The 133,958-nt window shown below is 35.7% G+C and overlaps 1 protein-coding gene, 1 long non-coding RNA gene and 1 other non-coding gene across 3 annotated transcripts; 2 read left to right on the forward strand and 1 right to left on the reverse strand.

Annotated features, from left to right (window-relative positions):
- Positions 1-67: 67 nt before the first annotated feature.
- LOC138320018 (uncharacterized) lies at positions 68-4,784 on the reverse strand. The gene is made up of 3 exons (XR_011208069.1): positions 4,687-4,784; positions 990-1,047; positions 68-443 (listed from the first exon to the last, which is right to left on the reverse strand). It is a non-coding gene; the product is annotated as an uncharacterized lncRNA (long non-coding RNA).
- Positions 4,785-9,456: 4,672 nt separating this feature from the next.
- Trnaf-gaa (transfer RNA phenylalanine (anticodon GAA)) lies at positions 9,457-9,529 on the forward strand. The gene has a single exon. It is a non-coding gene; the product is annotated as a tRNA-Phe (tRNA).
- A 50,438-nt stretch (positions 9,530-59,967) lies between these two features.
- Positions 59,968-116,205, forward strand: LOC138318324 (uncharacterized). Its single transcript, XM_069260594.1, has 4 exons — positions 59,968-60,757; positions 105,966-106,342; positions 110,692-110,827; positions 110,955-116,205. The coding sequence occupies exons 1-4, from the start codon at positions 60,677-60,679 to the stop codon at positions 112,218-112,220; spliced, it is 1,860 nt and encodes a 619-aa protein (XP_069116695.1). The 5' UTR covers positions 59,968-60,676; the 3' UTR covers positions 112,221-116,205.
- The last annotated feature ends 17,753 nt before the right edge of the window (positions 116,206-133,958 follow it).

Genomic DNA, 133,958 nt, shown 5'->3' on the forward strand with positions numbered 1-133,958 from the left:
TAATGTTTTTATCTTCAGAAGATCAAGAGCGTATTCAGTAGGTCGACGTCCTGACGGTGAATTACATTTTTCCATAACATTCACGTGTTTGCGCTTTTTTTTTTATTTCAGGGTGAAATGCAGAATGGGAATCATAGCTGATTCTTTTACATTGTATTTATTTTATGCTCAGAAGCAAGCTAAACATAGAAGGCGCTTAATAGACTTTTAAAAAAGACATGTTTTTCATAGTTCTTATGCTCATTTAAAATTAGTTATTTAAGCAATTGTAGACAATTATATTGTTATTTATTATGATTATTCATAATAATATACATGAAATACAGACACGGGGTTAGAAAACAACCTTGGATGGATATGTTTTATAATAGATTACTTGCAGTAAAATCCTGTATAGTACGACTCTTGGTCCTCATTTCAATTCCCAGGTACACGTACATCGACTGGAAGTTGAAGTAGAAGGCATTTTATTCCTCTGTTTTCTAGAAACGATCTCTTTTTGGATTTCTCCTAAACAATGACCTTTAATGTCAGTCAACTCCAAGAAAGACTTTAAATAACATTAGAGCATTAATTGTGCGTCTTTAAAAGTTAATGTCCTTCCGGTAGCGTTCGATACAAACCGGATTCCAGGAAAAGGATTTTACTTTTTACTTGAGCGGATATTCATTTGAAATCTATTTAGACTACCTTTAGCATTTCTGAAATTGCTTTTGTTCTGCATTTGGAGTTTGATTAACATCGTGGTTAATGCCAAATTAATGCGACCTCGCATTTCCATTTATCTAAACATACATCTGTAGACTTGATTACATTATCCGATTGAATACATAAATCGCCGTAATGGAACAATTACAGATGGTTATCGGGGTAGATAGAAATATCGAATTACATAAATCTCTCATCGAATTTCCAAAGATGACCCCAATAGAGCACACTAACAGTCACTGTCCCCTTGTTTTACAAGACTCTCAGTGACATACATGTACCTTAATTGGATTGCATCCCCGCCAACATTCTCCGATTTTCCATTTCTTTTCATTACACCTGTGTAGTTAAAATACAAATCATTGATTTCATTTTCTGGAAGTTTACAGATAAAGACATGTAATTTGTTTTGTGAGTTTAACATCGTTGCTATGGATATATTCAGAACATGTAGACATTAATGGTAAGAAGAATGAAAGTTACATTGATAATTATTCTAGGCTGGAAGGTAGCCAGCCCCCTCTTCAACTCTCCTCTAACATTCTCTACTTGAATGCTGGAATTCGATTGTTTTGTCATAATGGTCTATTGTTACCTGACGTAATACCTATCTACATCAGTCCTGACCTGCCGTAATACCTATCTACATCAGTCCTGACCTTTTGACTAATAGCTTTCACTAAACAAAATGTCGTAGTGTCAAAGTATGTGTCATTTGCTAATTGCCAACTCAACATTAAAGTGTGTGTGATACTGTACACACAGGGCAAAATATCTTTAGATAAAAATGACCTTGACCTGAAATACACATGAACATGGCCTGAAATTAAAGTCAATTTTACATAAAGAAAGATTCAGATCATGTTCAGGGTAAAATAACTGAACAATGTTCATATGGGTTCAGGTTAAACTTTGATGACGGGTCAATTTCATATGAAATGTGATATTGTTTGTACATCCATATTTACCATGGATTTCTTTGTCCTGGTCATATTCACTTAAGTTGCACATGAAATCATATAAATTTCATATTATTTACATACTTTTTTCATGTTTATTTCCAACCAAAATCCTTTCATATATTGTCGATTTGATGTCAGTGTCACAGAATAATTCGTTTTAACATGGTTTTATCAAAGGGACTACGATATCTACCATAATTTATCAAATTAATCCGAAATCTCAGAATTTCTGTTTTCATAGATATAATCAATTAAAAAAATAGATAAAAAGTGGCAAAATTAATTATATCATTGTATTAAACACAATACAGTATATGCGTATATCGTTCAGTTCGGTTTTATTTGTTTTATTACATGAATCATATGCATGTGTACTTGTAACACATTTACTCGAACGCGCCGTCGTGGTTGTCGAAGACAGCTAATTATACATACAAGTGATAGTCTATACCATTATGGTATGTGGGTACTTAAATGTTGGGATGATAATGTATATTGTAGATGTTACGGGCCATCTGGTTGACGCATATTTGAAACACAGGGAGACATTATATGACAAAGTGGGTATACAAGTGTACTTACTGCGAATGTGTTTTACCAGACGGCGAAGAATTTCTGTTTAAATCCTTCTCGCATTGCATTTAAAACGTAGCATAAAAAAATCGCAGTTAAAAATTTAGTTATCGGTTAATCTTTATTACTTAATTTGGGATTTTATAAATGGCTTGAACATGCGATAGACCAAAACTTTGTGCGCCGACAGATAGGAAGGACAACGTTCTAAACGACGAGAACAACGCACAAGGCGGGAAAACCTAACACCAGGGGGCGCTGGCAGTAATTGAAATATGATTAAATCATGGCAGCAATCTTTGAAGTTGATGTCGACGCTTTACACAATAATCAAAAGCGGTAAAAATGGTATAACATGCTGGCAAAGACAATATTCTCCAGGAGTGGATGTCTGTCAATCAGAATGAAAATCCGGTTCTCAAATAGAATTTCACATCGGTTTAGATTTAATTTCATTTTTGAAATTTCTCGAATCTGAAAAAAATATGAAAGAACCCGCACGGAAGCTATTTCTAGTGACGTTTTCAAAGTGAAGAGGCGAAATCACATTCTAAATCTAATTCCATACCGAATTGGAACCCTTGCTATCTTGGAGAATAACTTAAACACGTGCTGCCTTGTTGTGAACGTTTAATGAAATATGTTTTCCTTGTTCGAATATGAAATATCAGTATTTTGTTACACTGCTCGTTCCTTAAAAGTCTAGATGCTGCCTCTAGGATCTGGTATCGCTGGATTTAATAATTGCATGGCATTGTTAATATGTCAATTAGAAATGAAACAATTATTTTATCTGTTTAAGATTATGTCTTTCTCCAGTTTATAGTATAATGGTGTAATCGAGTGATACTTTTTAAAACCAGCATTTCGTTACACGAAGATCTAGACTTTCCCAGCAAAGTATCATATGATATATACTATCAGTATTGGAGGAAGTTGCTTATGTCTTTTCCAAATAGTATCTAAGCAATATTGTAACTCATTTAAGATAGTTCGTCTTTTTTATTTTTAAAGTGCCCTTTGTTTTTTCCTTCTTTCTTTCTTTTTAAAAAAATATATTATTTACAGTTTTAGCACACGTTATTAGCGTCCTGTTTGGTTATGTTTCGTTATTTACAGAACTACCCAAAGGACACTGCATTATTATCTTTATAGTTACGATATGAACATGTGACAAATAACACAAAATATCGAGTTAAATTGATAAAATAAAGATGAAATTAATATCTAATGAATTAGTCTAAAACAGAAAATAATGACCAAACTATGTTTTATCAATATCTCTGCAGGTAAAACGTATTTGCTTCTTGACAGGTATGTCAAATGTGCATATTCATTTGTCGTAATACATTTTGTATTATTCAGTGTGATTCGGGGGTTATCTAATCAGCTAACATCACTTTGAAATTGCAAGGTATGTCAATAGCGACGATCTACCTAAGACTCAGTCGATCTTAACACATTATCAGAAACACGAGGGCAGTTTAACTATGGTGGGATTGCTCTTAGTACAGAGATAATACAATAAAACACATATAATTACATATAAGGTTAGATGTACTACAGACAGTCAGCCTAATACGCTGTTATGGCAGACACGTAGTTTCTTTGAAGGATAATTCACACCTGGGCTTGGTGTTGTTGTATCAAAGTCGTCCGACTGGAGGTTTGCGGAAAACACATTTCGTGTTACTGTGTAATAAAGTAACTACAGCTCGTGTAGAAAAATGGAAGTAACTAATAACATCTCCGATATTCTTGATTCAAGTCGCAAACTTTCTGATTTATTCGTGTTAAAACTTCATATTCTATCGAGAGTTCTGATTAATTTTGAAGAAGTTCAAAGACATTTCTGATTATAAGATAAACTGTTCATCAAGAAACTCAATTAAGTTTTTGAAGAAGTTCAAAGACATTTCTGATTATAAGATAAACTGTTCATCAAGAAACTCAATTAAGTTTTTTCTTAAAATAGATTGAAATGTCATGTATGTTGAAGGCAAAGGTTTGAAAATTTAAACGATATGTCATACATCAGGAACATGTGATAAAATAGTCTATCAGCAAGATACGGGTGCTTCAAAGCATTAAGACATATCTATATATATAGGATTTTTAACACAATATGCATGGATACATTTACACTCTAACGAAATAATAACGTCATGGGAATTTGAAATGTTAGAATCATAATAACAGATATACTATGAAAATTTACAATATTGATCAGTGTGTTAATATGTGGTAAGGTTAATTTGATTTTGAATTTGTCTTTGACGTATGTCGTTTAAATAAGCAATTTTGTAAACACATTTCACTTTAATTTTGAAATGAAATAAAAGCAAACTGGTTGTAGTGTTTACATCAAATGAAAAATATAGTCATCGCTTCATCACATATCGGAAGATATTATTTTGATAATAGATGAGTGTTTCAAAACTACCTCATCTGTCTCCAGTATTTGTCTCGAATCTCCCGGTACGGACGATAACATTGGGTAGACGATTTTATCAGGCCAGCAGACGTTTACACATGAAACTGGTCAACAGATAGAAACAAGGACGTAAATTATCTAATCAAACCTCTTATCAGTGACCTGTCAAATATCTATAGAACGAAAAGGCTTTATTTAAACTTAGTAAAATGGCGTGAGGTGCGATATGACCTTTATGTGTCTGGAAGAAGATGCAAATTATGATAACCACGGAGAAGAAAACACGAAAATTGGAAACCACGAGCAATCTGACAGCTCGAAGACACGCTGAGTCCGGCACGTGCTTTTCATGTTGTGTGATGGACGCGCGACAATCAGTAATAACACCTAGACCTGAGAGACTGTTAGAATGTTCGTGTATGTCGCTCAAAGCAGGCAAAAGTTAACGCTCTACGACAAAGCTTGGCACAAAACTACACTCTCGCGTGATTTTGCGTGATTTGAAATTGTATGTATTTTTGTCAAAACATATGCAATAAATACATCACGCAAACAACTGGCTTGCTTCAAAGAAACTTATGTAAATTAGAAATATGTTTTAAAGTAACTTAGTGCTACTATTCCCTTGGTATGCTACGTTTTGCATGTCATGGTAAATTGAAACATACCTGTCATGACCTTTGGAAACAAGTAAACTATAGTAAAACTATAAAATGGTAGTTCTGTGTTGTCACGAGCCGCTAGTGATTTCCAAAAAAAGGAATTCTAACATTTAAAACTTTCCGATCATGTTTTGTTATGGATGTTTGTTAACCATTACTGTCGTGTCTTGATAATGAAGGACGATTATCTTTACAGTTACGGCACACGCAGCTGATCTCTTAACTCGTCGATGTTCAATTTCTCCCACATTTTGATCACTGCTTCTTTACACGCGCAGAAAACTGTCTAAGAGATAACTTTGGCCAAGGTCACAGTTTCGCCACGAGTGTTTTTCATATTAACGTAATCAGAATTTCCGTTTATAACATTTGATTTATTAAGTTAGCTATTGGACCAAAAGCGAAAATTCCAACCAAATTGAATCTGACCAGATGGCTAATAATTTAACACTCCGTGAATTTAGTTACAGAAAAAAGAGTTTTTTTATAAAAAAAAGCCAAGTCAGCATTTCGACAACATACTGCCAATTCTTTTATTTTCTCGAAGTTCTTATTTTCATTCTATTCGCGAATACCTACATCCGCGATCAACGGTTCTTACTGACAACCGGGTATTTATGTATGCATGTTATACAAATATTTACCAAGCAACTAAATCAATTTGAGCTCTCTCACGAAAATTTAAAAAAAAATGAAGTGCTTTACAGTGATGTCAAGCTGTCAAATCCAAAAACAAACTAGAAAGCCAAAAGTTACAGCAACTAACAAATGAATTATGTAAATGTCACTCAACAATAGTTCTACCCGTTGTTTTTATAACTACTTCTTCTTTACTCTTTCCTCCTTATCTGCGATTGTCTCTTCTGCTGATAGGCTTTATCTTGATACTAAAATGTAAACAACAAACTTACTCCAAGTGCAATTGATACTGTTATGACCCAGAATAACAGAAATGAGAAACCAGCAGCTAAATTCAAAACACAATTTAATTATATATACAATATTATACAGAGATGGTTTACAATATCTAAAGTAATTTGTGGTGGTACAAGAGTAATACGATGATTTAAAGTGTTACTTATCTGTATGCGAATGTCCTGGTATAATCCTTGATCCTTTCAGGTTTCAAATTACCAATAATCGCAAATCCACGAGGAAAATGAATGTGCACAGATGATTTGTAAAGTTCCAGGCAATAAGAATAAATCCACACATAGTGTTGTAATAATCCACAGATAAAGTCACAATAGCTCTCCCAATAGAATCTAATAAGGCGCTGTACAATTCTTGATATGTCTAATTACAGGTCTCATTACAGTTCTGATTAGAGAACCTTCTACTTCTAAAAACTTCTAAAAACAGTAAACAAATAAACACACAGAACTTTCTGGAAATAGATCATTCTAGATCCCTACTTATAATCAACATGTTTACAAACATATTTGTTTATACTTGATAATATTCTAGAAAGTTCTATAACCTAAATTAATTATATGAACTTTATAGGATGTATTGATAATATAGCTATAGGAGTTATCTCCCTTATTTAATAACTACATGTATTTAGTGTCATACATAACAATACGATATGTAATATTTAATAACTACATGTATTTAGTGTCATACATAACAATACGATATGTAATATTTAATAACTACATGTATTTAGTGTCATACATAACAATACGATATGTAATATTTAATAGCTACATGTATTTAGTGTCATACATAACAATACGATATGTAATATTTAATAACTACATGTATTTAGTGTCATACATAACAATACAGTAATTATTACATGTATTAGTGTATACAAAAATACATTGTATATTAATATACATGTATTTAGTGTCATACATAACAATACATATGTATATATGTAAGTATTTAATAACTACATGTATTTAGTGTCATACATACAATACGATATGTATATTAAATACGTATTATGTCTTAAATATATTAATTAAACTACATGATTTAGTGTTCATACAGTAATAATAATTTAGTCTACATAACAATACGATATGTAATATTTAATAACTACATGTATTTAGTGTCATACATAACAATACGATATGTAATATTTAATAACTACATGTATTTAGTGTCATACATAACAATACGATATGTAATATTTAATAATTACATGTATTTAGTGTCATACATAACAATACGATATGTAATATTTAATAACTTTATGTATTTAGTTTCATACATAACAATACGATGTGTAATATCAGATTGAAAAGCTTAAGACTCATTATGTGTACTCGTTTGATTTCCTATAGTTTTTCACGACATTTTGTTAACTATGACACAGTATAAGTATTTGGTAAGCTAAGCTGGTGTGTATGAGCGATATAAAATCATTTTATTTATATATTGAAAGTTTATAGTGTTTAACATTGTATGACTATTCGTAGCTGGAATAGTAAGGACGCGTCAGGTTCCGATGTTGAAAGAAATCGAAATAATCATAGAAAAACTTAACCAGCCAATATCCATTACCATATACTTAGTCCACGTGTTACAATTATTGCCCTAACCCTGTAGGTTTAATGAAAAGAGTACAATGCACCTTGATACAGTTCAGTTATTCCAGTCCAGTTCTACACCTATGGTACCATGATTACTTTTGATGACACATTATCTAAATCAAAGCACATTATAAATATTATTTTTACAAACGACAACATAATCCTTTTTAAAATCCATCTAAACGCTATAAAAGTCGTTGTGTAATTCATTATAATGACTCATAAATTAATTACAACGATTTTAACTGTGATGATTAAACAATGGACACTCGCAGTAGTCATCTATAAAGATCAAACTTTGGAGATAAACCATGTATAATCCATCCGTTAGCACAATGATCAACTTGCGAAACAGTTGGATCATTTTTCAAATGAAACAATATCAAAAGTACCAAAATACCATAGTCAGTAGTACAGAAAGGATACATCATCGTATCTGCTAATAAAAGGTTCGTCATAATTCTTAACACCATATTTTCTAGATATTATTCGTTAATTACCTTAAAATAACACTATAAAGATCACATAGATAAGATACCTCATAAAGTATGAAGGTTAAGCTGCCTTGTCTAGCTTCACTATTCCCTATACACTGGTTTATACGTCGTAGGAATCCAGCCCATCTGTCGCAGGACGCCATCGGAATTCTCCAGACTTTGATAGGCCACGGAATAATCAGCAGATCAAACAATAAAACCTTAAATTATTACCGCGGGGGCTGTACTACTCCTCTTAGTCATTGTTGAAAAAAAACCTGTTCTTCATTAGTGTCTTGTATAACACAGCCAACATATCCCTAAAGAGGCTGTGAGAACAGACCTTTCAACGTCGTCATGTGTTTCATACCAGTACATAGATAAAATTAGTGACAGCTCAGTTAATAGGCAGTAATTGTCTTCCTGAGATCGTAGGGCGTATGCTAAGATTAGAGACGTTCGTTTGATTGTAAAGAATAAAGATAAATAATGTTTAAGAAACTCTTAGAGTATCCTAATTATCAAATTAAATAATTAATTGATTAATTCATTTATTGATAGATTTCACTTATTTCATGTAACATCAACCAGACATACTGTCAAATATAGACTAACACAACGAATGAACGATATGTAAAAACTAGGATAAAATTGTATACAGATAACATTTACTTAATGAAAATGAAGCTTTCTTGTTAAGGTACTAATACCAGCCAGAGGCATTTAAGTACGTGCTAGATTTAGATGTGAGGAAAATTCGGAGAAAAGACACCGATCTATAACATGAATTAACATAACATTGTATACAGATTTATGTATTTAATTATTTTACATAATGAAAAATCTTCATTATTTATCAATAAGTAGGCGATTTCTGTGTTCATATCACCGGCTATAACAATGTCTCTAGTGACCTCGTCCAGATAAATTGAAATAATATAAACAACAACTTTCATATTCATAACAATATGAAGAAATTATCTTATCAATGGCATAACAAAACTGGGCCAAATGAATTTAAACTGGGTCAATTCGAGTTAAACTAGTCAAGTGTTGAAGAGACTAAACATTATCATAGAGATATTATATCCATATGCAGCCGAAATAGCTCAGTTGGGAGAGCGTTAGACTGAAGATCTAAAGGTCCCTGGTTCGATCCCGGGTTTCGGCAGTATATTTTTGTATATGTCATCAGGCTTACAGCAAAACATGTCTATCACGAACACACTTACAGAGAGTTCATGGATATAGTAGTGATTTGTAATCCCTGTCAAGGTTCTTATAATGTTTTTGTTATAATTCTTTAACAAACTAATATTTTTGACTTATGTTGGGATGTAACTAGCTTAAAATAATACAGAAATGCTTCAAACTGTCTACTTGCATGTGGCCTTGGTTGCACGCGCTACGCAATAGCATGTTACTTTGCGTCATTCTTTTAATGTCCATTTCGCGTGCGTTACGTGCCTTGATAATTTCACGCTCATCCGAAGGCGCTGACATCAAAAGCATCTGTATAGTATTGTTATAAATGTTCTTACCTTCAGTCACGCCGGTAATTATTCATATCACGATTATGAATATCAATAAAATTATTCCTTACTGTCGACAAGCATTTATTTTGTGACAGGTGAGTGGATGCGATTACAGCAGGAAGATAGTGTCTCTTTCAATTATCAATGGCGGATTCTACTAAATATTTAGTGATTTGTCTCTAATTAATAAATGTCGATAGAATGAGAGATCATACAGTGTCAAGCTTGTCACCCTATTAGTTACAAAGTCAACGTTTTTGACAATTTTTGTTTCGTTAGGTTTACAATCTAAAGACATCTCAAATAATGTAGAAAGCGCTGTTGTTTAAACATCGGGATGATAGATCGCCAATAAAAGACCAAGCGTGCAATCTACTTAAACAATCAGAGAGATAGCATAATAAATACAGAATCTTACATGAATGTTCAATGCAAATTATTTTTTATAAATTTGTTTTTATCATAGTATCATCGCATGATATAATGTGTTTACCTGCGTAATTCAACAATCGTTTTAGTTGGGATATTCCAAAGATTGAGGTTGTATTTGTTTGGCGGATAACATGCACGCTTTGACAATAAGCTCAAACATACAGGCCTATCAGATATGCATGAACATGTCCCAATATCTTCAGCTTTGACCACAAAACCGAAAAGAAAAAGAGCGATTTTATACTGTCCAAGAACATGTCAAGATCCTTAAACAAAATAACTTATAGCTTTATGTCTAAAGATTAATGCCAGCTAGATGTCTGACGTTTCCTTGACGCAGTGTCTTTTCAATGTCCGTCATAAAGGGAGTTTTGACAGCCTCTAGTGTCGTCTCAGCATGGGGATTACCTTCGGAATCCGCATCATGCCCACACACTGTACAAAGAACGTTTATTGTATCGGACAGGAAGCTTGATAAGTGGATGTCACTTCGAGGCTCTCCTAGTGACAGTACAGCTTCTCCGCCATCCTGTTTCCACGCCAAGGTTCATCACACCTTTATACGGCTTGACAATTTCAAATCTTGTTAGGAACCTAGTCGTTCTCCATACCCAAATTTAAAAAGGGACAGCAATTTTGTGTAAACAATTTTGATACATTTGACAGAAATTCAATAATAGCCCAGTGCTAGTCCGTCTGAGGGTGAATATGTCGCTCAATCAAGACGATGTACCACGAAGATAATTTGAGTGACGTTGTCATGTATCGGTGGTATCATTAGATCGTGGTAATGAAAAAGTACAACGACGTATAAGTTTACGACCTTTAAGTACCGGGAAGTCTGCAAGTTCCTGGTTAATGGTATCTCCATTAGTTAAAAAACCATATACGTTCAGCCATATATTGTCAAAGAAAGCACACATGAATTTTAAATATTTTGATATGCATATTGCTATCAGTAAACCATTTTGACATCAATCGTAGACGTATTAAAAACAATGCATGTTTCTTTTCCGAGTATCTAGTATGGTATCTGGATACATGTGATGTATTTTAATGCATTAAGAAATATGACATCATAGTATGATCCATTACTATTATGCACAAAGATAAGCAAAGATGCTTTTTTCATAATTCAAAATGGCGACAACCCACACAAGAATATAACCAACCTACAAAGTTGATTAGATAAGAGTATTTGTAAACAAAATACTTGGATTTTAAAAAAATTCTATTAAGGGAGTAAACATTCTGTACTTCATCAGCATTAAGGTAAAAACTTTGATCTAAGGTCATAGTAAGTTATCTACAAAGTATGCGAATGTACATGTTACATATGTAACATATTAGGAATGCAGAAACACGCTGACACTTACGTCCAATCAGCCCCTTGTCAATTCTCTGCCACTAGTTCATTATAACGTATGTAAGTATCAATCAGGTTTATCCTACAAGCAATGGTACCTCATTAACTCTATGAAAATGGGCTTCTACGAGACGCACCTGCGCTCCAGAACCTTAGAGTGCAGGGAACCAATAAAGTAACCACAATTACACCAAAGTATCAATTCCCTTCCATTTACACCTTGATCTATTCCCCTCTTGTATCTGTGATATTTAAACTCTGAATCAGACACAAATATTTAATGGTAGAATTAACGTCATTTAAAACACAGAACACGGTGACTTGTTAACCTAATATGGCCTAATAGTGGTAAGATATCGGGGAAAAGTTCAACATACTTGTAACCTCAGTTAAAAGGAAATTCGGCATTAATTTTGATTATGTAACGGAATATGTCAGATAAGCAAGACTTTCGCAGAACTACTTTGAAATGTAATCTGAGAGTAAAACCGAAACAGGTTCTGAATGTGTGAATGGTAACATTACACATACATTATACGGCGTAACAGGTTCCTATGGAACACGTGAAATTGAACAAGATGAAGGAAAGCATTAATGTTCATAGCAAAACAAGATCGCCTCACTGGATCTGACAACATTCACTTTCATATCTGTCCTCAGAAATGAAACACAAGAAGAAAAAACACGAGAAAACAGAAAATGAATTTGATTCTTGAAATAAACCATTTGTTTTTAATAATGCTTTTCGCTGAAACTCACGTTCTACGTTAATTAGTGCAAAATGTTGCTGTGGAGTTGGAATTGATTGGAAACATTGGGACAGGTTCTGAGTTTTATGATCCTTGAACGCTAATGAACGATTCAACAGATGCTGTTGAGATGGCTTTGGTAGCTGGGACGGAAGGTCGTTTCCCGGCGGGGAGATTGCCGAGGACTTCCTGCACATCGAGGAATTCCGCGAGGATGCGTGCAATGCGACATGCGCAGAATATGGCCCATTACACTTAGTTTCCGTGACGATGTCGCTCCGACCGAGCATGCACCTTTTGACATCAATATTTATTTTTAATCATATCCGCAAGCCCTTTATTCGTTCATTTTTTTTCAAGTGGCATGTTTACCAAGATGATTTAAAAATATTAGTCGGGCAAAGGAAGGCTGAAATCGTTTAAAATTAGTGTTGATATCAAGTATAATTTCGTATGAAATAGAAAAAAATATATACAATAGAATTATATGACTGAATAAAATGAAAGTAAGCCGGAACAACATAAGTTCAAATCAATTGGGTCACAGTGTCATAAATTTTGAATCGCTTTTTGTGTTATGAGTGCCTGGAGATGGTATTGGAAAGGATGTTGGCTAAATTCTATCAAAACTCGACATTTAAGTCCTGAGATGCCAAGCATTTGTCGTAGGTCGGCGAATTTTCAGACGTCCGTTAGTTTTTCGTTCTCTCCATGTGCGATTTACCGAATAGGCGATATAACGTGTTAACCTGTGAGTGAAAAAGTCTATAAAATGTCTACTACGTGCGTAAAACTGTCTGTAACGAATGGTTAGTGATGCTTAGTTGCTATTAAGTGTCATGTGATCCCTCTCCTTATCACATTGCAAGTTGTCGTAGTTGCTTTGTTTTCGTGAATTAATCCGTTCTAATACATCTAACGGCACAACCAACTACATGTCAAAACTGTCACCAAATGAGCTGCGCAAAAGTACAATAGCGCGATTGTAGGACTTCCATATCATTTATTTTGCCACCGCGTAAAAGGATTTTTTGTTTCATCTGATATGCCAAAAGTACACAATTCAATAGCTCTTCAACTACAGAAAAATATTCGTTTGTCACCGAATTACGGTTACACAGACAAATCATACGACAGGATTGTTGTAGTGCAAAGACTAGTGAAATCAGATTTACTTTAAATAAGATATATAGGTTATGGAAATAAAATAATGTCTGCTTTCGGATTTACATGAAATACCTACAAATGAAATTTTTTAAAAGTGTTAAAAAGTCAGAAATAAAATATTTGGAATGCGACACTCCCGAGAATCTGATGCTAGTATGTATGACTATTTTTAATATTTTTGATTTATATTTGGTATTGTAATGGGAGTTGTAAGACGTGGTTTTAATGGTACCAGAATTGTCATAAGCATAAATGTGAAAATGTTTGCCAATTATTTCTTTCCAGAAATCACAAACAGAAGGCAAGGGATGGAAGCTAAGGAGAGCAGGATTCCCCTGTATCACCATTAGTACGTGTTCCGTTAAAAGCAAATCTGTTCACATTTTGAAATTGAAGGCTTTTACTTAAAGTTGCTAGGTGATGTGAAAACTAAATAAAAGAAACAATGTTACAATACTATGTTTACGCCCAGGAATAGTCAGTAATATATAGAGTCATACTTTTAAATCATGGAAGGTGCGGAAAACGAATGCTCGAATAAATCAATAGACAAATATTACAAACCTACATTTTTCGTTCATGGAAGGCCACTATCTTGATTTTGATACTTCTTCCTTGACATCAACGCAACCCTTTTCCTTCCCATAACGTAATAACTTTCAGTTGCCTGACGAAAAAGACATGACACAGATCAAAACGTTTTTTCACCTTATTCTGCTCACAAAGCATCATCAAGCGTAACTGAATAATGTCTGGCTATCAAATTAATATGACATAAGTTTAGATAAGTTGACAATAATTCTTTACCAATTGTTACTAAAACATTCCCGTGTCGCATTTTGTTCATATTAAAAACATGTGCCTTATAAAATCAGATCTATATTTGCCATCAAATGTGTTGCGGAAACAAGAAATCATCGAGATTTTATTCTTTTAAGATATCTATATGGTATGCAATTTATATTTATATTTTAACAGAGAAATAATCACGCAACAGAGCAATATCAGAATTGTTCCAACTGATTCCGATAATTATTGGGAACAACCCTATAACGTGTTCCCCATAGAAATCTCAGCAAACATTACCATCGATTTTGGAGATCATAATCAGCGTTTTAAGTTCAGCTTCATTTGATTCGCGCACGTTATATTTATTTAACGTTTGAAATATCAAAGCAATGTTCTACATGTGATTTTGACTGTAATTGGTCTGCAAACTCACCGTGATTGTCTGTCACATTCGCCCATATGAACAGTCAGTGCAATGGGGTGACGCTCACACACTTTAAAGTTTAAGCGCGCCTGACACAAATACACGTACTACAAACTGATGGTGATTTGAACAAAAAACAATCATTTTTCAGAAAAAGAATTTTTCTAGTCAGTTTTCTGTATTTTAAAAACAAGAACAATCTAAGTCGTTATTGACAAGATAACAACAAAGGAGAGCGCAACATAACATTATTGATAAAAAGCGTTTATTCGTAAAGCTCAAGCGCGCAGAGGACAGCAACAAACCATTGGCGTTGTTTATGGTTCCCGATAAATCAAAGTGTGGAAAGAAGGAAGAAGAAGAAGAAGAAGACGAAGAAGAAGAAGAAGAAGAAAAAGAAGAAGGAAACGAATGAGGCGACGCAAAAGAAGACGACAACAACGACAATAACTGATCACAATGGAAATGAGTATTATCATTCATCATATTTGGAGTGTCAAACGTTTTTTTCTTGCTTTTTTACGGTAAGTACCAATGTATATAGCTAAAAATACACAATAAATGTATGAGCACTTTAATATTATGGCTAGGTACATGCATGCACTGTGCGGATTTGTCTAGTAAACAATTATGCGCTAACATGGCCCGGATAAGGACAATAGACACGACACAGACCTGGGTGATGGGATAACATGCAGAGAACATGCGGGATATATATTACAGCTTATTGGCGAACCTCCTGTTTGGACTCATTTCAGTAATGGTTTAAAAGCATCATAAATTAAACTTTTTTTTTCTTTTATCAACAGGCTCACACAGACCTAGCTGGACCCGATTACAGTGATAAGGCATACCTATAGCTTCAGAAGGCGGTGTTGGAATTATATATGATCAATACCAATCCCCGGCATATCGCACTTCAATCTCATTCAAAGCGTATATAGTTATTCCCGACAAAACATTTTTCACACAGTCTCATTATTTCCTTCTTGAAAGGTATATGATTTTGAGACTATATTTAAAATGCCATTATCGTGATGTATTGCTGGGGAAATTAATATGATTCTAGAAGCACAATGCCGACTTTTTGTAGCCCTTATTGTCAGATAAAGCGTCAGAGGAGTATTGCAACCTAAATAAAGTCTCAATATGGCTACCAGCGTGATACAACCCAATATCTTGGCGCACCAAATTTTAGGGAGACGGTCATGTTATTGCTAAAATCTACTCCCGAATGTATCCAGTGTCTGGCTTTAGGCGAGATCGGAATTTATGGATTGGAATGCTGTTTTTCACAAGCTTTGCATGTGATAAAGGGAACAGAGGCGGGGGTCTAGGAGAGCTTTAGGGCAAATTCAACAGTCAATTCTAGGAAACATATGATGTAAATTAAGATGAAACCAAATTGCTGCCAGTATGAGGCTGGTTTTCATAATTGACTACAATACTTCCCACATTGGAATATTTCTCTTTTGTCTAGTATATGGCTAAGGTTTAAACATATATAGCATTGCATTTTTTAAAAGAAATGTGATATTTCTACGTCAACAGATTTAAGCGCCATGTCAGTATGCTAATATTTTTGTCATTGTTTTCGCTCAACTTGTTCTGAAACCAATATCAGAATTAATGCATGTTTTATTTCTGTTTTAATGAGAAATGTTTATATCTTGCCTGCTTCAGGTATTTACGCGTATGACTAGAATACCAATTGTTGAAATTGATATAGGCATTCCGTGATCACATGGTAGGCGTTCAGATATATTTCAAACGCGGATTTAGCCTCAAGGCATTTGTCTGCGATATGGTAGGACAATGCCGGAGAAGCATTTATCTGGAAATGGCTTAGAATTTAACTTCATCATTGAGTTCCATTGGAGTTTCGAAGCAGGATTATTTCTTTTCCATCCGTATCAGGATCCTCGGGCGATTTTCAGACTTTACCCAAAGATGCTCTCAGTCGTTTTAAAATGACGAAAAAACACGAATTAGATGCTGGTATTATACTGAGTTAGATACAATTTTTATTGATTTTCTTCGGGTTTCGTTTCTATCCCGGATTGAGCTAGGCTAGGTGACTTAACGAGAATTTTTGGAGTCAAAATAAGATTAGAATTTAAGTGCAAAGTGAATAGGTGACATACAATGTATTTCTTGAGAAAGGTGTGTTTTGTGGGTATTATATTATCTTCACGTAGAATTGGGGTCTTTGCATGAACTTCTAAATAGGGAATTGTGATTTGAAACCTATTATACATACATGTATGGACATTATAAGATTTTATTAAGAAAAAAATGGATCGCTCATTAAAACTTTAACGTAGTGGTAGTTTGATTTAAGGACAACTCATGTATGCAACAAAATTTCATTTTGATGAATGGTCTTATTCAAAATACTCTGCAAGATAGAATCAAAACTACTATCTTTACAACCAGCGTGTGCTGATAAGAAAACTAATCAGATTGATCTTTATATAATTTCAACGGCATACATTATACTTAGGATTATAGCTCGACTAATAATTTAGTATTTATGTCATATTGCACTACTGTATTTTTGGCATTTACCTTTTGACCGAGTTTCTATGCCTTTCTAATGCGACTACGAGATCCTAACTGTAGGTATCATTTTTTCACCAGCACAATTGAATGACATTGTCAATAAAACGTCTTCTATATACGTGATACGAAAATAAAAGAAAGGAATTTCATTATTTATTCTCTAATTGTGTTAATCAGTTGGTATTTGCTACGTAAAGATATGTGTAACCTATTCTGAAAACGTCCCTTCTAATGAATAACTTCGGAAGTTTACATCAAAAGCGATTTGACATTACTTTGTCATTTGTATTTCCCGTCGCTTTCCTAGTGTATGGATTAGTGCTAAATTACGTATCCTTGTCACGCGCAGATGAACGTTCATATCAACACGTACATCTGCCCGGCCGGGCCACGTGCTTCTCTGGATATTAATGACCAAAACACATGCATTCAATAATAACGGGCGTTGTTCCTTAATAGGACAATAACACCCGGACAATCAGTAATTTATGTCCACTCCAACTACTCCTATCTGTACACATGCACATCTACATCTGTCTCATCAGTAATTTATTATCATAATACATGTTATCACGGAATATATTTACACTATTAATCGTTTCGCGTACTTTCTTGTTATTAATAAAATGTATTATTCATAACCGATCTTCAGTAAACTATTAGTAATTTCATACATAATTCTTAGTTTATCAATAATATTGTATTGTACATGATACTATTAGTAGAGATTATAAACCAATGTAGGAGTATTCAATAACTGAAGGTACATATGTAAACAAACAATTCGAAGTGATGATAACTGATGCGAAAGATCATGTTAAACCCAATTATACTAAGCAGCATTCTGAGGTCCTATAGTAAAATTAGAAAACGCAAGCTGAATATGTACAGAATTTTATAAGAAAAAAAGTATGTATTTACGAGTATCATAGATATATATTCAGCACAAACGCGTTGCAATTCTCAAATTTGCTGTACAAGCCCTATATTAACAATAACAAATTTCTGTATTAAGTGGAGGTAATATATAAACTCGAGTCTAATTTCGTTTTTGAATGCGTAACTATGTTTTTTTTATTAATTATTATGGCCTAAATACAATTTTAATCGAGTCGTATTGGAATTTTTTAGCCATTACATACGTCATAACTTTCGATAATTCACGTCTTCAGAACAATATCACATATGCACATGACTACCAGATTTTAACGACAACTAATCTATACCCATACTGCCTTACATTTGAGTTATTGCAATTTCACAGCTGTAAGAAGGTGTAGAAGATGCTCTTATAGACTATTATAGACTTGGTGACATTTGGAAGCAATTTCCCTTTGAATTTTAATTCCTTTTATTGCAGGTTTGTCACTGATGAAATCTTTGGCGCTAAGAGAACATTACACCATATACTGGCATGTACTGTTGCTGTAGTTCAATGCAACACGCCTTCCATGATGTTTCAGACAGGGATTCAACTCGTGTTTCCGCCTATCTACGGCTTTGGCATGCAAAACACCTCTTTAATACATCTCTATCTGGCTCGTAGACTTTATAATTGAACCATTTGATTGCACACTGCAACATCTTCGTAGCCTAAAGGTGTTAAACAATGTAAATCTTAACTACCACCCTTTCCAGCTTATAATGGTAATTCAAAACCTGCTGTTTCCAATGTTTATTACAAAGGGGATAAATGTACAACAGTAATTCACCTGCGCTTTCGTGACAGGCTACATTCTTAGGTGGATTTTCTAATTTAAAAGCCTATCTTTAAAATTAAATTTGCACTCTTGAATTCTTCTGGGATCTTTCTTTGATTTACAGACTGTTGAATAACGATGTGTATTAAGCAAGTTTAGATACAAGTCGTCTATTAAACCGGTGAAATAAAAGGAATTGCTTCACATTAAAGTGCATATTATCACGGGTATTGTATTCCTAAAGAAATACGGTGTGACTGCTCAGATCTTGTTCGCGTCACAGGAACAGCGGCACGCTGGTTGCTGGTCTACATCTGTATAGTCAAATGTCGGCTCGGTTCGGCGTGGTTCCTGAATGTCTGTGATTCTAAGCCTTATTTCGTGTATGTAAAAGTTCATGTATGCTCGAAATACGATTTTCTTTATTGATGCTACTTTATTGGCAACTGTCATGGCATAGCTTGTCCATGCACAGCACAACTCCTACGTGTTTCCTAATCAGTTTTTAATCGCGTGCCCTCTTATGTCATACCAATAATACATATATGAATTTCACCTTTAAAATGGTTTGGAAGTATAACTAGATATGTCAACAAAGAAATGCAAAATGTTACATTAAGAAAATAATTTTGCATTAAGTTATATAATAAACATTGAGTTAGAAATACCTGCCAGGTAAGGTATACTTACACGTTAACTGACAGTCAAAGTAATCAAATGTAAGTATATAGAACGTGCCCGTGGTTGTGCTGTTTAGTACTATCAAAGGTAGATCGTCTCCGGATGGCAATGGAAAGACTTGCTCCAGTGGCTGAGATCACACAATTCATCGTAACGATGTTGTGATTGAAGTTCACAGTTGACTGGGCGACAAACTTTTCTCATTTCAAGTTCGTGCAGAAAGGATATTTTCATTATGGCTCCTTATAATGCTGTGTAAGAGTTCATTTAACAACCTCGTCAGCAGGCTGGATGTCTGGTGGTGTTAGTGGCGAGTAACCGGGGATACCAATGTCGGTAGCTAGATGTCTGGTGGTGTTCGTGGCGAGTAAAGGGAGAATGCCGACGTCGGTAGCTGGAAGAGTTCCGTTATTTGTGATGCACTCGATGCACATCAGCACGAAGACTTGTGTCAATATCGCCATTGTTTGTACGACAGGTGGTCCAAACACGAATACGAACTACCATAACCTGCTATTGCAGAATGTTCTCAGTCGAAAGTTGTTGTAACCACTATCCTAGTCGTTTGGTTATGCTTGGTTGTAGCACTGAGGATGTTCGTCCTATTTTCTTCCGTAATTCACATTTAAACGCACGTAATAATACAATTTATTTTGATTACTTTCTATTTTGAATTGGTTAAATCAATGGTTTTCTATTAACCTTTCTCAGATTTTTTCTTTCATACATTTCCCTTTTTATTCACTGACATGCTGACCATTTATCAGATGAATAACACGTTACCTTTCATCTTTCTTAAAAGGAAAAATGATAAAACTAGTGTACACTTTTATTAAACAATTTACTGGTATGCTTTTTTTATATCATCCTCCATAATTAATTCTCTACACATTCCTTATACCTAAAAGTTTTCTATATGATAAAGCAGTGCAACACTACACAATCCCGAAAGAAGGACAAACCCAAGACCTGGTAAAATTGACTTGCACTACTCATCAAGAAAAAACGATTTTGATTCAATTATCCTCACATCCTTAAGTAGTATTGGTCTTCAGACCTTTATGATTCCCTTTGATATGCATTTAGTCTGTAAGATTTCAATTTTGCAATCTCTTCCATTCCACAAGCCAGTCGTTTAAAAGAAAAACAAACGATACGTTAACTTGTGAAATACAAGAAAGGTCGGTATTTACACTTGAATTCAAGCAATATTCGGATGTGTTGAAGATAATCTGCAACACACTCACACTTGTCAGCTATTTTAATACATTCGAAAACTAACAGGAGTAATAATTGGATGAGTAGTTACTGTCATTATTATAAAACGTGAGTTAGTAGCGTAGGAGACCTGGGCTGAAGGTAACTAACCGAACACGGGAGAATGACTTCAAAATTATATAGATTCTCTCCTATTAGTTCTAAAACATTTTAAAGGTAAACTTGTCGTTGACATAAGTATTTATTCAGCATATCGAATGCGACATGGACTATTCTACTGTATGATCCTCGAATGTTATTTTTTATATTTATTTTAACCTTTATCGATACTAGGGAAAACGTTGATATCGTCGTATTATTATTGATATTCTAATTGAAATAATGTCGATTATTTTTCCTAACCTTAGTGGAAAATTTCCAATTCTTAAGAAGATAAAATAGATTTCATTTTTTTATCTACAGCTTTGACATGTCTAACCATACATAAACAAATAGGGAGAAGAAAAAACACTTTCGCGAAATTGACAGAGAGTAAAAAGATGAAAAATAATCATAAGAAGATCATTGTTTCTGAAATCATTGTCTAGGTAATACCTTAGAGAATTATTTTTATCTAAAGGTGGTACAGAAATGTGATAGATGTTCGATATACCTGTCGGGGATAATTCCTCCAATGACGACAGCAATCAGACATAAATCTTGTTGACTACCCAGACCCAGACACCTGGGGAGAACATTGCCTCGGGAAGATTAGGCTCGAGTTTTTGATTATATCAATATTTTGTAAGATATGATACCTTTGTTCAATATCAATTTGGTCTTGATAAAGCCACCATCTTAAACAAGGGCTGTGAATGTGAAATTTACTTCAGGCCGTGTTGTCACACGTGCGAGCGTGCTCATTTATGTAAAGCTTTGATCATATTTCTTTTGACCATTCATTCCTAGTGATGAAATGCTGGGCATAAGCAACATCAGTGAAATAATTGCTTTCGTGTGTTCATTATCACAAAATGTATGTAAAATTGATTTTCATTATGTAGTGCGCAGTGTTTCAAAACTGCCAATTCCCGTAGGACTAGAAGGTCTTATAAATACTCATTGTATGTACAACCTTCTCAGACAATGAAGTTTTCTTATCTTTTATCCTCATCTCTCTTTGAAAGCCGTGTATGACAGTCAGCTGACAAGGGAGATAATCAAGATAATATTTTCAGTCACGAGCGTGATTCACACTGACTAGCTGTTAATGTCTAATGGTATACGTATGTGTACAAGCATTGATTCAGATATCCCAAGAAAATGTGTTATTAAAAAAAATCTAGCTTTAAATTAATATTTTTGTTGTTTCTTGGCAAACAATTTTCCTACCATCAACGTATTAAGGGTCTGTCTAGCTTGTTAGCAAGTCAAAATGTCGACTTTAACAATGATAATAAAAAAACTACTGATGAAATGAATTCGAGTATTAAACTTTCATTTTACTATTTCTCCCGCAATGTTACCCGATTTAAGTGCTTCACAGGAAGTTGTTCATTAGTAATGCATTATGCATTTCTTTTGTCCATCTGAAGAACTTTCGCTGGATGAATAATAAAAATTCGTGTAATCACTTCCTCATTTAATGCTTCCACGAATCGCCGACTCCTTTATTTAATACAAACTTTGTCTAATGTTGATATAAATGCGTTAGCATCTTCAGCATCTCTTTCATCTACAGGGCTCAAACATAAATAAACCATTTGCAGGCGGAAAAACGTTTTCACATAAAAATCCATTTTCGGCTTGGTAATGAAAAAGCAATGAACACATTAGCGTACTTATGAATTAATTATCAATATGCTTCCTCTTGCGTGATGACATTACCTACCATTGTAGTAGTAAGTGTTTATAAATAAAACAATGTGTATTGTCTATTAAAGGTGTTGTTTATTCAGTTGTATGGGATTTGTGCGTTTAATAAAACATGGAGCTTCCATGACATATGATTCATACAAGTATAGTTTGACACGTTGCATAGTTTTAAACAGGTGAGTTACATATGTATGATAAGTAATGCAAAGACAATAAAATGAATTGTCTATGATTGGAATATAACGAAAATGAAGTTAGTAAAATAAGATTAACAATTTAAACAAAAATATAAATACATGTAATTCAGCTTTGCTTAAAACGATCATTTTCTTTGTTTAAAAATTACTTTACCGGCCCATAAAGGAAGAAATAAGTCTTTCAATTAACTTTGGAATTTTTTTAAGAGATAATTTTTAAGGATTAATTTGAAATATATGGAATAATATTTTCATTTTATAATATGGAGATAAGATACAAAATGCTGTGTGTATTATCACTAACAACCACGGTCAATGATGAGAGTATACCTTTGTTATTGCCCTCAATACTTGTAAAGATTATCTCCAGCATTGCTAATTACTCAGGGGAAGACAGGTTCAAATTTGCAAGCTTTTTCTCAGATTTTGCAGGGCGTATTTGTCTCAGATTGTTTTAACTATTGTGTTCGTTATTTCAATGCTTCCGTCTTTCAGACAGTAATACTCTACTTTTGTTGCAATAGTGATTTAGAATTACCCACATGAAAGCATTATACACGTTATGGAAAAATTGTATTAGGAACTTTTCTTATGAAGTTAATGTATATTCTTAAGTTAAGGAACATTTGTGAAATTTGTCTGTAATTCTATAAATATGTAACATATAACCCAATATTTACGTGGATTCCTTTCTGCATTCGTAACTCTCTTTAAATGCATTCACTCTTTACTAGCCCTCATAACTCGTCCGTAAGTATATCTTAGTGCAAAGTCTGGCGTAATTCTGCTACACATGAGAGGTCGAACGGCGGGTCGTTCATGCAACAACAGACTACAAAGCACGAGGAAAGCGATAATGTTGACAGTTCGGCAGGATTGACTTGCGCGAGTAAGTTTGACTTCACACAGGTCCGACTCCCCAGAGAGAGGTACATGTATACGATTGTAACAAAACATAAGCAATGTATTCAATAATATATGGGAAAAGTTTGCTGATCTCCTCTCTGTAGGAAACGAATGTGTTTGGTTTCTTAAAAACATTCGTAAGCATGTTTTATATGTGTCTAAATACATCTAAAGCATTAGTGATTTGTTATACTGCCAACATATAAAATCGAATCAATACTTCTGATTACGCTTATCGTGGTTTTCCTCGAGCTTATGATTTTCAAAGTACAGATAGGCCAATAAATCATTGATAAATATATAGAGGTTAAAAAACTAGCGATTGCTTTAAAGTTACAAAAGAATTTTTACATTGCCAACTGTACATATACATATTGCTTCTAAACCCAATGTATGTTATTTTTAAGCATTTTTATTGGTAGTTATGGTCAGATGTATCAATAATTTCTTCAGATTTCAAGAGGTAACAAATAGACTGGGTTGACGTCAGTGTGAGAAGATTTATCTTCGTACATCCGGTTTATCGGTGGGACTAAATTTTATGTAATGTCATTGTTTAGTCAGTTGTTCATGGCTACATACCGGAAGCAGATCAAAGCCACTTTTGACAATGCACAAATAGTACGGAACAAAGAAAAACTAGTGTTTGGAAAGTTGAAATAGAGACACAGGCACAGGTAGTTTCGAAGATCAGTAACAATATTCAGAATTGGTACTTGTTATTTATGACGTAGTCGCGGCCTGATAACTTCAAATGATAATTGCGCGAGAACTATCTACCGTAAGCAATTTCTTTTAAGACCACCCAGGTGAGCGAGAATGTGCCAAATTATGATAATTTAAACGGCATATTATGTAAAAACCATATATGTACATAAAAACAAATTGTTGATTCTTAATTACCATCATCAGTAATGCCTTAAATCATCAAAATTATGTTATGCAACTTAATGTCAGTTGTACATGTACGTAAGCACCGATAGCTACTTAACACAGACGAATTCTTGTAGATGTAATTTAGTTTGCAAAGATAAAAGTTCCACTGCAAGGTCGCCACCATCCTCAATATTCCAGGGGTTCCCATCACTTAAAACCTCTACACCCCTGGACTATCTCATAGTGAAACTGGAGGCAACAGAATAGAACAGGTAATTTAGTCATTTGATGTACATCAAAAGAGCCGTATAACGGTACACTGTGGTTGACTGTGTGGCTTTGATGTTAGGCGTCGCTCTCTCTGTAGTCTTCAAAGGAAATCTTTGCTAGCCTGTGATTGGTCAAATGTTTTCCGCTGAGCTGCCTTCAATTTCACTATGAGAAAGTCCAAGGGTGTAGAGATCATAGGTGATCGGAACTCCTGGTATATCGAGGATGGAACCTGCCGGAATACTAAGGCCAATAGAAAATGTCATGGGAACAGCCACAAAATGTCGTCTGTAAGACAAGATAATTTGCTAATAATTGCATTTCACCAAGATTTTATCGGCGGAACCCTGACGTACCCACCTTAGCATCAGTAACTTGGTTACGACAATGATGGGAATAGGACGAGGAAGAAATGGCAGAAAACGAGAGAAACAAGTACAAGCATGAAGAAATAGGGAGCAATATGTCTGAACGTCGAAAATCAGGCACAGTTCAGAGAATCTGTCAAAAATATAATTCAAGAACAAACACATTCATCAACAGAAACAATTATAAGCCATCTGTCTTAGAATAAAAGAATAGAAAGTATAAGAGGACATGTAACAAAGCATGACAGTGAGTTTTCATCCGATATCAGCGAGGAAGACAAAGGATGGCTGTGAGTTTTCATCCGATATCAGCGAGGAAGACAAAGGATGGCTGTGAGTTTTCATCCGATATCAGCGAGGTAGACAAAGGATGGCTGTGAGTTTTCATCCGATATCAGCGAGGTAGACAAAGGATGGCTGTGAGTTTTCATCCGATATCAGCGAGGTAGACAAAGGATGGCAGTGAGTTTTCATCCGATATCAGCGAGGAAGACATGGCTGTGAGTTTTCATCCGATATCAGCGAGGAAGACAAAGCATGACAGTGAGTTTTCATCCGATATCAGCGAGGAAGACAAAGGATGGCTGTGAGTTTTCATCCGATATCAGCGAGGAAGACAAAGGATGGCTGTGAGTTTTCATCCGATATCAGCGAGGTAGACAAAGGATGGCTGTGAGTTTTCATCCGATATCAGCGAGGTAGACAAAGGATGACAGTGAGTTTTCATCCGATATCAGCGAGGAAGACAAAGGATGGGTGAGTTTTCATCCGTATCAGCGAGGAAGACAAAGAGCGTGAGTTTTCATCCGATATCAGCGAGGAAGACAAAGGATGACAGTGAGTTTTCATCCGATATCAGCGAGGAAGACAAAGGATGGCTGTGAGTTTTCATCCGATATCAGCGAGGAAGACAAAGCATGACAGTGAGTTTTCATCCGATATCAGCGAGGAAGACAAAGATGACAGTGAGTTTTCATCCGATATCAGCGAGGAAGACAAAGGATGGCTGTGAGTTTTCATCCGATATCAGCGAGGAAGACAAAGCATGACAGTGAGTTTTCATCCGATATCAGCGAGGAAGACAAAGGATGGCTGTGAGTTTTCATCCGATATCAGCGAGGAAGACAAAGCATGACAGTGAGTTTTCATCCGATATCAGCGAGGAAGACAAAGGATGGCTGTGAGTTTTCATCCGATATCAGCGAGGAAGACAAAGGATGGCTGTGAGTTTTCATCCGATATCAGCGAGGTAGACAAAGCATGACAGTGAGTTTTCATCCGATATCAGCGAGGAAGACAAAGGATGGCTGTCAAATGTGTCTTCTAGTACATTTGAAATTTTTTTTTGTTCAATTTTACTATGATGCTTCATAGAATATATCTTTATTTTTCTTTATATATATATATCAATATCCTAATAATCATGATGGCTGTCCTTGTTTATCTAAACAAAACGACGTTTGGATATATAAGGTATTATAAACATAGCAGCAGTTGATCTTAGGTGGAAAATGCCTCAAGATTATACTTTCATAAAATTTCGGTTCCCATCAATTCGATTCATTTCAAAATTACACTAACAGCAGTAAATAAAACACATGTTGCAGAACAAAGGGAAAATAAGATTAATGCTTCGGCACTATCAATTTTTGTTTCAACTTGGATGCATTGTTTATAAGTTTAGTATGATAATACTTCCACGATGCAATGTATAATCCTTTTCCAAATATTTTAATCTCATGTGAATCTAGCTCATTGCACTTTTACAATGTGCATGGGATTAAGGACAAGAGAAATTGATAATTCTGTGAAGAGAATAAACATTACTCGTAGATAAAGAAAACATTACGTTCATGTTAGAATTTAATTTATGGTCGTAGGCTATCAGTGTATTTGAGCTCATCCGTATGCTGAAATGATCCTCGAGTCTACAGTCGTATACTTGTATATGAAACAACACATGTTTCGTACAAATCGACAGTAATTTCGTTGCCATATGTTCACAGTTAGCTGTCGTTACGTCTCAATGGGCACTTGAATAAACGTGTCGAGGACACAGTTGACCTACGACCCCATTTATTGTAAGCATCCGCGCAGTATGTGTGATAAGTCTAAAAGAGAACCTTGTCTTGACAATTCAGTCGGAGCTTACATAATATTAATAGTGTCTTGTGAATTGCGCACATGGCCTTGCACAGCAAACGACAGAGACAGATGATTAAAAGAGAATGTATATACTTCCGTCACAGCATGTATTGCATGCTGGGATATGTAGCAGTGCCAGCGGTGCACCTTTTTAACAATGTCCAACATATGTATATAATGGTGTACTGCTGAAGATAAACGTCATATGACTCGTTCTATTTTGCCAATGATTGAAATGCATCATTAATTTAACGCCAGACATGTGTCATTATTCAAAGGTAACCACAGTATTGACGACAAAGGCTCAAACTCGCCTGTTACATCTGCACCAAGGCTGCCAACGACAAACATTATACAAATGTAACTTGGCATTATTTGTAAAGTCAATATCACACTGGATATATACAGTAAAACGTTTCAGATTCTGCATCTTTATCAGAAGATGTCACATTTCCACCTTTGCCTCATTGTCCTTTAGAAAGAAAATTGAATCCTTAAACCCCCTGTTAATAAAGGTTTCGGATTCAAACTACATTCATACAGTATGTTTCACAAATATGCACTGGTACCGTATCGAAGTATACTTATCAACTAACAATTATGCACATTTAAAGCTTTTTTGCTCTTCTTACATTGGGCTATATATACTACTTACCTCAGAATGGTTATGTTATTTTATATAAGAAAGCATCTCTTTATTATTTATTACGATATTGTTTTTAATTTTCTGGAATGCGGGTTCAAGTTTACTTCATTAATATAAAATAGATATACAGTATTAATTTGCTTCAATGGTCTACTTTCTTCGTTATAATCTAGCTAGAATCACGATAAGATTCATAGTCTAGTATCATTTTGTCGTTACAAATTCAAACATTTCATTAAATGTTACTCTCATTACTACACTACTGCATTCATATAAGCATTCCATTTTCATTCCTTAATTATACTAACAATGGTTTTTTTATTTATTAGTATCAAATATATGATAATATCGAAACCCCTAACTGTTGCGACATCGTGTCCAGTGAGCATTCAAATTCTGTCTGGTTTTCGTCTATATCTATAGATAAGTGTTACTGAAATAATTTCTAGTGGTGTTGAAATGTATGTTTGATATTTTATATAAATCAATACATTAATTTACAATTCCGTAGCAGAACATTTACTATTGACATATCAAGGTCGTACAATCCCCCATTCTTCCACCGATTTATTTATGAAATGGCATTGACAGTACATGTAGATAAATTGTTTGCTTGACGAATCTTCCTATCATATGTAAATCAACGAGCTACTACCAGTTAGGCAAACGAGATTTGCGGCATGTGTATTTTCAATTTCAGATTAAAATACAATTTGATCAGCATCACACTTACCATTCATTAAAACTTATAGTTTATACAATGCACATGTATTGATATAATTTCCACGCAATCCCACTGTCCCTAGTTGCATATACTTTTGGTCAATTGCTTATGTAGAACCAAACTGAAAAGTAGTTTTACTTACATACTTAAAACAATAGGTTCTAGGTTCATTAACGTTCCTTAACTAAAACGCATAAGAAAACATTACATAATTTCATGAAGGCTTCTTTGTTAAAGAGCTTTCCTTGAATTTTGTAATGTTTTCCAAAGGACACTTGTAGGTTAATGAGCATTGATGAAACTGGGGTCAGTGGAGAAAATTATTTTGACGGATGACGGCGATGTCCTAACTCAAAGATTTCAAAATACAGGTTGGTTTTTGCTTGCGACATTGGAAAGCAGTTTGGAAGATGATTTATTATTTTTTGTTGGATGATGTTAGACATGAACAGTTGACTTTTAACTATATAATAGATAACGCTTATCCTTCCGGAGTAAATACCATGCCGTTCTTGATGATGGTTTGTAAGACTAGGCTTTCCTTCGACTTGAGAAAATGGACAGCATTCGCACATACAGAACTGACTATATCCCTCGCCCTCATATTTTAACTACATTGTATGTAACGGTTTTTTAAACGAGACTTCGTTTACAAAGATTACACTTTTATTCAAAATTCATATTTGGTGTTTACTGGACGGGTGTATGAACTACTATTGTTGAAAAACATGTTAAAATATCTGTCAAAAAACTCAACATTGCAGTCGGATATCAACACCAACATCTTGACTTCAATGTTAAAGAAATGTAAGAATGCCGAATAGCTTACAAAACATAATCCAAGCAGACAACGCAGCATACGTGCAAATGTATAACGTGTAACCAGATGCACCTGCATGGATATCCGTTGTTTATTGTTTCATTGGTGGGACCATCAACACATGAGTAAGTTCAAATCACGTTCACATAAAAACTTAATTGAACAAATATATAAAATGTTTCCCTCATTATTATTTGTCGTTGTAAAAGAAGTACAATGGAAACTGATTTATTTTTCATATACGAAGTTCATGAAAATGCTGAATTCATGATAATGGTTCTTTCCATTGAAGGTAATTTTGCTTTACGACTATATCCATTCTAATCGCGCAGATGATATTCGAGAACAGAAATAATATTTAATGCAAGGCATCAATAAAAATGCTTAATCTGGTTGTAAAGTAGCCTTTAACATCACTGCACCAGGTGATGAATAGAATCTGGTATATGTTTCACCGCTACTCCCTGTAGCCATGTTGTTTGTAAGCCCTCTTAACACTCTACAATAAACTACTAACATAAAACGAGCCTAAGAGAGGAAATCAAATCTCGTTGTTACATTATTAACAAAACAGTTCTGTCGGAGGGTCAGCGAGCGGTCAATACCGCGCGTTATTGTCCACGTGCTAAACCCGATCGGCGTTGTTTTACACACAAAGAACTCTAATACGACTGTAATACTTCTTTACGGAGTGATTTTGGTGAGATACATTACCGTTCTCGTTACGATATATGAGGACAAGGGTAATGGACACTCAGAATGTTGTTATTGCCTGATCTCTCTTCTTTGACATTCATTGGCCTTTGAAGTCGGTTATCGATTCGGATTAAGATTGTAAAACAACTCATCACTGTTATATAAGCAAAGAACATTAGAATGGTAGGTAAATGTTCTCAGTTAAACCTAACGAACATAGAATGGATACCTTATATATAAGATATTAGACATAACTGATATGATATCCTTTATATTGTTCTTCCTAATTAAAGAAGGTGATCTGATCAAATGACATGGTGAGTTTTAGTGAACATTAAATTCGCTTAAGTTCACTAAGAGTTAATATATTAATGGAAATCATGTTTTAGCACATAAATCAAATCGAAAAGCAAGATGGTTAAGACTACATATGTATATCTCTATGAATTATTCTGATGAAAAAGAACCATACTTTTCGTCAATGGCATTACTTAATAGTTCTGAAATAATGCATATTTGCTATTCATAATTGCAAAACAATAAGCAGTTACTGAAGTTTAATAGAATATGATATATATATAAACTATTAGAGCATTGTACATAGACTTTTGAACATTTCAAGGAGATTTGACACAGGCACAACGCAAGAGTAAGTTGAAGTAGTGATATGTTCCATTTATATATATTATACTTTTGTCTTTTAAATATAAAACAGGAATGAAATACGTCACATATCCAGTTTCTTTGATGTTTTATCACTTTGAACTAATTATGATCAGATGAAAATTTAATTAATTACCCTAAAACGCATTTTGTTCTTATCGTTTACTCCACAACCCAATTAAGTTAATGGTGTGTTTTATGTGTTTTGTCTTCTGTGATAAGGATTACACCTTTGTACTAAGTTCACCTTCTAGCAGATCCATACAGATTGGTGACAGATTACCATTAATACCATAAAGCTAAGTTATTTTTGGTTTACCTTGGAGCGATAATAATTAAAATCGAACTTTTTTCGGTTGACTAGCATGTTATTTCATTTTTCATGATAAGCTTAAAGCTAACCTTCAACACTGAAGAAGTTCAGCTGAACACGGACGACACAAATCATTTGCATAAATAGAAAACGATGTCAGAATGAAACACCTGAGTGATCATTTGTTTTTAAGATTACATAAGATTCTTGGATCGCTCAAAACCACAGGCCATACACTTATCGTTGTATGAGTATCATTATAAACGCGTTTTCTTTTCTAAATGTTTAAAATTATATCGAGGGAGCTGTGATAGAATTGATGTTTTCAAAGATAATTTTAACCGAAGACTAAAGCGAAGATTACATGTTTAAATGCATATTCCATTTCTTAAAAGTATTTTACTTTCTATGTGGCATATGGAATGCAAAAGCATAGATACAAACCGTCAAGATAGTAATGGGATTTTTTCATGAAGATAAATCCTTTCGTAGCGACATGTATAATATGATGGATGTGATATGAAGAATTAACATCATCATTTATTATGTCCATCCAATGTCGACACAACGACACATAAAAATGTACAATTTCATAATAGTGACGTCGATGAAGCAAAAATTAAGTAGAACGGATAATATTATTTATTTGACTTTGTTTTAATTCCGCTCGTAGTTACATCGTTAATAATGAAAAAGAAAAAAATGTATATTCAGGTCTATTTTGTTTTTGTTCTACTCTCTATGTATTTATTCCTAATCATTGAAAATAATGCCAATATGACATGCCTATATGGTTCAATCCCGCATCGAAATAAGTATTTTATATTTATAACAAATAGTATGACAAAGAGACTTACCCAGCGTATGTTACATATTTTTAATTATTATTATTTTAATTGACAGAAAAATATAACAAAATCCACATCTATCCCGTAATATGCTCTTCAATCATTTGCACTTTTAAAACTTGAGCGTTTAGAATCTCACATCAGTATAAAAGACATGCTCTGATTATCAGCAGCTGTTTAGGAGATGTAATGAGGTGATCTGTGATATTACGTAATAGTAAACTATAACAAGATTTCCCATTTGTTTGTTATTCCACTACACATGTATAATTAAATACTCATTAATATCCTGCGATAGTTCTTTAGGACAATTTACCATGTTACGCAACTCTTATATATTATTGCGTTCGCCGCATGTTATTGCAAGATAACCATAAGAACAGCCGCCTTTTGTACACTAAAGTACTAAACAAAACGGCGCTTCAGGCTGTATCTCGGTTGTTCGCATTCAAATTTCCATTATATCTAAGTATACATGTTTATTTATCAGCTATAAAACGCTAGCATCCATTCCTCGTTGAAGCTGTCATGTTTGAGTTCTCTCTATGGTCCATTAGGTTTGAGGCGCTATTTTCGGTAATATCAGTCCGCCGTGTGTGACAGGGCTTTCCGCCATGACAGCTATTGATGTTCCATGTGTCAGATCTCGCGCCATTACCGATCCACGTCTGCGCGCGCCGACACATCAGAATCGTTGACGCCGAAAACTTAAGTCTCTATTTGGGAAAAATGCAGAATAAGTCTCCAACAACGGATCGTAGGCTTACGCTTCGTCAGCGAACTAACACATGGGGTAATTCAGAACGACAAGTATTTTCCCCGGATAGAACACCCTAGTATCGAACGCAGATGCTGGAAGACCCAACGGTTTACCGGTGGGGCCATCAACGTTGACGAGAAAAGCCAGTTGATGTAATAGAACCTACACTTGCCGGATATATTCGTACCTGAATTATTAGAACCATAGCTGGCAATTTTATTTTTGAAATCTAATCCATCAAAACTAACAACATTTGCACAGTTTTGAGATCGGAATAGGCCGACTTTTATTTGTCTTTGTTGATAATATTCGAGAACTTTATTAACTTTTACTCCACTTAATTACTATTGATTTTTCCTGTTTACTCCAAAAAAAGAAGAAAAAAAGATTAATTTGAAAAATGATATGCCCGATACCTTGGACCTGTCTAACTTTCATTCACTATGCCACCGTATAATCAGTGGTAGAAGACCATAAAAATGAACCAAAACTAAGAGATAATTATAAGACATCGCATTTGTAACAAAAACACATTAAAATTTGAATCAAACCGATCCCCTCTCTTAATGTATTCCAGTCATTACACTGGAAAAATCCCAGGTACTTTGTTTTCTGAAGTAGAATTACACAGCTAGAATGGATTATAGGTCCATAAATATCGCCCACATCACTAAAACTAATTTTGGTTTGAATTCAGCATAGTCTGCGGTATTGGATTTATATGATAGAGACGCTGTATATCTCATTGATATACGGTATGGGCGAGATACCAAGTATTCTCATTCCAATATGCATTGAATCTGAAATGTAATCTCCTGGATACCTTGATGGCCGTCCTCTGTTCGCTAGGGTCAGATTAACAACGTAGCGACAATTCAACTGGTGCACTGAGGCTGTCGTCTTAATTACGACCTGATTAATTTCTTGGTAGTAATGATAGTGATTTGAATTAATGATCGAGACCAATTAGTAGGAGATCAATTGGTTCGTTACAAATCCATACGACTTGATTTATCGGCGACCTGCAAGTATTCAAATAAAAAGACGAATAAATTGTAAGTTTATCTTTAGCGTAATTACAGGTATCCGTAGGAAGGATAATGGGATTTCGTCGAGGATTTTAGAATATTTATTGTGATCAATCTCAAAGGATTGGTTCGGTCATACCTGAAGAAAAGGTGACTCAGGTATTACATTTAAAAGCTTTCCTTGGTTAGCGTTTGTCATCCATTGTTTCTTTAATAACATTAAATGATCCCAATGCACGAATATATGGTGTAAAATTTTGTTCATTTGAGGAGATAAAAGATATCAAATATGACAAATGCCGATAATGGTAGTGTAGGCTAACAATGTGACGATATCTAATTAATAGTCACGCGATACAGGACTGAATGTGAGTCCCGAGCTTTATTATTTGTAACGCACGCCGTCATATAATTATTTTATGGTAATTCTTAACTAAAAAAAATACAATACTTGATCTTTTACATGTAGTACGCTATCATATACCAACAAAAATATATATTTTATATAAGTTATATTATGGTAATTAAAGAGACTGTTTCGTTTTGATTTACATTTTATCTATTAGGTATAACAGCTATTAGCAGCCGGTGCCGTATCAGTGGAAATAGCTTCCATCCCCAGGCCCAAGCTCGGAAATAGCTCCCATCCCCAGGCACAAATTCGAAAGGAGCTCCCGTCCCCCAGGCACAAGTTCGAAAATAGCTCCCATCCCCAGGCACAAGCTTGAAAATAGCTCACATCCCCAGGCACAAGCTTGAAAATAATCCCATTCCCAGGCACAAGCTTGAAAATAGTCACATCCCAAGGTACAAGTTCGAAAATAGCTCAGATCCCCAGGCACAAGTTCGAAAAAATATTTTGAGATATCATCAATCTCTGTTTCTTCCTACATGAACATTTGTCAAAAGTCTGTATGATATTCTCAGACAGTTTTCAGAGAACACATGAACTCAGGATGGCCTTGATATGATAATCTTAGCCTCGGTGATCAAATTAATTGATATTCAGCAGCGAAACAGCGGCATATAAAATGTCTGGGCCCGTCCCCTACGCACTATGCATAACACATATATTGTATATCCGGCGATAAGTGGTACCGTTTAGACACCTGAATTACTCTTTATTTTACATATAAGAGAAACAGGATAATATTTTGTTGTTTAGGTACTTTTGGTGCAAAACATCTGAGAATAATTACTTCTTCTGTCACATTAAAACAAATCTAATTTCCAATAAATCTTCTTAAGAAACATTCTGCTGTCACTAACGCCTTCGGCTGGTTGGAGAATCAATGTGATTTTAAGAAAGATATATCTGCAATTTCAAGTAGCAGATAATAGAAGACAGCTTGACGTAATGTATATTTAATAATGTATATTATGTTTGGCCAGTCGACAGAGGCTGTTTAACGATTATGTGTCTACTGCTCGATGGTATTTTTTACATTTAGGATTTTACATAGACACTACCATAAAAAGGGCAACAGTTCCACTATACAAGAAGACACAACACGAATATACCACAGTCTCCCAAAACACACATCTCGCACTTCACACACGTACGATACCATATCTACGGGAGGCCGTCCTTGAATGACCCTGCCTGTTAATAGGACGTTACACTGTAACGTGATAAACCAAACCAAACAAAGACAATTCAACATTCAGAGTTTCAAATTGTAATGTCATAACGGGCGGTTGCAAAGTATGAATAACTAGCTGTACATTGTAAATGCAAGTTTCAATGTGCGATTTTTCAATTCTCGACTCATATCCATCATAACTCGCTACTCAATCTTCGGGAATCACAACTGAACAAAAGCCATCTAACAACACAAATGTAAATAAAGTTCCCTACAGTTTTTAGGATACTAACCAAGACACTTTTCTATAGTGTGTTCACCTTCCAGACCACAGGACTAATATTTGATTATACTTTTAAATAATACTTTTCATTTTAAAGAATATGGAATACATAAATTTGTATGTGTTCATGGAGATGGCAATGTATAGAGGATGCTTTCGAATTACAATTATATCAATATTTTGGAATGGGATATGAAAATGTACATTAATTTTCATATGTTTATCTGTTTATATAAATCAACATATTTAATCAATATACGAACTTATTGCATGTTAGCATGAATTATGCGAATTATAGAATATTTAAAAATCAGCATTTTTATGAAAAGAATAATGAGAAGTTACGTATATATGGCTACTGCACGCGCGATTATAATATGCGCGTGCGTGTAAATGAGTTATATCCCTGAGTCACCAACACAAAGAGTATTTCCATGTCATCAACAGAGTTAGAAACAATCCGTATTGCACAATGAGTCATGACTTCATTACTCCTTGGATCGTATATAAACACATTACACCAGTTTTGTCCGTAACCCCGTAAATCGTAACGCCTTGACCTGTTATTGGTGTTTCTGTTTGATGGATCGGGACTATCATACCGTTATATCTAAGGGTACAAATCGTAACGACTCGGTTGATTGGCGTAACAAACTGATGGATTAGGGCTATTACAAAGTCACGCTCAATGCTACTGATGGTATTACTATTCGAACAATTGCATCCCAACAACTAGATTTTCCCCGTCTCATCTAAACTATGTGATTGCATTTGGGTGACAAAATTCAGCAAAGATACGAAGACCAAGCCACAAATGACGTTAACATTGAGAGTGACTTAGTTATATATTTGTAACGTACTATTGCCTAGCAGCATTCCATTTTCAAGTAAATACTACATTTTTAAAATTAGTATCCGCAACAAGTTATGACGGTAAAAATACTTATTATCTTGATTTGACACAGATAATCGGACGCATAAAGCACTGTATTCACGGAATGTTCTTCTCGTTAAAGGACTTTTTCAATTAAATTGGCCTATTTTATAGATATATTCTAAATATTTTAGTATATGTGTATGTTATGTATGCATACCGGTTATATACGCGTCGAGTAGTATCAGTATATCAGCTCAAGTTTTCCCCCAGAAATTGGTGATCTAAAACGATTAATATTATTGTTTACAATCAACAGTAACTGATCATTTTAGCCTGTATCATTTTTCGTGAATACTGCTTACAACGTTTACTTTTGGGATTCTGACATACTTCTCATTTATAATGCAACTAGTCATCCTGGATTTTAAAACGTAAATGGCAGTTACTAATGATAGAATAAAAACGGTTCTATGGTGAGAGTTGCTCATCAATTATTGACTTAGCTAGCAGGTCTTAACTTAGAGATAATAGAAAATGTATTGACTGAGAACTGGTTTCTGATTTGCTTCCTAAAATCACTCAAGCAAACTCGAACCCATCCACCCGTGATTGTTTATGTTAGTATTTTCATGATAAGATACGATACCTTTTTAATAATGTATTTTACAACATCAAATCAAAAAGCATAAAACGTGCCCGCACGATGGCTGCTGAACGAGATTTTTTTCAAACAACATAAAACATGGAGTAAAAGCAGACGACAGTGATATATTGACCGCCATTTTTCATTCTCGTAAGTTTATATCATTGAGTTCGTGGAGGATGTTACTGTTGAAGCGCAGCATATATAATATATCCCTGTCACACAATATATATTATATTTTTCATCACAATTCCTACTTACTGTCCACATTCATTTAGTCCGAATATGCGAAATACATATATTATATATAACTTGATTAAAGAAAGAGGCATCCCCCTTCCCATATGTAATGAATCATATGTTTTACATCAATCGCTATCCATGTGCCATTCTAAATCCGCTAACCGTCTGGTGATCCCCCTGTCATGTTCCCAGTATACAATATGTCACTGATAACTATGACATATTTCTTTTCATCTTACTTTACTGTAGATTTTCTCTTTATGTATTTATTTACATTTCATTTTTTGTTATGACGCTGAATTCCAGTTCTTATCATTTGATGGGGAATTTTGAAACTAATATATATATATTTGCCTTTGTCTATGACGATAACCTTGAAAGACAAGAGTTGATCATTTCTGTTTCAAGGTATCGCAGTGTAAGGACCGTGAAGGCACCAGATATGATGATATGAACGTTCGTCACGGTCTGGTTCTACGTATACCAAGGGACATGCCAAGGCTGCAGTATCACCATCTGATTTGGAGGTCGTATTTGACAACTTCCAGATCCGAACAGAAGATATTAAATCTGTGAAGAAATCGTATAACTGTGGCATGTGACACAATTTGAAAATGACATTATCTACCATTGATATTTATTGTTCATGTTCATCAATGTTTCGATCACACTATAACATTTCGGAAATTCAGTACATTTGACGTGGAAATGAAGGTCAATTGGCATTAATAACTATTTACAACAGATGCTTAATTTACAGGACGAATTAAATCCGAGATTATCGAGAAATCGGTATTATAATATATCATCATATAATGTTTATTTCGTTTCGTAATAAGATGACATATTCACACTCATAGAAACGAGTAACTATTGCCAACAATTGATCAATAGCATACATCGTTATGATTTGAAGCTGAATTATGCTTTATTGTATAATAATCCCCCGAATCAAACGCGCCGCTATATATGTAGGCGTGTGCCAGTCCTATTGTATGTGTACAGTCGTGGCTAATTGTCCTACACAGATCTACCATCTTTAATTTCCAGTATGACCGACTGCCACCAGTTATATCTGGGAAGCAGATCGTGTAACGGCAATGAGTTCGCATCGCAATCAATCACGCGCGCGCTCTAATCACTACCGCAGACATTTACTCCAGAACCGGATAAGGAAATGGTCGCTGTATCCTAGAACTCGATCTTATTATCCTGTGTAACCCTACCGTTATTGTCAACTGGACGAGCAAGTCATTGTAATATACATGGCAGCGATACAAGATGTGAAGGCGAAACGCAGAAACGTCTGAAGTTGTTATCTAGAATCCGATGCGCAGCGCAATATGTTGAAATGCATGAACAGCCGCTACATTACTGTGTGTTCTGATCAAAGTCACACCTATGTCACTTCAAACGTTCCCTATGTACTATAAGCTATGATCATTATTTGGTATAGACAGTCGAACAGTGCTTATCAGAATGGCAATATTCACAGACAGTTGTTAAAGCGTGAACAAAATAAAAATTGGAAATTGCTGTAGTCAGCGATTATTCAAAGCTCCTAAAGGCATTTTTACAAATCGGAATAATTTAAAATGAAATTTATTAAATCAGAATCCCGTATACGTAATCATTTGATAATGATTACGTTTCTGAAACCACTTGCAGGGTCCGGATAAAAAAAGGCGAACTTCCCTTCAGTCGCGGCAGACATTTCCAACTGTGACGCAGATGGACAAAATGAGTGAACCGCCCTGAGCATTTACAAATGAGGTGTACGGATATGTGTCGTTGTAGAAATAAGAATAAGCATGAACCGTGTATCTGTCTGCTGGTAGGGAAGTAGATTCATGGTAAACAGGATCGGCACAATCGTACCATCACAACAACCGGAAACAGACCCTCCCCACAGGACATGACAGGAATTATAAGTTTATGCTGATAAACAGTCTCATTAAAAGGATGTGTAAATGATTTAAAAAGTCACTAACACCCCCTAACCCGTAAAACTTTTGTTTTCGAATATGCTTCCGTGTTCATCGCCCACAGCGATCATTTTAAAACTTTGACATTCGGAAATGAAGAGGATTAATTAACGAACGGAATAACTGGCGTGTAAAACGGTCGTATATAATATAAAACGGATTTGAGTTGTAGCTAATGCAGAAACGGAAAAGGATGGGATTGTTAATTGATTTTAATTAAATGAATTAATCATTTCGTTGTTATCTAAGATCATAGAAGGTTTATGCTTTGCAAAATGAAAAGCTGTACGTAGAAAAAACAACAGCATTTCCTTAGTTCACTCTGTAACATTACACTTTGTCCTGGCCCGAGATCTTTTTCTTAGTCCACTCTGTTACATTACTCTTTGTCCGGGGCCGAGTACTTTTTCTTAGTCCACTCTGTAACATTACACTTTGTCCTGGCCCGAGATCTTTTTCTTATTTCACTCTGTTACATTACTCTTTGTCCGGGGCCGAGTACTTTTTCTTAGTCCATTCTGTCACATTACACTTTGTCCTGGCCCGAGTTCTTTTTTATTTCACTCTGTCACATTAGCTTGTCGCGCGAGTATTTTCTTTTTCACTCTGTACATTACGCATTGTCCTACCCGAGTCTTATTCTCTGTCCATCCCGTTTATTCCTTCATATCCTACCTTTTCTATTTCACTCTGTCACATTACGCTTTGTCCGCGGCCGAGTACTTTTTCTTTAGCTCGCGTTGAACTAAAAAGGCGGTTCACGAAAAAAATTGCAAATCAATGCTGTTTTTTCTAAGGCGTTATTGATTAAGTATGCAAGGTTTGAAGTGTTTATCAAACAGAACCTGTCATTCGATTCAAACAATAATGACCTTTACTTTGGCCTTTTCCTCTGCCACTGACATGTGTTTCTGCACGTGCCGAACACACGTTCAAGCGCATATCAACGAGGAACAGTTGTCATATGCCTTAAAGATCAGAGGTCAGTAACAGTAAGCGATAGAAAGGCGCTGTGTCCATTACTGTAAACGACCTTTCTGTGTCTGTGTACCCGAGGGTGGCTGTATACCTAAACATTCTAATTTACTCAACCTACCGCAGTTGCCGGAGAATTGAAGCACGTGTAAATATAACATATCAATATACAAACTGTTGAGTGCAATTACTTTATATTGGTATTATGACTTGTATATTAGTATAATTACCAATGTATTCCGCTGATGACTATCGATTTTTTTCTTAAATTACAGTTTATATGCCAAGAGGTCAGCGGAACTGCAGATGCACGTGTAATTACATGTCGGTAATGACGTCCAGCCCTTTAATGACCAGAGTGTGGCGGACACTGTCTGATTACTTCCGAATGTATGGTTCATCAGACAATGGTCAGTCCAACTCCTCTCGACGACTTCCGTCCATTTTATCATTGGCACCCCTCGACCGTGCACAAGCACGTCCGTTCTCTCACTAACTATATCTGACGTGACAGGCCTTCACCTACCCACTTGAGATTGTATGGCACACAACATTTCCTACTTGACTTTTCTACCCCATGTAGTTACAATGCAGTGGACTTTTCCTCGTACTTTCCACAGCAGACAGAATGCATGCTGATCATACAAATCATCTTTACGTGACGTGCATAAGCACGTCTGGTATATCTTCTCATCTGGTCATTAATTTATGTCTTTTTTAAAACAACCAAAGAAATACCAGCGTACACTAGACATATCGCAGACAAGGAAATGTAGCAGTTTCTGTCTCTTGGTACCATAACGTTGCTTTCTACATTTATTGCATTCGCGTTTGATTTATCTGTTTAATATACTTTTATCATAATCTGATCCCCGCGGGATACACTAAAGTCCTGATGTTTTTCAAGCGCTTGATTCTGTTCCGGATCGCGGTATTGTTTTTCGCTGTTCATGGTATATAGTCTATGACCGTAAAAATTGATATGTTAATTTGAAAAATGATGTTAATATTTATTAATGTTTTTCTGTGATACAACACGATGGTAAATACCCAAATCTTTAATTTTTCAAAATGAGATGTAATATCTACATAAATATTTCTTAACTTTCTTTCGGGTATATATATATTTTATCATATCATACAATACTGAATATCACCTCTAATTAATTATATGCAGCTCCTAAATCGTACTGACACTGTAACAATTAAAAAAGAATAATGCACAGATGTATCTGAACCTGTTATATGGTATTTTAAAGTATTACCTTATTGCTCTGATGCTACCTTAATGCTACACTGTTTATTTCAGGTTACGAACAGACTAAATGGTATGCCATAAGCATATTCAATGCTATTGACTTCAAAGTTCACGGGTGATTCCATGATGGTCAATGCAAGTTTTATCATATGATGAATACCCACGCCCCCTCCCGGCCAATACAGAATTGATGGGTACAGATGCACGCTGTGTTGATTAATAGGTCGCAGCATCCATGTTTAGGCCACTGCACTGACTGGAACCAGCAGAATAAGATACTTATCCAGGTGATTGATGGGCAGTGTGTACATGTTTTACGTGTCAATTTAAACTTTCAAATGTTTTCTTAGATGACAATACGGGCACGCCATACCGTTAGTTGTGTAAAGAGAAGCCCACATTTATATCGGGAGCAGTGAATTGAAATGTTTTTCCACATTATATGGGTTCATTTTAAATGAAATGGACTTCTTGAATTTTTACCTTTTTTTAAAAACTTTTTTTTTTCAAATTCATTAGTCAAAACCTTTTTGCAATATTTTGTACATAATCAATAGGTCGTCCTAAGTCATCAGATACAATTTGTATGTTTTAGCTTACTGTCTCTTACTTAATTTCACAGTGATTCCTAGGAATGCGTTCTTCCAAACATCTTTTCATTGGTTTTCATTAAAGCTTTGGTTTCATAGACAGTTTATTTAATCAGCATACCTCTCTGAATTCCGTTAAACCTTGAAATGTGATTCTACACTATATTCTATACATATATACCCGATATGCAAGGATTTCATCGAAAAAGTCCACAAAATTTCCTTATACTAGAAGTAACTCGCTAATTTCGTTTCCCGCAGAAGGAGATTTCTATTCAAACTAAATTAAACTTTAAAAAATTTTAAAACTGGAGTTATTGTTCATCGCTTTACTGATAATAAACTGATACAATAAAGCAATCATTATTTTCAGACCAGAACATTTTTGATATTTCAGCTCTTTGTTCCTGATCAACAATCTCATATACCAAGTTAAATGCCGGTAAGTACTTAATGATGCAGACATAGCGGTTTTCCGTAGTCATGAATTAAATATGTTTGATCGTGTAAATACCACGAAATCCATATGTACCGTTATAATTCCTAATTGCATCCGTTGGGAAAATAATTCAGATTCAGTAAACTATTTCATACTAAATACCACAAACATATGCTAATTTTGGAATGTTCGTACCAATTTGCATTACAACGCGGGCATCTTCATTTCCGATGTAAGACAATTGGCATTGTCTCACTATTTGTTAGATGGAAATCGGCATTATTTTATGTATGACTTTGACGGAGCTATTACAACCATAAGACACTATGGTTTGATGATTCCAAGCTTTGAACGACAACATGAATAATAAGTCTCGGAGATCTCTTTAATACATAAACCAGCCCTTCGCCAGAGAAACATCATAGTACCGCGCCAATATTCCCATCCTTACAATTTACATTGTGATCCCCATAGGACCTTATCACACCACATATCATTCCGCGAATCATTCCGCGTATCTTTAATATCTTCATTACTTCTTCCCGTTGCATCAACTACGGGATTTTTATCTGCCGAAAGACCTAGCGTACATAACATACTCAGTATAGCTATAATGGTTATCGCTAGTCCTCGCCGAGAATGTGATGTCTATCGGTATAATGACAGAACTACGAGTGGGGAGGCGAGATTTATGGTGTATATCCATTGGTCTTTGTTGTTAAAAGCCTTTGTTGCAGGATGTTGAGACAATGAAGGGTATCAGCGCCAATACTAAACAGACGTCATCACACTCCTCTGTTACATAAGAGTACGAGCACTGCGCAACATATATACCAGGTACATTATTGGCAAGATTTCTGTAAGCGACATCATCTGACTAATTAGGTTGCTATCTTCTGATTCCCCACTTCAAGTCTTTAGAACATCTGATTGTCCTGGAATGGGATAAAAAAGAAATGTTGGAAAAGAATCATACTTGACATATTAAAGGATATGCAACGTTTAAGTATTATCTGAAGAATTTCTCCTATCTTTGGCATAAAATTACTACTTGAAATTTATTTCATCTGCATTTGTTGAAGATTTGTTTAATAATGATTTCCATATCATCATAAGCTCGACTCTTTCTGCCGTGCTATCGTCTTGAGTCTATGTTCATCGCAAACGGTAGCATGGCCGAACAATTCTGATCACATCACTAGGAGTTCATTTTGTACCCGGATGAGACTTATGAAGCTTAGATTGGTGTACATTTCTTTATGAACAAGTATCACTTACCTGCACTTAATTTGGTATGTCATGATGAGATCACAATTTCCACAACTTCATTACAATTTAGCTTAAAAACTACCAATGATGACAAGTTACAATATAAAAACTACGTACTGATTCGACAAATAATTTTTGTATCGATAGCAAACTTGTTAATGAGTGAGACAAATGGACATTAATTAAGTTTACTGAATTTTAATTGATTTCGGCAAACCAATTTTTATAATGATCAAATCAAATGTAATTTAATGCTAAAACGCGGAAAGCATTTGACATGACTTAGCCATTTCCAATCACTGACGGAGATTGAGTCTTCTTTCTCTCTCGTAATAACGAGTGGTGAGCTTTGTTGTGAATTAGAATGAAATGAAGACTGACGCATTTCTCTAGTGGAGAAAACATCGTAAACCACCCGTGCGTTAATTTGTATCTCAGAGTCGACAGTCAACAATAACCACCTCATATCCATTGGGGACAGTGCTAGTTATATTCCTGTAAGGTGGGCGAGAGTCCGGCTGGGAGCTCGGGCCTGAAAAGGTGTTAACTTTCAAATAGATTTTATAGAATTTCCGCCAAGGGGGATGCCAGTATGCAAATGGTTTGTGTTGGGGAATTTCACAATGTAATTAACTGTGGCAGATGTGGTGTCAGTTTCCTTATACGGAGTGCCAATACGTATTCCTTTACCTTATAATGTAAATCGTAGAGAGGTTTGGACCGATCAGGTAGTCCCAGGAGAGCAACCGTCACTTCCTTTCACGGGGATACTATTTCTTAACCGTATTTATATGTACACAGATCTCCACTTTGAATGTGACTCCTTTGAGAGCAAATTTGCATAATTATTGTTTATATGATAACGATCGTGATTCTCCGTTTCCTTATCACGGCATTTGACCGCCAAGTCCATCTGTCCTGTATTCTGGTATTGATATTTACAGCCTGTCCATATCGTCAGAAACAGTGTTGTTATTGATTCATACATTGCATATCAATCATATGAATGAAATACAAGGACACTGTTAATGTACAAAACTATGATTGTCATTTGCTACACGTATTGTTCTTTGGGTAAAGATATGAAAAGATGAATAAATGTCATTGATATTGGTAAGACATTTGAAACGTTCGAAAATTGGGATTTTAAGGTTTTAGACCCTGTCAAAAAGGCCACGGCGTGTATGCTTTTGTAAAGTCGAATTCGGTCTTACAAGAGATGCTATAGACATAAGATAACATAATGGCATGGTTATCTTCTCATAGAAATCTGTCCCGAACTCTTTGGACTTTCTTTACTGAAATGTAGAATGTTTTGCATATGTTGACAAAATTTACAAACAACGCAACAATCTACGAGTCAACAGAAATACTGGAGGGTAGGTCCGATGCATAGACACTTTTTATCATCTAAGTTATGTTCAAGTACACCTAAGAAATGATATGTAGGCATACAAAATATCACTAGTCTAAACAGAGTCTGACACCTTCGGATGACTAATTAAAACCTAAACGATCAAAAAGTTTCTTTCATTAAATGTGAGACTTAATATATGAATTACGTTAGTTATCCAACAACTACGAAAAATCATTAACAATCTTTAAAACACATGCCAATTACACGCCTTATAGTCACACACGTTTTTCATTGATAGATAAGTAATTGGTTGATATCACTACAAAGTTTTTATCGTTAAGATTTCGGCTTGTCTAACTGTGGACTTTATTGCGATATGTATTAGTGTCGTAACTTAGAGAAGTGCCCAGTATGATAGAGACGAGAGTCATTAACAGTATTTCTTAGACATGGTGCCATGTGATTACACGTGCTGAACATAAATTCTAGGCAATTCTATCGCATCTCAATTAAGGCGGCCTTCGCTGTGTTGATGCGGAACTAATGAATTCTTGGGAAACACCGAAATTGAGATTGAAACATAAAATCTGAACGGAGCATGTATCCGGTTGGAGTTTTATGGTGATAGGGGTCGCTGCGCCTATACAGTGCGTACCAATCCTTTTCTGGAAATACTTCTTCTGAGAATGAAATGAAATGACGACCCGATGACGTCATGACAACGTCAATTTTATCTGCAAGACAGTGTACTGATGAAACTATGATATTGTCAATTATTTTGACACACGATATGGTTATATGATATATATTTAATGATGATATACACCAATCTCCCATAACCATGTTAGTAAGGTATAGTATTCTGGTCCAAGCAAATGAGAGTGCTTCAATATCATTCATCAAGAAATTAGGATTGTTGGTGTCTAGCTATGGTTATGTCTTAATTAGAAATTTTGTACAAGACAATTGAATTAGCTTATGGTATTCTCACGTAAATTAATACCCAATATTGCAATGTTAATTAGACAAATAATGTGCCTTGCAACCTAACGTTAACAGTGGAACATTTTTCGTAAGAAAACAAATCATATATGGTAGTATTTAACGTTCACAGAGAATAGGAAGCTGTATGTTAATAACCTATTTACGACGGTTGAATCTTAACAAGACTGATAAGATACAATGTCAAAATGAGACTTTTGAGATGAAAGAAAACTTACCCTGAATACTGAATGTTTCCATTTCATTTCCATGGTATGTATGAGCATATGATGTATATTTCTCTAGCCACTATTAACCCGATTTTTTTTTTATCTTATCAGCAATATAAAATAATGAAATCCTGTTGGTATAAAAGGTTGCTTCCTGTTGCTGAACTAGTATACCTTGATTTTACCTTAGATTGAGTTTAGACGATTCTATGGCTATGGCAAGCTTTTTTATCTGACATGATGTTTTGTTATCATTACATTATTTTACATTATCTGAACTAAGAACTGTTTTATGAATTTTAAACTTTTATTTTTAACCATTCATCAGAGGCATCTTTATCACCAATACATTCAATAACCACTCCCTTGAAAGATTGAAAGATGATATCCACACTGCCGTATTAGCAGAAATTTTAACGTTCATCAAAACATGATATTGGATTCCATATGAGGAATATTCCGTTGTTGACAGCATGTCAGTTATGAGGTTGTCACGTGATTTATCTTCTCTAACTACGTCAGATGTCAAGGGCGGGTCCGTGGCTGTTACTGTTAAAAGTCATATTTTATTCTTAAAATTTACCGTAGTTTTCTACACATATCAGTCGAATTTAGCATTTTCTGTTGACACATCAAAACGTATCATCTGAACAAATATCAAGTCATATACTGACATAGATTACAGAAACACATCTTACATTATGGTAGAAATATACACGTGTTATCGTCGTCATATATATATATATATATATATATTTTTTTTTTATATTTTCGAGACGTTAAAGAACCCTACTCTTCCAATACACAGTACCATATTTCCAGTAAACGTATACTGTGACTTTAAATGATAGGTTTACCTTTATCAGACTTTATATGGTTGAATATAATACGTTAACCATCACTTATATTCATAATATGTAACTTATATTGTTAGATGGTGAAAGAATGGTGGTTTAAGCAACGTATAATGTTACGTTATGATGACTCTGTGGACATATAGTTTCAATAAAATGATAATGAATGTTTAATAAGCCTTTAAATGTTCGCATGTAGGATGCTAGAATTGTACCTGTTTTCCCCGTTGCAAGACCCTGAAAGGTGACTTTTCACTCCTCATACTTGTTCAATGTACAGTATACTTTCCTGACGTCTCCATTGACTCGCTTTTGGTCTAGGAAGGGTCTGGCTGTGCGGTCAAACCTCCTCCGTACATGACATAGAGCTAAGGTAGTGGGACGACTGGTTTGCCAGTATAATAACACTGGGAGGGGTGTGCGTTTTGGTGTCTTTGACGGCACACACAGCTCCTTGCATACAGAGGAGATCGTCCTCAAATAACAATTTAATTAGATATTGATATGATAATACTTCAAACGAAAACCTTCACAAATGTTTCATGTAGACCATCTTCACATTTTCTTTGGCATTGTAACTAAAGCCCATTCTAATTTTAAAACAACCCGGATTTAACCCGGTTCTGAAAACGGGTAAATCGTTAAGTAATAAGACATTTTCCGTAACATATTTGTTAAGCCAAATGACTTGGTGTGTTTCGTACTTGGTATATGAAAACTCACCAAATCATAATATATGTTAGCCTGTAGGACATTACAACTGTAACGCACCAAATCTATTCGTATCAAATGATATATTTACATGGAAAGTGCATGTGTTTTAGGCAAATATGTAATGAATGTTCTTTTGTCTTCTGCTATCATTCATTTCAAAAATATACTGAAAGCAGAATTTTATTTCACACTTTCGAATGAAAAGGCGGCACTTTCAATACCCTCACTTAAAATATTATCATGTTATGTTTGTATCTGAATAGATGTTTGATTAATGTGAATTATAATTACGATAATAAATTTTACTACGTAACACTTTATATTGCACATTATTTCCTAATACTTGCAGTGTGAGCCACCAAGTATGCGTTTTTCACTTTTTTAACTAAAATGACAATGTTTCATAATATACAAAGTATATTTAGGAATGAATGTAAGTTTCATTATAAGCTTTGTTAAAAGTTCAGTCAAAGGACACTATTGAGTTCCCAGGTGGCAGCTGTGATTCTCTGTCACCTTTTGGATACATTGTTCACGAAGAGTTATTCACATGTCATGATCCATCAGCAGTGTGTTTATTTTGTAAAAGTAAAGAGAAAGGTTGATCAACTCCTCGCTCGACCTCATCCGTCAAATTCCACAATAGGCAAAGTAAAGTAGAGAAAAAACCGATTAAGTACCACATTCCGACCTTGATAGTGAAGATGGATAGAATTTCAGGTCATCACACCGAACTTTTATCACTGAAATATTCCAATCATCAAGATCGCATAATTAGATTATACAGCTTATTCTATTGATTTAATTTTGCAAAAACTTGAAAACGCTATTTGTAATGATGCCGTAGAGGTAATTTCCGTTGATGCGGACACGATAGTAAAAGGTTATCCGTGTTATGTGGAGAAAGAAGCCCCCTTCAGTATCAGATCTAGCTTACTCATGCGCCATATGGAGTCAATTTTAGCCACCATTCCGTTTTCATTTAAGGATCTTATCTACGCGATAACATACTGATACTAGACAAAACTTTTATATTTAGCAATTAGCCGTGTTCTTCCGCTCGGGCATGCGCCGTATGTCAATCATTGTCTCATCACTACTTTCTGAGATTGACAGGTGTTGAGTGGTCATTTTCCAAACCACGGGTCAAAACGATTTGTTTGCTTCTTCAAACCCATGCTTCACACTTGAGCAGATATATCGCTTCTGAACTTTAACCATCAAACCACTCTGTAGAAGGTAATTTTGGTTTTTATCGGTCATCTTCAGAAGTCATCGTGACTAGATTGTATATCTGCGGTGTTGAGGGGAGACTTTAAACCTAGATTATAACTGGTTATCATCTTACAAATATTGAGTATGAAGTGCACGTGTTGAAATTGTTATGTTTCCGCGGACGCTGAAAACCTGATTGGTTTAATCGGATTTCATCAATTTGTACGTTATCTTATCTTTAAAGCGTCACTCCCTTCTCCGTATAAAAGTAACCCTAAAGGGGACGGATCCCTCTAATTACTGGTTATCTCTTGTCTATCCCAGGTCTTAGACATGGGGTAGTTCGGTCTGAGTACATATTCTTGAACATGCTCTAACGATGGTAATTGTATTCTTGTACCCTCCTCGTGTCCTACTGCGGTTAATTGTACTCTCCAAAGTGATAGCGGAAACAAGCAGACATGATAGGTAGTGCTAATTATTAAATTCGTAGTTGCAATGCCTTGAAGTATGTTTGAATATGGTATTCAATCTGTAATTAAAACAAACCTCGTTCCTACGCTGCCTAAACAGCAAACTGTGTGATATCAAAATCAGAAATGGGAAAATAATTTTCAATAAATCAACTTCGAATTCATTGAATAAATCATCTAAACAAAATGGAGATCACAATTAATGTACATCATAGTTAAAGATTTTTCCCTCTGCCTTTGATCAACGAGCATAGAGATATGGTCATAATGGAATAACATATGTCTAATATGCCCAATTTATACAGTATCATATATGTTCCTTTAGTTAAGCATGTGATAGCAGTTCTAGGTACAGAATATTGTTTTGTTTAGGGTCACTTGGTACCCGCATATAGGTCCAGCTGTATACCTGTTCCATTAAGACGCCCCGTACACAGTGACACTTGCTTGATATTATTCTACTTCGCTCGCTCCTCATCGCACAAAACACAACATAACTGGGAAAAGTCAATGTCACATTCTTAAGGTTCAATGGAGGAACTAACAAGCATTATGCGTGTGTATTTGAGTATTGCCTCATTTGTTGTTAAACTGTTGTGAAAGCCACTCAGCTTTCTCTAATAACAAACTCCATCCCACCAGGCGAAAATTTTCTTTCGTGATTGGTTACGCATCGTGTTTACTCATGCGTGTTGACTTGTGGGTGCATGAACTCTCAATGTTTACGTTTTTTGTTGCATCGTGTATAGTCAGGAAAAAACAGGAGATAAACACGATTTTCAGTTACGATCGGTGTAAGGTCCAGTTTCCAATCTGATCCACGTGTTTCTGGTTACACGTGTAATTCGATGGCAACCAAAGGTGTAGGCGTATATCGTAAGACAACAAACACATGCTTATCGCTCAATTTAATTCACTGATCAGATTGCCTTCAGGATATACATGTCTGAGATAGACCTTACAATATACATAATCGCCCAGTTCCTGGCCTCTGATGGACCGGCAAAATGAGCCATCTTTTATATCCTGTACTGATACGCTCCTCGCCGTCCCAAATTTCCGATTTCCCGCGAATAGCCTTGGGGGCTGCATTTGCTGTCGATGTGTCCTCACCACAAACACGCTCTCTGTCGTCTGCTGCATTTGTTATCACATTCATAATTCCATTATTCACGGCGTAATCCTTTGTACAGATTTCCTCGCCTTCTAATTATATCTAAATCATTACAAAAGAGACCAATTTTGACGCAGTTTCTGGCCGATAATATATAATGCGTACGCGATGAACTCGAAGATGCATCGGCTGTGGTGTTTTTATGCCTCTCCGTAATGTTATCTGGGATTACTTGATGTCTTATCAGACTCCTCTTCGTGTTATATAATCGCGAACTTCATCAGTGGTACAATTAATGTAGTTTCTCGCTAATTTTGAGATAGAATATCTCGTGTTTCACCAGGTCAGGTTTTACATAAAGCAGTACAAAGGTAAATAAATTACGGACAATATAGTGCTAGCTCATAACTTATGTTAGAAGACACAAATAATGGACTTACATTTATGTAGACACGAAAGACACGTTTCAAAGTAAAATTAATGTGACAATCATTTGTATTTCGTCGGCTAATTATATAATTTTCCTCCGGTCTTTGAACTAGTACACAGAACATAAAAAATCCTTTGTTACATCAATTAACAGTTGAATTTTGTACTGCATGGCACTGCATGAATATGAAATGATGTTTGACATCTGCGTACCGTTCTCTGTCACATTTGATTTAAACATATTTTATTGTAATATCTTATAGACAATGGGATTGGGCAAACGTTTTCTCTCCGTCACATGACAAATAATATTAGGTAAGCTGTTATTTATTTTAATACATTCACTTTGAAAGGCTACTGTTTCTTTTTGTTTAAATTCCATGAAGTAATTTGTTATTTAAGCTATTATTGATTAAAGAAAACTTAGACCCCGATCATCTAAGAGAGGAAAATGGTGGACTAATTTCAATACGACTGCGCAATACACTTTAGTTTACATTTATGACAATGAAAACGCCGCATATATCGAATTCTTGAAGTAATGAGTCTTCATTTATTTCTACAAGAACATAAGCTTTCATTGTTAACTTGAAGAATCTATTCAGCCCATGGACTGATCAGAAAATCGAAATTTCTCTTCCCAATTGATATATTCAAATTACTATAACACCCATATATAGGTGCATAGTAGGCACACATACATATGTATGCACATTGTGTCTAAGCAGAATTCCTCTCTAGGGGCGCTCCATCACAGCCAAAGCCAATTAAACTTTGCCATTTGCATTGGAAATTAGGTCGACTTTGTAGGTTACATGATCTACTTGCATCCTGGTAGCGGATTACGTACAACAGTCTATATATTCCTTAGAGAGACGGTCATAACACACGCTCTAGAACCACTGGCCCTTCGGATAAAATCATCTAACGACTGATCATGCATGCATTGTTTGCTCCAAAAATAGACAACTAAGTCTTAAAATCAGCTTTGTATGTAGAATGAATAGAGATTACAAGGCGTAAATCTTGAATAATGACAATATGAAGAGGCTTTCCCTTCGGAACAAAAGAACATGAAACCAAGACAAATACGGAATTTGCATTAGGATACACTGCGGGGCGACACTTTACATAGAAGAATACATCGGGCGAAGCTATCGGAGAGATCGCCGGTAATGGTGCATACATGCATTGTCGTCTTACGTAACGAAATAAATGTAGTTTGGTACGTATACTGTAGTCTGACGGGGCATTAGACATCCCATGGGACCATTATCGCTGATTAGGTAGACACAATACACCAACATGTTAGTAGGCATCCACTAAATGTGAATCTGTAGAAATAGAATGGAAAGTTAATTTCAGTCCCACATCTTCCCAGACGCAAACTTAATGCAGATCTTGGTTTAAATTGAAAATTGTGTTATCGAGGAAAACGTAAAAGCTTTTAAAATAATCAAATTCAGCGAAACAATGGCATTTCAACTGAGTACTTGATAGTCTTTTTCAGGGAAAAAATGGAAAGTCATTTCATAGATAACAATGTTTAAATCGTTTTCTTATTAATGTATCTTATCGAGATAATCTGTCAATTAATTTCAGAAATGTGTTCTTGTACATCACACATAAGAAGTCATTTGTTTTCTTAATGTGCATTTTCTGAACAGATTAAAACACAAAATGTATAAACTTGAGATTGAATTTGTCTTACACTAGATATGCAAGATATTTGAATTAATTATTTTTACAAAATCGTTGCGAAATGGTGAAAAAAATCCACCGAGAATGATTTCATAAATCCGCATATGAGCGATCACGTCCCTGAGGCTGAATTTTTCTTTACATGCACATCGGGAATGAGACTCCATCCCGCACACAGACAGATGAATCAGCATTGTTTTACTGTAACGCCACACTATACATCGACGTGTTAAACCTATTGTCCATTTTCAATAATTGAATAACCATGTACGATTTATCCATAGACGGTGGAGATAAACTCGTCTCGATGGTACGAGATGCAAAGGCCGTTGCCCGCCCGATGACTATCTACAACTGCACATACAAACTTAACGCTATCTTTCCGTCAATTCGACGGAGAATTCGCCCTGTAGCGGGATTACGGAAGGATGTGAACATGTACCTCACAGTAATACGAAGCATTTTGTGACATTATCTCAAGACGATTTTCGCTAGATACGGATCTTCTTTTGCTGCCTCGGGTGTTTCCGCCAGAGCTCCCGGAGTGAGTAAAACTGTCATGTGTAGGATGGTATCACCCTCTGTACAAAATTATCTTCTTTTTTAAAACTCACAGAAGAGCGGTGTTGTAATTGCTGTATGATATCAGGATTAATGGATTTCGTGATGACGAGAATTACAGGAGAGACTGACTCAACTCAGGCCCAAGGCAAGGGAAAAGACACATTGCTGGCGCATCCAAGAAAACACTTTCGTGTGATAAAATATTCATGCTATAATGTCTTTTGTTCCTTCCGGTTCTATGATTATATAGCTCCGGCACTCCTTTTTAGGTTTTAATTTCAATGAAACCTTTTCAAAAAACTGTTGGTTTTTTTTCAAAATTATCTTCTTTGGTATATGGCACTGCCTTAATTTCGATTACATTGCCTAAGGCTTCCGTGATTGATTTTAATGAAGGTACGAAAAAGGTCATAATGTGTTAAGATCTGCTAATTGTAATGGGAATTTTACAATGATTAGAAAATCAAAATTGTAGAGTTATTAGGAAAAAATTGTTGAACAAAGACATCGTAAGACAGATTTTTACTTTTTAAAATTTTGATATTTTCCTATGAGATTTAAGAGTTTTTACAATGATAAGAAAATACAAGTTGTTAGGTTTGATTTAAACATAGTTTATTGTTAGTTGTTATGTTATTTAGAAGTAATAACGAAAATAATATGCAATAATCATATTTTAAGCATTAAATGAATTTTGTAACATGGGGACATCAAAAAGGTAATTAAAAGTGATGAGCAGTGAATTTTGTATCGCTATTTGATTTAACATTAACCCTTAGGGATACAAAAACATAATTATCAAACCTCACTGTGATACAGTATCACGGTTATAAGAGGACTAAGTACGAAGAATAAAAATTCATGCGAGTAAAGATAAAACCAATTTGGTAAAAATAAAAATACAACAAAACAAAAAACAAAAAAAACAAAAACAAAAAAAAACAAAAACAAAAAAACATACGATGTGAAAATCAATTTCTTTCTTGCAATTATGTGAGGCGGCTGGTTTGCCAATTTTCAGCATAAATTGACCAGGTAGGCCTTGGGCGTATTGGTCCGTGTCTATGGTGACATGCTTTAGTGAGGCAGCACTATAAAAAGGACAAAAGTTCTACTTTTACAAAGTAGCAAAGTGGCACAACATGATGCAGGCTCCCAAAATATGAACATATTACACACACAGTACACCACATCCACAGGAGGACACCGTCCCAAAATGACCCTGTCTGTTGATGGGATGATGTTACTATGATCAACCATCACTTGTTTACAAAATTTAAACCCCGTGCTATTGAACAAATTGTTCTCCATGCTTTTGTAGATGACAGATAAAAATATGTTTAAACTAAATTACTTACAGTAAAATGAACAGCTTTTGAATAAACAACAAAAATATGATATATTTGTCTACAATGTCTTATGTATTTTTGATGACAATATCGCCTGTTAAGCGGCTACGTTCTTTGGTGTTCTTTTCAATCTATTTTACTGCCAATCTCTTTCAGACGCCTATAGAACAGTGAATACAAGAATGATGTGCAGAATATAGATTAATATGTTTTTAAAATCAAAATGACATATTGGAATCGGAATGCATGCTGCGTGCTATAGCACAAAGGCTTGCATTCTATAAACGACTACATCAAAGTCACATCATTCTTTAGAAGTTTTTAAGATTGTATATATTTAAGTAAAAATCGATGAATTTTCTCTATATAAGCAAGAGGAAAATCATCCTGGGGTTTTGAACAATAAGAGGCTTAGTCAGTTTGTTTCTGTGTCAGTCGTATCGGCGGGATATTTCTGTAATCCTCTGCACGTGGCAACATTTTGTATATATCTTATCTACATCGATTAAATCAGACAAATGAAGGGAGTGGTGTCCCCGTATGGTTCCTATAACAGACTGCTATAACATCTGTGGGGTTTCTTTCCTAGAAGTAGATCTAAATATAATCTATATATGTACTACCCATCCTTCTGCCGTTATAGTATTATATTGACGCTTGATAACAAGTATTTACACTAAATAAATCTTATTTAAAATAAAGTGAGATATGCCTATTATTTCAATAAGTATGAATATATCTGAAGTACAATCGTCATGACAATCAGTCGAAAGTGTACCTTAACCACACCATCAACTACCTGAAACTGTTTCTCTATTCCGCGTGCCTTATTGACTGGCTAAAACTAACTGAGATAAATATACAACTATCGAAAGGTTTCTTTCCCAGGAATGGATGACTCAAAATCCAGTTCATATATTACAAATTCATGTATCGCTATTGTGTAACGCTTATGTTTTAATAACTACTTATCTGATATTATTTCCATTTGGACTAAAGTAATATTTCCTTATTTTTAATTATACGCATTATCCATTTGCATTGATCCTGATTTGAAATTGTATATTAACTCTTAGTAGATTTAGAGTTATATGTCATTCGATTATTTACAAAATCCTTTGTGCATTTTCAGCAGTCTTCGTGAAAATCTACATTTGTTTTGAATTCCAAAAGTCCCCCTGTATTTGATATATGATGCAACCTCATGACACAAATGTGCTACATGTGACAAAGTCCAATGATGTTCAATTTTTTTAAAGCCAATAGGCTTTGTTTTTCGACATCTATACAATCAAAGTGATACTGTGCTTCTTGACATCAATAGAAAACTTTTATTTTCAGATATAACGTCAGACATCAATAGACATTGAAGATCGTAAAAACCAGTTTAACATGACCAAAAGCTTCAACTACTTTTTATCAAAGCTACAACATTTCACTTTAGTTTTGCTACAGGGCCAAGTTTCATAAACCTTCCTTAATTTTAAGGAATTCCTGAACTTAAATTTCCCCATAGAAAAGCATTACAGACGTCAAGGAAAAATCTTAAGGAGTGCTTCATTAAAATCCGTAATGCTTACATATGGAGATTTTTTTAGTTAAGGGATTCCTTAAAGTTAAGGCATGTTTATGAAACTTGACCCTGGATCAATGATTTTAAGACTGACGGTATGTACATACATACTTTGCCAAATGAGTTGGTATGGACAGTTAACGTGGTTTCTACACATGTATATTGTGTCATAAGGTCTATAGCTCAACTTTTCAAACAGGTTCAGAAAACATGATACTGTATTTGTGTGTACAATTGTAATTTCTAAAAAGTTAGTACTTTTACTATTGCTACCAAACCTTGAATAGATTTTGAGTCATTTGAAGACCAAATAATTATTAGTGTTTTTAAACATGGAACAATAAACTTTAATGTAATATCATCCTCCACGTTTGAATGTGCATGACTCTTCAAACGTATCTAAAATCGTAATCATAACTGAGATATACCTTTACAGTAGAGCTACATCGAAGAGAAGAATTGTGAAGTAAGTGTGTGACAATGATATATATCTTGGAGAAGTTTATAAATGTAAAATTTGAAATAGACGACTTGGATCATAAAGAACACCACGTAGAAGCAACTCGATTGTAACATGATATAACGTTAACCTACCCCATTTGGTACAAAAATGACACATTTTACTTAATTGTGTCAATATGCATCACAGGATTTGAATTTGAATTTTGTTTTCAACAAGGACTACCTCTTGTAGTTCAATTCGATTAGGAAGGAAAAAAATCATACGGTGAACCTATTTATAGGGTCGGTTTATTTGGTACTACGTCACATCCGGTTTAGTTTGACGTAATCAAAGCACGAATGTTTTGGAGCCATTTATTCATATTTTGTACCAAATGGGGTCGTGTACCAAATGGGGTAGGTTAACGTTATAGAAAGCCAGAATAATTAAAGTCCATGTTAACAATTATATGTTGTTTTTTGTATACCTATTTAAACAAAAGAAGTGTATGTTATGGTTTATTTTCCGAAAGGTGACGAGGGAGAGAAAACAAATCATCCCAAACATGCATGTAGTTTGTGTAACTGAGACTGTTTATTCATTGTTTTGGACGATATGGAGTATGTCAGTAACGTAATGGATAAAACTAGAGAAAATGTGCAAATTATTGTCATAAAGCCCAACAACTGTGAGTTACATTACGCATGTCCGAAATTAAAGCCATATATATTTAAGGACACGATTTTCTAGTCTTAAGGCCATTTTAACAGTTTGTACATTTATATAAGTATAAACAAGGACCACGTGTTACCATCAAGAGGTTCGGTGCACAGCCTATTTGTGGACATTTTTTATTAAGTCGTAACAGCGGGCATTTACTTGCAGCTTATTGGATTGTTCATGGGGGCTTATATCGTACGTCGTTAGCCAATTTACACCTCCTTAGTGCAGTGACGCAGTAGCATCCCGCGCAGTACGAGGTCTCCAAGGAACTATTTCTACACAACCTTCAGAATTTCATTCATCTTAGCGTTCAGTAAACGATGAAGGATGGTTTGACATACATCTAACGGGGACCGTAAATATCATTTATCTTACTCAAAGAGTTGCTTTAAACATCAGTTGAAGTGTTATTTTTGTACATGAACACTAGTTTATTGGCACGTAAAGCGATATGCTTTACAAACGACAGGCATATGTTAAATACGGTAGAGTTATTAAAAAGTCGGCTTTAACTTATTAGCCCGACAAAAAAGACATGTCGTGTATTTTTGGGACTGTGGCTTTTTCGTAACCAGTCTCATTGAACAAAGTGTAGCTGCTATCTTAACGAAGCCTTCTTCCAAAAACACCATATTGCAGATCCCACTTAGTCGCATTGATATCTTGCCAACGGACAAACCAGTTGTCCTACTCAATTTGTCCTGAGCGTTAAGTACAAGTAGAAGCTATGTTTTTTCATATCTAGCTCATGGTGTCTGGTACGGAATGACGTTCAGAAACTAAAACGTTCAGCTCTGTAGTTTTGATATGGCGTAATGCGAGTCAACTAATTTGATACCTCATGCGGACTAGTGATAATTACAGGTTTCCTATAGCCCGGTCTTCTCTTTCGTCCGCTGTTTGTCTGTATCCTCATACTCCTGTAGACACGTAAGCATAAAGGTTTCTAGACCTAAACAAAACAATACCAGACCACACTAAACTCTCCAAAAGTGATTAGTACCACTATAGTACTTAGTAGAGTGATGAGTGACAGACCACCATCAATAATACACAACACATCACTTTTATATCCCTTAATTTGTTAAAACGTTTGATGCTTTCACTGTCGTGTCCTGGTGCTAAAGTAAAGGGGAGGGATAATGGAAAGTTAGATCTATCAATAATGGATGCTAATATCCGTGGTCGTACGGGACTATTAGTACTGGTGTTTAGACGGACTACAAGATACACACATAAAGTACTTCGGACATGAGCCAAGTACATCGACCAACATAATTATAATCCTCCTCCTCGTTTATAAGACACTGAAGGATATTAGACAACAATGTAGATAACAAAACACAGAGATTGGGGTAATGTCTTTACTCAAGTTTTTGGAGTGGACTTGAATATTGCGTATCTCTGGTTGATAACTGGAGATTTCAAGGCAAAGTATTACGGGTTTACAGATACCTGGACAACCTTACATGAAGTCGGGTAACTAATGTACATATGAACTTCTTAATGTGTGTTATGAAATTATGGTCATCGGTTAAATGACCCATGGTTATCGTCCTGTCGGTCAATGGCATACGTTAGGTGTACTTGGGAGCTTCCTGCATGGCTACGTGCATCAACCACGTGTAAACAAATAGAGAATTTACGGTTATTCCATAAAACCATTAGTGATCGTAAACAGTGAAATAGCCGAACGAGAGTGGGATTAGTGTAGCAACATCAAACATTCATACATCTGATAATGTATAGTCTTTATAGACCGCTGTGGAACTCTTGTACTGATATCGTTATACTGAGTAATTGTGTAGGACGTAGTTCCACATAATCAGACGGGTTATATATTGGCAATGTAAGTAATTTGTTGGTTATCAATATTGTCAACGTATCTGTTCAATTGTCCCCCGCACAGTGGAGGAGAAATCTTCGCCAGTCATCTGTAGCGCTAGCAGGGGTGAAGAGACCGGCTCCGCTATAACAGACGGTCGATCTATGATACACTGCATTTCAGCGCCGTAGCTGCTCTGCTTCGGAATCTTGACTCGGAGCAGTTCCGTGAACCATTCCAGCAATGCTATCGTATACTATCAATACAATACATTAGAGCGATCAGGAATACTCTTGCGTGTGGTAACGATACCAGTAGTAGGTAGATTGTAGGTCTATTTAAAGTAGTGGTGAGAAAAGGAAAGTACCGCTGAGCTATTGTTGTACAACTGTAGTGTTGAGGGGTTTTGACACTGCCAGAACTATTAATGGGTACATTAAACATTCACGGGAGGTGACACTGAGGGTCTATACAGGACTGCTGGAATTACCTCTGTGGTTCGGACGGCTGGTGAGGCGCCTTATAATTACCGTGCGCCCTCAACTATAGCGCCCATACCCAGTGTTGACATTTCCAGTCCCAGTAGCACTATACTGTAGGAGATAATACGACTCGTGTGTGATAAAAAAAATCTACATCTGTGACAGTCGGCTACTTGAACGTGCATTGTGTGCAGGTATATACCTCTGTGTGTAACACATGCTAGTGACGTCCGCATGTTGTGAACGAAATATCTTTATGATATAAATATATGATACAGATGGATATAAGGGCTACAGTGGATATAACAATGGCCCGAGTTTGTATAGTTTTTGAGTATACATTCCAGAGTTCCCACTGCATTCGGGACTAGTTTTGGTTGTGGATTTTACGTTCATGGAACCCTATAGTAATGGGATATGGAGATGTCCCTGTTCGGATCCTTACCCTGGCCGCTATGGGATTTATCATAAAAGTCCTCATTGATGCTAAGGTGGGTACTTAATATCTAGAATTTCACAAAAAATATATAATTTTTATTTCAGTGAAAAGTTTGAAACTGATACCTGAATACGGCACAAGACCACGGAGAAGTATCGTTATACGTGATATATAGTAATACAAAAACTACAAAACTATAAAAACTCAAACGCAGATATTGCTATTTCTTTTCAATATACGCCATAAATTTATTGGAAGTCAGCGTGTAAGACACGTGGTATCCATTAAGTTCCAAATGATACTGGAAATTTGTAAGGAATATCGTTTTGTTTGTCAACCTAAATTATGTTTTCTTTGAAAACAAGGGTATCAGACTACAAGGGTATATGCCGTCTATCAAACTGGTCGGCGCAGCACCTGGGTTTCCCATACACTTGGTGTAGCCGTCGCCCTCTGCTGCGATGGGACCTTTCTCAACAGGCTTCTGTGCGACTTCCGTGTTATTTAAATTTACACCATACATTTAATATACATCAACACTCATTAGTGAAGCCAACACAAACTTCCTTTGCACCACCCTTGGTGTCGCAGTATTTGTGTAAACATGGTCGATGATTTTTATACACATCCATCAAACATTGTCAAACAAATTGTGGTGCATGTTATTTTTACTGATAAATTGGCGCTAGGTCAAACTTAAGGCCGTGTTCTGATCCCTAGGGGACTTGCCCGTGACCCCCGGGTCAAACTAACTCGTTTTATCTGCAAACTGTGTGGAGTTTTACATCTGTAAGGGCAGGTGTATTAGCTACTGGCCTGTGGCAGCTATACGATAAATACGGCGGTATAATCCACTTGACAGTCGAAACGTCAAAAAAACTTTTCATCCAAAACAAGTCGACTTCATCTAACCTACCGTTGCCTCGTAAAGAACGAGCTTGGTGACATCTCTCTCGCGGGCGACACTACAGATAATGTATGATAGAAGAGTAAAGACAAAACTCGTGTATTGTTTGTCTTATAAAACAAAAATCGTGCGGCAAAACCTCTTGTCAAATAATGTCATTTTTTGAAAACGACTGATAGCCTGTAACTAATCAGTTTAGTCTTCCGGGGGAAATTATAATTGTAGAGAACAATGCGTTTCATACCCTCGTGAGAACGAGTGTTGTGGGGTCTTTCTGTTTCTTCATTCATCCCCGGCTCATACTAGGGTTGTTAGGCCAAACAGTTCATTGTGTCAGTCTGTCGGAAGAGGAGTTGATGAGGAGATTTAGACAGGAGAGCTCCGCCGGCCCTTCCGGCTGTCACATGTCCCCGCTAAGACCATGTCGATAATCATGTGCAATGCTCGAATGCACCCAAATATGTGTTAACGAATTGAACGAGCCTGTCGGCAAGTCATTCTAAAAGAGAAAAGGGCGGTCGGTTATCTTAAATAATATTCTGGATATTCTCTAAACCTTTTCGTACCTGTACCTGTAATATTTACACAAACTTTGAATAAAATAAGTCCGTTGCTATAATTTTATCTCAAAATATTTGCCCAATTTTGACACCCGGTATTAAATTTGAGAAGAGATCAGATTGAAAGGATTTGAAACGCTTTGATCTTAAATTGATATGAAAGGTCGTTGAGCCTGGATGACAGCCTATGGGGTTTCCGATGACCATCTCCAAACGCTAAAGTGTTACTTTATTCAAATAAGATATAATAAAGGTATGAAAAGCTTTATCAGTATCTTTGATCAGCTTGACCACATCGGCTTCTCGTTCTATGTGTCAAAACCCCTCGAGGCTTAGAATTGTAAATGTGACCGTCCCATCATTTACATTTAAAAAGCACGACGAATTTTGTATACAACTTTAGAAGTTTTCGGGAACATCTCAAATATCCATTTTAAAGACGACTGCAAATTACCAATGATGTTTTGTTTAGAGCACGATTTCTGTATAGAAAACTGTTAAGGAATAGATATAATGTACTCGAATAAACCCCTATAAATACCAATGTCGCTTTCAAGGCTGTAGATATCGCTCGAGTAAAGGAGCTATCTTAGGGTGAGTAGAGCAGTATAGACGACTAATTTGGTCTATATAACAATGGGGCAAAAGAAAGCTGTAGTTAGCAGTGAGGTGTATTGTACACCCCTTCGACCTGTATATTGTCTAGTCACCTTATACGTTTTATGTTATGTCTATTATATTTACTGTAAAAAGGGATAGACATGTCAGACTAGAGAACGAATCGGACAAAAAGGAAAATCTGTAAATAATAGTAAAGGATTGTAGGAAGGTGTGTCGCGAGATATTATAGGGATTGAGCAGTTAGGAAATCGGATCAGGTCTTCAGATCCGAATTGGTATCATATCATTATTATTATTGATATAAGGCAAAATGTACCGTTTCATATATTTACAGTTCAAGGCTGTTCAAGTACAGTATAAATTTACACATGGCAGAATCTATTTGTAATATCAGAACGGGCGAATACACAATCACACGTATAGAATAGCACATTTCAGGACTGTATTGCCTTTATTAGAATTACTTCAAAGGGTTTATCGACCTTTTGATTGCTAATAATGATAATATTTTGAAATCGATACTTTAATTTACTATAGAATGTATGTGCTATTGTGTTAAATGTATTATGAACAGAAGTGAAAGTATTTGGGTAATTCTTTAATTCTTCACTTCCATAGCTGATATCGCATTGTTCTTTGTTTTCGTGTATGGTATATCACAATGCGCATGATTAAATAAGACTGTAATTTATCCTCTTTATAAACATCTGGTGTCAGAAAGTCAATAGGAGATTCCGGCTCCTTTTACCATGTCCGTTTTGTTGTTTAGTTAGCAATGTTTACAGATCGATGGCTGAGTAAATAAATTGTTTGATGTCGCTGTCGGCGTCCTGAGAGCGGCATATACGTCTGTAGAAGTACCAGAAATACACTGTATTAACACTTGGTCTATTATTTACATGTTTCTCGAGCTTTTTTTCTTTACTTATTTGCTAAATAAATGTCTTAACGCGCAAGAAGCGCCAGAAAACCACTGTACGGGGATTAAACCCGATAATTGAATTAATTTTAGACATTTGAACTTCTTAAAATCACGTGCTGGGGAGAAAGTAAATGATTCGTTTGGAAACACATGTTGTACTTAAATAAGTAGAAGGGGTCATTTTTCAATCCCATTTCAGTTTACCGACAAAATCAAAGAATATGCACGGAGTAGCTTTCTTCTAAAAATTATTAGAGATGGTGGGTTCAAACGGTTCGAAGAGATAATACTAAGGATGAGTAAAAAGTTAACCCATTGAGTTTAAATTACCTGTAAACCGTTGTTTGTTATGCAATAAACAACAAGTTTGTAAATAATTTATACAGTGGAGCGTGAGGTAGCTACAGGGCATCTCAAGCCTTGTTAAACTTACTATCGCATACTTATCAGCGGATATATTATCTACATGTGTGTGGGGGATTAATTAGGGCAAAGGTTATAATTTCTGGGCTTCAGTGTTTACATATGCCATATACATGCCAGTGCATTTGTTAGCCATGTTGTATACCAGCTGATTCTACACAGCACAATGAACTGGGCCTGACTAGCATCAGAAACAGCGGATAGTTTGTACTTGAACTCATGTACCGCTTCCACGAGATCGAAGCATGGTCGTAAAACGCAACTTTTTTGTACGGTGAGCTGTCACCGTTTGAGTGCACTGATGAATTGCAGTCAATTTGATTACACGTGAGACGAGATGGTATTTAAGGGGGCATGTCACCTTTTATAAACGTTTAAAAACACCATATATGTGCCGACGTGTTACTCGCTAGGTTCTGCATTACCAATTGTACAAGCCTTTACCAAACTGGTCGTAGCAGACAATGCAAGTCCAGATGTCATGAGTTTTATCTCCATGAATACAATAAACGAGACGTTCATCGATGCAGTGACGCGAATTGCACCTGCTTTGTCTACAACTAGGGGTCTGCCTTGATTGTTCCTGGCAGGCGAGTGTACCGTGGTTTACCGGCCGTGCATTGCTAGCGTATTTTTGTGACTATGCATGGTAGTTGAGACAATACCATCACTCTACTGTAGGACCTACTGTTTGGCAGGGACGCATTCCTCTCTTCCTTTCTTGCTATCCTCTCCTCCTCCTCTGAACCACCATCCCCCCTCCTCTTCCTTCTAAATTTCCCACACTCATAATATTACATTCCTCCCACAACAGTAATTTATTCCCGATAGTATTGTGTTCTAAAAGAAGCTTTCCTACTGACATTTACCGCAGTTTTGGTCGTAAGCGTCAAAAAGCATATTGCTAATGCGAAGTCAGACATGTTCCCTACAAAGTTCCTGTGATACACTGTTTGACTAGTTTATGTTACACGTTTATTATAGATATGTGTGTGACTTACATATGAACAATTGATTGTAAATATGTTATTGAAGAGCTGAAGTCGTTTTGTCTATACATACGTAACAATCACTGACCGTGCATAGCACGCGCCGCTTGGGCTCTGGGACATTTCACACGCTACAACATAGCACTGCACGCGCATTACAACCGAAATGAACACAACAGCTAAGGGCATCCAAATTGCAGCCTTTTAATTAGGGATATTAATTATCTCAACGGGCCTGCCCGGAACAAAGACTTGTTCGTGTGTGGGACGAGTTGATGAGCTTTTGTAAATCATGTAATTAGCACAGTAGCCAGCCTTGCTGCTCGTGTTGTGACAGACGATAGACCTGTCGGTGTTGGTCCTCATAACTTTTTTCATTGAACTGGACCCACCCGCATACATTAGCGGACTCTAATTGGTATTCGACTGGTAACAAACTCGCCCATTCCGTGTAAATAGCAATAAGTCATGTAAAACACAACAAAGAGATTTCACTGACAGAAAACATTTCTCTCCAATATTATATTTTCGCCTTTTCTCCATAGCCATACGGCCAATGATAAAAAATGGAATATTTATCATATCGGCAAACACATCTTGACCGTTCATAATCCAATTATGGATGCACGCGCTTCTTATTAGCACCACGCGATAGCATTAGCCCCGAAATTAGCTCGTGACAAAGGCGGGAGAATTACTGTCACACCTCCTCTAGGGATTTAATATGGAATCTCATCATATACCTATCAAGTGTCTGCCTCCCTTACAGATACGACCCAAGGATTAGGGCAAAGCATGCATGACCGAGCATATGTTTGTCGCTTAGTTATATGGTTTCAACGTCGTTCGGATGTAAGTGAGGCATGCTGAATTGCCTTGCTGCAGATGTTTAAAGGACAGCATGCACGTAGACTAAACAAATGTGCATACTGACTGCAAAACACGTATAAAGTGACAGAAAAACAAGTAAGATACTGTGTCTGAGTACCCCGCCACTGATTTTATTGCTATACATGTTATGCATGTATTATCCCCTATCCTAGCCATCGTTCCATGATTATACGCCATTTTTATGTACTCTTCTTTTTGATAGTGTAATATATCACATGCTAATACCAGTACATGTTGGTTAGTAATGGTTATATGTTTCTGATTACCTTACACCAATAATGTCTAATGTAACATTAAATACATTATCAGAAAAAAATGGCAGTATTTTTTATTACAACATTCGAAATTTTACGTCTTAACAGTTATTTCGTGTGGTTTTCCATCTGATAATATCTTTCTATTGTGGATAAAGTGTATTATTTCTAACCAAGAAAAATAATGTTTTAAATACGCCTAGAAATGTGGTGGACGTTCGGGGTTTCAATAGTAGAAGTAGAATTTGATTGCACCGAGACAGTGTCAAAATTCACTGAATTTAAGTATTTATTACAAACATATGGAGGAGGATGGCAAATTACAGCAATCTGTTTATCGTAAAACGTGGTCAAAAGTTCTAGTTTATCGAATAAATCATATGTGATTATAAAGTTTTTCACGTACAGTGCAAATGTTTTCCGGTATTGGATCTGATGCAATTTGGCAACCCTTGGGCTCGTACATAAAGTAACAAGGTGTAAGTGTTATCAAGGGAAATCAGAATGTGATTTTCAAACACACGGAAGTGACATTCCTACACACGTAACCACACTGATCCATAGCCCAGGTCTTAATGTGGTTGTTCACTTATTTGGCACATATTTCCCCAGATGCACAATTCTTGCCTAGGGGACGACAAAACGTGTTAGTTGCCCGTGGCTCGAACCTCGGTCACTGGTGCGTTGTCCCTAAGCAACGCTATCACATTAATTTGAGAACAGATGCTGACCTCTCGTCGATAACGTTAGTCATAATCATGCATAATACCCGTGTTCTCCAACTGATACTTAGAGTCATAGGCACGTGCTTATAAAACTTTACAACCTGGACATGTTCATGTCATATATATTATATAATACGGTTTACACCTGTATATGAACTGTTTTTCGCCGAAAAGTATATTAATCCATACTTTGGGGAAATTCAATCGCGAACGTATGGTCTGACGGTCTGACTAGGCCACTAGAATATGGAATTTCTATGTTTGCGAATTCCTGCTGTATGCATATGTCTGGAATTCGATGTTCACTTTATCAGGAGAATATTGATTGTAGTTTTAATCACGCAGATTACCAGCATCACCATGTGACCTGCACGCGCCCAAGGCCAGCCTCGATATGGCGGATCAATGGTTGCTGTTACCCAAGGTTGTGACCGTGGCTCCCCCTGGTGGGCTAATAAACTTAAAGAAATCAATTATAATTATCATCCGAAAAAAAATATATAAAAATTAATTTGACCATTAAAATTCACAAAAACATCGTCTGTTATCTCGCGATTTTTTTTCCAAATTGTTGTTTTAATAATGCGAGGGACAACATTAAATAAAGAGTTTTAAAAGCAAAGATAAAAGGGAGTATCTGTATTATCGCTGTGAAATTTCTCTATTTACCATACATGCTACTTTTTATAACCACACACTAGTCTACACAATGGTATCATAGTCGTGCTCTCTACACAATATGCAATTATTTTAACATGGAATCAATTTTGCTGACAACTCCTGATCAATTGACGATGTCAACATTATACGGAAGCTATAAATCTTCACTTTTTTAATACCGTTTTTAAATGAAAGTGAAAAGCATAATACATAACATTATTTAAAATTTCTGTTTCGTGTCAAAATCGATTACAGACAATTAAGCGAATTTTTTAATTTAAAACAGTATTTTTTGAACTTGTCTTGCTTTGAACTAAACATGATTTAGTACTTTCGTTATCTGTCAATTATCAACAGCTTTCATCGCTTACTTACATACCGTGTTTTTAAAGATTACAAATGTCACACATGACCTATACAAGCCGTCAGTATTTTGATTTGACACAGGATTACAAGAAACAGACAATGATTTGCAACTCCCCCGACCTGAACGTCTGTCTCAACCAATTAACGTCACGTCAGACGCGCTTAGGTCATTTCAACAGCAGGTATTCAATTATCCTAATATTTCTATCGATATAGATCAATTAAACCTATTCAATATCGCGGTAGTGTAGTGCGAAACGAGGAGAGCGAGAGAGACCCCGGTAATTAATGACCGTGACCGTACACAATTTCCCCTTACACATCATGTCCATTTCAGCGCGTACCTAACGACCACGAGACGCGCTATTACACACTGGCGTAATGGAAGTCCGACAAGACGCGACGGAAGACATAGCACAACTATATATGGGCTTGATTTGATGGACACTACCAGAGCATCGCTTAGATATCTTTGAATATATATACGATATGATTTCACAGAAGAACAGACTTTGATTGTAAGGTTTCTTAATATTGTTCTTCCTTGTGAAATTGACAAGATTGGTCTAAAAGGTATTGGCATTTTGTCAGTTTCACTCGTGCGTTTTACTATCCCTTTCTTTTGTGAAAGACAGGGAAAGAAATTGTCAGACATTTATACCGACTTAGGACAAGTCACCCAACATACAAATTCATTTTATATGTCGTTGCGTATGTTAACAGTTTCTATAACAACTTGAGTACATAGACTGAAAACGACAGCGACCGAACACTAGACTTTATGTCCCATGCAATACAATATAAGTATGTCGTGATGTTTCCCATAACACCGAAAGTGTCCGCCATAGTTCGCCGTATATCACATGATATACGGCATATATGGGTGTTGATCAGAGTTTGGGAGACGCTTAACACCCCTCCATTTACATACATAAACGCTCGATGTCTAGCCCTAGAACGCCATGCTGGTCATTATTGGTCATTTCGACTTGACACGAAATACTGGGCCGACGGTAATTAATGACATTATGTTAAAATCCATGCAGTTAGGGTATTTTAAATTCAAATCTACTTCACACATGTCCAGACATAAACGTTATTGTCAATCCCGCGATGCTTTAGCATAAATCAAGGTGTCATTACGGTCAGCGAAGCTGGCACGATCACGGAGGGTGCACCTAAGCATGTATTCGAGGTTTACGTAATGGACCGTAGCCATCGTCTCGTGCACATTCAGCGTTGCACGTGAGTAATGGTGCGATGGTGGTCACTTATGAGGGTCAACCTGACTCTAGACATTAACTTGGGGAGTGATTGATGTTTAACTGGACATTCATTACCCTCACTTTGGATGCGGTGGTCAGGTTTGATTGACCTCGAGCCTAATGTGGCATTTACTACATTTGGTCTGACGTACGGGTTTATTGGTGATGATATCAGTGATCATTAATTCCATTCCATCAACTGGGCAGTTGTTTTGTTTATATATATTATAACCTTCGCATAGAAAGTTGTACATTTAAGGTACGTAAACGTCTTCCGACACAGAAAGCAATAAGATCCATTGACTCTGATCTTACTCTAAGGACCATCTGATTTCATGGCGTTGTTTTGTTTTTCCTTTTATCTCTGCTTTGCTGTCTTTCACCGTGACCCAGGAATAATGAGACATCGGATGTAGACACCCATCACACATATCCTTACATGACAATGTCCATTGGTGCATCTATGGACATCATCACATGACATTGACTTTGAGTATCGCCATATGACCTGTCATTATATTCCCGTAGAGTCGTTTTAATTCCACGTCCATGTTCTATCTAGGTACGCGCCCTCGCATGACCTTGGTGCCGATGACAAGCATTGTACAATTGTCCTCATTGACCCTTACTGTTGCTGTTGATCTAGACCCTAATACGACGATAGTTCGTTGTTGGTGCCGCAGACTCGGAAATATCTGTAGGCTATTAATGAAAGGGCGTTCATCTAATCACCTAAAAACCTAAACCAACAAAGAGGAATGCTAACGGTGACATTCACGGCTGCAATGTCTGCGCAATCCTTCTCGTATATAACCCTGCTTGAACTATAATTAAATGTAGCTAAATACATTGTCAATCGACATGATTCTGGTTCAGTAACCTTGTACGTGGCGTCAGGTGTACACTAGAATGCCTGTAGTAACCAGCCAGTCTCTCATTACAGACTAACGACATTCTGCTAGGCTCGCTGATTTAACGCCGACACTTTTCTAGATTAGAAACCAACACATTCGGTAATGGTTTACTCCCTGCCCATTTCATCAGTAACAGTTTCATTAATTGTCTGTTAATTCTCATTCAGCTACCCCGGGAGTGCAATTCGACTCGACTCTCTCTCAATAATCTACAAGTGTCCATGATAGCGAACTTAATAATTAGGTTAGCAAGGGAATCAATACCTATCGCTGCCCAAGGATTCTACCAATATTTATGGGGTTAACCTTGCCAATAGTTTTCTATGTAATAGCTTTAGTTGGCTATTGAATCTATGATAACATGCTAACTAGTTTGGTGTTCTCTTTCGCCTGACTTACTGGTATCACCTTTTTGCTCTATTGCCTTGCTTATTACTTATTTCCTTACATCTACTTGGAACTTGGGATGGCGCAGTCCAGCGAGAAATATCGCCTTTTGTCACCTACATTAGCAAGAGTCGAACAAATTGTAAGCTTCCTTACACCCCAAATGACCCTGTTTTCATCTGCGAAATCAAATCAAAGAAAAACCGTGCGATCGCTAATACGATCCGACGTGGACAACAACGAATTTTCATCGTCTGAGTTCATTCGTGTCACTCTCGGCTGTCACTCCGCAATCTCTTGTTTTGTTCCGATCGTGTCGTCTGCTCCTCTGGGAGAACGGAACCGAGCGAGAGCATTGCAAGAGCGGGAAGAATGACAAAAACCTGACGGGAGGGGTCGAGCCATCTTGGAAGATGATTTGTATTTGGTAGTCCAGACATGTTCTGTGCTCAATCAATATTATTTTATTCAATTCTTCTTGAAAAAATCTACCGATATTTAAACTCCTTTTGGTGTTTCAGCCATCATGTCTACAGGAAACATAATTATACGTTTTTTCATGGACTTCTTCTTCCAAAAGGTGGCGCATTTTGCCTCCGCGGGGATCTGACCTGACTGATACTGTTCCATATCACCACCAGCTTACTAGAATGAACGTTACGTGTGTGAAAGAAATCTGACTCCAAAAATAATTCTTCCTATGTCGAATTATAACCAGGATTATGATTTACACAGCCATGTTGACGGAAATGTTTAAAAAAAAACAAAAAAGAATCAAATTATAGATTTTTTTTTCTCAAAAAATAGACAAATTTTGTACTCAACATTTTCTGACTAATACGCCCTTTATCAGATAGTACCATGCGCTAAGGAATTTACCCTCCTTGGTGTTTCAGTATAGTTTGGTTCAGCGTGACAGTACTATAAAGTTCCATCAGATCTAGTGTTATGACTCCATAACTTAAAGCACGTCGCACTAACGACTTTATTACATATGCATATCGTTAACATGAAAAGCCGCCTGAAATTATCAAAGCTGTTGACATCTAGTAGATACATATATAGACCTGTTAGCTTTTCTACTGTGTATCTCCCCACCATTTTATTTCCACGAAGATAACTATTGAACGGATCCGTGACCTATTTGTAACCTATTTCTGTGGACGGCGACCACACTGAAAAAACCTCACGATCCAAATTATTTGACTGGATGCCATTTAGAAAAGAATAACCCATAGTTACTGATACTCCAATTTGCTCCAGTGACAAGTGACTAGGGAAAGGAATCTACAGCTCACGCCAGCCTACCGAGACCACCTATTGAGGAAAAGCTCTCGATTATATTTAAATGGGAAGTTAGTTGCCGAGTTTTATTGTCTTAAACCTTTTTACATGGCTCACTGAAGGAATTGCTGCCTTTCTAAGCAATAAAAGCTTCCTCATTCATTGTGCCTTCTCCGATGTTTATGGATTGTAGACCATTTTCTTAGACGGATTTGCGTTTTTTAGAAAACGTAACTGAAAAATGGATTGATAGAACCTGTCTATATATTGTAACACGAAGTAAATAGAAAAATCTAAATATAAACTTATATCTTTAAAATAAAATGTTTTAAAAGTGTTGGTTTTTAAAAAAAAAAAATCTAGGTTATGATAAAAAATACATAATTTATATAAGCCGCCAAAATATAAATATTTAAATTGTCTAAAATAGCAATTATCCTTAATCAATTAATAAATTAATTAACCAGTTTATTTGAATGCTATATATCTCTGTATAATGCTTTAATGACGAAGGTATATATAATATATGAATGAAAGTACAACAACTGTATCTATTTTCATATAGCGCTTTGTTTACGTCTTGTATGCTCATATAGACAATAGTGGAGTCCCTAAGGGCGGATATTTGGCTCCCGTGGGACTTCTTTGAAGGAAGTAAGAGACTATAATAAATTGATAGTATAGATCAAGTGTAGCAAGAAAATGCATGTTGTCATTCGCGCAGGTGCGTCACGTGCGCTTAATGACGTCATCAAAATGGCCGCCCAGATATTTTGCTTTCGGCTTAATTCACTTTGTTTTCTACGTAAAATACAGCATTTACGTGCTTTAGTTATAAAATTAAGAATGGAATATTAAATTTACACATATATGAATTTAAAAATAAAATTTGAGCTTACTTTTAACATCTTTATTCCATATTTTGCGATTATTTTGTTATGTAAACGACTAAAATTTCTCTAAAAATAGAAAATAATTGTGTCAAAAACGGCTTTATAACTACAAGATTTATAAATTTCGAAAATATTATATGTATAATAATTATTTCAATCAATATTTGGTATAATAACATGGTTTATATGTATTTAAAGGTCAAAAATGAATTTACAATACTTATACCCGGGATTCTTTTCATCTGAAAGAGAAGGAAGTGACTATAGAGCAAATTACCCTTATATCGTGCACGCGAGTTTACGTATTATCAGATTTAATTAATTACCCCACATAAACTTGTACGGGTGCTTTTCTGTGACTGCATTAATGAACGCAATGTCATTCCAGCATGCATTTTTTCTCGTGACAATACCTAATTCCTACCTACAATGCTGGGCTATGACCATCAACCATACAAATCGCTTCCGATCACGTGACCTCTACGTAACTACATACCTTATACGCAAGTAGCTTTGATATGGATTGTAGTTGATGCGAAAGGATGTGCCGTTTTCTCTCTAATAAAACGTTTTTGATACAGCCAATTACATGTATGATCCGGCATTTCAGTTTATTAAGAATTATTTTCCTTTTGTGAAAAAAATTACATAATGATTTGCAGTCAGCTTCCTGTCTTTTCGACATTACTTTATAAAATAATAGATAAGAATTAATAGCAGAAATTGGTTCCTTCCTACATGCATTAAGTTTAGATATTTAATTGTGGCCATACAGTTTCCTGTCCTCTCAGCTTTGTAAGAAAAGAGAGGGGAGGCAAAAAGGTTAAGAAACACCGACATAGTTTCTATATTTATCCTTTTCTAATGCCATAAATGGCGCTTAGAGAACAAAGGAGTTTTGTATAATTGACGGCCAAAGACGCCTAATATGTTTTATAGAGTATGCAGCAACTTAACTCCGTTCTTTGACACTGAAAAACACTAACGAAAATAGACATCTGTTTTCCATATCCTATTGTGTTAGACCATTTCAAGTCTTGACGAAACATCTGTATGTATTTGCACTTCAAAACTATAATTCGTTTTCAAATGAAATATGGCTATAGTTCCCCTCCTCAGACTGTGTTATGCTAATAAGTATCACGCTGCATTCATTACCAATAAGGAAAAGTCAAATGCATCTGATTTAAAAGCTAATCATGTCCAATTTAGTTAATATTGAGAATTTCCTCTGACCGCGTTACATCCGTATTTCACACTCCAACGCTATTTTTTTTATATGTATAGCTATGTTATCACGATGTGATGTACGCTCTTCATTCTCTTTCAATGTTTAGCGCTAAAAAAACGAAAATTCATAATATTTCCGCGCTAATTGCAACACTAGTCCTCGAACATGTTGCATTACGACAGCTTGTTTGCTACAAACGTTTCTGCTTCGTTAGGTATCACCAAGACGCTTTGTTTGTGACAGCTGGAATGATGTTTGATTATGGCGGATGACGATAGTTCTACTGATGCAGAAATACACCCATTCAACTACTGCTGCCTATAGACAAATCCCGTAAGGATCAACACGAATAAATATAACTCTTTATACTGCAATTTTCACAGATTATGGTATGAAATTGATATTTTCCCATAACAGCCTTCATCAGTGTGATGTTATATGGTGTGGTCCTTTCACACCACCGCATACAACCGGAGCGTCATGACTTGATCTATGGTAAATAGGGTAAACAAAAATATTGTACTGTATGTTTTAGAATTGAGAACACCACATTTTAGCTAGGTCATTTGAGGTTTTATCGCGCTTTTTCATCTACATGTATCCGCTATTTCACAAGACTGTACTTTAATTTTGATAACAATTCGGTAAATTTTGGTAATGCCTAATTGCCTCAATAGTGTATGCAGATCTTAAAACGGAATTTTCAATGTAAACTTATTCCGATGAAAATTAAAAATGTTTAAACACAAAAATTAAAAAAAAATAATGTAATAAAAATCATAACAGTAGGCCTTAAGTGAAAGGACAGTAGTTTATTAAGAACTCTTACTCTACACTTCTGTTGTGACGTAGACTGCCTGACGCAGCAGTATATTCACCTAAAGGCTTATGTGGCATCACAGTGTTCGGATTATCCCCTGCCTTAATCCGACCATTGTCAGCTGGCCTCCTTGAAGGTTACTGAACTGCCCGGATGTGTCTCTCTCGTTTAAATGGCTACCCGCTGCGAATGTTTGTAAGAGATACAGCATTAGTATAGTACTTATACAACTCACAGGCTGTCAGCCTATAAAATATTAAACATACAATGTAGGATGGGTGTCAGCGAGGACATTTATGTCAGGCCGGGTTGACAGTTATCTCCCATTTTAGGGTTAAATGGGGATTTTCTTCTCAGTGGAAGCGAGACCCATTTTACTAGCGGGGCGTCGATATTAAGTCACGTGATCTTATACGCAACAGTTCGCGCAAATCGGTTAATATGATAAATTGAAACATATGTTTCAAGCGACCTATTTATGAAGACACATTATTATGGTGGTAAATGTCAACCAAATATGGGATGGTATTTAAGTCCTATTAATGCTAATGTTTATAGTGGGGTTTTTTGAGCGGAAATTAAACAAATTTTATGGTTTCTATGATTCTATAACCTTGAAATACATTTGTGAATTAAACATCCATGCTTTACAATCCATTGTCATTTTTATTGAAAACGGATTTGCATTTGAGATTTCCTTTAGTTTAAAATATGTTTTAGTGCCGCAGAAAATAAGAAAATCCAATAGATTTGAATACAATATCTCGTAACATTCTTCGGAACCATTTTTATTCATTTATATCATGAATATACCAACCATCTGGTGTAAGATCGATGACATACGAATTTAAAATACCTTATAACTTTATAACTACATTGTTTGTTATTGAAGTACATCAGCGAGTGTGCGATTCTTTTAAAGAATTTAACAGAATTTTCATTTGGTAATAGTATCGAATTGGTTGATATTCATAAATACACTATACCACGTACGATCTACAACATTTAGCCGCTGTTGAGGAAACTTATAACATAATCCATATTTAATAAGTGTGTTCCCGCAATTAAAAAGGAAAGATTCTGAAGTTAGCACTCTGAATTGTTTTTGCCAAGCATTTCTGTCCGGCAACACCGATAGCCAATTTAATTACATAAACAAGACAGAAATATGAAGGGTTGTGTAATAAGTTTTTCCATATAAAACGCCATGTCAGCATGACCCATCGAACTCCCGACAATTCTCAGTACGACATGACGAGGTAACTCAGAGCAGATGTTCGCACTTGACATTTATTTGTTATTGATATCATAACGAGGCTCTTCTCTCCCCCGGGTTTACGCGCAAGGGAGGATTAGATAGAATATTCACTAAAAATAAACAAAATACGAAAGGAAAACTTCATCATTTGGACACGAAGCTTCAATAAAAAAAAATATACATATCTGGAAAAAGATTCAACTCAAGTCAAACAATTAATATGAGGAGTTCGACAGCATTGCCGCACAGCGTGTTTCTGATTGTGCGCCAAAGTAAATAAATGCATCACATCACAACAACACATCACTTGTTGCGTATACATGCAGGACAGTTACATTTACAAATGCCTGTACCAAGAACATGAGGTTTTCACGAGGAATTCTCGAATTCATTCACCACTATGATCCGACATATTCCCCTTAATTCTTGCCAAAGCTGTTGCATGCATCAAAGCTAACCTCTTTTCTTCTACGTTGTAATATTGCACCATAGAACAGTTCCTGCTATATTTTTTCTGACGTTGATCAACTATTTTGACGTATGAATAAAAAGGTCATAAAATATTATACTCATTAGTACAGTGAGCAAACAGGTACACTTAGCTTCATGTGGATTAGTTTTAATTTGTTTCGATAGCATGGATAGGATGGTTCTAAAACTGAGCAGGGAGCTAACGAGGGACTGTGATTGGATAACGATGACTCCACGAGTGGCTCCACAGCAGTTGTGAATGTATACAGTTTACAAGCTCTAATGATAACGGATGTTTGTATACATATCATATTTGCTATCAAAGACAACATGTCTGAGGAATTTTTAATTCCTAACTGTATAACGTACTGTGTGTCGATAACGTGTGTCTGTGATCGTGACCATTACGGCTGGGATCTGATATTTGAAATGAGCTTTCTTTCATACAAGAATTTCATTTTTCAATGCTAGTATATATGGAAGCCAATCATTAACATTTTCTCATTTTTTTTCATCATTATAGACATGTTTACTTCATCAATGACAGTAAAGAAATAACATGGGGTGACGGTTTGATTTGAAATATAGATTTATTGACTCAAATCTTGTAAATTGATTTCGTCTAGGAACTTGAAACTCATGGAAGTTATTTTCATTCTCGCACCTGTCGAAGTGCCGAATAATTTGATTAGAATCAATTAGAACGTTAACGTAATAAATACTTAACATTTTAGATAAAAAATTCCCCCACACAGATGCACATTTCAAGTACTATACTATATGCGATACTATCAATAATCTTGATTGCGGTAGTAACCACTGAGCGCTATTGAGGACGCTAGGAATCATTGCCTTGTATTGGCCATGTTCAGATTTTATTAAACACTTACGTAAATGTGCGTACTTGCCGTTAAAATGGTTCAATCAGTGCATAATTGGTAAACTGAGAAGACAGACATATATAGCACAGCTGAACTATTCTTTCTTCCGGTCGATCAAACTGGTTCGACCAGTCTAATGGGACGGCTCTCTCAATGTCTGCCTCCCTTGCTCGGTTTCATTACAAGTAATTACATAACGCGATATACTAGGATCAGGTCGGTGTAGATGAAGTGTATAATCCCACTGCTCAGTCTGGGCCTGTGATTCCACAGTGTCAACAGAGGATTCGGTGCCTTTAATCAATTCCTTTCAGTTTAATTAAGATATTAATGCAACGATAGATGAAGTTTTATATGATAGCAGGTCAGTCGGTACAGCCAAGCTAAAGGACGGGATCACAAGACAGCACGAGCCTTGTTAAATATACGTGTATCTAAAGTGATTTTTCTACCGAATCGGCCAGTCAGATGGCAATGAAATTGGTGTTTGTCGCTTTGATAACATCTAATGGTTAATTTATCTCGTGACACCACTACCAAATATCCGACATGTGTCCAGTGTTCTTTGTACGTTATTAAGTGTTTATGGTCAAGTGCACCGTCAATACTCAGGAATTGGAAATAATGACATCAAATCTCTCCATCGCTTTCCAAAGCTTTCCAAATCGATCCGACTGTTTTCCATAATGCATCAAATGGACTGGACGCTTGAGGGCGTACGAGTGATTTCCGTCACTTTTAAACGTTCGTCCGAACCAGATGCTCTAGCCTTTTTGTATAATGACCAATGACGGCCGACGTTATAGGGATGGCGATTGTTTACCCGTAGTTTGTAGCATATGGCACGTCAGAAACATTCGTCAATTCATTTAGATTTCTCAGATAACGTGTATTGAACAAATGCCATGCAAATCTGACCACAGGCTCCTTGAAGTAACGATGGGTGATAATAAAAACCCTATGGCATTTGCGATGTAATCTAGATGTAAGAAAGATCGAGAATTTAGACATCACTTTCTGACACAGTTCGATGTATACACATACAATACATACAATACGTATGCTTGGAGTTTATTGGAGTGATGAACAATAATAAACACATATCCACGTGTAATAAGTCAACGTATGTAAATAGTCTAGCATACCTATGGTTACCTTCCACCAACGCTCGGGCACGGTTACTGATCGATAAAGTTTTTATTTGCTATCCACCACTAACCACATGACTATAGTCGACATTCTTCCACTAGCCTTTCACGTTTGAAGTACATTTTATTTTCATGCACTTTGTTTCCTTTGTCATCAAAATTGTCCATATCCTTATAAAGTTTCATGTATACATGTACTGAGTTGGGAGTTAACCAACTTATAACCAAGTCTAATTTGAACTCATTAATCATTTATAACTGATATTAACCCAGACTTGTGTAAATTGAGCCATCTGTTAATTTATATATTCATTTATTTTTATTCAATTTAAAATAAAACATAAGCAATGTATTGACATTGCTGTATATTGATCATATAAAACACAGGCGAACTATTTCTTCGAATTTTAAATATTGCAAAATTCATGAAAATTTCCCCATTGGCGCCCCGCTGGTGGATTTTGTCTTCGATAAGAACACGTGACCAGGGTCTTTGGGGAACAGTTAGTAGTTGATGTAAGGCCCATGTGTCAGATAGTGCTGTAGTTCGGCCGATTCTGGTCATCACCGACATCGTTCTCGTTTGGATTAACGATGTAGAGGTAATAAAACTCGCATGAAACCTCTGAGTCTATCTAGCAATACGTGTACAGTGGTACAGTCATTCCTGATCACGGTAATGAAGAGTTCCAAATGTCTCATTGTCAAGGACACGTCGAAATTCCGTCACACCATGCAAATCAAAGAGTAAACATACAGTGTATGTGGAGGAATTTTTTTACAAAATTTACAAAAATCAGTAAAATTTTCATTTCATTAAATGATTTATGCACTTTACAGTCACACACATACTTTATATAATCAACGGGGGCAAAGGACAAAGCTAAGTTGCTTAAACTAAAAAATCGATATTATATCGGGCCTCAAATGGCCCTGCCTGTTGCAAGGACACAGAACCAAAAACCGCAAACGAATACAATGTGTTTACCACATCAACAGTTGTGATACTTAAATGTAATACAACCATGGAGCATTTCCCAAGTCGTAGAATTTCATGTCATTGTCGTGGAACAATGGAACTTAATTTCTCCGATGACCTTTCACACGATTAAGGTGGGCATTAAAGATAAGGATTACTGGACAATAACTAAATGGATTAAACGAAGATGTGACAGAACAATGCATGTGATGTGTGTCGTTGTCAAGGTGACCTTACAGGGAAAATGATCTACCCAACATAAAACTCGCGTCCTGATTGGCTATCGGTAGAATTCCCGATGGTTTAGTGAAGTAAGACGGTAATGTAGAAGCGTTGATGGAGGGCTTCGGGACAGTATACTTTACCCCGACCTTCTACTTTGACGGCTTCCATGATAGCTAATGTTGGACATGTACTGACAACTTTATGTATAGATAGAGGTTCGCCAAGGCTTTCAATGGCTTCTTTGAAGGTCGCGACACCTTGCGTTGTATCAAAATGTCTCGAAATACCTCCAAATGTCATTGCTAACTTGTCCTCTTTGACGTGACCAAATGCCATGGGCCTCAAAGTAGAATTAGGTCTGGTAGTCCCTTCTGATGTATAAGGGGAATCATGCGGTAAGACAGGCTACCGACAATCAGAAATCAGTTTTATATTTCAAACGAGTTCGTTGACTGTTTTCTGTAGCATTTGTCAATCGGATTAATAGCATACACATCAGAACAGATGTAAAATACAAATTTTAGTAGTGTTATTGCAATAAATTTCTTATGTTTTCAATTTAAAGTCAAGGTTAAGAACGGAATCCTTTCATGACTATAAACAGCATATTTATTAAAAAACAAAAGGAAGGGAGAGAAGTATTTTGTGATGCTAAATCAGACAGTGCACGATGTGTGAGGTATAAAGATTTAAGCTACCGCCATCTTTCCAACATCTTCAGACCGACTTCTTTTCTTTTCGTTTTATTTGCAGCGTTTGATGGGTATAAATGTTTCTGTTTCGACAGGCCGTTAAACTATAAACAAAACACTCTACAGTGTATCTATCACAGATTGAAATGTTTGTCGACATGTACGCCAACACGTATCCCTGAACCTTGTAGAAAATTTAATTTATGGACACGCTTAAACCAATACAATTAGAAACATCAATTCTTCAAACAAGTCAATTAAGCGTCAATACGTTTGAACTTTAAAACGCTATAAACATAAATTCCAAACCAGTCTTCACGTTCCCCTGAACAAATTTCTACGTAGAGAAACAAGCGTCTCGCTGACATCTGGCTCAAAGGAATGCTTTGAGCCCTACATAATAATGCTGAACCTCTACAAGTCGTATACCCAGAGAATATATGGTGGTGCCAAGTATTTAGTGGCTTTCTGATAACTACATCTGATATGTTTATGACAACTAAACAGGGAAAACAACATTTCCCTTAGAGCTATAACAGTCTACTACACGCACGTTTTAATTCCCCACGGAATCTTTTGTGTGCGTATGTTTACGTTAGAGAGGAGGTGTTGAAGTTACGTTACTCTACACAGAAGCTATTCGGTTTATTTTACTGTGAGAGTTATACAAACCATACCCTGGTCAGATATTGACCAGAACCCTCTAATACTTACATGGGGAGTAGATGTTGATTGGATCTATCGATACAGGCGGACACCGACCTCGGGAATATAAGGATTTTACAAGTACACGGCACCACCGGCAACTGTATAAGATGATTGGATACAACTTCGTCTGAGAAATTCTGAAAGATTAATAGTAGTACCCATATACCAAGGGCGTGATCAAATAAACGTGAATCATTGATATAGACAATGCAATGTATCTTCAATCTAACGTTGTTCAATAATGCATAATACTTACTGTCTATTTAGCTAAAATTCTAAAATTCAAATTTCATTGTTTTCAAAGACAAAATTGCCTGTCTTACATTGGAAATCAACTACAAAAATAAAGTCGGCCATTCCAAAGCTATACCATCAAAGAGCATTGTTGCTATTGCAATACAGCTTGTTTCGTTTCGATGTAAACTCAACAAGAGTACTCCCGATGGAACGCTTACATACACTTTCAAAATTTAAATTTGATTGCTATTCTGAGTTTCTGCGTATGCCACCTTCTGTAAGAGATCGCAGTACGTTTGCCTCACACGTGCCCATGAATTTAGACGATCGATTCCATCTTGTGCCCCATGAGGGTCTCCTTGTGGATACTGGAGTCGGGACTAAAAGTCTTCCGTGCCACGCCGAATCCTTCATGCCAGATCACCGACATAAACCAGGGTTATAGTCAGTCTTATATATAAATATGATACGGAAATCCGATCTATATTTTTCCTGGCGAATGACTCTCTGTATATTTGAAATCCATTGAGCACGCCAATTGTAGCATTGTGCGAGTTTGCTCTATCTTTACGATTCAATAAAGCCGATACACCAGTGAATTTTTATTCAATTTCAAAAAAACATTTTTTTTCTTTGGTCGCTATCGGTACGTATTTTCATTGGACAATCAATATGTTACATTTCTGACATACTCTCTGATGGTATATCGCAGTGAGACAACCATTTGCGATCTAACTATATTACGCGCTATCTTATTGTGGCAGTTGTTTTCGCCATGACTATTAAGACTCTCTTATCTCTAAATGAAAACCGTTACTCGATACCTCTGTGGTACCCCTACCCGTACTTGAGACTTATTAGCCTATGGTTAGAGTGCGGCTTGGTCTGAAGTGCGTCCCGTCACAACTCGAACGTTTTATCAACAATTTCTTATTGGAAACGATAGATACTTGAACATGGCGAACGTTTCCGAGATAAGACATTGATTCGAAACAGTATGACGTAATAACAACGGGTCGATAAATTGACCAATCGCATCATCAAGCTATTCTAGATATATTGTAAATTTTAAGCCAATGTTTCGTATCAAATACAATTTCTATTGAAACAAGTATCAAATGTTTCGTCGACCATAACATGTGCTGCATACATGCTAGCATAGCAATAGAACAAATCCCACTACCGCCACGCCCTCCTTCCTCACCACCCTCTTCCCCACCACGCTCTCCTTCCCCACGCCCTCCTTCCTCACCACCCTCTTCCCCACCACGCTCTCCTTCCCCACCACCCTCTCCTTCCCCCGCGTCTCCAAGTAAAACCACGACAATACTAGTCTAGTGATACACGCCCATTACACAACGCATCGTCAGCGCCATCTGGCGGGACGAGGAGGCTACGGCAGAAACTACGTTAACCAATATTGCGTGACTAAGAAATGATGTGACTTTACATTGATTTTTTGACCGTATTATATTTGGATAAACATGGTTTCCATGGTAATTATACCAATAATCTGGTCTATTTTGTAGCTTAAAAGTACATCGTTATTGAAAACAAAGATGCCCTTTATACCTGTAAGCTGTACATTGCTGTTTATAGTAAATAGCTTGTTGGTCAGGCAACCCACGTACTATACGTAGTATCATATTTACTTAGCTTGTTGGTCAGGCAACCCACGTACTATACGTAGTATCATATTTACTTCGTTTTGTATCAGGCAACCCACGTACTATACGTAGTATCATATTTACTTAGCTTGTTGGTCAGGCAACCCACGTACTATACGTAGTATCATATTTACTTCGTTTTGTATCAAATTTTCATTAGCGGAAAGCGGACCCGCAAAAGAATTAGGGAAACCAGTATCGAGTTTATTCAACGTTGCGACCTGAAATACAAAATATCTTTTAATAACACGGAAATTGTATTTTGTTTCTGTTGTTATACGAAAATGAAAATCGTTATATGTAGCTTCCTTCCTTTGGTTGCCTTCCACTTCTTGATATGAAATGTATAACATACATGTAAATGTCAAGACACAAAAACATATATTCTTAAATTTATTATTTAGTGTTGTGCTAAGCTGAGAAAACAAATATTGGTTGTGTATAAATGATACATCCTACAGAGCAAAGTCTCAATTTGCGTTGTGTCTGTACTTCAACAAACGATAGATTTCTTCTTGGAAGGCGGAAGTCTGAGGAATATTTCATAGGAATCCAATCTTTACACGCAGGTGGTACGGCATACCATGCTGCGGGCGAGAACACTGTTGACAGAACTACCTGTGGGGAAGCTCGCGTAGCCGGTCATAAATGAAGATCCAGACTCCCCACATGTTTATTTCTCCGGCCAAATCAATTTCAAACGCGACCTACATCAGGGAATTGGATAGAAAATAACGCAAACGATGGGAAATTTAATGGGCCAAGGATTCTGAAACGTTTCTGGCATCCTCGATGTTCTAGTCTATATAAAAATAACGGTGTTGATCTCCCCGGCTTCCACTTCCTTGTTCCCTTCTTTGTACGTAATTATGCTAAACAAGTACTATTTTCTGTAAAAGGCTTCAAAATGCGTTTATCATCACTAACAGCCCTTGTCTGTAATTGCTTTGCTTTGACCTTGACATACATGACCCAAACTCTCTTAGCTAAGTGCCGTCATTGCTAATTTGTAGATTGACTAATTGGCCAGACATGGTCAGCAGTCTAAAGCAGTGCTGAGTAGCAAACGTGTTGTACGTGTCAATTTTAATCGCATCCATCTCGCGTCATCTGTCGAGACTATCTCCCCAGCCAGTGACCAGCTTTGGCATCTCTCAGTATGGTTTCACAATACCCCGCTTTTATCGTTATATACTTTGATTGAGGTTGGTATCAACTCAAACAATCCCGAATTGAACAAGTTATAGATATACCTACATATCATGTAGTAAACTGATTAACCTGCCAACTGTAATCCGCATGATTTGTAGGCTTGCCCTCAAAATGCCACCCTTGCGATCCTGGCCACTGTTCGTAATCCACGTTTTTGGCGTAAATAATACCCAACAGTACAAAAATCGTGTAAAGCACATGCAATCCATGTGCGTGATCCACGGAAACTACCTGTAGGAGAAGTACGATAAGGGGCATTATGTTTATTAGGACGAATATCAGACAGGGTTCCGATTTTAGTATCTCTAAACATGCTAGGTGTTATACATTAGTTCAGCTGAAACTTATACGATACAAACTTGAGGGAATCGTTTGAAAAATAAATCTTGTATCAAAAACTCTATAATAAATCTAGCCATGTGCACCAATTAAAAAAGATTGCATCCTGAAATAATTTGATGGGTTTTTAAATAGGAACAAGACTCGGATGTACGGTACGATAAGCCTAGTTATACTCGAAACCCCTCTGTGTTGTTGGCGATATGTAGCCGGGAATATGTGACGATACTCACAGACGTAATGCATTATGATTAGACCCGGGGCGCATGTGTAACTATTGCTAGAATGCATGCAACATGTAGTAAAGAATGCCGCGAACAAATGGATCGGATGTAGCTTCAATGAAAAATGGCTCCAGTGCTATAGTTTCTTTTATTGGCAACAACAATGCTACCACTTTATAAATAACTTTCAGTTGTTATGATTATTGGATAATGTAATATAAAGAAGGAAAATGATACGGATACGAGATAATATCTCTTCTCCTGTATTGACGGCATTGGGAGATCAATAAAAATACTGTCGATGTTGTCAGATATTTTAATGAAGAAGAAATGAGATAGTCGATTTGCCAGCTCGCTATGGGGGCTTTCTTACACAATCTTAATGGAGGATTGTCGTTACAACGGCTACAAACTGCTGGCTCCCGCAAAATCCAAAAACCTAATTTGTTCTCCAGAAATACATCAACAACATTATTGTGACTTTTATCTATATTTAGACCACCAAGGTGATGGTATAATGAGAGAGAGGGTCTTAATTCCCAGTTGGAAATTAACACACCACTTGTTCTTGTAGGTCTTACAGCTAACTATAACCATGCACCCATTTGTTTTCAATTACGACCAAATATAAAGGAATTTCTAGAGGAAGAATGTCGTTTAACAAAATGTCCCAGGAGACCCTTTGTTATAAATGTATCAGATTTAAAATGTAACTAGTCGATTCAAGCATAATGGAATCAAATTACAAAGACATACAAACAAAATCTATAAATAATATGCTACTTCTATTATTTATAAATAACACACACAAAATTAATTAATCAATAACCTTAATGGTAATTTTCATAAGTGGCATTACGCTGATTCGATAAACAAATGCAGAGACTAAAATTTCGTAATATACGTACTTCACTGTATGTTATGTAAATTAAAAAGATAAATTTTTACTTGCGCTTTACCCTTATAATTTATGTAGATCATCAGATGCTGATTTCTGTGATGATATACCTTTAGACATACAAGTCATATAATATAATGTAATATACTATATTTTGCTGATTATGTTGTACGCTAAATTTTGTGACAAAAAGCTATTACATCTTTACGCTACAAGTAGATACAGCATACGATTCAGTAGAGATTTGTGAATCTATTGATTTTGATGGTGTGAGCCTTCGTGCCAGGCTTCTCCCTTGAGCCTTGTACAGGCAATAGGGATTTGTAATGACGTTATTTCAAATTACACAAACATAGATATGTTCCCATTGATATAGGTGTAGGGACTGAACATCCTAAATCATGTTCTGTTTTTTACGGTTGCCGGTAGAGTGGGTTCCGCCCGAGTCGTGCCTTCTCCATTGATGAGAAAATGGGTATGGCTGTATGCCAAATGTCTCCACATAGGAGTCGTGAAACACGCATAAAGAATCCATTTCCTTTGCCATTGCCTGTTGTGTTCTTGTTATATAAGGTTTGGTACAGAAGAGCACCATCCCTTTGTACAGTAAAACAGCAGTAAACCTCTTTCCTTATATTTTTTCTCTTTTTTTCTCCCAAATACATCCTTGTTCCATTCCTATACTAGATGACTATAGATCAACCTATGTTTTGCGTTTTCATGCCTAAGGACTTAATTTCGCAATCTATTCTTCTATGGTTTACTTAATCGGTATTTGAACTAGTTTTCGCGACGATACATTTTCGCGATTTCTTACAGCCCGCGAAAAACGCGAAATCAGTTGATTTACAGTAGTTGTCCGTATCATCTACTCTCCAAGACTCCAGTCCTCATATGGCCCTGATTGACTAAGCAATCAAATGATTAAATGAGTTGACAAAACACCAAGTATTTTTCACAAAATAGTATGACTTTGAAAGTAAATCTTAGGTTTGATAATTATAGAGTATTATTAATCTCACAAAATTGCTGAAATATATTATTTTAGCCTCGTGTTTGGAAGACATGACCATCATTAGTAGAACTTAAAGAGAGGAAAACCTTTCACATTTGTGATTTCGTTCAATAACATTTAAGGATTAACTTGAATAGATTTTTTATGTTATGGAGATATAACACAAAAATATGAGTGTACTCTAAATAAACCGCGAAGCGGTTTATGATGAGAGTACACTCAGATTTTTGTGTTATATCTCCATAACATAAAAAATCTATTCAAATTTATCCTTATAATTCAATTTACTAAAGATAATCTCTTCAACATTTAAAATTTATTTTGGGACTCTTTTGTCTATGAAATTATTACGCCGTCATCTCAGCCAATCAGAAGCGACGTTACAAACGGCGACGCCATTTTTTCCTTTATGGGCTGATAAAGTAAATTTTTAAGCCAATGAAAATGATCGTAACAAGCAAAATTGAATTATACTGCCATATTGCATAGGTTTGTTTGGATAATATTGTACAAAATAATGCAGCATGACTATATGCAAATTCTCAGCAGTACTAGATGCCATAGCACTCGTCCTGACAGCCACGCCACCTAGCGGTGTGGCTAGAGCATTGAACCATTGCATCTGTGTTCCGTTCATGATCTGAAGTTAAAAATAACAATTCTATACACATATATGCGACGGACGATTTTAATCTATCAGAAAGTGCTTTGGGGAGTAATAACCGTTCAAATTTGCCAAAACGTGGCCGTTATAGATTTCTATAAAACCATCCCTGTGAATTTTGACATTCGTCTATGACAGTTGCGCAGATTTCCTCCGTCTGCCACGTGTCGTGTTTGGCAGCAGTACAGAGTCGATACCTCTCACAGTGGATGATCAGAGAGACCGTCCTGCTCTGATGTCCAAGGTCGTGTTAACCACACGGATCTTTGTTAAAAAGTTCCGTCTAGACTAAAGGCAAGACTTGCATGGTAGGAATTATAGATGAAACTGTCGTGGTCGTGCCGTGTCAACTTTCACTCGCCAGTCAGACACTGATTACAGAGCATGCAATCTCATTCTACATTTGTAATATTAGACGTGACAGTTTACACGTATGCATGCGCATTTGTCAGTTGTAATAGAAATATTTGATGAAGAAAAGCATTGCCAGACTTAAGAGTGTTGCAAATTCAGACAGTGAAATTCAGTAACTCTTAACAGGATTAACATTGACCCATTCATGTAAATCCTTGTTGTTGTACGTCAAACAAAGGAAATAGACTTAAAAATCAAAGATGACGATACTTTGTATCTACAACACGACTGTTGAAATCCTAGCGCTAAGAATTCCTTAAAATAAGTTAAAGTATACGACTGTAGACTTGGACATATATTGACAACAAATCCATACATGGTTTTAAGTGACTTCCTGCGTAAGTTTTACAATAATTGGCAATTTCGGCGCGTTCAATCACTTTGTGTGTAGCCAAGACACGCTGTGTGTATCTTTAATACACTTACTCGGAGAAAAGTAGCCATTGAAGCATGCGCAGTACTCCTCCCATCTATTTTCCGTTTCAATTTTAAAATGATGAAATCGATTCTTAATTATAGGATGCAACCCGTTAGTTTTGTACTTCCGAAACATTTCGAATCTGTTTAAATTTGGTTTTATCGACTTGCGCCGTATTCCAAATTTGTAATTGTGTTTGTAATTCCTTGACATTTGACAGCATATATTTAGGCTGTACATTGGAGACCAAAGTCTGGAACAGCTGAACATGCTTCAGACTTGCAATTTTTTTTAGTCCGAAATGTTCAAAATCGCTATAGGTTGCTTAATTGAGGTAGGTATTTATGCTATAAATTTAGTAAAACGAAATAATAAAAAAATGAGAAAAGAAAAAAAATAATATACGATTTCTCCTGAATGATTCAGCATGACTGCCGTTATCGTATCCAAAGTGCGTGTCTATCCGTGTATATTTTCAATGATACATATAGTCATTCATGCTTGTCTTGTGTTTGTAAGGTAGTGCAGTAGAGTGTTAAGTCAACCTTAACTTAGTCCTATTTAAAACCATTGCACCGAAGACACTTACTCATGGGAACACTGAAATGCGTTATCTTGTCACCTAGCGTGACGAATCTCCCACCGGGGACCACTATCGTACGTAATTTTACAAACCAGGTAGGGAAGGTATTATAATATTAACGGGAAAATCGACCCCAATAGGAACCTTGGGAGACATTGTCATAAAAATTGGATGATATTTCTTCGGCGATGTCTTGTTTACACGTCTTTATTAAATACACATTGTACGAAAGCGGAAAGGGGGCAGACTGTTGATGTGTTTTCATAGCAATTTCTTTCTCAAAGAAATATTTGTTCGAATTGATGATAACGCATTTGTTGCGCTTGGAAGTAAACTATGAACAGACATTGGTTTTATACGTTCAAATGAGTTTGTAAAATGTACGTGTTTCTATTTGTAAAACCAATACTCTAACACAATGTATAATTAATTGAAATGTATATGTAAAACGGTTGTAGATTCTACAGTACGCATCACTATTGACCATTTAAATTAAGACCTGTAAATTGTTTATAGAACAATGTGTCTTTTTCATCACTTGTCGAACATTAGAAAAGTATTGGTAATGCCATTTAACCTAGACACATATATAAACTGTCTAGTTCAAAGTTGTAAAGCTCATCAAAGCTATAACGGGAATATTGACATTGTTACTTCTATTTTCATAGCAGGCATTATGCCACATTTCCCTAAACCATAATCACCTTGTTAAATTTTAAACTATTTTATAATCTTAGCAATATTGCGATTTGGGATTTTTTCTCCTTATATTCCTCGTTTCTGATATGATTATGGAATATGACAATACCATACAGAAGTTTTATAGCGTCACGTGCCGATGTCCCGATAGACCGTTTTTGACACGAGGGCAGTAGAACAACCCCAGACTTGACTGATGACATCCACAAGTCAGCAGCCGGGACTCGTACAATATTATGTCTGCTCCTCTGGTCACACCGATCATACACCACAAGTCAGCAGCCGGGACTCGTACAATATTAAGTCTGCTCCTCTGGTCACACCGATCATACATCACAAGTCAGCAGCCGGGACTCGTACAATATTAAGTCTGCTCCTCTGGTCACACCGATCATACACCACAAGTCAGCAGCCGGGACGCGTACAATATTAAGTCTGCTCCTCTGGTCACACCGATCATACACCACAAGTCAGCAGCCGGGACGCGTACAATATTAAGTCTGCTCCTCTTGTCACACCGATCATACATCATGTCCGATTGATTTGAAACACGGATCCTCAGGAAAATATCTAGTACATCTAAATCAAGGCAATACTTGTAACCGCTTACTCAAAGAGTACACGAAAAGGATAAATCAGAGGTTTCGAAATTCCAATATAATACCGTAAGGTTTCATGCAGGCAAAAGGACCGAGTAGGCAATAGGGCCATGCTCACACTCCGCCGTCTGTTCTTGAATATATTATATATATATATATATGTAAGTAAGATTATCATTTTTATCTAGCAATTTACACTACTGTTCTTATGCTTTTACTACTAGAGTAATCACTCTTACTTATAGGTTATATTCTGCAATACTGCAAGCGTAATCTCGAATTAAATAGTGTTTTTGTAATGATTTAAAAAAAAGTCCTTTTACAAATGTACCATAGTGTTCGACGGTGATTTACGTGAAAAATATTTCAGACTCTTGATCTGGAAAACCTTTGTTGAAATGAGAATAAAGATTATGAAAAGCTTTGCAATTGAAAATATATCAAGAGAAAAAGTTCATCTGGTTTACATACGTTGAATACTTACTTTGGAGCTTTTTGCCAGTAGAGCCTGAGCTCATCTCGTTATTGCTAAATATATTATGTATTTCTACTCATGACGTCATTGTACAAAATGCAAGAAGTAAATTTATAATGCTAGATATCTAAAACGATTGAAACTGACCTTCAAGAATAAATCCAATCGATCATTATTACATAATTTAGAATCTTCCTTGTTATGCATTTGCTAACAACATTTTTATTTTATTATGTTTCCCCGGCCGTTGGCGTATGTATTTCTCTAGCCTTAGGTTACCATCAACTACTGATGGTAAATTTCATATCGATAAACACCAATTACAATCAGTTTGTAAGTAATCAAGCAGAATGCAGTGAAGGCAACACAACACGTAGTATGTACCCCAACTCGGATCCTGTTGTAGCGGTAATTGATGGGACTTGTCCAATGTTTTGTTGAAAGTTTTAGGACGATCAGCTTTGCAATCTCGATGGAACATCCAACAATTGTGTACACAATTCAGTCGATTGGTGTGGTGGCGAAAAGAAGATTGATACAAAACATTTGGAGTTGCATGAAAAATGAGTTAAATGACGTTAGTTTTCCATTGCTGCGTCTGTTTATGAGCGAAGGGGAATTATCGGATTTCAAATCAGGCGTGATAATAATTAATGGCAGCAAAATGTTGTGGGTGAAGCAGAGTGAACATGGATGATCGGTCCTGGATACATGTACGATGTCATATCCTACTTAACGTATTCCTGAACGATGTATATCTGAAGCCTATGGTATGGAGCTATTCAAACCCGGGCCCAATCTATCAATGAAGTTTTCTATTTGTAATAGTTTACTGTTGCCGGTTTGGGAGTTACATTGTACAAGGAAGTCAATAGCGACACAATAATGGATGACTACGTTCTCACGTATACCGAGACGATTTAGAGAGAATTATTCGACGTTTACAACAGTGTAACAGTCATCAATACCAATCACTATAGGGAAATATGCAGGCTGGTTTGTTTGTTTTGCAAATAGGAAAAACCAAATTTATCGTTGCTATTTATTCCTATAAAACCTCATTGTTCTTCTGATTGCTTAAATAACCCATATTGACAGTAACGTCAGCTGTAACAGAGATGCACACTGTTTAACGCTGAAGCCAAGGGCAATATTAAGACATCATGGAAATCGGCGAAGGTCATGGAAAAATAACTAGTTTGAATTCCTCTCCTTAACAGAGAGGAAATGATAATTGGGAGACGACAGGGGAATACAATGTCTTATTTATTCAAATTTTAATCATTAAATCTAGCGATGGCACGAAAGTTAGAAGCCATTCAACTGCACCGCGAACACAACGCATGCGTCCACACAGCAACAGCGTATGCATGCTTTATGATCCCTGTTAGATCACACAAAACGATATAAAAAACGTCATCTTTTGCAACAAATGAACATTTAATTGACTCATTATACACAAATCGATATCATCCTTTAAGACGCACACAAAGGAGGCCTCGGAAGTCCGGGGTCAATTGCTCCCCCGCCTCTCAACATTCCTGTTTCACTTCCGACCAGTAAACCTGAAGTTATTGTTTGGGCGAGTCCAGCTATAAATTGTTACAGGAATGCTACTATACGTTTGGGACAGGTATTTATCAGAAATGAGTCAGGGGAGGGGGATTTGGCAGACAGAGGGAGGGGGAATCAGGGAGACCGGGTGAGGGAGGTATGCTGATATATTTCACCTCAACTAATTGATCACTGGGGATAGATAAGCAGTGAAATGACGGCTGATGGTATTAGATCAGACAAAGAACTATCACAAATCGATTTCGCCTTAATTAGGTCATGGTCGTGTAGCGACGTGATTAATTTCAGCACACACTTTCTTCCTATCGATGGGACGTAAAAAGGCTGTTAGGTTTGAAACTGATAGGCAGCTAAGAGCAGCATGTGACGTGTGATGTCAGTCATAAATACAATAATGGAATGTAAAATATATGTAAAATATATCTAAATATACATAATTAACTTCTAAATGATATTCCATCAACACTGTTGCTGATAGCAATGTTTGAGTACAATTCGTATATATATCTTTTATTGTTTTTCTTTTGTTTGGTTGGTTTCCTTATTTACACAATACGAGAATATTACTGTAGTAGTTTTGTAATTGCTACTATAATTTTCACTGTCTACTTTGAATATAGTTCATCACAAGGAATGAGGGCGTATAATTAATTATACTTAATCGAATACTCCTAAAATAGACAGTAGCGACCCCTGTATTGATCATCGAAGGAATCGATTTTTTTCCTGAATTCAATTCATTTAAAGTTCGGTAATTAGATAATTCGTTTAGTGGTTCAGTAAGAACAAACATAAAACTGAAAATGCATTAACTACCTTTATGAAAATAAATTCTGCTTGACGACTCATACAGGACAAATACCCTGTTTTTTAATGTCCATCGCTCAAATGTTTGACAGTGTCATTTATTAGAGATCTCGTGGTATGAGCAATGCCGTGTAAAGAGTCTCGCAACCGATGCTCAGCTATAAAACTGTTGCGATGCCTTCAAAAGGTCGATGGTAGATATGCATGTATTCAGTTTTTTATAGATTTGTGTCCCGATTAAGGGCGACATATTTGTATCAGGATGATCTGAGCGTTATCAGGCGTTTGACTGACGGCTGGGGAGGAATATGGGTCATACGTTACTATGAGCATGAATCACATGTTGATCAGTAAATCTCTCCTCCAATGAATGGAGAGTTACACATGGAATTGTCATATTGACAATAATACATGTAATACCATGGAGATAGCAAATGTTGTTGTTGTCATATTGATAGTCATGTGACGTCGGTGAGAAATGTATTTAATACCTATGGGGTTATAACTGGAACGACTCGCAGGATTAGTTACAGTTTGATATTTTATTACTGATATCTTTTAATCTTACCTGTAAATGTTGCGAAAAATTATTATGACACTTATGTGTATTGTCCAGAACGTTGCGATTTCATTAATATTAAGATAATATTCAATATTATTATGATTATGAATTTTATGATCGGTTCGAAGCATCATAAACTATTTTTATCTTCGGTAGAATATTAGAGGAAATTAGAGAAAAAAGATAATTAAAACAAAGAACAACAGAATTCATATAGATTGGTACAATAATATACTCGTAAAATGCGACAGCTATTTTCATAGCTAAGGACAAAGGAATCGTCTAATCACAAAATGCGAAAAAAAATCAGAGATCTTGATTTGAGATATACACAACAGTGGGAACCTTCCCATGTGTTCTATTACAGTCGTCCTGTACGAAGCAATTTACAAGGAAGGTCACGGCTAAAACAGGACGATGTTTCTCCCATGCAATTACTGCTGAAAGGTCAAACTATAAAACCCATTAGCCTTTCGACAAAATCATCCATTGGTCTAATTAATTATTTAATAAAGCGTTGATAGTGTGTGTGAGACAAACTAGAGTATGGCTTTTGTGATGTTTACCTGTTTCACCCCTTTTATCTCTCCTCTACTCACGTGTGGGAACACTGTGCACTTTTTCAAGTATAATTTTATTTCTGTTTTGGTTTTTTATGTGTGTGAATTCCGCAAATGGAGACCTGTGATGTATTGTACCCGCAAAGCCTGTTCTGTTTTTATCAATCACTTGACACCGATGTATCTTTCTAAATCAAATATCGATAGTGCAACTCTCTTATCAAAAAGTGTGAAGTCAATTTAGTCATCAACCAGATGCGTGACGGCTACAACGCTATCGATTTGAAGCAGATCTAGGTCGAACGACTTAATTAGTGGAAAAAACCTAAACGCCTACTAACTTCGATTGAAGGATTTAAAAACGCGCAAATATGAAACTTAGCAATCAAATGAGATGATATTCAGCGTATTTTCTTATGGACATATGTCGTCTGCTAACAAAAGTGTGGAACTTCTCATTCTTCATTTCACCAGAAGACGAGTTCCATGTAAAACATATTTGCAGATTGTCCTCATCATGCTATCCTGCCTATCACCAAATCAGCGCAATCGTTTTCATATACGGGCTTTGAAGGCGATCTTATCGGCTAAGAGAGCCTTTGAGACCAGTATATACGCCTTTTTTCTTTAACAATACTCTCCGATCGATAACATTCCTTTTTTGTCGTCACATTTGAAATCCTTGGAAATTCCCAAAGGAACCAAATCGGTGAACAAGAAGACGCATGCTTCACACTTATATTCCCTCTCCAACACAACGTTAACGCGCCAGGCCTCTCAAGAACACTCAAGCAGGCTCGCTCCCCTCAATACTAACACCTTTTTTTTTCTTTCGAGGACGTTCTGCTCGTCCTCACGAACCCTATCAGTTGTAATGTACACTGTAATAGACACGATGAGGGCTTGTAGAGGACGGCCGGATTGTCAATCCTATAATAAGTCTCAAAAGTTACTCTATTACGTATATTGTTCACGTGCTAAGAAGAGTGCTTCAGACAAGTGGCGTTGGTTACCTTCAATTCGCACCTCCCAGGATAGTATCTTTATGACAAGCTCCTGTTCAAACTTACAACAAACTCCAAGATTTCATTACGCAAAAAACAACTAATTTGACTGCGACTTTTTAATCGAAGAGTGCCAATTTGTGTCAGCTTCAGTGTTTTAACCTTTTTCCTGATTTTTTATGAGTCGACTCTAGTAACTTGTTACCTTTCCTATTGCGTCGGATGAACATAAAATATAGTCATCGTGTTTTTGAAATACTTTGTTTTGACAAGAACATGTTTTCCTCTCCGTTGAGACAAACGAAATTATCCTCGTAACATATAGACGCTCAGGACATTGGAGGGAAAGTTTGTGAAAAGTGTTCTTGCAATGTCAAGGAAACAGCTATACGCATGATTTCTACGATGATGTATAATTTTTAAAGAGCAATTCCCTGCCTATATTTACAATCAAACAAACACGAAAGCAAGAAAACAAATACTACGTCATGAACAAAGTGACCTTGACATAAAGAGTTTAAACAATGGCTTTTAATCAAAAGATATTTGTGTGAAGGTATACAATCACAATTTCCACGAAAAGTTATATTCGTCATCAGAGCAGTAAAGATTCCATAATGCACATAATAATTCAGTTCGCTGTACGTGTATCAAATGTAATGTATTATGTTTAAAGTTTAATGCCGTAGACTTGGTCCACATGCTACAATAGTAATTTATCGATTTTTCAAAAGTTATTTTCATATTAAATCCATTTTAAGGCTGCACGGATATACATTAACGATATTAACCGTTTAATCGAACTTCATATAGACACGTAGAGAAATGGTATGTGCTGCAGTTCAGTAAAACTGGGATTGTTATATCTAACAAGAGAGTAAATGTAGACACATACAGAACATTAGTTTTTGTTATTTGTTTTCCTATATTCCATGACAACCATTTTCAGAAGTTTGACCCAATTGACTTTTTTCTTTACCTGAACTCAGAAGAATAAATACTTAATCAAATAACATATGCAAAAGACACCTAAACGGCATTGTTACTGTAATTTTCTAAGAAAGCAAAGACTTGACATTTTCGGATAATCTTCAATTTCGTCATTTTTTCATATTGACACTAGTTACTGCAATCAAATATATCCGACGCTGTCTCTTTCGTTTGCTTGGCGTCAAATTGTCTTAGGTTTGGAACTGAAGCACGTGTTGGTTCTCTTTGTCCTACATTGAATGATCCCATTGATCTGATTATAGACATCTAAGTTATAAACTGAACAATTTACGACTAGAAACAGTATATCTGTCTCTGTGGGATATCTTACTGTTTTACGACCTTCGTTATCCCTATGAATTGTAGTCTATGGATGTTCCTTCATACTGGTATATGGTCATAGGGCTTCGCTTTCATCCTTTGGGTATATCTAATGCACTCGACCGTTGATTTTTAGTCGTCAGCAGCGAGTGTTAATACCGCAACTCTTATCACCATATTTCTTTATTTTGTAATTGGCAATTGCCATTTTAGAGTATTCAGATGAGAAAGATGATGTCTCATTATGAATCTACTTATCACAAAAAAGTCAAAATTGAAATGTTTACTTGTGTTATTCACAGAAAAAAACCAAATTGTCAGTCAATCCTGGCAATTATTCAGTCATGAGGAATCTTCAGCACAACTTGATGCTTTATCAAATCATTGTATCAACTTTTATACCACAGTGTAGATAATCTCTTTGAACCAATGAATTTTGATATGCGTACGGCGTCCGATTTGCCACCAGCATACTTCAAAAAGGCGTCGTAGTTACACAGTATCAGTTGTAATGTCTGTTGTATAATCCAATTATTACAAATGTCAACTTATCACATACATCAAACATGGTACGAGTAGAGCACGCGCCTCGTGTGATCCTGGCCATCGACCCTTGGCTAAATACCATATTAACTTAATTAAAATACATATTAGCGAACCCACTGGCACTCTGTGAGTGCTTGTTTATAACCACGTGAACACTCATTTGGCCTTAATTTGTAATTAGCTTATCGTGACATTTCAAGCAAAGGCATGCATCATCCGTGAAACAATGCGGAAAAAACCCCACTGGAAAAATATCGCAGTTTTAGATGTTAACGGAAGTGATTATTTTCTATGGACGGAAGTCAGACTATAATCTCTTTCCCGAAGCTTATTTATACATGATTGCGTAACAACGTGTTTATCATAAAACGGATATGGCAAATAAAAGCGACTAACAGTATGTAACTCTAGATAATTTTCGATACTTTTAGTTATTGCTGTTTCATGATATCACGAAGATTATTTAACAGTTGAGGAATCTTTGGACATACATTTATTTCTGTAGTGCAACACAAATTACATCATGTTACTTTCGAACAAACACACCTTAAAACATAAAAGTCTTCTTTGTTTCTATCTGACTTGCATTATTTATATACATCAACGATCCTTTGAAGTTGAAACAATACGTACACAAACAATGTTTTCTTATGAAACGAGTCTAAACGTTACAAGCAGTCATACAGACAGTACATCACAATTAAGTACTTATTATGCATCATGCATAGCAAAAAAACAACTAATACCTTTGTATACCGTATTCCTGTTGATGTTGTTAAGATGAACAGATGCCAAAACAGCGATCAGGTTTGGTATATAGGGACTAGAGTATATATACATTGTAAGAAGTACATCACATCTTCCTCTCGCACCACCATGTCGCTGTACGTATGTATTATTAAATAATTCATTGTTTGCATGTCTCTGTAAGTATCATGTTCTTACCACTCGGGACGAAAACACTTGCTCACACGTGGAATAAGCCCTGTCCTGTGATCTATTAGGCCGGTTCAACGTCATACATACGTGGTTTTATTCCAGACATGCATGTTCTCTAAGATCTAGACAGAATACATATTATAAAGGAATATCACGTCTTTCTCGCTGACAACGATGTAATGACATGTTAGCTCGTGCGTAACGTAGCAAAATATCTTAGATTTACATTTTGTATTAAGGTAATCATAGTAATAAACGTATTTTAGATGACAGTATATTTACATCGGGATTGGTTCTTTGAGTTTGTCCGGAAAAAATAGTATGCTCATGGTTAGCAGTGTCCCTGTGGACTGAACATCGTTTTTACAGGCAACTAAATCATAGCTTCTTGTCATAAATGGTCCCGATTACAACCGTATCTTCGATAGAAACATTATTGTCGAATTACCCAATGTTGGTCTCTATCTGCGAACATATTCCCGTCACGCCACGGTTCCTGATGAAATAACATAAACTATCAGTGCACATGTCAGAAAAATATGTTGGCCTAGTGACTTACAAACAGGCAGATCCACCTCTCGATATGTCACTTCGTTTGATAAACCGCATCCACAGATACCGGGGTACTTAAAATAATATCTATTATCTCCGATACAAGGAAATTTAAGTCAATATGTAATGAAAGGTTTGATTTATCTTCTAAGTAAAAGAAATGGGGAAAATAATACTATGTTATGAAGTAAATCAGCTTCTTTTCCTTTTCACGATTTATTTAATACAACTTTGTCGGACTACATTAACGTTTTGTTTGGCATTGAACCTTAATTCTTAATGTTTTTCTTGACATCTATTTAAAAGAAATACTCGCAGATCTCATTGTGTTTAAGGCAAAAAGCTCTTTTTTTCAAGTTAACAGATGTGAACACAAAAAACTTAAAGGTCCTTTAGAAAGTAAAAAAGCAGTATATAGTTTTATTCACTCTCTGTTTCCGATTGAAATGTAGATGAAAGGCAGATGCGGATTATTTTACAAAATAACAACATTTTATTGCAAACGAAATAAGAATGGGGTAATTTGTAACACAAGCTACAAGCAGCGTGAACGCTGTGAAGAGAATTTCAATTTTGTGATGATCACACTTCCCTTAGCGCTGTGCCATAAATTTACAAAGTCTGCAAAAAATAATTCGTATTATTGTGTGATTTGTGTCGAGTTACACGTACAAAGCGAATCTTGATATCCCATTGTACTCCAGTAGATTGGAACTCGATAGTGTCAACAGCCGGTAATTGAGGGAGCTCACATAGGTAACGGGTCAAAATGTCAAGCCAAAATGGAATATTTCTCCATTCAAAATTACACCATAATATTTGACAGTAAATTGTGTTTTGTGTGTCGTTAAGGTCACCGGAAATAGTATAATTTCAGACTTCAAATACTGAAAACGCTTGGGTGGTTTTTAATCCTCAATGAACTTATCCTCTATTTATATATAATAGCAAACTATTCAAAATGCACACGCATATTGGATATTTGAACTGCAGGTCATATTGGTAACGTTAACATTTTAACGGTAATCACATTGTAGTACCTTACGTAATGGTTTCCTCGCTTCACTGTAATTGTATATTTTGTATCTTTAATGTTACAATAGCACTATGCATACCCGAATTTGTATCGACCTTTTCTAACATTTGATTTGCAAAATGAGTATCCTTTTTAATGCGTTGAAGTTTACATTTTGATAATCAATAGAAACGCAATATTGAGTGCATCCAGAATTTCACTTAAAGGAAAGTATATAATATATGAAATAAACTACCTGAAGATTAATTATGTTTTGTTTTTTGCACATGAACATTAATTTCGTAAAAGAAATGATGAAAACAAAATATGATTAAAAATTTGTCATTATGATACGAATATGACACTCCCTAACCAGGATCACCCGTACTAAGGAGTTCAATGCCTCGTTTTTAAACATGCATGTACTATTACACGTGCGTTTCCGTAGAGTGGGATGATAGAGGAGGATTTGCTGTAACAGCGACAATGATTGAATTCCAGTGAATACAGATACAGACTCAATCCAATGAGAAACATAGAGTTGTATCATTATTGGAGATAATTAGGGACTAATTTGTGACACCATCTCTACAGTTTTGGGCTTAATTTCCGTAAAATTGTGGTTTTTGTGGAACCTAACGAGGACAGAGAAGCCCGCGCAAGCAGTGATGGATCGCTCGTAAGGTATAGAGAAATAAATTGTCGCTTGTTTTTTACAATTGACTAATTTGAAGTACTGGGATAAATTGCCCAAGGTGGTCGATTAATTGCGCTTAACTTCGATCTACTTCATTAATTCTCCGTGTAGTTATGTTTCTTTTTTACTTTAAAAAATTAGCAATCACGACACTTTAATACGATGTATGGAGTCACAACACAACTCTAGAATGTTTTCTCTCTCTGCTATAAAATTTAACACGAACGTTTTTTATTTACAACATTCTGATAATGAATCTAAAAGGCTATTTTTATTAATGGTTCAGTAGAGTTGCGAACTTTAGGCAAATGTTAGCATTTAACGAATTCGGCGAGCCTAGAGAGCGTTTTGGAGTCTGCCCGAAATGATAGATGATTGTCGGTATTGTCACAATGAATCTCATACCATATAACACTGAGACGTTATCTACAAAGTCCGTCTGCTCTCTGCTGAAAATGACATTCGGTCCATGTGTAATGGTCTATAATATCGTTGGTCTCTCTAGAGATAATGCGTTTTAAGGACAGGTTTTAAAATGTGTCTTTTTATTCTGACTTCGTTTTACGGTGCTGTGAATTTGTGCCTGTAAATTGACAACGTTAAAATCAACTACTTTTTTGCCGTTTAATTTGGTTTCGCTTTAAACAACTGCGTGATTTTCTTGTATTTTGTGTTTGTTTCGTTGTTTTTTCGCTTGTTTTTTTGAGTGTGTGTTATTTTTCCTGATTATTTGTTAAAATTTGGTGTAATGATGACCGGCATTATTAACTATTTTTTTAGATGACACGTTTTATTAGTTTATATCATATAACAAATATACGATACGCCTTCCAATAAGGGACTTTAATTACAACGTAGACCACTGATTGTAAAAACCCATCAGAACTGCAAATTTATTACCCTCATGCGAATATTTACCATACCAGCATTTAACACCTACTACAAACATTTTGATTTCAACAAGCTCATTATTTTACTCTTCTATCATTAGCCCTATAGGTGAACATCTTAATTCACCAATCTCCATAATATGGATAGTAACATAACCCAGCTTATCAATCATGAAGAAATTATTCAAACTCTAGATCATAGTGAACTCTCATAACTTATTCACACTCCCAGACTACCTTAAAGGCAAACGGTCTAATACAGCTATGAACCGATCGTATTTTGAGCCTATGTGATTAGTGTTGAAATTTATCTTAATATTGGTAATCAATTTTTTTCCCCACCAAATCCTGAAATGTTTTGACCAATTGACTATCTTGTCTTTTACAACTAAGTGTTGTGGTTATTGTTTTATCATTGAATAGTTTGTCCGGAGATAATGCTATGTGTGAAGAGAATGTCTGCTTTAAACAATTAATATTTCGTGTAAAACTACAGGCATGTAATCACCCATCCTTTTTAAAATCAATGAAATATCCTGAATTAGAATGGTTTGTCCTTCATTTGGTATAGGTAAAAAAGTCCTAGAACACATTTGTCGGCGTCTAAATTCTCTTGTAGTAGTGTTGCTATTTCTAACGCATTCCTTAAAAAGAACTCGTTCAGCCTTGACATGCTGTCAAAGTAACTTGGAGTAACGAACTACTAATTAACTTCAGTAAAGGATTAGCAACATGTTAACAAATAGAAAAAATAAAGAGTACTCCAATATTCTGCAAACGTCATTTGAATTAACTGCACATGCAAATTAAAGTTATGTAAGCAAACAGTTTCTGCAAATGGCCTGTAGGCCTGATACATTAGTTAATTAATCACAGGTTTGGGAAAACACACAGAAGGCCCATATGCTATATTTTCTGATAGTTTTTAACCGTTTATGTGACGTTAATAATGTTGTCAGGATGAAAGGCAAAGAATAGCCTTCTTGGAGGAAACGTATTTGTAAGGCCCTAAACATCTTGGGTCCGGTTTTTGCCATTGTCATCTATTTTTAATTTAGTTTTGAATTACTTTTCGCTGGAACATTTTACCCATTTTCCTATGTCATATAAGAACTCTTCTTTCCATTCGTTTGTCTTGTTCTTGGTATTACTTTGAAAAAGGCAAGTGACAAAGATCAATTTCCCTTGAATAAAACCTAAGAGTACATTTGAATTCATCTTCTTTTTTTTCATGTGTGCTAATTGTTTAATTAGAACTTAGCGGAATTTTCTTTGAAAAGGCAATCAAAGACAAAAGTGCATTTATGTCTTGGTAACTGTTCTGTTGTCCCGGTATCATACTTGTGTCCTCATTTTTTGCATATTCGTTTTCTTCTGTTACAGTACTGTAAACAGATAACATACGTGGTAGTACTTTTTAACATTTCACAAATCGTAACATTTCAAAACAAAGACAATTTATTTTAGTTTCTGTTTACATCATTCGGTAACATCAATTGATATCTTTATGGATTAGTGAATCATTTATATTTCTTTTTTCTACCTTTTGGTAAACAACCTTTAAACATTTCGAATTGTAGAAAAGAGAGTTAGTCAACTTTGAAAAGTAGTCAAAACCGTCAATATTTTATGCCCTGTAAAATTATAAAAACTTATGATAAGACTTCAAAACCAAATGGCCATTTATATCAAATTACACAATTTGACCTGTGTATAAGTACAACTTAGCCATAAACACCGTTTTTCTTGTCCCTTAAGGGGTCGTTATAGACAGGATTGACTGTACATGAATCGAAATCATCAAGTGTTATTATCTGCTAACGTAATGCATGCATTACGCTTCCTATTTCCTTCCAAACCATCACAGTCAGGCGCTGTCTACGACATCGGTATAATGCGCCTTATTTAGACTCCGATCAATCGTAAGGTAGCTATTGTAGTCTTCCTCGGTCTCGATCTAACCATATGCGATGTAATTCCGTTAGTTGCGGTAACCATTTCATTTAAAATTCAGTTGAATTCGAAACGGGATTAATATGGATGTGTTTTGTCACCGATGAAATGCATTTCGAATCCGATATTTTTTTTCCAACATACTAAAATAAATCTTTAATTATACATGCACTTCTTTGGTTATTCACAACTTCGAAAATCCAGTGTCAGATGTGACACAGGTACGGCGAGGGAATTTATCTTTTCCAATTGATTCCCCTACAGCTTCTAATGGGATTCCCTTCGATTTTAACTTCAAAAAATGTCTTCCTAATTTCCGTGCGCTCTATCGCATTGAGAGGCCTTGAGATTTTCGTAGTCATGGAGTTTCAGAACCCAACATGACGGAGTTGAAGTAATCCTTTTTTCCATTTTCCATTAAAATTTCGATAGTCAAGCAATCACCCATAGTTATTTACGAGAGGAACATATTTAAGAATAAAACGTTTTGTTTGCAGAGCAACAAGCACGAATTAAATTTGAATTTGCATGGGATTAATCTTGTCAAATGTCATTGGAGGTTGAGAGCAGACCGTTGATGGTGAAGTCCATGTGGAATACAGAGGTTAAAATCTTATCTCTATCACTTAATACAAGGTGTGGAGTATTTACGCGACTGTATCCGTGTAACTTTTGTCTATGTGATATGTTATCTTTTATTCTGTTAAACGTCCTATTAACAGCTAGGGTTGATGAAAAGTCTGTCATATTTGAGAGGTGAAGGTCTGTCGCGAAGTATCCTGGGAAAAACCTGAGACTTTCTGTGGAGCGCTAGTGGCAATGTGTCTTAACATTCGTTCTTAAGATAACAGACTAAAATAAAGCAATATGAATATATTTATACACAGGTGAACTTTATTCACTTTTCCCATCTGTTGCTGCGAACAGCTACCACGATATCAAATCAATTAACACTATGGAAATCTATGGCATAAGATAGATGAAATCAAATGTCATCCGAGGACAGTCCTGTTCTAGCTCGCCTATCATGTTGTACCGCCTTCCAATACAGTGTGGGTTTCGGAGCAGCGAAATGCCACCAAATACACGGAGTCGACCGTCGTCTACTTCATGTTGCCCAGGGCTTACATCATTCAATCCAAGAATATTTCTGCACTTCAAATGGCCTTCTGTCGAGTGATGCATTTATCTGACTTCTCAAAATCTGTCCGATGCCCTGAGACCATGCTCAATGACGCAAAAATTGTGAGAATGATTGGCCAACCCAGCTGATAGATATCTTATGGCACAACATTTCCATTTTGTTACTTAAATGCAAACTCCAGTGAACATTGGTAATTAAAGGCTTCCGCCGGCAATGATAGCGTATGCAAATGGCGAGATACCGGAGAAATTATTCCAAGTCTCAAATCTCGATAACTGCATCAAATGGTGGCTAGTGTAAGTGCTGAGAACAAGGGGTAAGGGGCGATGACATAACGGCTATCATGTATTGAGTCATCCATTGAGAAATAGCAATAATTACACACAGGCAGTTCCAATGATCGCTCTTCAATTGCGTGGGATTACGTCCTTTTTTCTCTCTGACAACTGTGGCCTTATAATGCTTTTGTTTTTGATGGCGTTCCGACCCAATTGAAGGAAACTGGAACATGATTAAGACTCTTCAGCGACGCATTAACAAAACTCACGCTGGAGAAACTCACCGAATCCACTTGAAGCGCTAGTGTTTTGACACTTCAGTTCAGTTATTCGGCGGCCTCGAAAACGTATATTGGATAACCATCGTGTCTTTTCCGTCTGTTCTAGAAGTACATCAAGGGGGTCATCGTTTATATTGCTAGAACTGCCAAGACCGGTCCACACGACTCTTTTCAACAATTGTACAGAACAAAATGCTCTCTTTTTTCGGACCAATCTCTTCAATCGCTGTATTGATTTTGTTTCACATAATTGTCAAATTAGGAGAACGTTAAATATTACAAGTTGTAGTTTGCTTGTTTGTTGTCAGACCATGCTAGAAATGTCGGATAGAACTACATTAGTTGGGATGATAAAATGATAGCTTTAGCCGTTAGGTGTCATGTGGACCATTGTAATAATAGTTTCGACCAATCAATGTGTCGTTCCAGGATAGTGAATGGAAAAACCGAATCCTAGCAGACTTTGTTATTATACTTAAAAGGAGGATGTATTTCCCCGTGATGTACTGTTTCTTTGCTACCTACAGCTGTTAAAAGAAAATTTCGATGTTATTAACTTTACATTCATTTTCTTTTAATTGGGATTAGTTTTAATCTCATCCCGTCAATTTAGAATCTAAACGTGAGTTTTCCATCAACATGATTACTTATGCTAAAGAAATGGATATTGTTCGTGCTTTTCATGTGCGTTTGTGAATTCTATTAATTAATGTAGCTGTTTGATGGATGGTAATGTCCCTAATCGGAACATTAATCGGACAATAGATTTATTCATGACAATGGCTACTCGCTTGATTGTGCGAAAAAAAAAATCTCAAGTAATGTGTTTGGTTGTGATAATTGAGATGAAAGTCGCCATACCATCGTGATCCGATTTGGTCAACACCCATATAGTTCTATTGATTCATAGTCTCTTCGACATACAACCTGATTTAACTTTGTGTGTGCGTGTCTTTCAATACTGCCTTCATTTTTTCTTTCATTTTCAATCTGATATTTTCTTAATGTGACAATGGTTGTTATTGAGCGTGCGTATAGAATATCTTATCTAGTAAAACGTACAAAACCCCAGATATTTCATGTATCATAATATAATAAAATCGACAAAAGATAACAAAACAAACAAATATGATAGAAATTATTACCTTTTGTTTCTTTTCTTTATTGTACCGTATGTTAACAGGTGCGTCTAACTTTTCTTCTAATTCCGTGTTTTCTTCCTTTCCAGGCCGTTGAGGCTAATGTGTCAGGATACTTCGCCGTCGTCCACCCTGGCTCGTGTCCATCTTCCTGTAGTCCCGAAAACGTCATCGAGCCGTACACGATGTGGGACGCCTTCCCATGTCCGCCGCCATGGAAACGGGAACTATTCCTACAACTTAACTGGACACGATTGTCGGAACCAGCCGACAGACGAAGGGTTAAGGACCGGATGGCCAAGAGGTGTAATATTGACCTGCAGGAATTACAGAATGCAGTGTTAGAAAGTTCAGGACAATCTTTGCTATTTATCGACTGTGATGCCAACTGTTTCATCCCGATTCTCGCAACAATCACCTGTGTCGTGTTCTTGTTCGTTGCTCTGGTCGCATTCTTCTTCAAAAGGTATGTGCTATTTATTACAAATAATATACATTTAAGATTTTGTTGTATTGATGCTTGACGCAGCCCTGCAAAAGTTTAACGTTTAGATGTTGACGCATATTGCTGAGGCATTCTTGAGTATACAAGACACAAATACTTCTTGAAAAGAAATTTTCAGGAAAAAAACCAAACAATAAAACATTCCATTGTAATCTAAACATCATTACTTTAGGAAATGTAAAAATAGAAAAGTTTGTTTCAAGCAAGAACGTAAAACAAAAACAAACAGACATCGCTGCAAAACGTAAATAAAAAGGACAACCTTTAATTGATTACACTTAATGAATACATGTTTTACCTTGCGACAAAACAAACAAACAAGCAAAAGTGCATTATCGAATTATTGTCTAGCACTGGAGAGAACATAAAATGTACAGCAACTTACAAATGCGTACGTGTTAGTGGATTCAGTTTCGGGATTTGAATAAGTATTGTTGCCACATGACATAAACGCACAGATCATAAATGATGCAAGATAAAATGTGTATCTGAAAAATAAATCAACAGAAAGGAACGCATCATTTCCGTCAATTAACTTTAATGAGCCTTTATCACAAAGAAGTCAGCACAATTGAACTGAAGAGCGAAACAAAAAGGATATAGTACTTAGCGCCTAATTTGTATACATCGCCGCTGAGAGATGTATGGCGATACTATCAGAACGTGTCATGAAGTTCATTTCAACAACTGTCCAGCAGGTCGGGCGTTAGAATAATATTTGTTCCCCGCATTGTATGAAGGTAGAAGGCGACTAAATATTTAGGTATTATCTTTGTTTGTCGTCTTTTTACATGATTTTCTTTTTATTTTCCTAAGTCTCCTTTCACGTAGCCTCATTTTCATTGAGTCTTGAGTTGAGTATCATTTGAGGATTTGAGGGTTCTGTCCTCACACCGAGACACTCTGCATAGTGTTAAAACCTCAATTTAGTGCTTAAAATCAATTTAGTTGGACGACAAGTTTACCCGTATGTATTTTACAAAACAAAATTATGAAAAGACAAATAAACATGGAATCAGAAAATAATAAAAATAACAATGTTAAATTGCATAAAATTGAGACATTCATCTTGCTGCGCGTGTGAGATTTTGTATTGAGCAAATGTTTTGAAATAGTGTTAAATGTATTGCAATGCGGGTTGTAGTCGGTGAGAAATCTCATTGTACACTTTGAGTGAAGACCATGCGGAGAGAGCTTTATTGCAAGGTGATAACGATGTAAGGCGACCACATGTAACCGGGCGAAAGTTCTGATTTCACTTGATAGGTGGTAATAACATGATACCGGAAAACACAAGGACAACACCAGTTGACAAACTGGCCTTCGTCTTTTGGAAAATTGCTTAAATAAACGTGTTATTCCGTCATGTTGTCCTTGAATTAACACTAATTCCCAATGTATTGCCACAGCGCTCACCAATAGAAGTTATGCTGGTCTGCCATACACGTCTCGCAGGAAACACTCCCGTCGATTCAAATGTTATAGACTTGGTCCGGAGAAACATTGTTAAACGGATGTCGTATTGGGAATTACTCTGTATACAAAGTCTATTCAATAAATCTTACGCACAGGGTAATGTTACGTAATAATCGTACAATGACATGGGTTGATGGCTTCAATAAGGATCGCATAGCAAAACTTATTGGACACGTCGTGTCGCGTTCGATACGAATATTAAAGGGAGAGACAAATCCACGCTTCCTGGAATCAACATCTCTATCTAGAATGTAACATTTATCAGTAAATCAGATATTTTCTGTGTAAACAATGTCCACCATATGTTTTCAACGGTGCTTTTTTAATTTGTGTCTCCGATGTGGGGGATGGTGAGGAGATATGTTCAAAACATCTGGTTATATTTAAATTCCATACGTCTATCAATATTGCTACAACTTCATGTTTACTTTATCTCCACGTTTTCTCTACTTAGTGATACAGTGGTACAAACTGCTGTTATGGTTGCTACACGTAATTACGCCACAGCTACACAAATAAAATAACGTATCACTGCTAAGGTTCAATATGCTGTTATACATGAGATACAGCAGGACAGTTCGCGAATGTCGTAAACTCGTATCGTATTTGATTGAAAACATGAAGACCAGATATCAAAAAAGAACTGTTTGGACCAATCGATGCTGGGTACAGATGATAGTTATACTGACAATCACCGGGTGATGGCAACTCGCTAGTTTTATTTCCTCCGATATAAATCACGACCATGTCGTTTTATCTGTTTTTTCCCTCACCGCTATATGATACTGTTATCGCGGACTTTATTACAACAGAGTACGTTTTACCGTTACACCTCCTCGCTCTCGTCAACAGCAGCAATAGCGATGTGTAGTACGTCACAGCGGGGCAATAAAGGCGACGGACAGTGGCATGTTTTATTTGTTATCCTTCCATATTTGTTTGTTTAGTGTGTTGGTACGTTTACTTGTTACGTCTAACCATTGCTAGAAATGGCTAAACTTGGTTTCCATGATCATCTCATCCTTTTCGAAGGCAGTTCATATATTGCTCGGTGTCGTCCGATTATCAGCCAGGGTCAAGTAAGGACGTACCAAGTTTGTTGGTGTATGAAAACCGGAGAAGTACCTGCCAAAACTGTCCCACATGGAATCCGAACTCGCAACCTAGAGGTGGATGGTTATTGAGGTACCTTAACTACTTGGTCACCGCGGCCCCACCCGTATATTGCGCACCAATCGTGTATGATATTATAAACACAATGTCTCCTAAGAAAGGCTAGTCCGGACAAAACGTTAGGCGTGCACATTTTTATAGCAACAATAGCTGTATGTATGGCATTGTTGTAAGTCAAACAACATAGACGTTAATTATCTTCTGGTCGAATTAATTCATTGTGTCATGAAGGTGACCGAAAATGTGTTCAATTTCATAATGGCAAATTGTCACCTTAAATGTAGACAAAGAGTCATACGCAGTTTATGTCTTTGGCAACATTTCGACATGCGGAAATATGCCATAAACTCGTTAAGGTTTCGTGTGTCTTAAAACTATGCTTTGGTAGTTATTCTACCATTCATTCTCGGTCACGAATGTGTTCTTTTCATACAAGATGTATATCTTTAAAGAAATAATATTTACTTGTCATGATTCCAACTGCCTTTATCGATAACGAGCATATGAAGCTATCATTCTCCTCATAAGTCTTGTCACTTTTGATTCATTGGCCTTTGAATCAAACGTCTTAGTGCTTCTAAAATTGATGCAAATGTTCTGAAATCTGACAAGAATCCGAAATATGATTGATATATCTTGCAGCAAAAATAAAAAGGAAGGCTTTTCGTTTTAGTGCTTCCAAAGTTACATAACCAGTACAGAAAATTCGTTATATATACACGTTAGTACAAAATAAGTTTACCATTTACTTGTAATCTGTAGTGATTTTAGGGATCGACATGAAACTTGAATTAGATATAGGGTTTACGTAGAGACATTTACTCTGCATTAAAGTACATATATTTACCGTATGTTATTACACAGACGTGATTTGTCGGGGTTTGAAATGGAAACCGAACTAACGTGACGTCATATATAATATCCTACAGACAATTAGTACCCCATCGGGCTCTCAAAGACCGCCAATTACCTTAACTAGGCTCACTGGTGCCGTAAGGGCCAACCCTTCTTTGTGTCTATTACTATCCGCATGCGGTGTAGACCACTCAAACAGATATCTTCGTCTGGCACTATTATATATATAAAGTCTTAATATCCCTTGTGCTTCTACGAAACGTCTGTAGTTTGGAAAAATATGCATTGGAGAAAGGATGAATAGTACTGTTGAGCCTCGTTAGAGGGAGCTTTTTCCGGACTCTCCATTCCGCCCGATGGATTTCCGATTCTGGGAGCCATTAGATCGTCCGCGACCGGACTAGCATAACCTGACCAGTCTGGTCCCGACTGTCCCATGGCTATGCTTTACAGCAACTATTTCAGCGAGATGTTTCCCCCTAATCCAGCCCATTATCCATTACTTTCCATCTCGTTTTATACACAGACAATTTGAAAGGTTGTTAAGTACAACGATGTTATCGGCAATAAGAACTACATTTACGGCGGATGTGTCGCCCGAACTGCCGCCGGCGTAACAATAATCATTCACTCGTATTAATTACATTAGCAACAGACGTCAATGCAAATCTTAAGAATAGTGAGTTTACAGTGATCAACCTCAAAAAATAATATAGAATAAACACCGTTGTATCAAAAATACTGGTGCTACTTTGCATATTTGAAATATTGTTTCAGATTGTTCAAACTTGATGTTCATATTTCAGACAACAGAGAGCAAGGCTGAAGAGTTCTGAATTTCCCACAGGAACCACGACTCCACATGCGGTGGCAAGACAAGAGAACCATCTATACATGAGATCCCCGGATGGATCAGGCGAAATGATACAAAGACCAACAGAGGTAGGCTCAAAATAATCCCTCAATGACAATACAATGTAAATTCAGAAAAAAAAAATCGGTAAATAGTCATTCAAAGTTTGCGAAGCATGTGTTTATGACAATAATAACTCTTTTGTTTTTGTTTCAGTCCGTCCTAGCTGATGCTGGCGTAGAAATCCGATTGTTGGACAGTCAGCCTGAAGAAAAACATTTTATTATTCCGAAGAGCTTTGACCGTTTTTATGGCTCACAAAAAGGAAACAAATATCAATACAAACGTGGCAAGTTGGACACACCACTTCCGGCGGAACCAGCTGAGGATACTTCCGCCACCTACAGTGGCACGGACACAAATCACACCGACCATACGTACGAATCCGTCCGCGGAAGTATATACAGTGGTTCGTTTAGGTTATCTGGGTCACAGACCGGAAGTTGTGATCAGAAAAGTCATCCGCCGGTGTTAGACTTTTGGACGCAGAATATTCCGCCAGATTCTGCGATGTATAAGTGTGGATGTCCTAAGTATGGTGCTCAGTACACGAGTGCGTCGCAGGGTAACAATAGTATGTATTATGATAGTGATAATTATTCCAATCATCCGTACGATAAGGTGGACCAAAATGTTTATCCCTATAATTACTACGGAGACAGGCGCAAAATCGTGAGTGACACAGAAACTACAGAGAATCCTATCACAACGAAATGGAAACGGAAGCAATTTGCGAAAAAGAGACGATTAACAGATCCGCACATGAGACCGGATGTAGAATCGTCTCAGAAAACACGCGGGAAAAAGGGTAATTCGCATGACTTTGATAATATTCCAGGAGTGGGGCCCTGTCAGTGTGACCAATGTCGGTTAGAGGAGTACCAACGAGAATTGATGGCCAGACAGGAGGAGAGCAATATATACCAGTCAATAGAAAATGATTTACGAAACTCTGGCTATATATACGGTGCACCAGACTATGATTCCGGATGTAATTGTCAAATGCCGGAAGTAGAACAATATAAGGATCCTTACTGGGTTCAACCTCCACACCCGGCACAACAACGCGTGTGTAATGTTTGTGTAAATCCGGACCAAAGAGGTATGTACCAAGTAGGGGATCGAGGACTCACTCCGACGATATCCGCTCCCCGATCCGTATATAGTGAAGGACATTCCGGAATGGATAGAAACTCATTTATGTCTCCCGATCTATATAACCTAAATCAATTTGATGCTGATAGTCCAGATCACAGAAAAAGACGCCGAAATAAGTCGGTTACAAACTTAGCGTCCCCGGGATCTTCCGTACCAGGAACGGCGTTCTCAGACTCATATTCCACAACAGATCGGCCTCAACGCACGAGAAAAATTCCTAAGACAAATGGGTCACTATATAAATCAAAATTGATGAATAGGTGATGATCAAGTGTTGTGTATGATCTTAATAACAGTATTATTTTTTTCCAATTTTTACCCTTGTGCTCAAATTAGACCAAGTTATCTGCCCCTGCTTATGGCATTTGTTTGTTGGAGTCAGAATACACAGTTTGACTACATCGCCGATACTGCCTCATATTGACTAATCGAAATAAAGAGTATGGTAATGTATATGAATAAAATCCAATACTGAAAAATTCAAATACCACACTCTTGATGGTTTGGATTTTAAATACAAATTAGATTTATTTGTTTTAGATATCATTTATTGCTAAAATGCATTGCTCTTATCACTAAGATTCCTTTTTTGATTTTGTTTGATAAGCACAATGCATTCACTATCGGCGATGTAGAATCTTTTACAGACAGTATATATGAACTTTCACTTTTTTGAAAGTCGGGGTCGATGCCTAGTGCCTACAGTCTTGCCAATGCATAAGCATTATCAAATATTAGAGTCAATTTCTCTTTTTTATTTATACAATATTGGTCGAGGTGTTTGTGATACTTTCCTGGATCAATACATCTTATTGTACAAATGTAGACGTCATATTTGTTTTACGGTTCATGATCAAGTCACAGAATAACAGAAAATCCTAAGGACCCGACCTGATTGGTTCCTGTGAAAGATGTTCTTTTGTAGGTAAATCAATTTGATCGGGTGCCTGTCTAGGAGGTCCTATTCAATTGAATGTCTAAATGGAAGGACCAATTTGTTTGGCTTTTCATTAGAAGGACTAATTTTGTCGGTTTTTTCGTTAGAAGGACCAATCCGATTATTGTTTTCAGTAGAAGGACCAGTTTGATTGGTCTTTGCTGTAGAAGAACCAGTTTGATTGGTCTTTTCTGTAGAAGGACCAGTTTGATTGGCGCTATGTCGGAAAGGACTAACTGATTGCAGAATACTTAGCTTACTTGGTTCCCGGTGTAGAATGAACAGTATGATTGACTTATCTGTAGAATGAGCAGTGCACAATTGCATTGGTTTACCTGTGGAATGCCCATTTTGATTGGTTTACCTGTAGAATGCCCATTTTGATTAGTTTTCCTAAAGAATGACCAGTTTGATTGACTTGCCCATAGAATGACCAGAGTTAGTGGTTTTCTACATCTGTGCTTCTGTGATTTGATCACTTAATTCCCACTAGAAGTTGTTGATGTCGAATGATCCATGTTTTGTATATCTAATTGTCATACAATAAACAGAAACTTCAAATGAAATATAATCTTATTTCACTTTGGATTTGTTTTTGCTGTATCAATGTTTAACCGTCTTCTTAGCAATTTCAATTATTCCAAAGCTTGTGAACTTCATTTTGAAAAGAAATTGATGGAAGCTCAAACGACATAATTAAAATGCAATAACGTTGAAATGTGTTTGATTGTGATCAAAACTAAATATCCATAGTAAAATAATGTCGGATTGATTGAATGGTTTTCTGAAGAACTTGGTTCGTGAGAATTTTATCTCAATATTTCTAGTATTCAGGATGTTTGACGTTTTTTTTTATCTGGCCTTACGAACGATATCTGTATCATCAATCACCAATCGTCTAAATTGTTATTATTGATAATGGATATTAATTATTGATTTTGTTTTATTTCATAAAATTATTAGTGTGCTGGATTTTTAAACTGAATTTAGTGGTAGTTTATCGTTTTGGATTGAGGCACGGGATATGGAAGCTTACAAGGTATTTAACACAAACAATATAGATATAGTTTTCATCAATAAAACAATGGAAAGAATAAACACATATACACAATAAACATGGCATATGTAGAGCCAGTCAAATAATTTAAATAATAGTTGTTTTTCAAACCTATAATGGATTGGTTAGCTGTCTCTGAAAACCTTTATATTATTACGCTAACTTTGTTTTCATACCAAACACACATACCAATGTCTAGGAATGCCATTTAGTTAATTGAAGATTGATAAATCTAAATCGGTTCATTATTATTGATTATGAGTTGCATGTACTACCCCAGACTAATGCTGGGTGATTTTCAGGGTAATTAGTCTCTTGAGAGAGGTTTTGGTGCTAATGTACGCATTCACTTGTATATGCATGCTAAACTGCCATGTGTTGGTGCAACAAACGCATTTTTGTTCTTTAATGGCGAAATACATCTTCACATGTATAATTAAACAATAAGACATTATATAGAAATCAAACTCAGAGTACTGGTTATGATAGTTAACCTCTTTTTCATTAAGATATTCAGATTACCAAACCGAAACCGTTAGACTGAGTTACAAGAAACAAATTTAAAATATCAAACGAGAAACAAAGAATTTCGACTTGGGAATAAATATCTCCATTGCTTGTTTTTTACTGCAGTGTAGCAAGTTTACCTATATCAGCTTCTATACCAAATATTGGATGCATCAAAGTCCAGAAGTTATGTTTACTTTGATGATGGTATTTTTTGTTTTGACATTTCGCCGGTTTTACAATATACTCTATTTAATGGTGCTTTGATTAAGGACATAACTACAGGCACGAGGACGACATGTCACATGATCTAAAACAAAGCACGTGTCACATGGTTGTCACGACACGCGAATTATGTACCAAGGCGTCAGTCGTTCTTTGATAAGAATAGGGACGAGATTGTTCAGGCATTTATTAGTTAGAGAAGTGTGATTGCTCAGTAGTTGGGCCTCGCACAAAGTCAGACACTTAACAAATATTATACATACTTGCTAGTTTTTGTCATCAACATAACTAAATAACAGGCTAATTCATGTGATATCTGTCTCTTTTGATCATTTAATGAAATACGTTGCTTGAACATGTACAATACTCTTGTGTTAATTATTGAATCAAGTCCGTGGCTGTCGCATTATCAATTCAATTACACAGCATATATGTGATTTATGGCCTAAGAAATGTGTCACTTCAAAAAGCTGTTGTTCAGCAAATTTTCTGATGTTTAAAATGTGTAATTTATTAAGACATTTATTCAATTATCAAACATTCCAAATTGTGAAAAACTTTGGATTATGTATTTGACATTCTGAGTTGCCCTTGTCTACTATTTATCATTTCATATATTCATGAATAGAAACGTCGGATAAGTTATCGATTTCAATTTTGTTTTGTTTTCTCTAAAATGCCAATATATGTCCAATAATTTGTTTTCGATGTCCAGATCAGCGGATACACTTCAAAACAATTTGAAATTGAAAACCTATAGTTGATTTATTTTCATCTTTATATTTTTCGGAATACATTTTCTTTGAGAGACCAAATTGCGATGGTATTGGTCCTTGAACATTATGTGTCTGGTGATTGTTCCCAAGTGGAGATACGCCATATCCCTATACTATTGTCTTCATATTCATATTTTCCGTATAGAAAATCAATACAACATTAAACTTATTTCATGTTGTTCCATATCAATGATTTATGCTTTCTATCATTTTCATATAAATTGGCTTCGTTTTCATGAATAAAAAATGTCAATTTTTCTCTCTTATCATGAAATAAAAAAATTCTGATTTTATAAACGGAATCCTATTTATTTCTTAAAAAGGGAGACGGTATTTGTATTGAAAGTTAAATTTAGTTCAGCAGATATCAATCTTTCCCTTGATTTTACATGTAATTTAAACTTTTATAAATTAACCAGTCAGATAATCCTTCATGTAATACCGATCTGTACACACGCAAAAAAGGACACTTTTTCGTTTTTGACAACGGAGCCGAGACAAATACTCAATGACTTTATCCGAAGGACGAATTTTGAAGGTTTTATGAGATGCGACTTGTAATGTGTGCAATACTGTGGAGATGGACTGGTGGTTATGCTGAGCTCCCTTACTGTCCTCGCGTGTGAAGGTGATATATTGTATTATTGAGGGTATATTTGGTTGTGAATATTATTGTTTTATGGAGATTAATATGTGTAAAAATTGTATTCATGACCAGAACGTTGTTGAATATCAAAATAAAAATAATGAATAAATTCCTTGTTTTATTATTTTTTTTACATTTGTTTCTGCATTGTTTGGTAAAAGTGATAATCTCGGATGTGTTTGACATTCTGTGTTTGAAATCATGCAGATTTCTGCGAAAATGTCTGTACAAAACACATTTTCGTTAGATGAATAATATTGTAACTGAACAAAGAGATAATAATTCAACATGACCAGAACAAAATATAAGTACATGTATCAATTCACACTGAAATGTACCAAACGAGTACCATGAAGTCTTTTGATGGTACAATAAAAAAAAATGCCTGGTGTAGCTGTTGATCACACGATGCCTTTGCCTCTTGATGTATTCTACGAAAATAGCCTGTGAGGTCGCAATTTCCTCATGGTGGAAAATATCTCAGAATCTCATAAACTGTTGCTTTGACTTTAAAGCATTAAATTTAAATACTTGTTAAAACGCTACCATAGTTTACCAATACAAAGAAGATTGTTTACAGTGCCTTGAGAAAGGCTATGGTATTTAATGCTGTATGTCTGTTTATCCATCATCGATACCCATGTACAAATGTAACAGAAATTAGTGCCAAACAATAATAGTTCAGGTTGTTGTTTCATGAACAAAATTCCTTTGGGACATTTGTCAAGTCTATAAAGTCCTACGTTTGTCCTAACCTGTTAAAAACAGCACAGAATAATACATTTGATTTTTATTCTCTTCTTACATTGGAAAACGTTTACCTTATTTTATTCTCATAATGGTTTTTATCTGTCTCAATTTTAGCTTTAGCTTTTATCCAATGAAACACACGATTGACATTTAGTACTGTATTACGGACGAGTGATGGCCACATCTAACAGCTCCTTGTTTAAAACTACATGTATCTAAAATGTTATGTCTAATGTACAACAACAACAACGAGATGGTTTGATATCAACCATGACTTTCCATGACTTTTACTTCACAAATTATCAGTATCCTCTTAAAACATACCACATATAAATAAGTGAGAATATTTCTCTTATGAAGTCGATCTATAAAATAGAACAATAGTCACCATAACATGAGGTATAATAAAAGTACCTGCAATCACTTTTCAAAATTGACATTTTTACTGTCATGAAAATTATCACTCAGAGAACTTCAAACTTTTACCGCTATCATGTGACCTCTTCTTCCTTACCAGTATTGCCATGTCGAGTAAAATATCTTTTTATAAAATGATTTATTTTTATGTCTTTGGAACAAATTTGAATATAAATTATTTTCGAAGCATTATCTTCATTTTATCCCTACCTTGTGTAGCAATAAATCACATAGAAAGAGTCATAAATCTGACAAAAGAAATCAAACAGAATTAGCTGAAATAAGACAACGATCGATAGAATAACGTGGATCCCTCTAGGCTTTGCCAATTGTTCTTGGAACCGTATAGAAATCCATATTGCTGTTTCGCAAAGATGATTAAGCAATATGTTTTGCTTACGTAATTTACCAAATCATTGCTTCAAGGTCGTGTTTATTGCAAATGGATGCTAGATTGAAGATTTGTTTGCCGATTACGTCACCATGCGAGTAAATTCCTGTAACAGTGTAAAACTAGATTGAAGTAGATATTAGATTCATACAACAGAATATTCATAAGAGGTAATGCTTTCTCTGTCGTATGCATTCCTGACACAACAGATATAAATTACTTTAGACTACATGCTACCTTATGATTAATTTGATAACACGACATTAAAAGAGGCTACGTAATATTTTTCCAAATTATAAAATGCGTTCCATAACTTATTTCTCCAAAACAAAATTACGCAACAAGAATTACCAGATGACAAATAGCATCAGGCCACAGAATGAAAAAGACGGACAAATAACCTTCAAAAGCTAATAAACGAGTGAATGATATTTATAAAGAAACATTAGCAACTGAAGCAGCATTCACAAATAAGACGATTGGTGACATTTCAGAATATACCCCAAACTGTCCTAAGCAAAAGGACGAAATTGATTACTTTAAAATTAAAAATTATGCAAATTCGCCATACCGTCATGAATACGAAAGGGAAATTACTCGAGAGTTTTAATTACTGTTGATGGTACTTTAGACCATAATGACATATATAGCATTTCACACATGACATTTAGTAATCGCGTCATAAACGAAAACAACATTTCTTGGCATACCAGGAAGTATCCTGGTGACCTTTCACCAGAGGACATAACACTGCCGCCATAGCGTTATAACATCTCTTATACTGTGTGTTGTGGAATTAAGTATTTGCAATGTGATGTAAAAATACCCTAGGGGCTTAAAATTGACAAACTAAATGTATTCGATTGCATTAGCATGGAAGCACTATGCATATTAAAACCTCACTCAAAATTTAATAACATTGGCGGTGTTTACCGTTGTTCGTATAGACAATATAAGCAAGAGCAAATATATCGCAAGTTAAAATCAGATATAGTGCAACGACCGCAGCAAAATGATATAAACATGCTAATATGTTTCAAATAATTCTACAAGGACATGCATTGTTCATAATACAAACGAATCCTCTTAAAACCGTTCAACAGACGTCATCACCATTCTGCCACATCCCCCACATTTCTAATTATCAACCTCTATATTTGTAGTGACATTTCTCAAAACAGCAACAGTTACCAATAACATCGACAGCATAAAAATGTCATTTAAATTACTTGGTTCATTAACCAGCCTTAGAAAGAGTTGTTCAAGGGTTCTGAAGCCACTTGTGTCCTTTATACTGAATACTCAGATCTTTTTCTGGGGAAGATATTTTTGGGATGTCTCAGGACGTTGCTATTGTCGCGAACAGTTGTTCCCCGAAATATTGGAATAAGGAACTTTTAATCTTCTATAATTTACTGATCTCGTTTGTATTTGAAAAATTAACCGGCTATCTGTGTTACATATAACGGTTGTAAGTAGTTTTACTTGTGGTAGGAACATCTACCATTACTGAACATTTGTTTAAGTTAGAATGATGCAATTGTTGTCATCTGCAGTCTGTGAATTAAAGGCGCTGGACACATACCGTTTGTTATCTATTCCAAACACAGGCAGACGGATTGTTGGAATTATAGCTACACGCATGTACTTTTCACTATAACCATCATGGAAAGTTTCTTATTCATCTTACAAATACAGAATTTTAAAAAAATCATTGTATTCCCAATTCATTTATTTGGGTAAATGCATATTATTGAACAACAATAACTACCGATTGTGGTCTATCGACGGTGTAATGTTTCAAGCAATGGTTATAATTATGCCAATATTCAGTTGTTCATTATACATAATAAACACCATAGAATTGTGATATTAACACCTTTCAAAGTGGATACTGGTATTTAATATGTTCGCAAAGGTGATTTTTAAACCCTTTGATAACGAGAATGAGTTCTTATTCATTTGACATTCTCAAACCTTTCAGCTGAAAATAACCATTTGTTTTCCAAAGCCAATGGGAATTATAAAGAAACATATTTTTTTTAATCAATGAGATTAAGAGAGTCTCAATTCTGAATTTTCCTTTATAATATCCAAATATTTATAGAGAATATATGCAATAACGACTGATTAGGGATTTGAAATAATTCCCTTCGTTTGAGATGTATTTTTTAGCATAAATCAGAAAAAAAGAGTAGTTATATACCTATTGATTGTATATGTACTACATGAATAAGTATGTGTGTTGATTATATAAAGCAATCTGATTTTATTAATCAAAGGAGTTTCTGTTGGGTAATAACACTTTCTTGGTCATGTGGATTACCAAGGAGATAATTCTAAAAGATACAAATGAATCAGCGTACTAGGCCGCAATACAATATTCAGTACAGAAGGTCGAACGAAATTGTGTTAAGTTGATATGGGAGATCAGATATGAGCGATATAGAAAATATCGATTAATGTTTTCTACACAGTGTAAGGAAACATTGACATTTTGTTCCTAATTACTTAATTAAATTAATTAAATTGATAAAAGGTGGGTCATTCTATATTACTAATTGCGCTGTATTAACCCTTTTTGTGGACGATTACATTATCTATAGATAGGGAACATTAAAGGGGAGATAACCGTAACACGTTATAATATATACTACTACAACAGCAGCAGCAGCAACGACAACAACAACAACAACAGCAGCAACAGCAACAACAACAACAACAACAACAACAACAACAACAACAAGGTTGTTTATTTAGGTGTCATAAATCACGTTAACTGTATATGTCAGATACGTGATCATAAAATAACAAGAATAGTGTTTAAATACGTACATGGGATCAATTTTTCATCTAAACTTTTTATTTTTTTTATTTTATTCACTCATTAATAAATATATTAACACTACACAATCAAATCAAGATTCGGAAACAAGTATTAAAAAATCGATTTTTGCAAAGAAGCTGTATTTATTTTGAATTAATATTAATGGTCTGAACCTCTAGAGGTACGTAATGGTTAATCCACTGTATGGTTTCACAGTCGAAGTTTTGGTTTTGACAAATATGGCAATGCCGTTCGAACATTTTAATGTGGAAATCTTAGGTTGACGTAAATGACTTTACATCAAAGGATATACATGTAGAACATTTTAGCAAACTAAACTGTCCATCCTGACCATGTAAAGTGACGAAGCTGCTACATTGCTATATACCCTGTTTAGTCCTGCCTCCCCACCTCCCAAACATCAATTTCAGTTATTTCTCTAAGATAACGCTATTTTATCTAGTCAGTTCTAGGTCTCCTTTCGTACCTAAACCGTTTAATATTTATTTTTATAAAGGGGTTAGAGCAAAAACAAAGTCAATAAAAAATCCTTAAAGAAGACAGATACAATTTTTCATTCTTCGTATTACTTTGTTATGGGTATTCTTTGTATTTCAATATTTTTCATTGTCATATAAAGGAGTAATTTACGCTTTCGGTTTTAGAAGGGATATTCTCACTTTAGTTGCTTGGGGAAAACACTAAACGTTTTTCCGTTCAACACAGAAAGGAGAAAATAATGATTTTGTACGAGTGTTATATCAAAAATATGTATGTCAAAATATATTTATCTTAACTGATTCCTACCCATAAGAGATTTTTCTAGACAAAGCTATACTTTTCTGTGACGTTTCGAAGTGTTATAAACTGTTTAAGTACGGGCGTCCTCTGAGAGAAGAGGTTTTTTTGGTGAAGTTCTTCATTAATAGATTATCTAGTAAGCGTGATGAATGTCAGAATGTTTTAGTTACAGAAGTCTGTATGGACAATATGTGACACCAGTCGCGTAACATCCAGCTGTATCATCGTCCAGTCACCAAGGGTCACTAAGTAAACAATACAATTATAACTAAATAAGGTGATGTACAGTGAATGGTTATTTCATCCACATAATAATTAGAGATCAGTTTGAAACAGTCTCATATAGTTAGTTACATCTCGCTGAGAATTTGACAACAGAAGTGATTTATAAATAGATTTCTAATAATGGTAAATATCGGTGTTTTTAAATAGAAAGTCTCAAGTGTTTGCCACGATACCATTTCTGTGGTACCACCTCAAATGTTAAAGGCATTTGGTTTGATTGACCTTTTGATAAAATATCACTAAGCAACTTTACTTTTTTACTGGTCCTCCACCAAGAACATTCTATAATATATTTCTAGGCATGCCAGGCTGTCAAAGGCAAAATGGATGTACCAAGTTAATGTTATATCCTTTCGATGGCCGGCAGGATTCGAACTTGACTCAATTTTGATAGTAGGTTATTACGAATGCCATCTATGAAAGCAGTTTGCATCTAGATTTCGGTTTGATGCCATTTTCACGATGATAACAAACAGTACACACAACAAACAAGCAAAAACAGTCACCGGAAGTCCCCTAAAGGTCACCACGCACGGGTCATGGGAGGCAGAAACCTGCGCGTGGGACTTGTTTTTTTTTTTTTTTTTTTTTGGAAATCGGTGCTATTTTCCCCTTCCTTTTCCCTTTCTCTCTATTTTCTATTACTTTGATATCTCTTCTATCGTTTAAGATCATCTGCCTGTCTGTATTTTGATAATTAAGCTCACAACGACAGGTTTCCGGGCACACACTAAAATCCGGATTTCAGACCTCAATTTTTGACTTATTTGGGCATGTTCAAAGGTGATTTGTGACGTCACTAATGCAATGACCGCATCAATATTGTCATGCTATATAGGGATGAACATCTCCTTTTCAAAAAACTAGTATTTAGTTTTCAACGGTCTCAGTGGGGCTCCATAAGGGTGCATGAAATGGGGCAAATGAATAATTACGCATAAATACGTTACGGCCGTTCAAAGGATATACACACTTTGGTGAACGTCAGCTCGTAAGTGTTGAGAAAACATGTAAACGGCAACGTGTTTCATATTAGATATAATTTCAAGGTAAAACAATTACCTTGTTATCATTTAGGATTTTCGCAAATTACGTAACTAAAAACACAATATTATAAAGAATATGTGTGATAGAGATGTTTCCGCTTTTGTTGCATTTAGGATATAATCCTTCATCATTTTGCTACTGTTGTGATCATAGTTAGAATTATCGACAAGCGATACCAGGTGGAACCAAATGAAGCACAACAAGAACATTTTCCAAAGTTATTTCATTTGGTGATTCTGAACTAACTGTGACGATAAGATGTATATTGGATCGAATAGTAAGCTATGTGAAAGTAAATTATAGCTAACTCTTCAGTATTTTTCTTTCTTTGGACCAACGACACAGGCTACAATGAGGAGTTTTGGTATCGTTTTAAACTGTCACAAAACGCACTAATTCAAGCATCTACATCTAACTATTAACAATGCTATATCCATATCCCTTCACGACTGTCTAGATAAAAAGCAAAACATAATTGAAGTTACATTAAGATTTATTGATGCAATAGATAATACACACGTGATGTAAACTATTGGAAATAGGCGATTATTTCACGTCTCCGCCAACAAAAGATATACTTCGCATAAAGACATCCTTGAATAATTGGATCTTGCAAAACATAACGGTGTTATTGCGTAAATAAAAGCTTTAACATTGGAATGTTCGGTTAGTCTACGAATACAGTCTAAAGAGTCTAGAAATAAAACATATGTCATTGGTGTCAGGTATCCGTCACACAAAAACTCTTTATAATGATGTTATTAAGGTTGTTGGTGGAGGAAAGCCGGAGGAGTACCCGGAATGAAAACAACGATCAGCAGTCATTACCTGGCAACTGCCCCCTATGAGATTCGAACTAGAGGTGGATGGCCTGTGGTAATACAGTCCAACATCAAAGTATCGAAGACATAATATTTTTACCCCTCAAATTATAATATCAAGATTCAGATGGATATATTTAGTTTGACATACCATGCAACATTTAAAAATGCATTTTATATTTTTATGTTAGGATCACCCTCGACCATCACGACATTGATTGATATCGATATCTTGGTACCACGCTACCGAAAACGGCCAATATGATGTGTTTTATATGTTCCATTTTCAGTTTTATCGGGTCAACATGCAGATATTGGAAACTCATAGACCGCGCTGTCGCAAACTTTTAAATGACTTTTTTTTTCAATCTATCTTTAAAGTGTAAAGTCAAATGGAAAAAAAAGAACGATGGATGCTTTGCAGTCTATAATCTGCATACTTCAGAAAGTAGTTTAATATGAGGTTATTCGGGATTTTCTACACGCTCTTCATGCACTGATATGCATTTTGATTTAAGTGAGAGCGATGATCATACAAAAAAAACATATTTGAATTTTCTGAACAAATATCACTAATAGCACAACGCTGCGAAATTGAAATGCGTAACTTAATTTCGAAACGATAATGAAAAGCAAAAACGAGAAATAATCATCGCCTGACCTAATTAAGATTTAAATTATTTTTGGTACAAAAACTACAAAGGAAGCCAGAATATCGCATTAACGAGATTAATTCAAATTTATTAAATCAAATTAATTTGATACAAAGATGATCATGCTGTCCTTCGCGGCATGTCATTGTCAAGATGTGACGTGAAGATGGAGCTTTGTCTCATTTCATCCAGGCAAATAGCTTTGTTTTTAAAATACGGCATCTCTGCCACGTTTCATGACTACCATTATACTGTAGAAAAAGAAACACTTCATTTCCATCAGATTTCTGCCTTAGTCGGCACAGTTAGATCCTCTTGGCAGTTTATCAAGAATTTCGAAATGGTGACAAACACCCTAGCAGAACATAGAAGATTAAGCAACACAAGGAAATCTTCAAAATGTTATCCCAGTCATATAGTAAAGGACCTGTCTTTTCTGTTGTAGCTATATTGTTAGGCGTACCGTATTTACTCTGGTTAGCAAACAAAGTGCAAGGTGTGTGTTTCAACAACCAATATAGTACTAAAAGGCAACATACAATGTTTATATCCTCAGTGATAAAGCGGCATACGATGTACGATGGATGCGGCTAAATATGAACTTGATATCACGAAAACTGCAATATACTATTTTTTCATCAGGAAGTTGAATCTTATTTAAAAAAAATATTAGAGTAATTACAAAACAATCAATATTGTTTTATGCACTCCAAGTGTACATAGTAAGAAGGTTGCTTTATTTGGTCACTCCACGAAGCTCTTATATTTATGATACAGAAACGTGCATAAAAAAGCTAAAAGTCAAACAAGCAATTAGATTTGGCATTTATCCGAACTCAGCTACAAGTACATTGGATATGTAAGTCACATTTTGTGTATGTCGGGATTTTTGCATTCAAAGTAAAAAGCTCGTCAAAGACGTGCGCTACAGTTGATGGGAACTATTATATTTTAACGATTTTTAGCTTCCAATCATTACTTTTTGAATACAATGAGTTGATTTCCGTATGGTAGTGGCTGACTCTGATAAGTGCTGTGTCAAACACACCTTGGCTTAAACCCCTTGTTAACCAAAGTGTTATGTTCTCGAAGAATGAAACTCGTTTTCTTTCAACAATTTGTAAAGAAAATCAATAAACATTCCTTGGAGCATTTACATTCACGCCTTTTACCATCAGGAAGACACGCTTCCTAAGATTGTAGTTCCTAGAAAAACGTGAGTGTACATCAATTCTGTTTGCAATGGGAATTCTATTCTCTGTTTTTGAAGTAATTTTAGTTATTCAATGCCTTTTTGGATGACATAATGCTGAACTTTCATACATTTGAAATTATTTCAAAACTGGTTTCGAAGTATCAAATGCAAAAAAGCTTTAAATACTTAACACCTTTTTTAAGTGCAATTGTCGAGCAAACTTTCGTTTTTGAGAGTTTCTCAAATTATTGAAATCCCAAATCACAACAAGTCAGTCATTTCCATTTACCTTCAGTGCTCGACATTAACAACGCAACTAGGCTTCCATTGAAGTATCGCCAATGTAATCGGCTTGATACATGTACTTATCTCAAAAGAAAGCAATACTAAAATTTACCAAGTTAACCCTCTATTTAGGAAGCTCATTGGTGACCAAGTGATCCAGCTTTGTGATATTCTTACACTTAGTGGACTACTTTTGTGCTGTGTGATTCAGGCCTACGCCTTTCTGTTACCATGGTATAATGGTTGATGGTCTTTTTTCTCTCTTGGATTTCTTATTCCAGTAAAGCATGTCTTATTCTTTAGCTTTATGTAGACATCAATAATGCAAATTACGTAAATAAACAAACATCCCGTCGTTATAGCTTAATCTAAACGTCTTAATTGACTCTTTAAATTTTCTCTACGTTTATTTCTATCAGCATTTAATTATTCCTTTGGTGGCTATTTTGCATTTAAAGCTTGAAATTGACAGATTTCGTTTTATAGTTATACATGTGAGGTTTGTCTTCCTTAATTTTAATGTTGACCAAAAAAGCGTTTTGAATTGCCTAATGCATCCGAATACTCTGCTCGTAATACAGAATGGATATCAGAAGTTAAATGGCGATTCTATCAAAAATTATATCATATATATGCATATTAAACAGTACTTAAAATTATATATAACACAAAGATGTCCATTTAATCAACATCAATTAAATTGCTTATTGTAATCGAAAGGTATATATATTTTGAATTCAAATATCAAGATTAAAAATTCATTGCTGATGAAATTTCTAGCACACATAGTGCGATATTATAATATATAAGTGTCCCCAACTGTATCCGAAGTCTTCAAAACAAGGTTGTGTAGAATATCTTGATGTTCATTCGAAGATCAACATCCATACATACTACGTAGAATAAGAATCACAACAGTACCTCAAAGGAAACAACAATAGCATAGTAATCAGAAGACAAGACAATAGACAATTTCCGTGTTAATTACATGGTCGTTATGGGAGGGTAGTGGTGTCTGTGAGGAGCAAAGTACTTCTAGACGTCATCAGGTTTGATGGCATTTTGGCGCCATCGAAGAGATTTGTATGCAGAAGTTGGCTTTGGATGGCCTCCCGCCAGTATGACGTTGCTGTTATAAGGTACACCAGACCGACCAGGAAGTCTGGACAGATTTCACCTATGAATAATAAGTGGGAAACAATATCACAGACAATTGTCTCCGGATTGATAGACATAGTACTAACGTGTCTACAGGGTGTCTTTCTTGTCGAACCCATGTGATAGAAATTATACATAAAACACATATAGATTCAATAGCCACTAATAAGTCTTCTTTTTTAAATATATAAATCACAGAAAAGTACAAAGCAAACTTGATGCACGGAACTCTTTAAACACGTGAACGGTATTACCTCAAATTAATTTACAATTAATGTACCATTACCTACATTTGTTACATATGTGCATTGTCCTCAAAACAGAAGAAAATCATTATTGAACGTTCCCGGACTTCATGACCAGTCCATGATTTTAGGAATATTCCTCATTTTCGATTTTCATGCCAGACGTTAAGGAATGTTCAAGAACTTTTCTTACTTTTATAATGTTTTCTTATTTGTATTTCAAATTTAAAAGTTCCCTTTAGTTCAGATGAAAGCTCAAGGCTGACCTTAAGTTTTACTGTCGTACACCATTGTTTATGTATATGAGAACTCTAGATTGCCTCTTTTAGTAACATATATTTCGAAATATCAAAACTGTTTCGTAAAACTTACTGTCGATTAGTCTCATCTTTTGGGATTATGACGTCATATTTTGACGTGATTTTTGTAATGTGACAATCAACGGAAGGAAGTTAATTATACTTTTCACCTGTCGTGTTGGTATCTCGAAACCCCGTACCGGGTATGCTTAATGAATTTCATAGCATTTGTTTCTAAGTGTTTTAAATTTGTACAAATTTATATTCTGAAATTTCAGATCCTAGTGTATGAACTAAATGTAGTTATATTTCTGTTTGGCTTTGAAATATCTTTTTTTCCGAATACGGACTCATATGCCTTAAGTATGGTGTATTTCATTTCATGGTATTTCATGGTACCAACAAGTGTTCAAAGGACACGAGAGAACAATGTATATCTATATAATGTAGTTGAAATGTCACAACCTTGACACAGCAGCATGGGACCACAAATAACAGTTTTCTGAAAGAAGGAGTGTCCCAGGAGACACTCTACATGATGGAAGCGTATGTAGGAAAAGGAAACGAATCTCCACGGTGACATGAATGGAGACAAAGATATTTTATGTGTTCTCTGGCAACAAGTTAGAATACGTAAGGAACACAAGAATTCTGGCGAGGTCCACACCTCCACCTGACGCTTGCATATACCATTTAAAGCGTTTCCACACATGTTTGAATCCTTATGGAGCATATACCTTTATCAGTGAACGAATCCTATGTTTAGATAAATTTTCTGTAAGGCTTTTAATTGAAATGATACTGTTACACAACCAATGACTATTTCATGTGTGACATTTCGATGACTACTTAGATATATGTACAATACATACACAAAGGTCTGAAAAGTTAATGACTTGCCATCGAAATAAAAGTCAAAGATCGATGCTCGATATCGATTTTGTATTACCAAATAATTAACTTTCTAGAAGAAAATGTTTAGAAAAATGTATTTTAATTGAAAGTCTAACTTACCAAAATACTAATACCAAACCACACAATTAGTAGCTCATGGTTACACATGGTAACATGAAAACACCGCACACTGGAACAACCTCATAACCTTGAAACCAAAAAAACCTTAATGGTATCAACTTTATGAATTTTGTATTCGAAAAAATCAAACTTTCGTTTTTAATCCATCAGCAAACAGAGAATGAGAGAAATCATATTTCTTCTATCTAACTACATGCTATATACGTCTACGGCGTTATAGGTGTACATGTAAAACTGGTGAGGTCGAACTTAATTGTATCATACAATGCTGTCAAGAGAGTTGTTTACATCTAACTTGGGAGTGGATAATTTCATTTTCTAAACATATAATGGCATGATTCGTACTTCTTCTTTCCATCTGCATGATTTTAGTTTTTTTTCTTTGCTTCAAGATGCTTTGAGGCATACATACTTAAAAATAAATTAATATCACTACGTAAATAGCAAAAGCGATCATCATAACATCTAAAGAGTTATAGGTGTTATGGGGAAACTAGTAATGCTGCTAACTCTACACACTTTACATGTGTAAACAGACAGCCAATCGTTTGTCACCAAGTTATCCATTAAATGCTCAGATGAGAGACGGAAATGTGAAGACAAGTATAGTGTCTTGTGGTTACTCAAAGAATCTGTCGTATTCTACACGCGATTTTAGATAATACTAGCCTGAGAACAATACCATTTTCCGTGTCAGTAGACACTTTAGCAAATAGTATAAACAAAAGTTCCCTGGAGAGAGTTTTTAGGATTTCGAAATGCCATTGTTGGTTAGAGTCTAACACTCGGCCTAGCACAAGGCTGACACCCGCCGAAACAGGCCATAATGATGTTTCACCCCAAGGCTTACAAGCTCGCGTGACAGAAGGGTATACGCTCAAAGGTTGCGGTAATTTATTCCAAACAGTTAAGGTCTTTATACATCCAAATCAATAACATGATATTTTTATTTCAAAGATTCCGAACCAAAATTACCATGAACCTCTGTTCGCATTTATAATTCTAACGATCCATTCAAATTAGTGCTTTCATAACATGTTATTTATAATTGATGATCCGATGCTTAGCCCATAAACGGAATCATTACTGTATATGTCCTTGCAAGGCAATAAATTGTTGCAGATGCAAAGTTTCTTATTTCTACCGCTTTTATATGTCGTTTAACTTTTACTGTAATAAGTATCTTAATCAAATCACTGATTTGTTTAATTATTGAAATGCTGAAATTGAATCAATCGAATGCACATTCGGCAAAATATAATTACATGCAGTGCGTAGCCGACACGCGAACTGACAATAAAAATGTCAGTGTTGAACAATTGTCTGAAGATGATACACGACTTCACAATTAGTGAGAGAACTTGAAGCACTAGGTACGATAGTAAATTTCTCATACGTTCGCCAGGTACACTATGGTAAATGTTTCCCTTTCAATTATGTTCATGAGTACACATACCAATAGTACTCCCATCTCACAATTTTTCAAGTACACCACAGCACAGTACTTACATGTTATAAAATCTTTGAGTGCAATAAAGCCAGGATACTCACATGATATAAATCTATGAATACAACATAGCAAGGGTACTCACTCAAATCTTATGAATCTTTAAGTAAAAAATAGCAAGCTTCTGTTATAGCTTCTCACATTTTATAAATCTTACAACATAGTATAACATAGGAAGGGTACTCGCATTTATAAATCTTTCAGTACAACATAGCAATCATCGGCAGGATCCTGTCTAAGGACTCGAATGCTCCATAGTAAGCTGGGTAACCCTTAACAAAGATTTCCCTATTTTATACATTTACCTGTAGTACAACATAACACCTATGGTCATTAATGTATTATTAGCGTTACTTATATTCGTGGGGCTTTTTATTTCGCTAAATTCACGGTTTCACATTTCGCGAAATCCAATCACATGTAGTAAGAATGACTCATTAAAAAGCTTCAAAGATGATTCGTGAAAATAAAATCCAATTTCAAAAGAGTAAGTCGCGTTTGACACAACTACACATCAGTACATATAGATCAGATACTAGAACTGTAACACAACGAAAAAGACGATAAAACTATAAGAAAAAGAATGTGTACTTTTATTATATCAACACTTATTTAGTTATTAACTATTATTGTTGATTTTAAATTAGATAAACGCGAGCTGTTTTCTTTATACGATTTCGTTTTATTGTATTTTGTAATATACATAAATGCGACAAGAACGCGGATATTATATTTGGAAACACAGACACATCAAACGTACAACGTACGTCACTAGCAGGCTAATTTGGGACTGTATGACAAAGACCAATGATCAATGTACTGCAGCTAGGGGAATCTGGTTTTTTATGTAGAGGACAATTTATTATTACTGACCTCAATAAGCTCTGTGGAAATTGTTATTAGGGGAAAAGAATGACCAAAGAAGATATATAAGATTACAAATGGATATAAAAAAATTAAAGAGTATATTAGGAATATATAGAGAATAGTCTTTCAATTTTCACGACAATCATATCATTCATGGCTTAGCTAAATTCTTTCACTTTTGACAATTCAATTTTGACAATTTTAATTGTTGGGAAGTATTGCGTTTAGTTTTTGTACAGCACAATATTGCTATATCAGTTTGAAAATTCCACGCACCATGAATTCGCTTTGGATGTTTAATATCAAAATGGAGGGAAATATTGACATTTGGTCAGTGGAATGATTATATCTTAATTTTATTTAAAGACCTAACTATTTAAAAAAAAACAATTGTGTCCATACATACATATATCTGAAATCTTTAAACATGTTATAATTGTATTTGTATTAAAGTCTGCTAACACTTAGAAAAAAAAGATCCATATAAATTGTTTACAAGCTTGAATGTAACCAAAAGTTTCCTTAAAACAAAAACAAAAAGGGACGAGATGACAAATAAAAGATGCTTATGTCTCAAACTGCTCTAGCCATACGTATGCACTATTTAATTTGTTGCTGTGTTGTCAAACATTTCTCGTGAGATCTCCGAAGGCCATTATCGGTGAAAAATGTATGATGTGCGCGACATTAACTTACGTCAAACATCCATCACGACTGTACGTTGTCGATGCTCTTTTTTCACAGTCAAAAGGCAAGACTCTTCTGGGAGTATATCTGTCTTTACGACAATAGGACGCACATCTGTACATGTTGTAGGCCACCCGCTGGGACGTAAGATGACTTTTTAACAATAGGACATAGGTTTTATAGTTGTTGTTTATGGTTTTGCTGACTCTCTTTTGCTGTCAGATAATACATTAATGGAAGCTCCCATTAACCCAGCCAGAATGCTTTCTTCCTAGAAGATTTCTGACAATGGATTATATCTCTAATTCTCGTTCACAAACATATCATCAAACATGATGCTGAACTTAGTAGCGAATCATTCATGTGTATAACTAATATTACAGCTATTTCATTATAATAACCCGAGAAACGGATAATAGATGAAACATAATCAATTACAAAAAGCTGAAAAAATGAACGTTAAAAAGTTCAATGGAAAATTGTATAAAATGTGAAAAGTTGGCCCTTTTATCCCCTTTCAATTTTATGGTACACATTACTAAACATTTGGTTTGTAAACTCTTTCTTTATTGCTCGACAATTTTTTTTTTTGTATTTTGTTTTGCTTGCTAAACAAGATGAAGCGTTGTTTACCTATGCCGTTCTGGTGTTATTTCATACATTGTATGATGTTGCTTGCTTTGCACATGGTGTTGTTTTCCTCGGATTCCCGTCAACACTACACATGTATATTTAAATGTTGATGAGTAAGAAGCTAGAGTCTACATACCAACTCGGATGTATCTGTGGTCTACGCTATATAGTTATAGTCTGTGTTATGGCCGATGGAGCAATTCTATCAAGGAGCCAGGCATATGTTCATTATCTACAGAAAGAATAAGTCTCTCGTAGTAATTTTCGTTCATACATGCTTCCAGATGTGACTTAGTACTATCCCATGTCTGTTTTGTCATTATCATGGCATGATTTAGGACGCTCTACAGTGGCATACGTAACTGTGACAGTGATTGCAATGAAATTGACAACATTGTCTACGAACAATCAAATACTGCATTATTTTCACGAAGCGCCTCAGTGTTGTACAACTTCTCAAGAATATCTGTTTCAGTAGAAAGCACAGTAAAAATGCCGTGTGCCGTACTTGCCACATTATCAACATTTCTGATGGTAGGAGAGGCGTCTTTTATTGACGAAGGTGTGGTAGTTTTTGTCAGTATTGTACACATTCAGAGCATTGTCTAACATTATACTGAATCCGAACAGTGTATGAGAACCTTGAAATTTATCACATGTCAGAATAATGATCAGACACCGACGTTTAGAAATAAAGAATATTGTTCCCAAACATACATATGGAAATATTTACTATATGACTTTTTGCAGCTGCAAAGTTTTAATGAATTTTACAAAGGGCATTTGTTACCGAAACAAAAGAAATAACAGTCATGGTCAAACTGTCAAATGAATAAATGTGTTTGTAGTTAAAGCTATAAATCCAGCGATAAACTTGTAACTTCTTCGACATAGGCATTCTTCAGAGTCTACAAGCACAATTACAAAACAACGCAATGTAACAGAGATCCGTATCGCTCGTAAGAGTCATGATATATCTTACAACTCGGATATAATCTACAAATATTTTTCTCATATAAATGTATTTGTTTTACTTGTGGAAACGTCAAATACTCTTTTATAGATGAATGCCGTCGACAATCAGTCATTAAAACTAAATTCTAAATTCTCACATGTTTATTGTAAGTATCGATTACACGCGTGAACCTTTGGGGTTTTCATACGTCTCGCGAGTATATGAGGTCACGTGTTCTCCAAACTTATGATATGACTTGACACGACACATCATGGCGGCTCGTCCCCGAAGCAAGGAAAGCTAATTGGGTGGAGAACGATATAACAGTCTGTGTCAATTCCACATGATTTCCGTAAGACGTTCTGAGATTAAATTTTATGTCTCAAACAAATGGAATACAAACACGATAACCTATGCTTGGAATTTGACATAATGAAATCAAAGAATTCCCTGCACGTGGAAATTTCGTTATGTTTCCTGCTTTAGATTTTACTATCCTTATCTCTACCATTGATGTACTTATAAAAGAGGAAACGGCTCAAGTGAATCAAACATAATTATACAATATGTCGTTTTCCTCATTAATCAATATTATCAAACAGCATAATTTCGTTCTCGAAGTGCCTTTGCAAATTAGTGTTGAAATATAACAAAATTTCTTCTATAAATAATCAAATTTGAGTCAGTCGTCTTTGTCATCACTGAGTTATTTATCTTTATATGATAAATATAAGTTATATGAAATAATCATGCAGCGATAGACTTCCATATCAATTATTTTCCGGTCGTCATTTAGTAGAGTCAAAGAATCGTCGCTACTCGGCCGGATATCACATATGTCTACTGATGGAAACATATTAATTCTTCATAGATACTAGGTTTTTTTTCGAAATCCGTTTTTAAGTTTTGCCTTAGACTGAACTATGTTTGAAATTCATTGAATGTTATGGACTTAAATATGGTGTACTTCATACATTGTATCCGGTCTTGTCAGCT

Source organism: Argopecten irradians, chromosome 3 (genome assembly GCF_041381155.1).
Source record: "Argopecten irradians isolate NY chromosome 3, Ai_NY, whole genome shotgun sequence".
Taxonomy (NCBI): domain Eukaryota; kingdom Metazoa; phylum Mollusca; class Bivalvia; order Pectinida; family Pectinidae; genus Argopecten; species Argopecten irradians.

Excerpts from the sequence above, each read along its gene's own strand:
- LOC138318324 (XM_069260594.1), top strand. The coding sequence starts at position 60,677 with ATGGGATATGGAGATGTCCCTGTTCGGATCCTTACCCTGGCCGCTATG. Across the intron at positions 106,343-110,691 it reads GTCGCATTCTTCTTCAAAAG|ACAACAGAGAGCAAGGCTGA; the intron begins GTATGTGCTATT and ends TTCATATTTCAG. Across the intron at positions 110,828-110,954 it reads TGATACAAAGACCAACAGAG|TCCGTCCTAGCTGATGCTGG; the intron begins GTAGGCTCAAAA and ends TTTTTGTTTCAG.